General features: G+C 47.2%; 1 protein-coding gene across 1 annotated transcript; it reads left to right on the forward strand.

Moving 5' to 3' along the window:
• Positions 1–4,821: 4,821 nt before the first annotated feature.
• Positions 4,822–112,365, forward strand: PCBP3 (poly(rC) binding protein 3). The gene is made up of 14 exons (XM_084642714.1): positions 4,822–4,890; positions 47,865–48,011; positions 51,479–51,502; positions 52,694–52,726; positions 53,363–53,479; positions 61,360–61,491; positions 62,007–62,135; positions 64,950–65,024; positions 75,256–75,297; positions 88,991–89,069; positions 89,988–90,047; positions 95,537–95,589; positions 108,828–108,997; positions 112,241–112,365. The coding sequence occupies exons 2-14, from the start codon at positions 47,943–47,945 to the stop codon at positions 112,275–112,277; spliced, it is 1,020 nt and encodes a 339-aa protein (XP_084498840.1). The 5' UTR covers positions 4,822–4,890; positions 47,865–47,942; the 3' UTR covers positions 112,278–112,365.
• Positions 112,366–144,179: the final 31,814 nt, after the last annotated feature.

Consider the following 144,179-nt stretch of genomic DNA (forward strand, 5'->3'; position numbering starts at 1 on the left):
AGTCCAGACCAGAAATATATGTATTTGGTGCTTTAATAAGGCCAATTTCACAAAGCTGAAAACAGTTATGAGCCAAATCAACTGGGAAGAAGAATTTAATCAGCAAAAAAAGTGAATGATAATTGGGAATCATTTAAGAACATTGTACTAGATGCCCAAAAAGTCACAGTCTCTCATCTGAGGAAGAAGGCTATGCTGGTTAAAAAAACAGATTGGTTTAGAGGGGAAGTGAAGGAAGCTGTAAAAATTTTTTAAAAAAATTATATAACAAATGGAAGAAAGGGGAAGTTGATAGTAGTGAATATAAATCAGAAGCTAGCAATTGTAGAAAATGGATAAGGGAAGCAAAGGGACACAAGAAGAAATCTATGGCAATCAGAGTTAAGGACAATAAGGAGTTTTTAAAATATATTAGGAACAAAAAGAATCCTGACAATGGTATTGGTCCATTACTAGATGGAATGGTAGAATTATCATTAACAATGCAAAAAAAGGCAGAAGTGTTCAATAAATATTTCTGTTCTGTATTTGGGGAAAAACAGATGATATAGTCTTATCATATGGTAGTGATAACACTCTTTCCATTCCACTAGCAGCTCTGGAGGATGTTAAACAGAATCTACTAAAGTAATACATTTTTAAATCAGCAAGTCCAGACAACTTGCATCCAAGAGTTTTAAAAGACTGGGCTAGGGAGCTCGCTAGACCATTAATGTTGATTTCCACTAAGTCTTGGAACACTGGGGAAGTTCCAGAAGACTGGAAGAAAGCTAATGTTGTGCCAATTTTTAAAAAGGGTCAGTGGGATGAGCTGGGTAATTATAGGCCTGTCAGCCTGACATCGATCCTGGGCAAGATAATAGAGTGGCTGATATGGGACTGGATTAATAAAGAACTAAAAGAAGTTAAAATAACATGCAAATTCACAGGGGTTTATGGAAAATAGATTCTGTCAAATTAACTCAATATCTATTTTTGATGAGTTTACAAGTTTGGTTGATAAAGGTAATAGTACTGACATAATATATTTCAACTTCTATATGGTGTATGACATTTTCATTAAAAAACTAGAACAATATAAAATTAAGTGACACACATTAAATGGATTAAAAACTGGCTTACTGATAGGTCTCAAAATGTAACTGTAAATGGGGAATCGTCATTGAGTGGGTCTGTTTCCAGTGGGATCCCACAGGGATCATTTCTTGGCCCTATGCAATTTAACTTCTTTATCAAGGATCTGAAAGAAAACGTAAAATCATCACTGATAAAATTTGCAGGTGACACAAAAATTGGGGAGGGGTAAATAATGAAGGGGACGGGTCACTGATTTAGAGCAATTTGGATCGCTTGGTAAGCTGGCTGCAAGGAAACACTATGTGTTTTAATATGGCTTGATGTAAATGCGTATCTTTGGGAACAAGGAATACAGGCCATACTTACAAGATGGTAGACTATCCTGGGAAGCGGTGACTCTGAAAAAGATGTGGGGTTCACGGTGGAGAATCAGCTGAACAGGAGCTCCTAATGTGATACTGTGGCCAAAAGGTCCTGGGATCCGTAAGCAGGGGAATCTCAAGGAGGAGGAGAGAGGCTATTTCACCCTGTGTTTGGCACTGGTGTGACCGGTGCAGGAACCCTGTGTTCAGTGCTGGTGCTCACAATTCGAGAAGAATGTTGATAAATTGGAGACTGATTGGAGGATAGGAAAGCATGTCTTATAGTGATAGACTCAAGGAGCTCAATCTATTTAGCGTAACAAAGTGAACATGGGGCTCTTCGGTGTAGCAGAGAAAGTTCTAATAAGGTCCAATGGCTGGAAATTGAAGCTAGATAAATTCAGATGGGAAATAAGGTGTACATTTTTAATGGTAAGATTAATTGGAACAATTGACCAATTTTTAATCAAGATTGGCTGTCTTTCTGAGAGCCCTGCTCTAGGAATGATTGTGGGGCAGGACACAGGAGGTCTGACTAGACGATCACGATGGTCCCTTCTGGCTTTAGAGTCTTTGACTCATGTAAAGGAGTGATTAGAGAACGTGTACTGGCCTGTAGACAAGCGGACAGGGCAGGCCACATGCTGTCTTAGGTACACCTCCGACCCAGGAATGAGGATGGAGCACAGATACACCCAACTAGCACTCTTCAGCACAAAAAGAATATATGGGCGAAGCTTGAAAAAGGTGCCCCAGTCAAGTCCTGAGAATGGCTGCCAAACTGTGCTGATCAGACCCTAGAGCAGCAGCGTGCTCATGACCGGAGACTGTGCTTATCTGGGCCACTCTGCAGAGAAATCCGGCAGGTCCTGGGTTCCCTGCCACGGCCAGAGCACAGAGCTGGGGATCTGGGGAGCGCCGGCACTGGTTCATGTTCCCATGCCTCTTTGAAGGTGGAGCTGGAGCACCTATGTATCTCGTCTCTTCTGTCCCCCGATGCACGGGGCTGTAATGTGTCCTTGTAGATACTCCATGCTGTGTGTGTGTGTTACTTGCTCTATCCTACATCCTCTTTCGGTGCTGGCTTTGTTAGGACCCCTGCCTGGACTCTCACAAGACAGAACTTGAAGCCAGCAGAGTGTTTCACCAACTGATCTGCACAGTTGTCTTGGGCCATTGGAGGGTTACTGAAAGGGAAATGCTCAGGTTTTAAAACCACAGGAACAAAACTGGTGACCAAATTTGAGGGGCTTTTGTGGCAAAAATGTTCACCAATTTCCAGCCTTCCTCCCTCCCAGTGGTGAATGTGACTGTAGCAGACAGTGTGTGTTAAAAATGTACAACATCCTATGCGAGACGGAGTTCATCTTTCTTGGGAAAATCTCTCCAGGAAGAGACTGTAGGAGAATGATACTGGCTTCTGCTTCGATTGTGTTATAGCAGAGGCCCCAAATGAAAGGATTTCTGCCTCTAGACCCCTCTGACCAATCCTGAGGAACAAGCATCTTAATGTTGTGGTGTGATTAATGGCGGGAACATGTGTTGAGCCTCCTTGCATGGGACTGCAAGAGTTCAACAGAGAAATGGGCCTATTCTGAGTATTTTGCTTCATGAGCTGTGGAGACTTAAGGATTACAGCAGCCCTGACTCAAATCAGCCCACAACTCCACGCAGAAGCCAGGCGCTGAGAAAACACCAGCCTACACCTTACACTGGAGCGGCTTTCCCGGCTGGAGATGCCAGATCCACAGTAGGTGTCGTCACACCTCAGCCCCCAGCCCAGTGAGCCAGCTGTGTCCCTGGGGCCATCTGGTGGGTGCGGAGGCAGGAGCCATTTAGGCTGCAGGAGGAGGAGAGCTGGTGCAGTGCTTGGGCTGTGGCTTAGAGCCCAGTGACCTGCCCTTCCCAGACAGCCAGAGCATGTCTGCTAGGTGAAAGCCAATCCCTGCTCCACTCGGTGCCCCCGGACCCATCCCTCTAATATCCCCCCACCGCTCACCCGATGTTCTCGCCCTCTTGCTCCCCACAGGCTGCTTTGCTCCCACATGCCTTACCCCCACTTTTCCTTTTTAAACATGTTAATCTCTAGCCCTCCTGATGGTGGAGAAAAGCTTGAACCAGTGACCCCTAGAGGCTCTAGAGTCAGAAGTCCTCCCGCCGCCCCACAAAGCCCTCCACCAAATTGCATTTTTTTAATCTCATGATTTTTAAGCCATCTCATTGACTCACAAACATTTGGGATTGGCAATACTAAAACCTAACGTGCCATACGGTGGGGGATGGACCTCCTACTCCATAATGCTCTTGTAATCACGCCTGGGTCCTTCCATGAAAACAGACTTGATCCAACTAGGATTGTTCCTCATTTCTTCTGCCATTCTCACAGCTGTTCTCATGGGACAGTGTTTCTCAACCTTTCCAGGGTAACAACCCCTTATTCAAAGTTAAAATTTTTCATGACCCCCTTACATTTATTGTTAACGTGAGAGTAAACCATGCCTCAGTGATAAGGACAAGCCAATTCAGTGGAGTCGTGTGTTTCGGGCAGTTGATGCGGAAAACTGGACCTAGAAGGGGAAGGATGTGCAGGGGGCTGGGGAGCCAGATTCTCCTTGCTTTTGATTGTAAGTATATGTTCAATGTTTTATGGCATCCCGATGAGAAACACTTTCTTGGGTTCTCTGTGTGATCTGTAGAGGGGAATCTACTGGCGAAGTTTGTTCAAATTTCACATTTGCCACATATAGCAGAAAATTCCCACTCTTTGGGGGTGTCTACACTGTAATTAGAAACCCTTGGCTGGCCTGTGGCAGCTGACTTGGGCTAAGGGGCTCAGGCTAAAGGTCTGTTTAATTGTGGTGTAGACGTTGGGGCTTGGACTGGGGCCTGGGCTCTGGGGCTCTGCAAAATGGGAGGGTCCCAGCGCTGGGCCTGGAGCCCGAGCCTGAGCCTAAACGTGTACATCACAATTAAACAGCCCCTTAGCCCGAGCCCTGCGAGACTGAGTCAGCTGGTCCAGGCCAGCCACGGGTGTCTAATTGCAGCGAGACACACGCTCAGAAAGGGTGCCGTCTGATTAATATTGGAGCTTTTTTCCTGTTCTTGTTGAAAGTCCTGGCTGGTTCATCCCCATGGCCTCAAGGCAACCTGATTTGCTCAGTGGCCTTTTTTTTTTAAAGTCATTGAAATGACAACATCAGTGTTGGGTGCTTCCCTGTTTCAAGGGAAACCAAGGGCTCTGGGAGAAAATAGGTCACATGCTCTTTGTCCCATGTCACGTGATTCCCATCCTGAGGCCAATGAGGTTTAGAGCCCTCTGTGCTTTAGAACAAAATATCTCTGTAATTTTTTCCCCTTAGCATTTCTCATCGTTTCCAAACGTGAAAAGGGCGACCATCTGTCTGAAACCCGCATCAAACCAAATCATTTCTAAAGCAGCTGTTTTTTGGAGGTAAGAAGATTTAAAAGATCATATTGGTGGAAAACCACTGCTGTTAAATAACTTCTCCGACAAATAAAAATGAGTGGGAAGCATGAAATATAAAGGTAGTTTTCGATACCAAATGCGACAAGAGAGCTTTGAAGTCTTTTAAGAGACTTCTTAAGTGAACCTCTTAAGAAGGTTTCTTTAGACATATTTAAAAATCTATGATAAGACAGCCATGGTAGAATAGATTTAGAAATGGTTACAATTTTAAAGAAAACAAAATAAACTGAAGGTCAGCTACTTGAATAATTTAGATAACTTAATAGCTATTAGTTTACTCTTTTTTATAACCAAGTTGGATAGTGAAAATAGTAATTGTTTTTATCTTGGTATGGTGTCTAATTTATTTCCATAACCTACTGTTTTATCAAATATTTCAATATAATAAAGATCATGTCATTGGGTATTAATATGCCCCATCCCAAGTGTTAAATCAGAAAAGGCTAAATATGCCTAGTAGGTGTAATTTACAGTACATCCTTCGTATATTGTCTATAATATGCATATATGGAGCACAGACAGTATGAAAACAGAATTGGCGATATTAATGTATTGCAGCTGGAAATGGTAAAAAGGAAATGATTAATTTCAGTATGACAAGATAATAAAAATCAAAACATGTATGTTGTCTATATAAGAGACTTTTATCGCTTGTGAATTAAAAACCTTTGGCTCGCCATTGTGAAATGCATGCAGAAAGTTGTCTGATATTTACCATCTTTATGCTTGTGAATTAGTGTCTCTAATTCTTTTCAAACAATGAAGGGATATATTTAACTAGATTTTGGAAAAAGAATACATTTTATTGACAGTATTCTCTTTTCCTTAAAGTTAAAGTATGTTATGAAAGGGTCTTTTGCTTTAAGATTAAGTTGTACATTAGATAAATTGCTTCTGATTCCAACATGTTCCTATTACATTTTCTTATAACAAGTAAGTTTAAGTTTTATGTTAACATTTCAGAAAGTCAAATATTTATTTTTTAAATAGTGTTGCATAGATCAGTTGTTCAGAAATCCTAAAAGATCACCCTGGAATTCCAGAGATTTTTAGACAGTTGCTTGCAGAAATATTTTTTATGTAGTTCAAATCTTCTACCATATGTCATTTAATTTTAACTATGGAATATAATACAATTTTCTGTCACTCAGAAGTCATGTGAAAATAACTCAGAAACAATGACTCTTCACCACTACAACTAAGATACAATGAAGGTCAATGATTTTATAGACAGATATATCAAAGACAGACATTTTCCTGCATTTCCAAATTGAAAAATCCTGAAAAGTTGTTGCTCTGGGGATATATTTTGTGTTATATGTATGACTACACAATTTCAATGTTGTGCAGTAATTATTTTTTTAAAAAGCCCTGAATCTCAGATTTTCCCTTTTTTGTGAATTTTCTTTTTCTGAATTTTTTTTATGTTCTTTGATTTAAAACTAAATATTTATTTCTTTGTCCTGAATGCTATGATAAACGTTTTCCGAATCTGGTTAGATATTTTAAAATATTCATTTCATTGTGATCTCCTTTCATAAAAAAAAAAAGAGAGAGAAAATCCTTTAAAATGGTTTGAAGACTGTTTAAAAGTTTGTATTTGTGGTGGGTATATAAATTCCCCCATATCTCTGTACCAACAGATTAGTTTTGAAACACAAACTGTCACAAATTATGAGCACAGTATAATTCATGATACGGAATGCATGTTGACAATGTGTATTTTGACATATTGGAAGCTGAGTTTATTGACAGAACATTAAAAAATACGTATGTCAGTACAAAAAGACACAATATTTCTTAAATTGCAAAATATTTCCTAAATTAAAACAAGAACTGCTGTGTTATCAGTGGTAATTTATGCGTCTCCTGGTGGAAAAATTAAACGGTAGCTCTTTCTAGAGCGATGTGATCTTTGGTTGTGAGTTTAAAAATATGCTGTCCCATTTTTCTAGAAATAAAAATAAACCAGAATGAGATGGTGTTTGTCTTGTGCTAGAAAAATATAGCACCCCACTGCCCTGGACAATTCACATCCCCCAAATCATATGAATTGTTTGCTGAAATAACATGATACGTTGACAGCCCATTAATTGCTAGAATGGAGTTTACATTGCTTTCTCACTGCTGTTTTAGCTATTAGAACTTTCAATTTTCCATGACACATATGACAAAGTGTATTACTTTATAAATATGATGAACCAAAGTGTATATTCTTTTCTGGATTATTAACTTAAAAACATAAGTTTTATATTCAAGTTTGTTGGGTCTAGAATGTCATTAGTGGATGAGGTTTTTTGTGTTGCTTTTGCTGTAGAGAATGCAAAAGGATGCTTTGCATGCGTAAGATGTTGATTCTGGAACACTGCTGAAGTGTTTTACTGTCCAGTTCCTTAACAGTTAACAGCACAACAGATTATTTCTCAACAAAATATTTAGGATTGCGCCTACTGGCTAAATGGATACGTTGTCGCACCAACATCAAGGGTGAAAAGGGAATAAGTTGCTGCTGAAGGAACATAGCATATCTCGGAGGTGTGCGTGCGTACATGCGATCAGATTACAGTGGCAGGTTGCAGCATGAGTGACTTGAATTTACAAATGACCACCTATACTCCTTTTAAAAGCTGAAAAGGAAAAATAGTTTGATTTAATTAATTTCAGCATCCCAATACGAAAGCTGTATCTCTTTGGGGCTCCTACCAGGAATGTCACATCGGTTATTTCCTTCTGTCCTGCCTTTACCATAATATATATGTATATATATATATATTATATTATAAAGTTTTGTTTTGATTTAGAGCTTTTTCCCTTTCTAAAAATTAAAAAAAAATAAAAGGAAAGGTAATTTCAAAATGAAAAGTTGTTCCGATCGAACAGTTCACGTGCTTCGTTTTGAAAATGTCAAAACAAAACATTTCAACTTTTAAAGATTTTTTTTAGTTTGTTTTTCAACCAAAACAATTTGCAAAAAACAGCACACATTCGTGAAATGTTTCTGTCTGACTCAAATCTGCCTTTTTCACCAGAAAAAACTTCGGTATAAAAATTTCACCCAGCTGTCTATATATCCCTTTTCACCACTTTTTCGTCTTTGTATGAACTGGTAACCCACATATTCCATTTGTAAATGCCTTACTATTCAGAAAATGGATCATTAAACCCAGTGCTAATTTAGCATTAGGGACATGCTATCAGGTGCACAGCTTCACCTCCTCCCCTCCCTGTTCGGGTCTTTGGGCTGCAGGGCCGTAGGGAGGGAGCAGTCGGTGCAGGGACTGCATTGTGCATGGCCCTTATGGGCTTCCTTCCCCCACACTTGCCTAAGGACCAAGCACTATCTGCGGCCCTGATCCTGCAAACACATCTGCAACTTTACTCACGTGAGTAATCCCCTTTCAGCCAGCGGGACTCCTCACATGAGCAAAGAAATACAAAGGCTGCAGTGTTGGCAGCATTCCAGCCTTTCTAATTAATAGCCAAGGGCTTGATCCTGAAACCCTTACTCATGCAAGTAATCCACTCACTTCAGCTGGCTGATCCTTAATGAATATACAGCATTACTAATTAGCCATCCCGGTAACCCCCCGCCCAACCGACCATTGGTCTGAGAGGTGAATAATAGATGAGAGTAGCTTTGGCTCCCGCTAGATTGGGGTGAAGCTGATTTTGCAACAGATCAATTAGTCATTGGTGTATTTTGCCCAATGCTTAGTCCCGGGGGTATACAGGACCCACTACAGGAAAAAGGAAAGAGAAAAACAAAATCTTCTCTTGATTTTAATCTAGGTTGAGATTTAGCTGAAGTGAAAACAGATCTGCAGTGACAGTTTTTGAGCCTGCTGTCAGGGTCTGACTCGAGCCTGCTCAGCATCTGAGGGGTGCATAACGATTTCCCAGATACATTGTCCTTGCCAGCTAAATACAGACATGATGGTGTCCCAGTGAGCTTAGATGGCTCTGCGTTGCCCTGCTTTATGACCTTTGTCTTAAAAATTCAGTGTATACCACCCATAGCTGAATTTAGTCTCTGGTATATGCTGAGGAGTTACTAACAAACCTACTTAAGTTCTGCCTACGCCATGGAAGGATCAGATTAAATTGTTGTAGTCGGTGTCCCTTGCATTCTGCTTTTGCAAAAATGCCTAGCTAGGACAAACCGATAGGAAGCGGTATCAATAGGTGGTGGAATGAGGGGTGTTGAGGGTGCGGCAGCAGCCCCTGGCTTGAAGTGGGTTCCTTCACATCCAGGGTTTACGGTTTGGTCCAATGGCTCTCAGCCCACCCACTGCACACAATGTTCCAACCCCCCGGTGGTATCTCTTTTTAAAATACGTTTTTCTGCAGTGCAGGCTGCTTGACCCTCTGTGAAGTTTGGGTCAGCTGATTTCTCTAAACCCTTATTTTTCCAGCATTCATAACCAGGCAGTAAACGAGTGTTTCATTGCAGAGACCTGATATATACTGTATCAGCCAGAGGTTCATTTATACAAAGCCAGTTGTGTTGAGTCTTTAATGGTAGGAATGTAGTAAACAGATCCAATACAACTGTACTCTTTTCTGCCGCTCTTCTGCACATATCAGGTCAGATTCTCAGCCCTAGATCTGTCCTCTCTGCAGTACCTGAGCAGTGTGAAGAGGATGTAATCTGGCTGCAGCTGGCCAGTGGAGAACTCCCCAGATGGAGGGGAATTATCAACTGGACATGCTTCCTACACTAACTTTGCCCTCACCGCAGACACAGGGCATGGGTCGGGGAAAAGAAGGGGGCATGCCAGGGTGGAAAGCAGAGCTCTGTACAGCCATTCCCAGCTGCCACGTGGTCCCCTGGGGACAGTAGCTAGCTGGCATAAATTAGAGCAACTTCCAGGCTGCTTTAACTCACCCTGGGGCCTGGGCTGGGGCAGCTGGAGATCAGGAAGCTGGAACCAATGTCCTGACACTCACCCTCGGCACTGAGCAAATCTTGATGCAGGTAAGACTCTGAACCTCAGGAGTCACCAAGGTTCTGTCCGGGGTGGCCGCTGAGCCGCGTGGGTGTTGTGCGTGTCCCCCTGTGTCTGGCAGTCACTCAGTGGTATTGGGTGGCCACTGCATCACACCTGTTCAGTCTAGGGCACTGGGATTGCGTTGGTCCATATTCGTGGTTCCACAGCTAACCCCACTGGCGTCCCGCCACGAGTTGCCCTGTACCCTGCCACTGATGGAGACTCCTGAAGCACTGTTCAGTGGGGTACATGGGGGGGCAGTACATTCAGGCTCTCTCTGGCCTGCCCTTTTTGGCAGTGGATCTGTGTTGCCCTACCGTTCCCAGGCAGACGGAGGGTCGGGTGTGTGTGTATTCCTACTCCTGCATTCATTCCAGCCCGGAGATGCTGCACTCAGTCTTGCTTCACATGATAGACACCGTAGGTGCCGCTGGGTCGGTTGTATGGAGATGGGTTATGTGAAGCTCCCAAGTTTTGCTAAATGTGGATCTGTGAGGATTTGCAGACGCGATCCAGGGCACCCTTTTGAAATGCAGATCATAGAATCATAGAATATCAGGGTTGGAAGGGACCTCAGGAGGTCATCTAGTCCAACCCCCTGCTCGAAGCAGGACCAATCCCCAACTAAATCATCCCAGCCAGGGCTTTGTCAAGCCTGACCTTAAAAACCTCGAAGGAAGGAGATTCCACCACCTCCCTAGGGAACCCATTCCAGTGCTTCACCACCCTCCAGGTGAAAACGTTTTTCCTAATATCCAACCTAAAGCTCCCCCACTGCAACTTGAGACCATTACTCCTTGTTCTGTCATCTGGTACCACTGAAAACAGTCGAGCTCCATCCTTTTTGAACCCCCTTTCAGGTAATTGAAAGCACCTATCAACCCCCCCCCACTCTTCTCTTCTGCAGACTAAATAATCCCAGTCCCCTCAGCCTCTCCTCATAAATCAGATAGATTTTGTGTATTAAACTTTGGCAGAAGCATGCCTCTCTTTTCACAAACATTTTAACTGTCTTGGAGAAATCACCATTTCCCACCCCACAAAATCTGCCTTTTGTTTTCTCAAATGTAGGTAAGAAACACAAGATCCAAACCTGAACGTCCACAGTACTGGGGCGTGAGTGGATCTGGGGTTTTGCAGATAAAAAGAGGATGGTTTCCTGGCTAAGGATCTAGTAGGAGCTGCTCTCCATGGTTAATAACAATGCGTAGCACTTGTGTATTTATTTCGGTCCTATGCAAAGTCTACACCGAAGCTTGACCATCCAGCGCTCTGGGCGCCCTATTTGAAAATGGAAGAACATCGTTTAAAATAATGGTTCTTTGTATTTCAGTAGTGCCCAGAAGCCTCAGGTGAGATCAGGGTCCCATTGTGCTAGGTGATGTACAACCACATAGTAAGAGACTGTCCTTGCCCCAAATTGTTTACAATCTAAATAAGACAGACAAAAGGTGAGAGGTACAGAGACCTGGCCAGCCTGGGATAGGACCCACGTCACTGGACTCCCTGTATATTTTTCCAGATGTCCCACCTTCAGTTTTCCATGCAGTTTTCTGTTATTTTCAATCAGGGCTCACTGATTCCATAGCTTTAACTTGTAATTGTCTCCCTCCCATCCGTCACGAGATCATCCTGATGACCCAGATCCTCAGCCCCGTTATGGCCACGGGGCACAAAGCTCACTCCCCAGGGCAGCTGGGGATTGCCCCTGTGTTGGGGAACTCCTGCCCTCCATGGAGCCAGTGACGCTGGTCCTACTCCAGCCACGTGCATTCCCGTGGAAGGGGAAAGGGGCTAGAGTGCAAGGCATTCTGGAACTCCCTGGCCAGTGGGGAGCCCTCAATGGGACCATTACAAAGCCGTAGAGGTTAGAGCAGGCCTGGGGGAAGCCATCTGCTCCCCCAGGTCCTTCGCGCTCAGCGCCCCTCACCTGCACTGAAGGCTGGGGGCCCTTGTTCTGACACAGCCATTTTCAGTAAAATAGCTGGTCATCTAGAATCCCATCGGCTTCAAAGGCAGCGAGAACAGGGCTGGGCCAAGCTGGGGGGATGCAGCGGTGTGTGAGGGCAGGACAGCCAGGAGAGCAAAGACTGCGCCGCACGCTCGCCTACACCCTGCCTGCCAGAACAAGGGTCCCAGCTCTCGCATGCGCTGTCTGCTTCCTCCCTCCGCCCCTGCTGGATTTGTCCTGTGGGAGGTGGCACCAGAGACCCCCAGGAGGGATTGGGATGATACTTCCGGCGGAGCGGGGTGGCCCCAGGAGAGAAGCACGGACTAGCCTCCATGGGTTGGGCTGGGCTGGGCCCAGCACTCCCGCAGCGTCAGGCAGGGAGCTAACTAACAGGGCTGCTGTATGGTCAGGCTCCCTCCCAAGGAGAAGAGGACTTTCCCCTCTGGAGCCTCCGCACGCAAGAGTCGCCAGCAAACAGGCCTCACTTTGTTTTTAATCTCTACATTTTAGTAAGATCCTGCTCCCATTCGGTGTGACCTGCCTCGTGGGGGGTGACTGGGGGGCGCCCATCCCTCCCGTTGTGCCGGGAATCGGGTTTAAATTTCATAGCACAGCGTGGTGTTGCTGGGATAAGACGGTAATGCCCGGTGGCCTGCAGAGCGGCTGGTGATGTGCTTGTAACACAGGGTCTTAGCGTGGTCTCCTGCCAGGCCAAGTGCGGAGGGTAAGGACGAGCACATGCTCTTGTGCCCTGAGCTTCCGTGCACAGAAACAGGGCTGCAACGTAAAGAACTAAAATGCCCCCACGCGTGCCCTTGTTGTAATAGAAAGGGTCACAGTCAGCCGGAAGGAAAGAGCCGGCCTGTGAACGATCTGAACCGCAGCCGGCCGTGTGAGCAGCTAACGTGACTGCACAGGGTAGTTGCTCACTGGGTCCAGACAGCGCTTGGCTCGTGTGCTGGAGTTGTAAGCGGGGAGCAACAGCGTCCCCTTCGGTTCCCTCCCTCATTGCACCTCCAATACGGGAAGCGGCTTCAGCATCTGCTTCCCAGAGACCCTTCACTTGCAGTCTGGGACAGAGGGTTAGCTTGATCCTGCCCTGGTGTTCTAGAGCAGGGGGGTTGGGGGCAGCCAGCTGCAAAGAGCCCCTCCCAAACACAGTCGAGGCGCCTGCATTCTTAGAGGCTCATGCATGGTCCACACAAAGAATGAATGAGGAGCTCCCAGGGCCTCAGCAGAATCCGGCTCCTCTGGTTGTATCTGCGGTGGCGAGAGCGAGCCAGGGCTCAGACGGCTCCCTGGAGAACCAGCCCCGCTGCTCCACAGCTCCCTGTGGCTTGGCTTGCCAGGGGAGAGCGCACAAGAAAAGCAGCCTGCAGCCTGAAAATCCCTCTGTTATGGAAGTGCGTGTGTGTGTGTGTGTGAGTGCACGCATGCACAAATGCAGAATGGGTGTGTGCAACACTGGAACCTAGCGTGTCAGACTAATTGCTCCTCAGGGCAGGTATAGTTTAAGGGTAGCAAACATGTCAAAGATCATCACCTTTGTCATCATCGTCGCCACTGCTGGGTTCACGCTCTGCTGGCCCTCTCCCCTGCATTCTGCCCACAGTTCTGTCTCTGCCAGGGACACATCTAACCTTCCAAATCTCAGAGCAACTTGAAACAATTACAGCAAGGAGCCTGGTGGCACCGTAAAGACGAACAGATTTATTTGGGCATAAGCTTTCATGGGTAAAACACCATCTGAAGAAACATGCATCTGAAGAAGTGGTGTTTTACCCACGAAAGCTTATGCCCAAATAAATCTGTTCGTCTTTAAGGTGCCACCAGACTCCTTGTTGTTTTTGGGGATACAGACTAACATGGCTACCCCCTGACACTTGAAACAATTAAACACACAGGATACAGAGAATTGCCCCCGCACAATATAGAATTATTCCTCCCTTCCCTTCCCGTCCCTAAAAATATTACAGCAGTTCGATCTCAGGAGAGCTGGCATTGAGTCCTGGATGAGTGACAGGTCCGAGGTTCAGCATCTCAGGTATCTGCTGTGATGGAAAGAGAGGCATTCCCTCCTCAGCCGAGAGTCAAACACCTGCCCATGCGAGGGCTGGAGAAGGCAGACTTCAAAGCTGGTGCTGTCACGTTCAGAAACGCTGCTTTACGTCCGGAGGACTGGGATGCAGGGCTGAGACCTTGCCCATCGTCTCCAGATTCCTGTAGCTAAAGTGGCACATGCGTTCAGACCTGGTCCATGTTTCCAGGGATTAAAAACAAAGCGAGATGAAATGAGTTAGCAAAGATTGCTTTGCTCTCCGGATGAGAGGATTTGAGGAACATCGCTAGCTCAGTGGATTGAGAGCCAAGGAAGATTATTGGGATGATGTTGCCTATGGATTAAAATGAGAACGGTGAATAGGCTCCAGCAGAGTGAAATAATGGGGGAGTCCCAGATGGGGAGGTGGCCGGGTGTCTGTTTTGTGTACAAGATCACATGACTTGGCTCCTCACCCTCTCCGGCAGCAGACGGGAGTGCGTGGGAGAGGGGAGGTGCACTGCAAAGCACCGGGGAGAGCTCATCCGTGGAAGCGACACTGAATTTATTTTTAAAACATATTTTAAAATTGGGCTTGGCAAGAGGGATGGTGTAAAGTGCAGCTCCAGAGCCCTGCAGAGCGGGCCCCGCAGAGGGGACGGGACGGACTGCCATGCCGCCAGCGCAGGGCCAGATTCTGAGGCCTTTGTGCGGGGCTTATTCGGTCCAGCTCTTACAGAGGTCGTGGCATAAGGACAAAGCAAGGACTCACATCCCATGGTGAGCCCCAGCCTCCTGGCCTAGATCTGCTCCTACCAGGCAGTCCGTGTAGAGCTTAAAACAAAGGACGTTCCCACAAAGAAACATCTCTGTTGCTGAAGGGGATGGATTGCCCCTGCATGCAAACCCTTAAAGCAAGGCAGTGTCCAGCGAAGGGATGGTTCTGGGACCTACCTGAAACCCTATACAGCAGAATCAGCATTTCCACAGGCACATCCTACTGAGTGGAAATAAGTCACATCCCTCCCCGCCACCCCACATCCCTCCCCCCTACCCCCCGCCCAGCGTATCCGGGACTCACCATCACAGTATAACACAAAGCTCTGACCGCAGAGAACAGCCCCTCAGGCCTGTTGGCGGTGCAAGCAGACGTGTACTGACGATGGCGAGATGGGGTGAAGGCGTCCTGTGTCAGGGTGATCAGGAGGAAGGTGGGGTGCTCTTTGTGGTATTTCTTGTTGGAGGCCAGTAGCAAATGATTTCCCCCCTCCGCACAGCCGTGAGGAGGAAGCAGGTAGGGGCTGTGACTCACAGGGAGGTCTGCGTGAGAGCAGATGCCACAGATACACCAGCCTGCGCCCACGGCTGTGCACAATCGACCAGCCACAGATTGGTATTGAACGGTGACTGCTGTGCACAGGGTGTGTATCACTACGGTCTCAGTTCAGCCCCACCTCTCTCCTGTCTCACACCTCGTCCTCCCCTGCCACTAGCCTCAGAGCTCCCTTCATCCCCTCTCCCCACGGGCTCCCGGGAACGTCCCATGTTAAGGCCCTGTTTTCAGTTGCTTCGAACTTTGCCCAACTTTAACCGTCCCGACTGAAACTTTCCATCTCGGGCGTCTGCTTCAGGCTGACCTGCCTGGGGAATGCTTCAGCAGCATCACAGAGCCAGACTATGGGAAAACCTCCATTTTTTTGTTTTGCCCATATTAACAAAATGGCCGTAAGTTTTTATTAGTAAGATTATGTTAGAGGTTTTAGCACCCTCCCTCCTTTTGAGCAGGGAACTGAATTTGGCCAGGCGGCAGGATTGCCAGATCATTTCTGAGATATTACAGAGCTCATGCCAGAGTTGTCAGGGCCTTGTGAGTCCCCCAGAGCGCCCGATACTTATCAAGCAGCAGCATTATCAGTAGAGTCGAAATGGGAAATGAAATGATTCCATCTGGACATCTCAGCATGTCGGGAGCAGAGATGAGTGAGGACTGAGGAAGTTCAAGGTGTAGGTGGGGTCTACATACATGCTAGAAAGGAGATCGCTCCTCTGTGCAGAGGGGAGAGACTAGTGATTGGCTGTATATTGAGATCACTGACGGGATCTTGCATTTGGAGATGTGGGCAATGTGAATCCAGGACTGAAACAACAGCCCGTATCATGTAACTTGTCAGTGCTTGGGGTTATTAGGATAAACTTTCTAACTATAAGGACAGTTAAACTCTGGAATAGCTTCCAAGGGAGGTTGTGGAATCCCCATCATTGGAAGGTTTTAAAAACAGGTTGGAGTAACACCTGTCAGGGATGGTCTAGGTTTACTTGGTCCTGCCACAGTGCAGGGGGCTGGACTTGATGACTTCTCGAAGTCCCTTCTAGTCCTACCTCTCTGTGATTCTGTGATTTTGGGTAGGGTAAATACACCAGAAAAAAGCTTTTCACACTGTTTGGAAAGGTTGCATGATGGAAGTTACAGAGTTTTGTTTTTCCTTTTGCCGCTCCGTCACTTTTCCAAAGTCAGCGATATTTCCAAAAGTTACCGTCGAGGAAAAAAGAAAACAGTTATTCATTCTATTGCACTCAGGGGCAAAATAGAAAAAAGGAGGAAAGGGAAAAAATGAAAATTATAAATAATTAAAAAAAATTCATTGAAAATGTTGAAAACCCCCCCCCGACGGTTCCAATAGAAACAAATTTGAAATTTTGAAATATTTCACATCATTGAGTTTCCATTTTCTGACCAACTGTGCTCACAGTGAAGAGTTTTCAAATCTATCGATGGAGTCAATGGAACATGCAGCTGGTTCCCTGCACTGGCTGCTCTCCCCCTTGTTACTTTACTCTGGGGGCTGGTGTCATGGCCCAATCGGCAGCTCAGTCGGAATGAGAGATAGTAGGTGTGTATGGGGGGGGCTGACAGTGAAGGGCCTTCAGAGTGAAGACAAGCAGCTTACATTTGATGCGCTAGGGAAGTGGGCGCCAGTGGAGGGATTCAAAGAGAGGAGCGACATGGGTAAGGCAATGGATGTTGCAGTAATTGAGACACGAGATGATGACACCTTGGATGGGAAGTTTAGTTGTGTGGATGGATAGGAAAGGCTGTGTCTTAGAATCAGCAAGATTTAGACATATCCTGGATAGGAGGCCCTAGAGAGAGGTCCGAGTCCAAGATGATGTCCGGGTCATGGCCCGAGTGACAGGTTTGATGGTGGTGTTGTGATTGTCCGTAGGGCTTGAGAAAGCAGGGAGCTCCGGGGGAGGGACGGAGTGGATGTGCAGCTGTTTTAGCCATGTTGAGCTTGATATCCATGAGGAGATGTCAGAGAGACAGGACATGTGGGACAAGGCAGGCTCCACCCCACACCTGCAAAGAATCTCCTGCCATGCACACTGTCTTTGTTAGGCAGTTTTGTGGTCCAAACTTAAACAAAACAGTTTTTCAGCTCACCCTGTGCTGTGACCCGCTGGACCTTTCCGGTTCTCACGGCCTTCCCCTCCCATGCCTGTTCCCGAGGGCTGCCACCCAGGGCTCGTCCCCCTGGAGGCCCCTTTTCAGGACGCTTCCTCTCAGGTTCTCGCTGCCTCCCCTCCCGCGGGAGCTCTGCAGCTCCTGCTGCCTGCAGCTTCCCAGCTCTGAGGCATGGGATCCGCCTCCTTCCCCTTGGAGCACTGAGATTTTAGTTTGGACAGGAGGAGGCTGGTCTTGAGGAGACGAGTCGGTCTGTGAGTGGGTAGCTGTAAGCAGAGACACCTGGAATTCCTGGCAGACTCCACTGTACCAGGGCTTAGTACAAATGGGCCCGCACAGCCCTGGTTGAGCCCCCCTTGTGGATGGTCACCACTCTGCTCTATTGGACCCAGCCTTTGTATCACACGTGATTCCAAGCCAGCCTGGGCAATGCCCAGTCACTAGATCTTGCCGCAGATCCCCCATCTGCCACCTTTCCTTGGGATGTGGAACTCTGCCATCCAACTGCCCTAGGCCCCGACACCAGTGCTGACCCCCTCCCCCCAAACTTCCCCAGCTTCCCTCCCCCGAGTGTCACCCCAATGGTTAATAGTCTAACCATGTGGCAGGTGAAGTAAGGAGCATGCAGGTTTTGCACAGTTGTTTCTAAACCTTTACACTCAGAGCGTACATGAGTTACGCTCTCCTCCCTAGTCTGTGCTCACCCCTCTGCTGAGCCCTGAGGTCCAGGCCACATGTCAGCAGGCAGGCCGCTCTGCCTCCTGCAGTCCTCCTGTTACCTGGTGATGCTCGGCTGGTGAGATAGAGAGACTGGAGTTTGTTCCCTCTCTCATATGATTCACCGACAGGCTTCAGAGTCCCAGCCAGGTGGCTAAAGACCCTCGCCTCTTGGAGACGGATTGGGAGAACCAGTTTCTGGTCACTCTGTCTAGCTAAACCGTTGTTCCCATAGGGAAGAGTCGTTCAAATGTGGTGGCCCCTTGACAGCACTCTCCTTTGGGGCAGATACCCAGGCACCAGGTCCCCTAACACCAGAGGGATGTTACAATCCTGCATGGCACTTACGGGATATAGTGAAGGTCACCATCTAAGCAGCACTCAAAATGGAGGCTGAAATACAACATGGCTTTCAAAGACCCAGACTGGGGACACAGATATAAACCTTGACTTGTCAAGTGAACAAACAGTACTTTGGCAACTGTTGCAAGATGTTCAGCGGCATGAGGAATGGGATGGTGAATAATACAGAGACTATTACCATAGCATTGTACAGAGCAGTGGTGCAGCCTCGCCTGGCATACTGGTCACGCCATCTCGCAATGGGTAGCGCAGAACTAGCGGGGTTCAGAGAAGGGCAACAGGAAGCATCAAGGGCCTGGAGAAACTCTCCTATGGAGAGAAATGGAAAAGCTGGATTGCTACATTAAATAACAGAAGTATCCAGAGTTATCACAGTTAGTACGAAGAAAGAGAGGTTGGGAAGGGATAAAACCCTTGTGCTTCAGGGTTTAAGCCAATGCCTAACTAGTAGAAACCAGGGTCGAGAGCGAATGTGCGGGCTAAAGTGCTGCAGCAGGTTCTTACATGTTCCTCCGAGGCCCCGGGTGCTGACCACTGTCAGAGACAGGCCGTGGGATTATATGGACCTTGGATCTGATCCTGTCCGGTAATTCCTAGGATCCGGTGGAAAATGAATTTCTCTGATGGACCTTTTCATGTGGAGAGACTGGCCCCTTTCAAAACCCATAATCCAGTGAGTCTCGGCACAGGGTTGGAATAGTTTTTGATTGTGTCTCAGACATCTCTAGCTAAGGGCAGGTGAGCACCTTCCACGGAATCAGTTTCCTGCTAAGTAACCTGCTGGGGGGAGCTGTGGGATGTCGTCTTTTTTTATTTTCCTAAATTCCCCAAAGCCCCAGAAACCCCTCCCCACAATCCCCATTTTCTGAGTCCCCATATGCATTTTCTTTTTTCTTTCTGTCCCTGCTTATTCCATAAACATTTGCTCTCCTGGGAGAGATAAAATGAGAAGATCCAACTCGACGTGCACTGTCTTCTGGGTGTGATTGCTCCACCATTGTTCGCCTGCGGCAGGCCCTGGCTCTATGGTTAATCCCACAGGTTCCAGGGGGGCTCCTTGTACAATCCAGCATGAGAAAGGGCGGCAGACGTGGGCCCAGCACCAGCTCAGCGCTCTTGGCAGGTAGAGTTTGGTCAGCTCAGGCTTTGCTTGGTTCTTGTGCTAGTTTCCTGGTCAATGTAGGAGCAGTAACAGCCTTCCAGAAATTCAGGCTTGTTGGTTAGAGGAAGATTTGGTGTATGCTCACGATGGGCATTAGTGAGAGGAAGACAGCAAGTGAGCTGCATATGGAGGGATTCTGCTAAGCGTAGCAAAGATTTTTAAAAGTGAAAAACCAGCAATGCACTTTTAAAGTGTGGTTATGGTCTGTATCCAGCTCGGTGGGCGCCTGTCATCTTCCATGGTATTAATAACAGTAAGCCAATGTGCGCATTGTGTCCCCTCCATGACACAAGCACAGGGCACCTTCTTGGGATGGAGCCCTCCATAGCTCCTGCTATCCCTGCTAGTGTGGGGGAGCTGGAGGGCCACAGCATCAGTGCTGGGTGAGATCTGAGGCTGGGGTATCTGGTGCATCAGTGAATTAGCCACGGTCCATGGAATCATCTCTTCCAGAGCCAAGAGATTTCCCAACAGAAATCCATGTGGAGATCTGTTAGTTCCCTCTGGGTTCCCTCCGTGAGTCTGGTGCACAGTTAGCATGCAACCCAGCCCACAGCTGCACAGCTCCTGCAAGTGTCGAGGGAAGGGAAGTGGAGCTATGCAGAAGACACCAGCCACACAGGGCTGCTCCTGCTTCAGTGGTTCTAGGGAATTCCCAGCTTCCAGGGAGGGTTTCCCTGCCTGTCTAGCCCTGCCTTCTCCAATGGTTTTCTTGGCACAAGGTGACAATAGCCCAATATTATTCTAGGAATATCCCTCATACAGTAGTGTTTTGTGGCTTGACTTCAGTTGGACAATAGCAAATGTTTGTTTTCATTAAAATTTTTAGTGGAAAATTTTTATTTTTCATAAAAAAAACCCTGAACATGTGACAAAAACGTGTGATCTTTGACTATTAGCAGTAAATAGGCCCAATGGCCTGTGATGGGATGTTAGATGGGGTGGGATCTGAGTTACTACAGAGAATTCTTTCCTGGGTGTCTGGCTGGTGAGTCTTGCCCACATGCTCAGGGTTTAGCTAATCACCATATTTGGGGTCGGGAAGGAATTTTCCTCCTGGGCAGATTGGCAGAGGCCCTGGGGGTTTTTCGCTTTCCCCTGTAGCGTGGGACACGGGTCACTTGCTGGAGGATTCTCTGCACCTTGAAGTCTTTAACCCACAATTTGAGGACTTCAGTAGCTCACACATAGGTTAGGGTTTGTTACAGGAGGAGGTGGCTGAGATTCTGTGGCCTGCATTGTGCAGGAGGTCAGACTAAACGATCATAATGGTTCCTTCTGACCTTAAAGTCTCTGATTCTAGGATTCTAAAAACTAAAAAAAATACAGAGGAAAATCAGACACTTTCCATGAAAAATTTCATTTAGTCAAAACCCCAATTTTCCATCAGAAAAAGAAATCTTGATGGAAAATTTTCTCCCAGTCCCACTCTCAGTGCAACTGTAAGTCCCTGGGAAGCACTGAGATCCTATGGAGATAGGTGCTGTGGGAAGGGATTCGCAGAAGTGGGAATGATAGCTGGAAACCATCTTTGAAGCATGAAGATGGCTAGTGTTTCATTTTTTCAAACCTTCCAAATGAATTGAGTATGAGGATTTGGAAATAGGCCCCCAATGGACCTCAGGTTAGTCATCCTGATGGGGAGGAGGCAGGGCCAGGATAGATACCCACTGCTCATGTAAATGAATCCCACATCTCCAAAACCACCTTTGCTCTGAGCACCTGGGTATCTCCTGTCTCCAAGCTGCACGCAGATTCATGCAATCCTGGGTCTGCAGTGAGAGCTGGGCAGCTTCCCTGGGAGCAGAGAAGATTCTTGGGTGCCTGGCATATATGTTTATAAAAACAAACAGTTGTTTGGGGGGGTAGGGGTTGATGGGAGCCTGAGACCCACTGCCTCCCTTCCCTACTGCCTTGGGGTGGTTTCTTTGGCATGATGGGACCTGTCATTTCCTGGCTGACAATCCTGTGTCAGAGCTGCAACCAAGGGCACCATCTTGCATGGCCCTTGCTCTTCAGTGGATGGTGCTCAGTTGTGGAGAGCGCTGGCCCCGGAGGAACCACACTGTCCTTCGGTGGACACAGCAGTCAGGAGAGGTGAGGAGCCAAAATGACTGCTCTAGGGAGGGGGCAAGATTACAGTGGCCATCTTCAAGAGGAGCTCACCCCATGCTGTCAGCACAGGTAAGGCCAGGATTTGGCTCTTTGATATTTAGTTGCTATATTGATGATGATGATGATGATGATGATGATGATGATGATGATGGTATATACCCTGGTAGCAGGTTGCTACAGTGTGCACAGCTATGCTGCTTATTTTCCTAGCACCCTGAATACTGATTATAAAACGATTGTTTTCCTCTTGATAGATTCCCTGCAGAATTCACTCTCCCTTTTTAACCTGGGAGTTATTTTGTCCCTTGCAGTATTGTTTCCAGGGCTGCTTGTGGGATTGAAAAGGCAAATACGATCCCAAGGAATTATCTCTACATTAGGCACAATATACAAGCCTTGTAGAGGCAGGATACATACACGCTGAACAGTCAAAAGCCCTGCCCAAGCAGGTGACCATGGGTGGCTGTGTTCTGTCCCCACCTCTGGTTCCTTGCTAACCCAAAGAGAAACCACTGCACCAGGTCCCCTATAACTGCAGGCTGGGGTTTATGGGTCAGGCTGTAGTCCGGGCACCCTGCATTGTAACCTACATACATCCTGCCCTCCTTCTCCCCAGCCCTTATGCAGATAATGTGTGTCCTTGCAGGAACAGTCTGGACAAGAGAGGATGGGGATGAAGTGTAGCACTGGGGCTAGGGTGGCCAGACAGTGGGCATCCAGTGGGCCAGATCTCGGTCCCATTGACGTCAATGTCAGCTTTGTTACTGACTTCCTTGGGCCAGGTTTTGGCCCATGAAAACTGCTTTTATAATGTGAATGGGCATCTCTCCAAACTCAGCCTGGGCCCGGATCTAGCCCATTTATATTCACTGTAAATTGGAGCTGATGGCTGGGCACCACTCCCCACTACCTTGCAAGACACAAACAGGCTGAGCACTGGGACCCCTTTCTAAATGCAGCCACTGGAAGCCTACTCTGATTTCACACAAAAGGGCATTCCCGGCTGTGACCAGAGAAATACTGCCTTTATCAGACGGATGCTCTGTCTCTGACTGTGCTGCACTGAGGATGGCAGTAGATTTACGCTGCTTTACACAGCTGGGCTTCGCATTCAAGAGTCTCTGCAAGGGAACACTGCCTGCCAGGAGGAGATGGAGAAGAGCCAAGAGGGCTGCTCAGTCAAGGCAGCATGGGATGGGCATCAGTGTTCTGCGGAGATGGTTGGATCCAGTGCGAGGAGACGGCAAAGTACATCGGGCTTTAGTGTCTGTTGCAAGCTAAACCCCAAAGAAGGCCTTAAGGCAAGGTGTGACTCTAGGCTGTGCACATGTATAATGAAGATGGGCTAGAGTTTTGAACCAGTGAAACCCACTCGGTCCTGTTAACGAAGGACTGTGCCTTCCTCCCAGCGCTGCGCTTGGAGTTATCGCCCCGAGGATACAATTTATCACGAGGTCCTGTAGGAAAGTACAACCTCTAATAAACTCTGTCAGTTTCTGCTAGCCTGGCCCACACACACGCCGATGTGGGTACCGAGCTGTTAAACGCAATACGTCAAAGTGGCCGTGTCCCTTCCCAAGCCTTTCCTCGGATGGTCGCATTCGGGGAGGCAGCGGCAGCTGCAGCTGGCTCGCTCTGCTGCCATCGTGCTGTCTCTGAAAGGAGACTCCTGAGGAGCGCCTGCCACTCACGCTGGAATCCACTGCAGGGGTGTTGTGCCACTGAGGCAAAAGCATAAATAATTACAGCACTGCAGGGCTCCTGCACCAGCCTCGCCGGGCCCAAACAGCCCTATTGGACTGATCTCATCCTCTCTCAAAGGACACCAGGGGCTTGTTTGCTTAAATAGCTTTTAATATATTTTCATTTTTAAAGTTCTAGACCTTTGCATCTCCAATGGACCCTGTCCATTTCACATTGCAAGGACATGAAGCTTTTCCTTCCCTGCATTTCTTATAGCACTGCCCGCCACCCAGTTATTTTTGTTTACTTCTTTTTGGGGGCCCCAGTGTCACTTTGGATCAGGGAGCATGTGCAGTGCTCTGGCAATAGTGTTTTCATAAGTGTTAGGGCCAGTGGGGGCCATTCTGATCCTCCAGTCTGACCCTCTGTGATCCTGCATCCATCCCGCTGCCCAGACTCTGTGTGTGTGTGTATTTGTTGCTAAAGGGAGGTATCTCCTGAAAAGTGACTTGTAACAATGGCATGGTAGGGCCCCATGTTTGCCCCTCCGTGACGTCCTCTCCAGGGAAACGAAAAGCTGTTTTTTCACTTCTGGCCCCGCAAAGCCAGCCTGGGATCCACTGCTTACCCGTGTCCCCGGTGCCTGGCACGCTGTCACCAGCGACCAGGGTTCTGCCACGTGAATGGCGTTGGCTATTCTCTGCTGCTGGACGTGCCCCACACCTCTCCGCAGCGGTGGTGGCTTGGCTGTGCCAGAGAGCATGCCGAGTTCTTTCAGCCGGGAGAGGCTGCAGACGTGACCAGGTTCCGCTCCGGTCACGGAGGGATGTACCAGCGGCACAGTGCTGGGGTGTGCCGTTGTGGCCCAGCATGTGGGAAGAGGTGGTGTGGCACTGCACTATCCCGCAGGAGCTCGGAGGGGCAGGACGCCCTGGCACACATGGACAGCCTGATGCCCCTGCGGATAGCTCCTCCCTCATGACCTGGTGCAGGGGGGAGGCAGGGCCATGCATCACTCCCTGCCTGGGCATCTGCCCCACCCTCTTAAGGGGGCTTGCACCCCAGGGAGCAGCAAGGGGTAGTCCCTTGAGCACAGGGGCCGTAATCCATTATTCTCACTTTGCAGTGCCATAAAGGCCAGGGGAACCCAGCACACAATGAATGTTTTTATTATAACTGGACTCTAGGAGTCTCTTGTTTGTGTAAAAAATCCCTTTGTTCCCCACCAGAGTCGCACGCTGGTGGCTGCCACACTAGGCAGCTCAGGATTATGTGTGCCCATTGAACCGAGACAACAAGGACGTCTGAACAGAGTACGGCATAGACACGTGGCATTGGCATTAGGCAGAACAAGATCACTTGGGATAGCTCAGCAGGGCCACATTCTGGCTTACAAGCAGGAGTGGCATAATGACTTTCCCTCAATGGAAAACACCATAAGAAATGTGTGCTGTGCTCTATAAGACAGCGTGGAAAGGAGAGCCCACCCCTAGGCCCTGCGGGATGGGTGCAGAGAGGGGACCCCGGCCCTAGGTTCTGAGGGACGGATGTGGAGAGGAGACGGTGGCCCTAGGCCCTGCAAGATGCATATGGAGAGGGGACCCCGGCCCTAAGTTCTGAGGGACGGGCATGGAAAGTAGACTGCAGCCATAGGGCCTGCGGGAAGCATGTGCTGGGGGCTACCCCAGCCCTAGGCCCTACAGCTGTTTGGATTTTATCTCACCAGTGACACAGAAAGATTCTATGTGGAGGCTGATAGCTGGCCCATACTGAGAGATACTGGGTTTATGTGGTCAGTGTCTTCCAGCATCAGTGGTTTGCCCATCTCCTGTGGGGCTGTAGGCAGTGGTTCATGCAGGCACCTTTTCTTAACTCTGACCCCACAACTCAACCGTCTTTCGTGCTGGCAAGACACCTTTGCTGGGCTGCTGCTGAGAGGGGTCTTGCTGTCCTTGAGAATAGACCTGAGCTAGAGCAGCTGTCCCTCGGAGCAGCGCACTGCTGTGCCCTGGCTCTGCTCCCTCTGCCCTTGAGCTGACCTGGGCCCCTTCTCCTTGACCGACACCAGCCCCCGACTGTGGTGCAGCAAGGTCTCTCCATGCTCTCCTGCTTTGTGCCCCCATCGGGACGGGGTGAGGAGAGCCCTCAGACCCCAGCAGGAAGGGAGCAGAGCCTTTCCTCATTCCCCATGAGGGGAGGGATAGAGCTGTTCCCATCTCCTGCCTTCCCCAGCAGGCATCCTCAGTGGACCCCAGGCTGCCTCTCCCTGACTTTGGGGCTCTTTGGGGAACAATGTCTGGCCCCCTCTTGATCCCTCTGCAAGAGGGAAGGACAGTCTCCTCTGCCCCAGAAGGCAACCCAGGGAAGAGGCATTGGCCACTGGGCTCCCCAGAAAGACTTCACTTGTAAGAGGGGGTGCCAGGAGCTGCCAGGGCCGGGGGCTGGGGAGCTGGCATAGCCGCTCTCCCCTCTCCTCATTGCCCTGGCTACAGAGCGAGCTCTTCCCCTAGCCCTGACAGGCCAAGCCTTACACCACAGCTCTCAGCACAAACATCGCACTTCACCCAGAACCCATTCATTTTACAACCCCCAGGATACTCGAAAGCTAATGGGAAAGGCTCGTAAAACCTTCGGTTCCAGGAGGCTCCTCCCTCTGCACAGCATCCCCTAGTCGGGGCCAACAGGCCAGTCCCAGGGCTGGTCACTTTCTTGATTAAATGAATGTTACATCAAAACAAAACAAGGATGGGGGATCTGCCCACCTTCCTCCCTTCTCCTCCTCTGTCCTATGCGCTGTCCTCTAGTTAAGGTTGCATCAAGCCATCTGTTTGAACACTGACTTTTCTAAGTCCTCTACAATTGACATGTTTTTGGGATTGCTTTGAAATGAGGTATGCCTCAGGAGGGCGCCAGGTTGGGGCAGTGAGCCAAATGGGGAGTCACCTAAGCCAGGACTTCTGGAGATACAAGACAGTTCAAAAAGAGTTTCTAGGTGGGGTGCTTTTTTTTTTTTTGGTGAAGAGCCGGAGATCAAACTGTTGATATGATGCCTTTCCAGATGGTCTCAATCGGTCGCGTTTTAACCAAGGTAGTGTATGGCACCCATTAAACCTTTGGGAGACCCAAACTGAGAACGGTGTCAGAAAATGTACATGTTTACATTGTAAATACGTCAATGTAGAAAAATAGCTAGAAGATTTCCAGTCCCACCATTTTATATGCTCTTTGTGCTCTGTGTGACAGAGATGGCAATTTCCTGCAATATCCTTGGGAGAATTTACTGAATTAAGTTTAAATATCATTGGGTCTACTGTATTAAATGAATTGTTTGTGTTATTGTGGGCTAGGATTGTGTGTAACCTCTGGAAGGGGGAGATGTTATGTGACAGATGTGAGACCTGGGAGTTCAAATGACTGTACTGAACATTGTGCCAGACAAGAATGGACTCTTCGAACAAGATGTGGGAAGTGGTTTTCCTGGGGAATATCTAGGGACAGGTGAAATGCAAATTCTCCACCTGTGGCTATGCCAAAACCCAGGCTTTTGAAGCTATGCCCTGAGGAGAGGGGCATTGTCTGCTGATCGCCTGTTACATGAGGCCAAAATCAAAGGCCCAAGTTGAATAGGAAAGACTGAACTATTTGTAGTTGTTGGTGTCAGTTATGAACTTGTAGCCATGGGAGTTGCTGCAGAGCCCAAGGTTGGAGTTGGGGGTGACCTCTGGTAAGCTTTGTCGCATGCACGTTGGTTCTCTTCTTGTGTTTTGTTTTCTCTGTAATGCTTTCACTTTAAGAATAAATGTGCTTGCTCATAAAGAGCTGTGTGGTAACTTATAACTGCTGGCAGTCATGCTGTTCATAGCCACCGGAGAGAAACCAAAGTGTAGATGCTGGCATTTTAGGCAATCTAGCTTGCTGGGAATATCACAATGTAGGTAGGGAACTGTGCAGCCCAGAAAACCATGTGTCAGAAAGGAGAGAGATGCAAGTCTCTGCCCAAGGAGAGGTGATGGCTGAGGAGGCGGAAACCTTTAGGCGCGTGCCCTGGGTGGACCATGAGGGGAAATGCAGGTGCTGTTGCCCTGAACTGTGACACTCTGAACTCTGACGATTATTCAGAGTACTTGGTGTGCTGCCTGAGGGCGTGATGATGCTACTAGCCAGGATTGGCCGGGACGGTGTCCCTAGCCGCTGTTTGCCAGAAGCTGGGAATCTGCGACAGGAAATGGATCACTTGAGGATGACCTGTTCTGTTCATTCTCTTTGGGGCACCTGCCATTGGCCACTGTCGGTAGACAGGATACTGGGCCAGATGGACCTTTGGTCTGACCCTGTCTGGCCGTTCTTATGTTCTTATTTCCGATCTTTCGTAAGCCTGCTGCACGATCCTTAGAGTTGTTTCCTACTGTCTTGTTTTCTGATTGGCATTGTTAGGGAGATGGCACACCTTTTCCCCAAGTTACAGGGAAGCAACCATTGCTGCTCTTCGTCTCTTGCCTGTTCCCTGAGCGTATGAGTTCTGACGTGCCTCTGTCCTGTGCTGAATGCTGTCCCTGAGAAGGAACTGAGATCACTCACATAACTCTGCAGGAGTCCCAATGTGTCAGTATTGACACTTGCTTTCATTTGCTGAGGAATTGCACAGTTAATTACTTCTACTAAGCCTGACTGCTAAGGCCCTGAAAGTGAAAGAGAGATCAGAAGCTGGCATTTTGTTTCTAGTGGTGTCTACGTGTGAGATACTTGCAATCAATCCTCCAAAACCTTAATGCGTAGATAAACATTTCTTCATAGTTTTAATAAATTATCTACTAAGGAGGGCTTAAATGCATTCATTGTTGTGTGACTGGTTAAAACTTGGCAGTGGATTTAATGAATGATTGGAGCTCTGTGATCTACCGAGTGTGTCCCGTCAGACCTTCCTAACCAGTTAGCACTACGTAGGGCGGTGGCTTGTAAACCAAGTTATTAAGATGCGCGGAGCAGTTGTAGCCATGCGGGTGCCAGGATATTAGAGAGGCAAGGAGGGTGAGATAATTGCTTTTATTGGACCAGCTTCCCCTGGTGAGAGGAACAAGCATTCAAGCCACACAGACCTGAAGAAGAACTCTCTAAATTAATAAAATGATATTCCTGAAAATGCTAGAATTATCAGTATTCCCCAGCTTCTTACACACATGAGAAAACTGGAAAAATGAATGGATACAAATAATGCTTGCTTGCAGTTTACTCTTTTAGTCAGATTAAGTTATTGTTCTGCTCTAATTACATTCTCCATCCAATAATTAGCATGAATAGTTGCAGCTCCATTCAGATTCGTTAGCATGAAAGATCAATACTATGGGACAATTATTTTAACTCAGTTGGATGTTCCAGTCACACTGTGGGCTGTTTTTTGATAAAAGGGGCTATTAATACCAGGTGACATAGAGCGCCTGATGATGGTTTCATTGGCGCCGGTTTAACATTTCTCATCAGAATCAGGCCCAGTATTTGGCAAACCTCCGTGCTGGTAGAAAGCCATCGATGCCCGGCAGGGAGCATTTACTTGCAAAATGATGACTGGAATGTTGACATTTTTCAGGATCACTTCCAATACTGTTGTCCCCTAGACTAGACAAAGTAATCACAGCAAATAGACCCAAAGGATCTGGGGTAATGGAGACCAGTAAAGCAGTAAAGTACATGGCATAAAGCACTGTCTATCCACCTGCTAAGAAATGCTTCCGTTCCTTTAGCTACACATAGTAGGTTATATTCTGCTGTCCCAATTGCTATGGTAATCAGTGTATTTCAGATGTCTTGCAGTATTCTGAGGCATGGTACCACAGTACTCAGACTGTTGGGGGTGGCTAACTAGGATTTTCTACGGCTGTCCAGTTCTCTGTAGCTGAGCTGAGATTGTTGCTTGATCCACCCAGTGTATCTTCACTCTTCACAACAGCAAGCAGAAGGTTGTGTTGCCTCCTATCATTTCTGCTCTCGAGAGGTGAAATCTGTCATTATTTACATGAGTAAATAATGGTGAAGCGGCACAAAATGGTATTTCTGCCCTTCGCTTCAGTCTTTATAGGTCAGGCTACATTCAAGTTACAAAAGTAGGGAGGGGCTCTTTGAAACTTGTGAAATTTAGAATAAAGGTTACTGCAAAAAAAAAAAAAAAAAAAAGAGAAAGAAAAAGGCTGAAGATCCCAAAAGGAGGGTTGTGAATTGCTTAAACCAAACTGATGCTTGCATGTTATAGTCTTCTGGAAAAAAAATCCGTGGGCCAAATTCAGTCCCCAGGTGTACACACAAAACACCCAGTGAAACAGCTGAAGATGCCCTACATCGAAGGGCAAAGCTTTATCCCAGATGTGACTGTCTGAGGTAGCTTTGGCGGCATGATTTACATTATAAGCGCTCCCCCTGTCTATCCTCTTCCTCTCTCCCTGCTCCCACGTACACCTCAGGCAAGGGAACTTTCAGCTGCCTTAAAGCTGGCAGTGCCAGCTTCTGCCCCAACTTCCCACCCCCCACATCATTGTAAGGGGTGTGTCAGGGCTAGGAGAGAGCAGGGCAGAGCACCACTCTGCCAGCCTCAGCGGACATGAGCTGGAGCAGCCTTTTAGATCATGTCAGGGCCAGGGCCTGTGAAGACCGGCCCATAGAATGAGGGCGTTATAACTGGCCCCCTGGTGGCCTGCTCGAGTTCCTATACTACGCAGGTCTTGATCACGGGACAGACTCTTGTTCTCAGAATGTAGTCAGACTAAAGCCAGGTGAACCACAAAAGGTTCAGAGATCTGGTTTATAAAGAAACCCGAAAGCGTAGATGCCAGGTGGAGCAAAGATCTTATGGGAATTGGTTTTTAATGTGATTTCCAGAACTTACTGCTTTGGGTCAGGCTAACAAAATAATAATGGGGCTATAAAAGATAGATAGAAACACTATTTCTGGGACTAGATAATAAAGTCAGGCTGACTTTGAGTAACTGTAGGAAAATATTATTTGGTCCTAGAAAACAAAGAAAAAGAGAGCATTCCCAATAGTTGGGACGAGCAAGGAAAAGGCATAATGTTAAAGGAGAGGAAGAGAAGAAGGATAAGAAGATTTTAAGACAAGGAACCAAGGGAGCAAACACGAGAGTGGCAGAGTAGTGGTAAGAGGGGAAAGGTAGAGAGGACTGGTTCAGATGATGGCATTAAACATCAAGTACAATTGAAGAAGTAGATGGTAAAGTGAAGAAAAGAAGGTGGGGGGGGGGAAGGGAGACAGAGAAATGCAAACTGTGAAGGAGAGCCAGTATTAGACACACTGCATGAATTTGAACTGACTGAAGTGTCTGAAGAGAGGATTTCAGATCGCCATTGTAGAAATTGAAGTAATTGGCTTTCATCCAAAAGGACATGGAGATGAGATAGGCTGAAACAGCGTTACGGCTATACAAGAGTGAGGGAGGAAAGGTGGGATGTAATTGCTTGTCAGCAGAGATACAGTGCCAAGAGGGAAGTACAAAGAGACAAGAGTTGGTGACTGAGACGAGAGCCTTCGGAGACACCCACCAAAGGAGCAAGGAAGATTCTCATTGCAGGATACTTTAAATGATCAATCAGATGAGAAGCAGGAAAATCACTGGCATGCAGAACCCAGAGAAACGTTATGTATGCTGAGGCAATGAAGAGGTGGGGTGTAATGAATGCCACAGTGGCTGATGGGCCAAGCAACAAAATGGAGAGAAGTGAGGCCTTTGGATTTTGCTCCGTGATGTCTTGAATAACTGTAGTGAGGGCTGTGTGGATGACGTGAGTGAAGTATGGGTTTGAAAGGCCCAGGCCACCAAGCCATGGAGGATGGAATCGGACCAGTGAACAGCCTATTCCGAGATCTGAGAATGGAAGAGAGGAAGGCAATTGGGTAAGCATTGGAATAAGGATTTGTAAGGAGAGAATAATGGAGCTAGAAGGACTGGAGTTGAGGGAACAAGTATGTTCCTGTGTTCTTGCTCCAAACTGTAGTGATGAAGAGCTCTTAAAAAAATCAGCAAGATTAACATTGGTAAAATAAACTGTTTTTCTTAAAAACCACTGCACCTTTTCGCTCACACTTCCCAACCTGAATCAGAGACCAACTATAGGAAATGTCAGCCTGAATAGTTAAAGTTTGCCAAGATCAGAAATAATTGAAAACACAGAGTTATAATGGGAAGTGTTTGGCAACTTTTAGATAGGTCTTGCTACCTCTCTGCCTAGAGCATAGCACATTCTAACAACATAATTTTGTTAATTGTGGATATATTTCTATGCACAGAGTCCCTATTACAGGGATTAATAGATGTTTATCTTTTGTCACAGCAATCTTTTCTTCCTGCTCCTTCCATCTCCAGCCTGATCATGATATTCTGTATTGACGTCATAATCCTGAAATTTCTGCATCTAGTCCTTCCCAGCTGCTAACAGGCATTGCTGAAAATTACAGGATTAGGTCTTAATGGCAGGCTCAAGCTTCAGGGAGAAATGAGGAGAGAGCAAGAGAGAAAGCTCTTACTTAAGCCCCCAAAATCCCCAGTCAAGAGGAGAACTGGAGTATGTAAAATGCAGAAAAAACAAAAGCTATCCTCTCTCCACCTTATTTTTCTGAACACTTGGTTAGATGCCCAAAAAGCCGCAATGCCATGACTGAGGAAGAAGGCCGAACTGGTTTAGAGGGGAAATGAACGCAGCTATAAAAATGATACATATTATTATAATATAATTATATATACTACATATAATTATTAATAATGCAATAAAGGCAGACATGATAAATACAGGTTTCAGAGTAACAGCCATGTTAGTCTGTATTCCCAAAAAGAAAAGGAGTACTTGTGGCACCTTAGAGACTAACAAATTTATTTGAGCATAAGCTTTCGTGAGCTACAGCTCGCTTCATCTGATGCATTCAGTGGAAAATACAGTGGGGAGATTTATATACATAGAGAACACCCATTGTTTTATATATATAGAGAACACCCATTGTTTCATGTTCTCTATGTATATAAGTCTCCCCACTGTATTTTCCACTGAATGCATCCGATGAAGTGGGCTGTAGCTCACGAAAGCTTATGCTCAAATAAATTTGTTAGTCTCTAAGGTGGCAGAAGTACTCTTTTTCTTTTCATGATAAATACATATTTCTCTTATGTATTTGGTAATAAACAGATGGTGTAATCCTATCACATGATAACAGTCTTTCCTTTCCACTGTATCTCAGGAGGATGTTAAACCACACCTGCTAAAGTTAGACATTTTAAAATCAGCAGGTGCATATAACTTGCGTCAAAGAGTTTTTAAGAAGCTGGCTCAAGAGCTCGCTGGACCATTAATGTTGATTTTCAATGGGTCTTGGAGCACCGGGGAAGTTCCAGAAGATTGGAAGAAAGCTAATGTGCCAATATTTATAAAGGGTCAATGGGATGACCAGGTAATTATAGGCCAGTCAGCTTGACATCAATCCTAGGCAAAATAATGGAGTGGCTGATATGGGACTGGATTCATGACGAATTAAAGGAGAGTAATATAACGAATGCAAATCAACATGGGTGTATAGAAAATAGAGCCTCTCAAACTAACTTGATATCTTTTTTGATGAGATTATGAGTTTGGTTGGTAAAGGTAATAGTGCTGATGTAATACACTTAGACTTTTGTAAGGCTTTTGATTTGGTACCTCGTGACACTTTGATTAAAAAAACTAGACAGATATAAATGAACATGGCACACATTAAGTGGATTAAATGCTTGCTAACTGATAGGTCTCAAAATGTAACTGTAAATGGTGAGTTGTCATTGAGAAGGCATGTTGTCAGTGGGGTTTCCAGGGGGGTTCCACAGGGTTTAGTTTTTGGCCCTTTGCTAATTAATGTTCTTATTAATGACCTGGAAGAAAACATAAAATCATCACTGATAAAGTTTTCAGAGGACGCAAAATTAGGAGGAGTGGTAAATAACAAAGAGGTCAGGTCATTGATAAGAGCAAGCTGGATCTCTTGGTATGCTGGATGCAAGCAATGTGTTTTAATATGGCTAAATTGAAATGTAAAGTGTCATAGAGTTTAAGGCCAGAAGGGATCACCCGATCATCTAGTCTGACCTCCGTCCCCAACAACTGAAATGAAACCAAAGTGTCACAGCCCACAGGAGACTAGACTGTGCTGGGCCACAGGCAGAGAATAGGAAGGACCAACATGCGCTGGTAGTTATTTTTTCAAACAAGGAACATGTAAGAACAAAGAATGTAGGCCACACTTACATAATCAGGGACTCTACCCTGGAAAGCAGTGACTCTGAAAAGATTTGGGGGTTATGGTGGATAATCAGCTGAACATGAGTTTCCAGTACGATGCTGTAGCCAAAGGGGCTAGTGCAATCCTTGGCTGCATAAACAGGGGAATCTCAAGTAGGAATTGAGATTATTTTACGTCTCTGTCAGCTCTGTTGTGACCACTGCTGGCATATTGTGTCCAGTTGTAGTGTCCAAAATTCAAGAGGATGTTGATAAATTGGAGAGGAGTCAGAGCAGAGCCATAAGAATGATTAAAGGACTAGAAAATGTCTTATAGTGGTAGACTCGAGGAGCTCTGTCTATTTAGTTTAACAAAGAGAAGGTTAAGGGATGACTTTATCACAGTCTGTAAGTACCTACATGGGGAAGAAATATTTGATAATGGGCTCTTAAACCTAGCAGGCAAAAATATAAAGTAATCCAATGGCTGGAAGTTGAAGCTAGACAAATTCAGACTGGAAATAAGGTGGAATCTTTTAACAGTGAAGGTAATTAACCATTGGAACAATTTACCAAGGATCATGATGGATTCTCTACCACTGGCAATGTTTAAATAAAGACAGGATTTTTTTCTAAAAGATCTGCTCTTGGAATTGTTTTGGGGAAGTTCTCTGGCCTGGGCTATACAGCAGGTCAGACTAGATGATCACAGTGGTCCCTTCTGGCCTTGGAATCTATGACGCTGAGTCTCTGGGAGATATCAGGTTTCAGAGTAGCAGCCGTGTTAGTCTGTATTCGCAGAAAGACTGAATGCGTCCGATGAAGTGAGCTGTAGCTCACGAAAGCTTATGCTCAAATAAATTTGTCAGTCTCTAAGGTGCCACAAGTCCTCCTTTTCCTTTTGGGAGATATCAAGATTTTGGTCTTAATAACACTGAGGATGTGCTAAATAGTTGGAAGTATTTAAACATTCTTTCCTGCCTTTCCCCCTCACCACCAAAAATGCAATCTTGAGCAGTGAATTTGCCTGGTGTGAGACTATTTCCGCCAAATGAAATTGAGAGACAGTTTGCAGCCAGCCCTGCCCCACACATTGTGGTGCACAGAATGGCTGAGGCAGTGGGAGTCTAGCACACTCATCCAGAGGAAGCTATTGGCCAGCATTTTCCAACTTGCCTGACCCATAGTGGGGATTTAAACCCAGGCCTCCCATATGAGTACACTAACTGTGGGGCTTTTGGGGTATTGCAGGCGAGAACCCTGCCCTCCTCAGTTTTGTGAATGGTGCGTAAGTCCCCTTGTGAATCTAGCCTGAAAAATTGAAATGATTCATTTTGACATTTCCAAATGATTTATTCTTTTTTATTCAACTGCAACAATTTGCCTAAATCGACATAATTTTGGCAAATGTTTTGGGTTGACCTGAATCTGCATTTTTTGGAGAAAAAAGGTTTTGGATGAAAATTTTGCCCAGCTCTAGGTTAAAGGCCTAATTTTAAGCAACCAAGTTTGATATTTTTGACCTGTAATACCGAATCCTGGTCTGTTGAAGTATATAGGAATTTTGCCATTGGTTTTGGCCAAGGATTGGGCCCACTGTGTCCACCTTTCGTAGCTTAACTCCACAGTCCTGAAATACTGAGGAGCCTATGAAGTTTACGAGATGTTTTCATAGGGTTTTGGTTTTGGGGACCTTTTTAAGCTGCACTCAGGAAATTGCAGTTTGAGTTTTCTTTAGGATTGATAAAAGCTACCAACGTTTATCATGTTATGGCAGATGTGACGAGACCACTCCTTCTTGGTAAAATTTGACTAAGGGCTGGTTGAAAATTTTCCATCACAACTTTTTGTCAATGGAAAATTGAGTTTTTAACGAAACAAAATGTTTGCATTAAATGTGTCTGCTTTCTGCAGAAAATTCCATCTGAAAAAGTAAAAAAAATTCAGCAGAAAAGGAAAAATTTTTATTAAAACCTGAAAACATTTGACTGAAAATCATCTTTTTTAAAATTTGAAAATGCCATCACAATAGCTTATAGGAGTTGTACTTCAGATTCCTCATGACCCCTTTCCCTCTATAGGCTGGGTGCCCTGGCTGGACTACAGCTCCCATGATACATTGCAGCTGGGGACTCCCATGATGCACCACGACAGCTCTGCAAGGAGGGACCATAGTGCTTTATGAGAGATGTCATCCAGCCAGAGACCTCAGCCCAAAGAGGAGAATGGAGACCTGAGGCACCCAAAGTGCAACTCCCATCAGGCACTTTGGTAGAATTTCTGAATGGAATTTTTTAATTTTAGCCAAAATTGTTTGGTTTTCTTCTAAAAATTTTCATTTTTTGATTTTTTTGCCAAGAACCTGAAATTTTTCACATAAAAACCTTCCATTTTCTGACCTATTCTAGTTCTAATCATGAGAAAGTATTTCTGCTTTGGATCTGAGGAAATGAGCAAGATTTTGAGCACTGTACAGGTCTGAAAAATGTTGTCAGCTCACTGCAATGGTAATGAACTGGGATTTTTATTGATATTTTCACAAATCTCTGCACCGCAGTGGATGACTTTATTCCCACAAAGAAGGACCTGAGGAAAGAAATGTCTCTCAGCTCTGCTTGCTGACAAGAAGGGAGCGGTAATGCTGAGGGATTCTTTTCACCTCACTGGTTTCACCACGACAATGCACCCTGACAAGGACCGTCAGACCTAGTTAATCCAGCTCAGTGTGTGCTTTCAATATAAACTCCTCCAAACTCTGTAGCTGAATGAATCAATGGACCATGCGTGTTCCGGGAGGTAGTGTCGTCCAGTGGTAAGTGTGGGCAAGTAGGGTTCAGAACTCCTGGCTTCTGCTTCTCACAGCTCTGGGGCAGACTGTAGCCTCCTGTGGCAGGGGCCCCGGCTGAGGAAAACTCCATGAGATTACCATCGTCATGTTTTCTCCAAATTATTCCATGGGGGCAGGGGGGTTGTCTCACCAAAGAAGGAGCAGAGGTTCAGACCCTGAGACCCGCAGCTCCCCTGACATATAGGAGATAAAGGACCAAACATGCAGCGCCCCCATGCCGCGGCCTTGGCTCTGGGGTCCATGCTCTTCTTCCAGCTGCCTGGTTCCAAAGGAGGAAGGTGCTTTCAGAGCGCCATGCAGTGCCTTCTCCATGGTGTGATAAGTCAGCTCGCTCCCTTCCTGGGATTCGGTTTGATGGGCCAACATAAACTGACTGCATCTCTCTATCGGGCCTCTTGCCATTGTCTCCCGCGCTCTGCTCCTCACCCCGCAGCGCGTGGGAGCAGGGTGGTGAATCTATTCCTCTGCAGAATGTGACGCCGCTGTGACTTAATGGGGGCTGCACGTAGGTGGAAAGGAAACTACAGGCCAAGTCTTGCACAATCGTACCTGCACAAACTGATGGGGTCTACTTCTGATCTCAGGGCTGTGGTCCATGCATGGATGTCCCGTTCCCCACTAGAAATAGTGGTGGCGAGGCTAGTCCCCTCCTGGGTCAGCACTCCCCCCTTTCCTGGGACCCTGTGGAGGGCTTTCGAAAGAGAGCTGGCCAAGCTGAGCTGCTGGTGGAGAGGCAGCGATGGGGACATGTGACTTACCGGGGTACAATCCAGACTAATGAGTGCTATGATATACCTGTACCCTGGTATATCATGGGGGACCTACCCATCTTTGTCCAAGGGGCTCTGTCAGAGCTCCCCAGGCTAACAACAGTGCACACCAAGGCCTGGGATAGGCCTGGTGCCTGGGTGAAGTTTTAAACATAACTTTAGGCCTGGGGATGGCCAGGGGATGGGGCTAGGTCTGTGGCTGACAGGGACAGGGACGTGGCAGCTGGAGTCACAGCAGGTGTGGGGTAAGGCTAGGACTGAGGGTGATAAGTAGAAGTCATGGCTTTGGGACGTGAGTGGGGCCTGGCGCCCCGGGGCCGGGAAAGGACAACGAGAGCCTGTGCTGTGCGGGGAGGGTGGGGTGCCCCACCTGGGGCTGGGCGTGGGAGGATCATGCCCGGAAACAGCAGGACCAGATGTGCACGGAGAGGGAGTGCTGCCTGCAAACTGTGGCTAGGGGTATGGCCGAAGCATGACAGCGTGTGGCTGGAGGAGGGAGTATGTGTGTGTGTGGGGGGGGGGGGATAACACAAAGCCACCATCCGCTGTAACAACAGGTTAAAATAGCTCTAATTCTGAAAAACTAAATGGCAGCCTTTCTCCCGAAGCTGTATGGGAACCGATGGCAGCCAGCACTCCTCTCTTCAGTAGTGTAGTGATGTAAGCTGAGGTCCAGGCCTGCCCTGCACTGTGCATTTACCTTCTGTATGGTGTTAGCACACGATGTGCTTCTGGGGCAGGGGCTGGCTACAGCCGCCTGCACCGAACTCCACTATCATGGGTGTGCAGAGGACCACGTTCTGCAGGGTATCTCAAGAGTACAACAGGGCTCCAAATTGGTTCAGCTGGGTTTGAAGCCTGAGGACTCATTGTGTCCTGACTTACACTGTGTGGTTCATTTCATTTTTAAGGCCTGAGATGTCCAAGGATTTGCTAGCGTGCAACTAATGCACCCAGTGACTCAAAATGAGCGTGCCAAAGGAGATGGGCTGGTGCAGTTGTACATATAGGGAGCATGGGAGAGTGCTGGTAGGTACCGAATCTGTTCAGCACTTCCATGCAGAGCCTTTATAAGTGTTTGACAAAAGATCAAACACAAGAGCAAGACACGCTCGCCTAGAGGGCTCTCCGCAGTCTCCTAGTGGCTGCACTCTGAATGCTGGAAGTGTGGCCCTAATGCTGGTTTTGCTAGCCAAGGTGCTGGAGCAATCGAGGCGAGCCTCAAACACAGTGTCCAGCCCTGCAAAACCTTGCTCACATTAACAGCCCTCCTGGACTCATGTAATTTCCTGTGGTAGAAGGTCACAGACTGCAGGGATGGTCCCAGCTTAAGGGCCTGATCCAAAGCCCACTGGAGTCACTAATAATCTCCTCGACTTCAATAGAGATGTACTTAAAATTAGAGCTGGTAACACAGAATGGCCATTTGCTTTCACAATTTTGAAGGAAACAAAATAATTTTCATTTCATTTGATTTTTTGTGTGTGTAGATTTTCCAAATGTTCGTTTAAATGAGTTGAAGCCAATGCACAGAAAATGGCCTGGAATCATTTAATCAAACATTAGAAAATTTTGAACCACACAAACATTTTTCATAAAAAAAAACCCACGTGGTTCTAACAAGCATTTTTTAAAAGTAACAATCCAAAAATCATAAAACCCTTTTCAAGGAGAAATCTGCAACTAGCTGCAGTTAAAATAGGCAATGCCCTTTCCGAGTCAGGTTGCTGTCAAGCCTTTGTGCTCCAAAATAAAGATGGTGTTCAGTGCAGGCTAAGGCTAAACCCAGGCAGTGACCAATGCAGATTCAGGCACCCGTAGCGTGACTCAGAACCCTGCCTTCACTTTGCCATTCAGCTGACTATGCAAATAGACACATCCGTGCCCAACAGGAAACTACTTCTGCAAATTAGGGGGGGAAATTGTACCAATCAGACGCTCTCTGCTCCCTTCCAATGTATATCTTGTTCCTGTACTAGACACCGTAGCTTTGTTGCACTCTGACATGTGAACCAAACGGAATGATGTTTTGTGGAGCGCAGATCAAAATGCTTCATTTCGCGCCTCCTTCTGTCCCCTGTGTCTTCCCAATGGAGAGGGTGGGGGGGAATCCTGAACATTGGTTTGGTTTTATATCAGAATAGGTTTTCACTTTCATTTCAATTGATTTTTAATGTAATTTACTTATATTTATAATTTTTTTAATAGAATGTTTCATTACAAAAACTAATTTCCCCAATACTAATTTCCCCCTACTGTTACTCACACCTTCTTGTCAGCAGCCTGGAATGGGCTACCCTCATTACTACTACAAAAGTGATTTTCCCTCCCTGTTAATTGAATTGTCTCGTTAGCACTGACTCCTCACTTAGTAAGGCAACTCCCATCTTTTCATGTACTATGTATATATATATATACCTGTATTTTCCACTCCATGCATCTGATGAAGTGGGTTCTAGCTTATGCCCAAATAAATGTGTTAGTCTCTAAGGTGTCACAAGGACTTCTTATTGTTTTTGCTGATACAGACCAACACGGCTCCCCCTCGGAAACCTTTGTTTGTCATGTTTTATTTCCAAACATGATTTTTGAAATTTTGAAATAATCAAAAATTAAAAAAAAACACCCAAAGAAATCCCATCTCTAATGAAGCCAGTCAATCCAAAGTTGCAATGAAAGTGCAGAGAGAAGGGGGAGGGGAAATGCTTTCACTGTTTGGTTTTCTCTGTTCTCCCCTCTTTTCCTTCTGCTATGTCACTTTGCTGATCAGCTTTTCACAGGGTGGTCTTCTGTATATGTTTTTAAAAGAACACCTCCTTTTGGCAGTTTTTCTATCTGAAAAACAAGAAATGGATTTAAAACATGGATATTCTTCAACAAGAAGAAGAAAAGTGTGCCCAGCTCTCTGCCAGGGGCCATATTTGCTGCTCACTAGAGAAATGCATGCCGGGAACATGCCAAGTAAAAGCGAAAAAAAAAAAAAAAAGATGTGGCTTTATTTTAACATGCATGAAAAGGTTCCTTATGTTTTGTCTGTGTCATTGGCAGAGGGAGGAACCACACCCTGGACTGCAAGGTTGTAATCATTTTTAGTAAGGAGGCTCCCGCATGCGGTGCTCTGGTGGAACTAAGGGCTCCTTGTGCATGTGAAAGCACTGCCCCAGATTGCTTCCAGCATCCCTGCCCCACAGCGATGGATTGTGGCTCACACCGGACCCAACCAGCAGGACATGGGGGTACTGCCAGGGCCTTTCCCTCCTCCCCGCAGGAGTGCTCCATATTCTCATTGGTGGATGCTGGATACTTGCCCCAGGAGAGCCCTCTCTGGTGCCCAGTGTTCAGTCAGCTGGGGAAAATCCCAATCTACGGTTGGCCATTGTAGGAAGGAGCTCATTCCCAGCACACTCAGAAATTCCTTTATTGGGGAATTAGGTGGTTCAGGGTGCCAAGGAGCCAAGGAACAGTGCCTCCAACAGGAATGAGCCTTTGTGACTGATGGGCCCGCAGAACTTTCATAGCCAATCTACAGCAGAGGAAAACTTCAGCTAGATATGGCTCTTCAGTCTTTGGGCCGGATTTTGCCCCTCTGTAAGCCGATGCAATGCCATTGACGTCAGTGGAGGTGTACCTGCTTACCCGGGTCTGAATCTGGCCCCTTATCTTTTTGATCCACTGGACTGGACGTAATGCTATCTTTGGGGCCTTCAAGCAGAAAGACAAAGAAGCAATTTCAAGGCTTCTTTGAAATAAGCAGAAGATGATGGCCACTGAAGAGGAGGAGCTTTAAATGCCTCTCGCTCTTTTTGGGCAGGACATAGAACGCATTGTTCGGAATCACACAAAATAGCGTGTTGGGAAAATTGTTTTTAAGCCCTTTGTCTCTGGGGATAATTCCCAAATGGCGAAAGGCAGATAGATGAAGTCATTGCCTCGGCTGTACTATCCCCCACGTTTTTCAGGGAGTTTATGAACTCAGATATAAAGACTTACCTTTCACCAGAATGATTAAGAAAAGGCCAGTGTAGCTTTGCTGCTCATTGAAGCATGAAGCGTGTTTAATTTAATAACGCTGATAAGTCTTAAAGCCAGGAGCATTTGGCTAACACATGACCCACTTTTTCAATCAATTGGAAACATTTACATAACCGACTGATTCAGGGTTCTGCATTTGTTGGCTATGGAGGAAAGAATAAAAAAACACCGTTAAAAAAAACAAATTGGTTACAGCTCAGATAAGTATCTCTGATAAGGATTTGCTAAACCATCCCTTGCATATGCAGTTCATACATTATGGTGTATATCTTGCAACTGAAAGATGGCAGATTCAATCAAACCTTTAAATCATAGAATCATAGACTATCAGGGTTAGAAGGGACCTCAGAAGGTCATCTAGTCCAACCGCCTTGCTCAAAGCAGGACCAACCCCCCTGTTTTTTGCCCCAGATCCCTAAATGGCCCCCTCAAGGATTGAACTCACAACCCTGGGTTTAGCAGGCCAATGCTCAAACCACTGAGCAATCCCTCCCCCCATGCGAATTGTGAACCAGACGTTCAGGGCTACATTGTGTTTTTCCTCTTGCCCTGTGCAAGGGTCGGCACATTGATGTTTTCCTGTTGTTGTAGGGGTATTTATCTGCTGAGCCTTCCATGCCAGCCCCTTTCTGCTGGCTGTTACACTGTGGGGTGGAGCCAAAGGTATACCCACTCCCCGCCCCTCCTGCCCACCTGCTTTGCGAGGGAGTGAGCTTGTCCCTGCATGCCTCCAGCCAAGGGCTGGGGAGGCCACGCAGGAGTGCAGTGGGAGGCCTCGCAATCTCTTTTGGGTAGCCCACCTCCCAAGATAGCCTTAAGAGTGTGGCCCAGCATGCTGGAACATCTTGACAAGTGGCTATTTGTAATATTGGAAAGCTGTCCTATGCTGCGGGAGGTGTTTTCTCGGGCTGAGTGTGCAATGCGTTTGCCCCACAGCCCCACTCTGCTGCACTGCCTGAGGGGCGCCAGGCTCTGCCACCAGTACTACTGGGGCTAGGCAGGCCTTCCCGTGGATTTCGGCAAGAAGGCCGGAATCGGTGCTGCATGGCCACGGCTGCAGGGAGAAGCAATATTTTCCCTGGTCAGGCTTTGAAGTGGCTGCAAAGTCATTCCATTCTTTGTGTTTCATTGTTTATATTCTTTTCTAGTCTCTTTCCTGGTGTTCTTAATGCAGGACGCTGGTGCTAACCTGCCCTTTCAGAGGTACATTGTTAGAGTGGGAGGAGGGGAGGGCTGGCACCAGAGGTGAAAGTAAGCCGGTACACCCCGGTACGGCGTACCGGTAAGAGCCGGTGCTCCGTACTGGGGCAGCCCAGCTTCCCCAGGGGGCAATTTAAAGGGCCTGGGGCTCCCAGCAGTGCCTGGAGCCCCAGGCTCTTTAAATTGCCTCCAGAGCCCCGCTGCTGGAGCCCTGGGGTAGCGGCTGCAGGGCTCCGGCAGCTATTTAAAGGGCCTGGGGCTCCCCTGCTTCTACTGCCCGGGCCCTTTAAAGAGCCACTGGGGCCCCGCCACCGCTACTCCAGGGCTCCGGCGGCTATTTAAAGGGCAGGGCGGTAGAAGAGGGGAGCCCCGGGCCCTTTAAATAGCCCCCGGAGCCCCAGGCTGCTGCTGCTACCCCGGTGGGGGGGGCACTTACCTTACAGGGTGGGCTGGGGCTGGCTCTGACCCCCTCAACCCCGTCCCTTCCGCCCTAGGCCCCGCCCCATTCCGGGGGCCAAAGCTGGCCCCAGAGTACCGGTAAGTCACTCGACTTACTTTCACCCCTGGCTGGCACACTATTTATAGACTGAAGCTTCCAGGCCATGGCACGGCCAGCCTGCCGCTTTGGACCCACTTACACTCATGAAATGAGGGCAGCTGAACCCTTGGACTGCACCAAGAACATACCTGTCAGGGGCTGCCTGCCTTCTCCCCCCAGCTCCCCAAACAATGCTTTTCTCCTTGACATCCTTGACTCCCCCTCCTGGATCTTTGAGCACCCGTGTCCCTTTGTCTCCTTTTCCTACTGCTCTGGAAGGCTCAGTGTAATGCTGACCCCACAGTCTGGGTGCGGGGTGCAGCTCCCTCCAGAGAGGCCAGAGCTCCCTGCCCTGGGTGGCTGAGCTGTCCTAATTAGGACCGTCCCTCCTGGAAATGTATTTTCTCTGTGTGCAGCAGTTGTGGCTAAGATGCTCTATAGCCTGGGGACAGCGATACCCTGTGGCCCGATTACTGCAGGGCCTGCAGAGCTGGCAGCTAATTGAGGGCACTCCTGACAGCATGCCAAGAGCCCTGGGACTCTGCACCGTCAGGTTTGGGAAGGCGACTGCTGCTATGAATTTGGAAAGAATCAGGATTCACCAATGAGAGGCTTTCCCCTGTTAATTTGGAGAGAGGACTAGAGTCATTTATAAAGTGCAGTAAACAGGCAGGGATTAGGCTGCCACTGAAATCAGCTCTGATGGATTTTGCCCTTCTGAGGATAAACAGAGCTTTAATTTTCACTCCGTGGGTGAGAGACCCGACTGACTGGGGACCTGTTTCAAGCTGTGACATGCAGCGAGCAAGCAAAACACACTTTGAGTTACTAATTACTGATTCACCCTCCCTCCCCCGGCTCTCTCCATCGCATCTATACTACTGCCCACAGCCATCAGACTGGTCTTTAATGGTTGGCTATCATTAGACATTGTAAAAATAAATTATGACTAACAGATGCTCATAAGCTGCCTGAAATGCCCTGTTGAGGTTACAGGGACAAACCACCCCGATGTGTCGAAAGAATAGTCAGTATGGCAGGCGACCAGCTTGGCTTAACGGTGAAATCCTAGCAGATCTTAAGCATAAAAAAGAAACTTACAAGAAGTGGAAGGTTGGACATATGACCAGGGAACAGTATAAAAATATTGCTCGGGCATGTAGGAATAAAATTAGGAGGGCCAAATCGCACCTGGAGCTGCAGCTAGCGAGAGATGTTAAGAGTAACAAGAAGGGTTTCTTCAGGTATGTTGGCAACAAGAAGAAAGCCAAGGAAAGTGTGGGCCCCTTAATGAATGAGGGAGGCAACCTAGTGACGGAGGATGTGGAAAAAGCTAATGTACTCAATGCTTTTTTTGCCTCTGTCTTCATGAACAAGGTCAGCTCCCAGACTGCTGTGCTGGGCATCACAACATGGGGAATAGATGGCCAGCCCTCTGTGGAGATAGAGGTGGTTAGGGACTAGTTAGAAAAACTGGACGTGCACAAGTCCATGGGGCCGGATGAGTTGCATCCGAGAGTGCTAAAGGAACTGGCGGCTGTGATTGCAGAGCCATTGGCCATTATCTTTGAAAACTCGTGGCGAACGGGGGAAGTGCCGGATGACTGGAAAAAGGCTAATGTAGTGCCAATCTTTAAAAAAGGGAAGAAGGAGGATCCTGGGAACTACAGGCCAGTCAGCCTCACTTCAGTCCCCGGAAAAATCATGGAGCAGGTCCTCAAAGAATCAACCCTGAAGCACTTACATGAGAGGAAAGTGATCAGGAACAGTCAGCATGGATTCACCAAGGGAAGGTCATGCCTGACTAATCTAATCGCCTTCTATGATGAGATTACTGGTTCTGTGGATGAAGGGAAAGCAGTGGATGTATTGTATCTTGACTTTAGCAAAGCTTTTGACACGGACTAAATATGAGTCAACAGTGCGCTGTCACAAAACAATCAAACATCACTCTCGGATGTATTAGCAGGAGTGTTGTAAGCAAGACATGAGAAGTCATTCTTCCGCTCTGCTCCGTGCTGATAAGGCCTCAGCTGGAATAATGTGTTCAGTTCTGGGCACCATGCTTAGGGAAAGACGTGGACTAAATAGAGAAAGTCGAAAGTCCAGAAGAGAGCAACAAAATGATGAAAGGTCTAGAAAACATGACCTGTGAGGAAAGATTTGAAAAAATTGGGTTTGCTTAGTCTGAAGAGAAGACTGAGGGGGGACATGAGAACAGTCTTCAAGTACATAAAAGGTACATAAATAGGAGGAGGATAAATTGTTCTCCTTAACCTCTGAGGATAGGGCTTAAATTGCAGCAAGGGAGGTTTAGGTTGGACATTAGGAAGTCAGGGTGGTGAAGCACCGGAACAAATTGCCTAGGGAGGTTGTGGAATCTCCATCATTGGAGTATTTAGGAGCAGGTTAGATAAATACCTGTCAAGGATGGTCTAGATAATACATAGTCCTGCCTTAGCGCAGGGAACTGGACTAGACGACCTCTCGAGGTCTCTTCCAGTCCTACGTTGCTCTGATTCTGCAGGGTTTTATGGTTGGGAGACAATGCTTATATTGTGAGGGGAAGAAAGTAGGTAAGAGTGATAGGCAGTGAAAAGTGAAAGAGAGCAGTAAAGACAGGAAGGAAAGTGGGGATAAGGGAGGTCATGAAACTGTATGGGATGGGGTTGCTGGGGTGAACGGAGAGGTTACAGGAGGAGAGTGGGGAGACATCTCCATCAGTGACAAGACTGAAGGAGAAGAAAGTGATGGGGAAGGAGAAGGGAAGGGGGCGGCCCACAGAAGGGCCTTGATCCATGAGGCATGGTGCTGCCAGGGCTACTACAATACAAATAACAATAGAATGGTGTCCTCCTGAATGTGAAATGTTACAGATGGAGTTTGGTCATTCCAGTCTCTCCCAACCCTAGCTTAATCAGCCATGTACCCTAGTGATGCGCGGCTTTCTCCCATCTCCTCTCTCCCCAGGAAAGCTCCTTCTACTATAGGAGTATGTGCCAGGGGACATTTCTTCCATCATGTAACGTTGCCGTGTGGAAACCAAGAGCAATTGCAGATGGCTGTAATGAAGGTAGTACGGTGGTCTTCTGCTGGCTGTCATGGTCCCACAAGGCAACTCACGGGTCCAGCGGAGAGAGGGAGGGTTTTCCATTGCCTTAAGGGCACGTGTTTTGTGGGTTAGATGGATGAAATGATTGGTCCATTAAGTCCTGTATTCTGCTTCTGGTTGTGGTCAGCGCCTGATGTTTCAGAGTCAAATGGAAGGAACTGAGATGTGTAAGGACCTTCACAAGAAGAAAAATACCAGGTACCACAGGGCTCTTGAATCTAGTGGAGAAAAATGTAACAAGCACCAATGGCTGGAAGCTGAAGCCACCCGAATTCAAATTCCAAGTCAGGCACGGATTGTTAACAGTGATGGGGAATTATCCATTTGGCCAGCCTCCAAGGGAAGTGGTGCATTCTCCATCTCTGGATATCTTCAGACTGGATGCCTTTCTGGACGATATGCCGATGCAAATACAAATGCCTGGGCTCAGGACAGGGTAACTGGGTGAATTGTAATGGGCTGTGCTACACAGGAGGTCAGACTAGTTGATCTGGTGATCCCTTCTGGGCCATGGATTCATGAATGTCTTTAGCTCACCTATAACCAAGCGGGAAAAGCCTCACCGGTTGTGGCTGCTAGTGAGTGTAGTAGCCCACTGGATGCGTTTGGTTCCAGCTGCAGTTGTAGAGGATACACATCTGGCCCAGGTTCTCTGGTGCACCCAGGTGTGCTTGGCACAGGACCGGAGGGAATTTAGCACATCCCACCTTTGTGTTTCTCTAATCTTTGGGCCATCCAGAGAATGCTTTGGCCCTTGGTGCATGTCAGGCTCCCTATGACCCAAGGCACACTTCCCTCTTCCCCATTCCCGCCACTTTGCCTGAAGTGTGGGTAGCACTGAGCCGGCTCTCGACAAGCAGGGATTCCCCTTGCAGAATTCCTTGGCAGCTGGTAAAGCTGGAGATCCGCAAGCCGAGGAGCTGACCCGATGAGAAAACCACAAATAGAAGTTCAGCAGGACATGAGCAGAGCTAGACTCTGGGAAGAAAAGCTCCCTGGGTAGGTTCTAGTCTTGCTTATAAGCAAGATGAAAAATGTGTATTACAAAGAATTGTCCCACTCTTTGGGTGTGTTTACGCTGTGATTAAAAACCCATGGCTGGCCTGTACCAGCTGACTCAGGCTCGGGTTCCAGGGTTGTCTAATGGCAGTATGGAGGTTCAGGTTTGGGCTGGAGCCTGGGATCTAGGAGCCTGCAAGGTGGGAGGGGAACCTGTAAACAGCCCCTTTGCCTGAGCCCTGCAAGCCTGAGTCAGCTGGCAGGGGCCAGCCACAGGTGTCTGATTGCAGTATAGACATACCCTTTGTCTGTCCCAGATGAGGGTGAGCCCCTACCTCACTCTTCTGGTTTTGATGTGCCCCATGAAACAAGCTCTTGCCATGTCACACAAGCAATGTACTGTGTGTCACATACATGCACCCACATCCTTTTACTATAACAAAAACAAAGAAGCAAACCCATGAGTATTCAGGAGCCCTGACCATGGGAGTTGTGCAGGACAAGGGCAGAGCAAACAGTCAGTGAACAGAACCTTACAAATGTCCCTTGTCTTCAAGCCGTGTGGGAGCACTCAGCTTGTTCGTATTCTGCTGAAGGCCAAGTCCAAGTCCCCGGCCATTGGCAGCAAGTGTTGTGGAAAGAGTGAAATCAGCTGGTAGACTTCATTGATTCATAAAGCAGGGAGCACTAAGCAGCTCTTCCTCTGTCTCCTTACAGGTGATTGTTTTAGGGCTGTCTTGTCCTTCCTTGGGGGCTCCCTGTTCCTTACCACACATCTCCCGTACTCAGTAGGAAATGGAATCAAAAGTCTCGGAAGGTGGCCTGAATGTTACTCTCACCATCCGGCTGCTCATGCATGGAAAGGTAAGGAGTGGATACACGTTTTGTTGTCTTCATTTCAGCTCCATTGCCCGTAACAATGAAATGATCAGTGTTTACCAAATGGAGAAAGATGAAAGGCTAGATGGAGCCGTTCAGCCCTGCCCCGAGCAAGGGTCAGCATGTCACTGCGCTGCTCCAGGAGAAGCCTAGGAGGGAACTGGGACTCCGAGAGGTGCAATTCCTGCTCCCTGCTCGGGCCAGCCCTGACAGGGGTGCAGCTGCCTTCCCCCATTGCACAGGTTCCGCGCTGTCACGGCTCTTCCTCTTCCTCTCCCGCTTTCAAAGGCAAGGAGCTCTTTGCAGAGCTCAGTGAAGGACGAGACCTGAGGGAGCCTTACTAGACACTTGAAGTCGCATGAATTTAGCACCATTCCACGGCTTTAGAGCAGCGTTTCTCAACCGGCTCAGGTTGGCATTGACTTGGTATTTAAAGGCAAAAATGTTTGCGGTCCCCTTACATTTCTCAAAAGAGTAAGAGCAAAATACATTTCAGTGACAAGCCTGTGTTACGGATTTGTGGGTGTCTTTGGAGAGGCTGACAGAGGATCCTTGGTCTTGAAGCAGAAGGGTTTTGGGGAGAGGGGGAATGAGATTTCCTTTGCTTTAGACTGTAAGAGGAGTTTCAACACCTCTCAACCCTTCCCCCCTCTTGGCCTCTCATGACCCCCCAGGGGAGGGGTCCCAAATCCTTCAGCTGAGAAATGAGGCTCCAGAGCAGGGGTGGGCACCCTACGGCACGCAAGCCAATTTTCAATGGCTCCCTGCTGCCTGCCGGGTCCCAGCCGCCGGCCCCGCTCAGCCCGCTGCCAAACCCGGGCCGGGATCCCAGCAGGCTGCAGTGAGCCATGCAAAATCCTGCCCAACCCGCCCGCTCTTCTCCGCCCTCCCACCCCCCAGGCAGGGTGAAGAAGCTTGGTCCTGCCGGGTGCTGCTGCAGGGCAGGCAAGGTCCCCCCTCCCCGGCCTCTTCCCCCACCGTGCGGGGGTCCTGTCCCTCCCCCCTCCCTCTTCCCCCCCCACGCTGTGTTGGGCCCTGCCCCTCTCCCTCCCTGCCGCCACTCAGCTGGTGCTCTGGGGCAGGGGGGGAAGCGGAGCCGCTGCTCCGGGGAGGAGGCGGAGACGAGGTGGGGCCGGGGGTGTGGAGATGGGGGGTGGAATCAGGGCATGTCCCCCTCCCAGCTCCCTGCCCTGTCCCCTGCAGACCCCCACACCCCCAGCCCCCTGCCCTGACCTGTGCACCCCCCCACACACCTCCAGTCCCCTGCCCTGACCCCTGCCCCCCCCACAACCCGCCAGCCCTCTGCTCTCACCCCTGCCCCCCTCACGCACCCCCAGCCCCCTGCCCCCCACGACCCCCAGCCCCCTGCCCTGACCCCTGCACCCCCTCACACACCCCCAGCCCCCTGCCCCCCACAACCCCCCAGCCCCCTGCCCTGACCCCTGCACTCCCTCACAAACCCCAGCCCCCTGCCCTGAGCCCTGATCCCCCCCACGACCCCCCAGCCCTCTGCCCTGACCCCTGCACCCCCTCACACACTCCCAGCCCTCTGCCCTGACCCCTGTACCCCCCCCATACTCCCCCAGCCCCCTGCCTTGACCCCTGCACCCCCCCACAACCCCCCAGCCCCCTGCCTTGACCCCTGCACCCCACACACACACCCAGTCCCGACCCCTGCACCCCCCCTACATTCCCACCAGCCCCCTGCCCTGACCTCTGCACCCCCCACAACCCCCCAGCCCTGACCCCTGCACCCCCCACGACTCCCCAGCCCTCTGCTCTCACCCCTGCACCCCCCCACACCCCCAGTCCTTTGCCCTGACCCCTGCACCCCCCCATGACCGCAGCCCCCTGCCCTGATCCCTGCACCCCCCCACGACCCCAGCCCCCTGCCCTGATCCCTACACCCCCCACACACCCCAGCCCTCTGCCCTGAGCCCTGCACCCTCCACACACCCCAGCCCTCTGCCCTGACCCCTACACCCCCCCCACACACCGCTGCCCTCTGCCCTGAGCCCTGCACCCCCCCACGACCCCAGCCCTGTGCCCTGAGCCCTGAGCCCTGCACCCCCCCACGACCCCAGCCCCCTGCCCTGATCCCTACACCCCCCACACACACACCCGAGCCCTCTGCCCTGATCCCGCACCACACTGCAGCCCTCTGCCCTGAGCCCTGCGCCCCCACACACCCCAGCCCTCTGCCTTGAGCCCTGCACCCTCCACACCCTGCCGGCCCCACTCAACCTGCTGCCGGTGTGGGGTCCCAGCCACTGGCCCCGCTCAGCCCACTGCCAGTCTGGGGTCCCGGCCGCTGGCCCCACTCAGCCTGCTGCTGACCGAGGTGAACAGAACCCCAGGCTGGCAGCAGGCCGAGCGGGCCGGCGACGTAAGATCAGCATTTTAATTTAATTTTAAATGAAACTTCTTAAACATTTTGAAAACCTTGTTTACTTTACAAATGACAATAGTTTAGTTCTATAATATATAGAGTTATAGAGAGAGACCTTCTAAAAACGTTAAAATCTATGACTGGCACGCGAAACCTTAAACTAAAGTGAATCAGTGAAGACTCGGCACGCCGCTTCGGAAAGGCTGCCGACCCCTGCTCTAGAGGAAGGTCCAGTTCTCCGACCGATGGCATTTGGGAAGGTGTGAGCCTCCTCCCCCATGTGTCAGTAGTGGTCTGAGTGACAGACATTCCTCTCTCTTGCTCACTGTGGGGATGGCTGTGCTAATCAGCCACCACACAAACCGCTTCTGAACTCGCCGGGAAGTCGCGTGGCGTAATACAGCCTAGCTGGGAATGTGCAGCCAGCTGCTCTGCTTGGCTGGCTGACCGTGCCAGAAGACAGGCATGCCCATGTGCTGGAGGAGGGCCGTGTACCATGGAACTGAAACACAACCGATGGCTCCATTCTGAGAGTCCTGTGTAGGAGACATCTTTTCTTATAAAAAAATTAACCCCCCTTTAATTCATAGGTATTGGTTTTTGCAGATGATGCCACAAGAGTGCGAGAGCTGTGTTCTAGGCTGCCTCGCAGCCAGCTTGTCCAGGAGATCATGCAACCACTCGGCTTCACTTTGCAGACATCCAGGCCCCATTCAGGAAAGCATGTTCTTACGTGCAGCCCTGAACAGGGGTGATCTCTTGAACGGGGGCCATAGTTCAGAACCAACATGGTCTATGAGGCACCTCAGAAAGAAAACAGAGTTTATACCCTCCTCAGGGCAGAGCAGCACGTACCTTTGGCAAACACATGTGACCACCCCCCTCTGAAATAAAGAAGTAATTCCCTTTCTGCTCTGTGTTTTTGGGGCTATTTGAAAATTGATCTGGTGGCTCATAATTCATTGAGCTCAGTGCGTGCACCAGCTCCTGTACGTCACTAGGAGATTTTATTGGAGTTTCGTAAATTCTGTAATTTCTGTCTTTGTGTTTGGGTCTTTTTTAGGAAGTTGGAAGCATCATTGGGAAGGTAAATATTTCTTCAGATTCCATCATTGTACATGTTAGTTGCATAATAGTTATAACCTGTATTTTTACAGCTGTTAATTATTACATTATACACCTCTGACAATTGGCATCATGTGGATCTATTGCTCTGATTGCAAGAGAGATTATTCAGGTATCCGAAGAAGAAATCAAATGATGTTCTCCTTTCCAAATGCATCTAAAATACTGTCAGTTTTCAAGTCTTAATGTTGCTGCATCACTCTGGCTACTAATATGTATCTTCATTCTGGGATGGTGATAATTTTGTTCCCACTGATACATTAAGGAAAAAGATGAATCTCATCACAAGAGTAGCAAGATGTCAGTAAATAAGTTGGTCTTCACAACCTTGGTAGACTAGCATAACAACAAAGAAATTCCTCCAATTCCTCTACAGCAGAGTACTGAGTTATAGGTGACCTGTTTACACAACTGCGCCAATTACAATTACAACCTTCCTGAAAAGTGGACAGGTGCTTATGTGTTAAAGTTCAAAATTGGATGGCACTTACAGTAAAGAACATAGACTATCATTGGCCCCGGTGGACCTTCATGAAAAGTGACATGATACTCCATGGCACTGCCCCCAAAGAACAGTGACATTACTACAGCGTTATGGAGGACCATTGCTGGAGTGTTTTTACAGGTTGGTAGGTCGGTAGAAGACGGGGTCATTACAATGACTGGTAAGAGGGAGGATGCCTGTCTCTCCACACATGGCCCTTATTTTTTCCATTATTTTCTTATCAAACTCAGATTGTTTAGTCAACTTTTTGATGGATATGAATGTCTTTGAGCTTCTTCCATGGAGAAGGACATTTGGAAAGGAAGAAACTCATTGTGAATCTCTATCAGAATGATCTGAATGCTGTTTTGTCAGTGAAGTGAGCAGACTTGATTCCAATACACGCAGGGATAAAATCTGTAGAGTATGAAAAGGAAATTGTTAATAGCCCATTCTCAGAGTACAAATACACTTCAAAGCTCTAGCAGGGCGGGACTGAGGAGCGGGAGCAGGGGGTGAACTCTTCTCCCAGCTTTCTAAACTGTATTGTATGTATTTGTATTTTATGAAAATGTATTAGAAACTTTCTGAAGTTTCAGTATCGGGACAGGTGTTTGGATGAAGCTATTGATGATATTCTAATGGTTGTGTTTCTGCATCTTATTTCAGAAAGGAGAGACGGTGAAAAAGATGCGGGAGGAGGTGAGCTACCCAGACATTTGAAATGATTTCTAATGAAAGCGACATGGAGACTAATGGAAAGGCCTTGCTCCTATGGCCCAGTTCGTGGAAGCTTCAGTGAATAGTTGCCTAGAGCTTTGCAGACATTTGATTTTAGCTGTGAGAAAATGTGCAATTAGTCACTTACTCAGTTTTAAAGACCATTGACCCATTATTCAAGAAATTTAAGCAAGCTGCAGAATAATAAAAGTAGGCTATGGCCAGAGACTTTGTCAGTTTTTATTCATGCCGTACTCAGGAAAACTCCCATTAACTTCAGTGGAGATTTACCTGAACCAGTAATTTGCCTTACAAGTTCATGGTCTGAGCACTTTGAGCTTTTGTGCACTGCTTGGCTGTCATAGCCGAATAAAAGGTTTGTTTGTTTTATAAATGAACCTGACCCCTGCCAGCGCACCTTTACATTAGAGGGGAGCCACCAGGAGTCCACAGGGGTGCAGGGCTCTGCCTACACACTGGTCAGATTGCAGGAGCTGAGGTCACTGGTGAACCTCTAGCCTGTTTCTCTAGGTCAGTAGCCAGCTCTGGTTCAGTGTGCGGCTGTCAGGTTGATGGGCTTTTTAATGGGATGAGAAGATTTTTTTCTTTCCTTTCTAGAGTGGAGCAAGAATCAACATCTCAGAGGGAAACTGTCCGGAAAGAATTGTGACCATCACAGGCCCCACTGATGCCATCTTCAAGGCTTTTGCCATGATTGCTTACAAATTTGAGGAGGTAAGGAAATACACACACTCCTTTGCAGATGGAGAACTGGTGACCTGCTTTTTGGTCAGGTCATTAGGAATGGTCCCCCAGTTCCATTAAACCATTAAAGACCATTAAAGTCTGGTGGAAATAATTGTGGGTCAGCGCACATGTTTATCATGCTGCCGTGCCTACAGCTCACTATTATGATGCAGCATTACCTGGCATTGTCATAGCGCAGTGTTAGAAGGTTGCGACGTAATGTCAGGACACAGCTGTCACCTCAGACTGGGGAGGGGGGTAACAGGACAAAGTTTCTAGGCCTGAGCATCAGGTAGTGAGGCGGGGTGGGAATGCTTTCTGAGGCGGCTGCAGCCCTCTCTTGCTGTGCACCCTCTGGCTGCTGCGGTGAGGAGCCAATGGGTGTGATGTCGGTGGCAGAGCTGTATCAGGGAATACTACCAGACGGACCTGGTAAGAGGGCCCGGGAGCTTGGGAAGCAGGGGAGACGGAAAGCTGAGGCAGAAGGGGAAGGGGAGAGCTGGGGGGAGCGTGCATGGGTGAGTGTGCATGTGTGCACACGTGTGTGGGGAACAGGGGTGGTGGAGAGGGTGGGAGGGAGGAAAATCACTGAGGGATGAAGAGGTGACGCACTGGTCAGAAGCTGGAGTGAACAAGTCCACACAGAGCCACCTCGTGCTGGGAGATACAGAGTGGCCCTGTTTCCATTCTTGTTTTGGAGCCTGTCATCCTGGCAACAGATTCATTCCAGCCCTGAGAGTGAGATCCGTCCGTTTCTTAGTGGAGAAGGGGGTAGCCCTCTCGCAACAGGAAGGTCACTACCTGGCATCGTTTCCGGTAGTCTCAGCAGAGAGGCCAAGAACCAAAATAGGCAGGATTAGAACCAGAAGTACTTATTTTTAGAGCTCGTGCCTGCTGGCTAAGGTTGAGCTGCCTGGATGGGGTAGTATGGGATAGGCCAGCATGGGCGCTGCACCTGTTCCTGAGTGGGGAAAGTCCGTTTCTGCACCTCAAAAGTACAGTACTTTTCAGAATACCCAGCCCTTTTCATCGGTAGATCTCACAGCACATTACAAAGGAGGTCAGTATCATTAGCCCCACTCTACAGATGGGGAAACTGAGGCATGGGGCAGTACAATAACTTGCCCAAAGTCAACCAGTGGCAGAGCCAGGGCTAGGAATCCCAGGACAGGGCACTCTCCACTAGACCACACCCCTTCACTACATTTGTGCTCAACAGATGAAAAATACAGCCACCGAAACCCCTCTGCAGTAGAGGGCTTTGTGCATTACACGGAAAGTGGATTAGCCATTATACGGTGTTGTGAGCGTTGAGGGCACAAGGAGCAGTCTCTTCCAGGGAGGGCGAGAAAAGCAAAAGCTTTACTCCTAGGTAAAACTGTGAGGAGATATAGTTCACAGGTGGTGTGTGCTGGGGCAGATACCATCCCTGTACATTACATGGTCGCTGTCTCTAATTTTGCCAGCAGGTGATCTCCTTCAGGTTTTGCCTCACGTTTAATTCAGTCTTTGCCCATTGTCTTTCTGCCAAGTGTAAGGGTTCCATGTAGTCTTGTGGGAATAGAGGCAAATTCAGTCCCTTAATCGGTGCCCTCGTGCTTCCTGGTTGCATCCTCTCAAGACAGCCCTTCTTATGCTGATGGGAATAGGAAGGAGGTATCTGTAGACTTGATACAGGTAGTTCCATTGAGGTTCACTTACTCAACAGATAGATCTAACAAATATTTATTAAGGGAAAACACTCAGCAAACAGTGATCAATAACTTACAAGTAGGAAGCTCATTAGGACGATCTCATCACAATCACCGCCAGCACTGACAATACAGCTTCAACTTCCCTTTGTTACGCAAATTATTTATACCTTTTTGTTATCTTGTCTTATACATATGTACTAGTCTCTCATTTCCATGTCAGCTCTCCTCCCCCATCAGTACAGGTGTCATGTTAGTTCAAACCGATCCTTTCTATCTTTTTAGTGATTTTACCTGTTCTTGTTCTCACAAACATGAGGGCTCTGTAATTTCTCACACATGCATGGTTCTACTTACGCTTATACCGTTAAATGTTATAAGCACAGACTCTTAAAATCTCCAGCAGGCTTCTGTCAGGCCTACATACGCCTTCGCTCCCAACACTCTCCACTGTGAAGCCGTAGAATCCTTTCTAAGGCTTCATCTAAGCCTGTATTTTCTATACATCTCTTCTCTTTCCCAGCTGCCTCCTACCCTTCCAGATCAAAGCAATTAACACCCCTACGAGTAAGGCTTGCGCAATTGCGAAGTCCATTGATATCATACGTGTCCATGGATGTTCCCCAATATTATATGCTAACTCCCACCATGGGGCATTTCCCAGAGTATCTATGTCACTTTGAATATTTCAACTCTCTTGTCTTAAGGTCAACAAATGTTCTGGGCATCTGGTCATTGAGGCCTGCACATTTCAATGCAGTGGTGGTATGACTCAGCTTAGCTTTATCACACAGTCTAGGGCAGCACCAATCAGATGAGCATCAGCTGATACACATGCACATCCACCAATGTGATATATGCCATCATGTGCCAGCAATGCCCCTCTGCCATGTACATTGGTCAAACTGGACAGTCTCTACATAAAAGAGTAAATGGACACAAATCAGATGTCAAGAATTATAACATTCATAAACCAGTCGGAGAACACTTCAATCTCTCTGGTCACGCGATTTCAGACATGAAAGTTGCGATATTACAACAAAAAAACTTCAAATCCAGACTCCAGCGAGAAACTGTTGAATTGGAATTCATTTGCAAATTGGATACAATTAACTTAGACTTGAATAGAGACTGGGAGTGGCTAAGTCATTATGCAAGGTAACCTATTTCCCCTTGTTTTTTCCTACCCCCCCCCCCACCAGACGTTTGTGTTAAACCCTGGATTTGTGCTGGAAATGGCCCACCTTGATTATCATACACATTGTAAGGAGAGTGGTCACTTTAGATAAGCTATTACCAGCAGGAGAGTAGGGTGGGAGGAGGTATTTTTTTCATGCTTTGTGCGTATATAAAAAGATCTTCTACACTTTCCACAGTATGCATCCGATGAAGTGAGCTTTAGCTAATGAAAGCTTATGCTCAAATAAATTGGTTACTCTCTAAGGTGCCACAAGTCCTCCTTTTCTTTTTGCGAATACAGACTAACACGGCTGTTACTCTGGAAGCTGATACACTGTGGATCTCATGCTGGGGAACTGAAAAAATTACCTTGTCCCCTAGTCAGGTAACATTTCTTGGCAGAAGACTGGCCAGTCATAACAGCATGTTTGTGTCCCATACTGGAAGTATCTGGCCCAAGAGCTCATATAATATTTGCCTTCTCCAGCCCTTGCAACCTTGGCTGACCTTGCCTCAGCCATACTGTGCAATTCCAGGTTTCTTCATCCAAAATGAAACCCCATGCCAGCAATGCACTCTGCAGTACATCACAAAAACACAACCAGGTACGAGGCCTCTTGGAACAATATGAGGTATCTGGGGCTTTCCAGACTCCCACACCCATCCTCTCCAGCGTCTGAGGATGAGTGCCATGTTCCTTTGAGATGTGATCTGTCACGGAAGTTTCCAATGTACCTATGGACTGGACACTATACACTCTTAATGCCTCACTGAGTCCTGTGGCCACTGCCACTGCCAGTACCATAGAAAGGATCCATGTTTCATCAAGTTTGCACCTTTCCTCAGCATAACAGACCCTTGAGTAGCACCTAACCTTGCACCAATCTACTCCCCTTATTTCTGTCTAGCATCTTATTTGTTCTGAACCCAGGCACTTCTCCACCTCGGGTTTCCTTTAGTCCTATCTGTAGTTCCAGTATTCGGAAGCTGCCTTACCGTATGCCGTACTATACCATGCCTTGGAGACATGTGGATGGCTCATAATTTTTCCCATTTCATTGATTGCTGCTTCCACTTCCCTAAACAGCTGTCCTGTTATCCTAGCATCCCGGACAGCCTTTAAATGCTCCCCATACCCCCATGCTGTTGTTGACAGGTTTTGTAATTGAAGTCTCATTTACTGGTTTTCCTCCCACAATACTGTGATATCTATATCATTCCATAGGGAAGTTCCCAACACCCCAACTCCTAATACTGGTCCTAAATCTCTTTCTTTTATCTTTCTTCCTCTTTCTCTTTCCCTTCTCAAGCCACCAAATTTCCTCCTCTTCCACCCCATCCATTGACTGTCTGAAATTCGGTACCACTTTCGTTGGCATTCGCGTATAGAAATGCACGTATTTTTCATGACAGAGCTTCTGTGCTAATGTAAAAATGGTTCAGTTCAACACTACGGGTATCATTTGGTACTGTATATTATTATACATAATCTGGTGTTCACGATTTATCACTAGTCCATTGTCAGGTCTCACTTCTGTTTCGGGCATGTTTCATCACCTTGCTTCAATTCTGGAGTAGGAGGCATTGTTACTCCAGCGTGTTCAGGAGTGGTGTGGTACTCTGCCAGTCCCTCATCGCATGCTGAGAGAGGGTCAACGTCTCGGTCACTTTGCTGGCATGATAGGTGGTAGTCCAGCAATCTGCCGAAGTCACTGTATTAGATCCGACGTGTCTTACCTGTGCCCTATGAATGGTTAGGTTATCCATTACCATCCCATGTAACGCACTGCCCCGTTTAAGTCCCCCAGTCCAAGTACCTGCTCCCGAGAGTCACTTGTGCTGCAGGATCCGCCACCTTGGCTGTGGTCCAGTCTGCACCAGGATAGGGCAGGCTCTCCTGCATGATTACCTGGGAGCCATAAGGCTAAAGTGGCATTCTCCCCCTCGTGCGTTGTCATGGCCTTGTTCCTCTGCTGGATCACGAATTCCACAGACCCCAAGGCAGTGCATGTTATGCCTCCCACGATGGACAACACCTGAAAAAGAAAACAATTCTCACTTCCCTCTACTTACATCAGTGGATTCCCTTCTGTCCTGCTGTCTGTACAGTTTCAGCTGCATAGCATGCAACCACCGATACACCATCGATACCTGAACCAGGTGTACTGATGGACTAGTCTGGTCCATTACATAGCAGTGACCCTCCCAAATGGCTTTTGGAAGTGGCCTTTTATCTAAGACATGCTGCACAAGTACCTGATCTCGCACTTCATTCTCCTCACCAGAAGCTTGGTCATCAGAATATCTTTTCATTTTTCGTTGGGCTTCCCCTAGGTTTCCTGCCACCATCTTGTGTCTATCTTGTATATGCCATACCAGTGCCTTGGCCCACTGATCTGTTACAATGCCCTACTGCATTACATCTGCCACTGAGGTAATGAATAAGCATTCCCAGAGTCTCATCTCCCTTCCAGTGATAGCCTCTGTCCGGGTTCCTTCCCCACTCTGAACTCTGGGCTACAGATGTGGGGACCTGCATGAAAGACCCCCTAAGCTTATTCTTATCAGCTTAGGTTAAAACTTCCCCAAGGCACAGATTCCTTTCTTGCCTTGGGATCGCTGCCACCACCAAGTGATTTAACAAAGAATCAGGTAAAAAGAAAAGAAGGACGTGTGGCACCCTAGAGACTAACCAATTTATTTGAGCATAAGCTTTCGTGAGCTACAGCTCACTGCATCGGATGCATGCAGTGGAAAATACAGTGGGGAGATTTTATATACACAGAGAACATGAAACAATGCGTGTTACCATACACACTATAACGAGAGTGATCAGGTAAGGTGAGCTGTTACCAGCAGGAGAGTGGGGGTGGGGTGAGGGGGAAGAAAACTTTTGTAGTGATAATCAAGATGGGCCATTTCCAGCAGTTGACAAGAATGTGTGAGGAACAGTAGGGTGGTGGTGGTGGGGGGGAATAAACATAGGGAAATAGTTTTACTTTGTGTAATGACCCATCCACTCCCAGTCTTTATTCAAGCCTAAGTTAATTGTGTCCAATTTGCAAATTAATTCCAATTCAGCAGTCTCTTGTTGGAGTCTGTTTTTGAAGTTTTTTTTGTTGAAGAATTGCCACTTTTAGGTCTGTAATTGAGTGTCCAAAGAGATTGAAGTGTTCTCCGACTGGTTTTTGAATGTTATAATTTTGATGTCTGATTTCAACAAAAAAACTTCAAAAACAGACTCCAACGAGAGACTGCTGAATTGGAATTAATTTGCAAACTGGACACAATTAACTTAGGCTAGAATAAAGACTGGGAGTGGATGGGTCATTACACAAAGTAAAACTATTTCCCCATGTTTATTCCCCACACCCACCCTACTGTTCCTCACACGTTCTTGTCAACTGCTGGAAATGGCCCACCTTGATTATCACTACAAAAAGTCCCCCTCTCCCCGCTCTCCTGCTGGTAATAGCTCACCTTATCTGATCACTCTGGTTACAGTGTGTATGGTAACACCCACTGTTTCATGTTCTCTGTGTATATAAATCTCCCCACTGTATTTTCCACTACACGCATCCGATGAAGTGAGCTGTAGCTCACGAAAGCTTATGCTCAAATAAATTTGTTAGTCTCTCAGGTGCCGCAAGTCCTCCTTTTTCTTTTTGCGGATACAGACTAACCCAGCTGCTACTCTGAAACCAATCAGGGAAAGGACCACTTGGAGTCCTGTTCCCCCAAAATATCCCCCCAAGCCTATACCCCCTTTCCAGGGGAAGGCTTGAGCACATATCCTCACCAATTGGTTACAAAGGGATGACAGACCCAACCCCTCGGGTCTTAGAACAATGGAAAAAATCATTCAGGTTCTTAAAAAGAAGGATTTTATTTAAAGAGAAAAAGGTAAAAGAGTTCCCTCTGTGCTTAGGCTGGTAGTTAACCTTACAGAGTAACAGAAAATTCAAAGAGCCCAGAGGAACCCCTCTAGCCCTAGTTTCAAAGTTACAACAAAACAGGAATAAACCTCCCTCTAGCAAAGGGAAAATTCACAAGTTGAGAAAACAAAGATGAACTAATACGCCTTGCTTGGATGTTACTTACAAGTTTGAAACAAGAGAGACTTGTTCAGAAAGGTCTGGAGAACATGTATTGATGTCCGGTCCCTCTTAGTCCCAAGAGCGAACAGCCGCACAAACAAAGAACCCAAAACAAAACCTCTCCCCACCCGATTTGAAAGTATCTTTTGTCCCCATTGGTTCCTTTGGTCAGGTGCCAACCAGGTTACTTGAGCTTCTTAACCCCCGACAGGTAAGGAGGAATTTAGGCTATCCCTATGGTTATGACAGCCTCAAAAGGAGCAATCCTTGTACCTTTCACCACACTTCCTTTGTGGGCATTAAAACACCTTCTTCAACATGGTTTTGTCAGTCCAGTTGGCTCATACCACCAATCCCCAGCGTTGCAGGTGGTATTGTATATGGAATTTTGGATCAAGTTCTAGTAACTCACAAACCTCCCTCATCACCTTTCCCACAAATCCATTATCACGATCCACAGCCTTCGGAAAACCTCACCTAGAGAACATCTCTTCTGTTAGCACCTTAGCTGTCGGGGTGGCTGTACAGCCTTGAGTCGGGGTAGCTTCTGTCCACCTAATAAAATTCTACAATTACCAAAATATACTTGTTCCCTCTAGTGGCTGTAGGTAATTCTCCAGTATAGTCCATTTGGATTCCTTCCCAAGTACTGGGAGGTACGGTCTGTGGACAGCTACGGGTGTAGAGCAGTGACTGGAACCAGACAGACACCTAAGAGAGATAATTATGAGCTATGGAAATAGTTGACCGACAGTGCTTTTGGTTTCTGACCGCACGCTATGGTCCTATGTGCAGTTTAAGGCAAGATTAAGCTGTCCCCTTCTGTGTATATTTTCACCGGTTGGGATAGGGTGTGTATGGCAGAATAATAGAGCCTGTTTTCATTTTTCCCCTTCCCAAGGACATAATCAACTCAATGAGTAACAGCACTGCTACCAGTAAACCACCAGTAACACTGAGGTTGGTCGTGCCTGCTAGCCAGTGTGGGTCACTGATTGGCAAAGGAGGCTCCAAGATTAAGGAAATCAGGGAGGTAAGGCAGACCTTTTTCTTAAACCTCCCTTGTAAGTGCACTGTTTAAAAGCTACATTTAACTCAAGTGAGAATGGAAACTGACTCTGCAGCCTCTGCAGTGGGTATCCACATGCAGCCAGCTTCACAAATAGCATCGCCTCCAGCAAAACGCCTGCCACCAGAAGCTGACTCGGAAATGCTAAACCTGGACTTTTGATTTCCTAAGGATCCCAGCATGTAACTGACGTGGGCTCCTGCCAGCACCGGCATGACACTGCATTTGACTTCTACAGGCCTTGGAGACTGACATATGCACTGTGTGCATGGCGTGGCAAGAGGAGGGAGGGTGATTGTCATGTCATGTTTGCAAAGCAATTCTTAACCAGGGTCTAACGCACCGAAAACTGAGCACATTGAAGTTACAGCTGACTACAAAAAGGAAGGGAAGGTGTTTTCGTTCTTGCAGCTGCTGTGCATTCAACTTTGCTATTCTTCCTCTCTCTCTCTCTCTCTCTCCCTTCCTGCTTTCTCCAGTCAACAGGTGCTCAGGTTCAAGTGGCGGGGGACATGCTGCCCAACTCCACAGAACGGGCAGTGACAATTTCGGGGACCCCGGATGCAATTATCCAGTGTGTCAAACAGATCTGTGTGGTGATGCTGGAGGTACAGTCTGTAACAATGGGGGTAAAGTATATAGGAAAAGCTATCAACAACCAAACTACAGTGAAAACCCTGGAATAGCTATTGATGTTATTGTTCACCCTCACTTACTGGTACCATTAGTTTAAAATCCTCACCATGTGTTTTTGCCCAGCCATGCACTCTGTTCATTTACTAGGTATGGAGTCTGGGGCTGAACTCTAACTTAACTGAGAAGTGAAATATGATGTTTTCTCTTTAGATTTGAAATGAGATGGAGGGGCAGTCAGCAGTAGAGTCTCAAGAAGGTTGCTTTTGAAATTAGGAGGCCATAGGCTCTCTCCCTTAGACTGGAGAGCTTGTGCGGTGGGACAGAGACGGCTTAGTGCGAGAAAAGCAAGGGGAGTAGGAAGGGCATAGAGAGAAATAAGAGCTGTGACGTGAGCTGGATCTAGTCCATGGAGCATTTGAAAAACTAGGAAGATCATTTTGAACTGGATCCTGAACTGAAGGGGGCAGTGGTATTGTCTGAGGACCGGAGCGATATGGTCACTGCATTGAGTGTGTGAGAGAAGGCAGGAATCAGCCTTCTGCACACTGGAGTCTGGGGAGTTCTTAGCAAAGGAAGTTGGGAGAGGGAGGAGGATTTCGGCAGAGGTGGGTTTGGAGCAGTAGTAATCACAGGCCGGGCTGCACAGGTGGTGGACAGGTTTGCAGCACCAGGTACCTGTTTGGAGATGCAGAATTCAGTGCCCATTATGGCAGTAGAGGCAAATGGGAAGCCTGCGTCAGACTGGGAGATAGGTCTACGAGCTGAAGTATCGATAATTATTGTAATGCTTTACAATGACTTCGCTACAATCCTGTCACCTTTCTAGTACTTAACCAGTGAAATTCTCATTTTCCCTGTGTTGTTAATGCAGTATGAGAGAAAGCAGACTTGTGACTATCGAGCCCTGAAATTCTGTAGCTCATTTGGGGGGTTTGATTGCACAGGTTTCTGTGTGTTAATATTTATTGTGAGGTTCTTAAAACTCATATTGATTTTATATGCCATGCATTCTGCAGATAGTAGTTGTGTGTGTAATTACAATTATAGATATAAACTATAATGACCTATAAATACGTACTGTATATAATATAAACAATAATGGATACGAATCCAAACATTTTGGTCTGAAATCTCATAGGAAGAGGCTTTCGCAAGATTTCTTTCGTGCATTAACAATGATTTGGTTATCAGACAGAACTCGGCATACACCTCTCACAAACACCAGTAAGAGCAATAGTCACAGAATACAGCTCGTGCATTGCCTTCACAACAGACAGGTCAGGCTGAAGCAGGAGACTGAATTGGCAAATGGTATTGACTTGTGGCAGGATGAAAAGACAGAGGGTGTGTGTCGAGGAGAACCCTCCCAATGGCATATGGCTACGTGGTGGCTCTTCGGTCACTGCTCACTCGCTCCACCAGCACACTGTTGGGGTGTGTGTGTGTGTGCAGCTTGCACAATTGCTGCTTGTGCTGTCCCTGTTCTGTGGATAAGCAGAGGACTTGAATCTCCCATGCCCCCAGGGTGATCCCTTTCATAAGTACGGTAACATCACGGAAAGGGGTCTCAAGAGCTGTATGCTATTTCCTCTTTAAACCAGGAAGCGAGGAAATCACTTTCCATGGAGTGTAATAAACAGAATTTCTTATTTGCAGGTTTATAATAAAATGCTTTTCTTCTAAAATATAGAGACCACGGGAGAGGCGGGGTAATTTCCCAGCCTTTGTTTGTGAGCTGCCCTGTGTGTGTATATTACAGTCACCAGTTCATTATTACCGTTATTGATACTACTGCACCACATAGCAGGCCCCATTCCACTAAAGCCCTGCAGTGTCCTGTATGGATACGTAGTAACCAGATAGTCTCTGCCCCAAAGACCTTCCAATAGTAGCTGTACAACCAGGCACAAAACCGTTCATAAGATTAGAAGTGGGCCCAGCAGCACGGGTGGCCTATCTGCGTTGGAGAAAACTAAAAAGGATTTTTTTAAGTGGAGAAGACAAAGATGGTCAATGTGTTGTACAACCTTCTCACTCTTTCTAATTTCCCCCAACACACTGATGGTTGCTGTGCTCTACAACAGTGCCCCAGCATCGTATCCAACACCTGACACCACCGATGTGATGCTGTAATCAGGTGTTGAGATGTACAGCGTAGCTTGATGATGGTAACAAAGGCCATGCTATGAAGACAACTTCCCTGTATGTACGCCTAACGAGTTATCTGCCTCGCAACCCTGCTGCGTGTCCCATAGGCAGCACATCGTGCTATTGCCACGTGTCTCTGGGTACATGTGTTCTTCAATGAGAGTTTGAGGGGTGCTGTTCAGATGTTCTCTCATGCACAAAAGCCTGGTAAATTATGAATGTAGATTAACTGAGAAATCAGTCTATACAGTGTGTGTGGGGATGAGTGCTGGAGAGGGAAATAGATTATGCTGAGAAGGTGCACTGGTGTAACGCCCGTAGGAAAGGGAATTGCTGAGAAGCCTCACCTCATTTAATTTAAGGACTTCTCTCCCCACCCCCGCCCCCCGCTCACATGACTATTTCCCTTGTCTCCTCTCATTTGGAAACCATATTCGCCCAGTCCCAACAGCAATGTTTCTGTTAAAGGTATTGAAGGAATCTCTGTGGGGCAAGGACAGTGTGATAGAATTCATGGGCCTTGTGATGTCGATGTCCATGACATGGGTTGGGTTGGTTGCTTTCTAACTTTCTTTTTACTGATGTTTCAGGAAAGCTGTTCTAATGTTCTCTCTCCCTCTCCTTGTCCCTTTTCCTAGTCCCCACCGAAAGGTGCCACCATTCCCTATCGCCCAAAGCCCGCCTCCACCCCTGTCATTTTTGCAGGTGGTCAGGTAAGAGCCGACCCGCTTGCGGCCTCCACTGCCAACCTCAGCCTCTTACTGCAGCACCAGCCGCTGCCTGTTAGTGCACTCAGGTTTTCTCGCCTTCTCACTTGCATGGTTTCATCCCATTCATATTGTGCCAAAGCAGATGGACTGAAAGCTCTTTGCTAAACTGCTCTTGGTTAATTTGCCTGAATACCTGGCTTAGTTGCCCCATCCATGGGGGGCGAGTATGAAAAATTCTTCCTCTGGCCAAATTGCTGGGAATAGAAGTGAATTTTACAGTCCGCTTCCATGCTGTCTTGCATTCCAGGAAACAACTGAACATTTGTAGCAGGCAGCACTCAGGGTGGAATGTGCTCTTCCCCACATTTACGGCTTGAGTCTGCAAAGGAAGATGCTGGGCGCACTAGTCCTGATCCGGGAAAGAACCTTAGCCCGTGCATATTCAGCACACGATGAAGGGCTGTGTTGCGTTTGTCTCAGAGAACCGAGAACCTTGCAGGAGTGCTCCCTTTGTGCTGTGAGACAAGGGCCGTGAGGAACGGGAACGCTTTCCACTGGTTGGTTTGGGGTGCTTACACGCAGTGAAAATACCACTTGTGATGTAAAACATCACGCTTTGGCATGGGTTTGCTACAGCTTCATCTTTGCTGGAACCTTAGCTTTATTTTTCATATATTCTGCTCAGTTTTGAGCAACATTTCACCTTTAGATGCACAGAAATGAAGGCGTTTTCACTGACATTTTCCCATTTTCTAGTGAAAATTAGCTTTTCATATGAAGATAGGCCAGCTAATATTTTCTCAGAGGAATCCAAAAGCTTTCTAACTTCTAGTATTTTCAGTTTCACTTGGAAAGTTACACACAGCTCTGATTAAACATCACTTTGGTAGCAGTAGGACTGGATTTGGAGCTCAGCGCTTCCCAGGGAAAACTCAGCCCCTTGGGTCCTAATGGGGTCCTAAGTCCTTATTTACACAAACTTCGCATTAAAGTTTTGCCTGAATTGGGCCTTTTATTAAAGCCCACAATACAGGGCAGTGTTGCACGTTTTTTGCACAGTTAGCGGAAGGTAATGCGGTACCAGTAACGCATGCTACGGCATAATCACCGTTGTTTTTAATGGAGGGACTGAAAAATAACAGGGAATATTGCACTGGCTTCAGTGCCTGTAAATCAGGGCAGAGTTTGGCCCACAATTAGGGAACTTTGAATGTGTTTATAATAACCCTTTGAAAGTGAATCTGCACCTTCTTTTCCATAGATACTCGTGCCTTTCATGGCACTCGCCCACATTGGCTTGCCGGAGATTTGCAGAGAGTCTGAACTCTTGGCTGCTGGCATTGCTTTTTGCTTCAGATAATCAATGCACATTTTAAAAAATCAGACACGGATCAAGAATTACATGGATTTTAAAAGCTGATCTACACTATGAAGTAAACGTTAGCATCCCCACCTCTTCTGTAGCTTTGTGATTTCTCATTACTTCTCAAGCGAGGAAGTGACGGTCAGCGAGTCCCCCATGAGACCTGCATTGCCATATTTATTACCCATCATTCCTTAGGGCTGGAGCTGGCTGCTCTAAACACCTCGTTGCACCAGTTTAACTGAAGTCACTTTAAAAAATCAGTTTAGTTAAAGCAATGCAAACCTCTGGGTGGAAACCCTGAAACTGCCTTCTAAAACCAATCTGAATTAAACCCAGGCAACATTGTAGAGAGAGGGTTTAAGTGCTCAGGGCATTTTCAGATGTGTAGGTAGCCATATTCTGAAGTTCGGGGTCCAGCGTGCAATGACATTAATGACACTTACGTCATCTGTCTAATCTAATTGTCTCTGATCAATCTCGGTTTTCTATAGAACTCATCATTGTTGCATCTAAGAAACAAATTAGGATCGGAATTCTCCCAGGCTCCAGTAATTTCCCTTCAAGCCAGAATGATAGCAAACAGAAACATATGTGGCCAAAAATCCCCAAATCATCCTTTTGGGTGCCTCAGTGAGTGGGAGCCCAATTGGAAACACTCAAGGCTGATTTTCAGAAGGGACGAGCACCTGCGGGTGCCATTGACTTTCAGGGGAGTCCTGGGAGTCAGGCCCCAGTTCTCTCCATGTAGATGCTCAAAAATGGAGCCACTCCAATGTGTGCCCTTGGGAAAATGGGCATTAGTAGCCAATTTATATCTTTGTGGTAGCTCAACCTCTGTGTGCCTTCCAAGACAGCCCTGTTTAAAGCATGTTGTTCCCCCAGCCCATAATTGCTAGCGGAAGTGCAAACCAAGTATGGGAGCACATGACAAGGGGACACAGCAGAACGCATCTTAACCAGTTGCCAAAAGCATCACCACCCTCTGAGCAGCAGTCCTGCAGACGAGCTTTGGGTCCAGCTGTGGAGTGAACTGTATCTTCTCAAAAGGGAGAGTAAGATGGAAGGAACTTCCCCCTGCTGTTAAATTGTTGGTGTCTTGAGCAGAGGTTTATTTCAAGGGAAGAAGTGGGGCTCTAGGGGTCGGAAATCCTCATTGGCTGTATAAAAGAAAACTCCTTAGCTACTCTGCATAGGAAGCTATTAGTTGTAAGGGCTCTGCCTCAGAAGGGGTAAGTGCCCTGTCCTGTGATTGGAGGAACAAATGTATGGGGGAAAATGCCTCCAGCTGCCTCAAATCTCCCCATGTATACAGCAGGGCTGAGGAGTGTCAGGTGTTCAGTGCCACACTACCACATAACCTCACCCGCACAGGCAGGCTCCAGCTCACCATCCTCAGCTACAGTTCCTGGCACAGGTACTGCCCCCCATCGCTTCCCCCAACAATCCCCCCAACAGCCTCAGGCTCTGCCGCACCCCACCCACCTCAGGCTGTTCCATCCCCACAACAACCCCCCAACAGCCTCAGGCTCTGCCAGACCCCACCCACCTCAGGCTGTTCCATCCCCACAACAACCCCCCAACAGCCTCAGGCTCTGCCAGACCCCACCCACCTCAGGCTGTTCCATCCCCACAACAACCCCCCAAAAGCCTCAGGCTCTGCCGCACCCCACCCACCTCAGGCTGTTCCATCCCCACAACAACCCCCCAACAGCCTCAGGCTCTGCCACACCCCACCCACCTCAGGCTGTTCCATCCCCACAACAACCCCCCAACAGCCTCAGGCTCTGCCGCACCCCACCCACCTCAGGCTGTTCCATCCCCACAACAACCCTCCAACAGCCTCAGGCTCTGCCACACCCCACCCACCTCAGGCTGTTCCATCCCCACAACAACCCTCCAACGGCCTCAGGCTCTGCCACACCCCACCCACCTCAGGCTGTTCCATCCCCACAACAACCCCCCAACGGCCTCAGGCTCTGCCGCACCCCACCCACCTCAGGCTGTTCCATCCCCACAACAACCCCCCAACAGCCTCAGGCTCTGCCACACCCCACCCACCTCAGGCTGTTCCATCCCCACAACAACCCCCCAACGGCCTCAGGCTCTGCCGCACCCCACCCACCTCAGGCTGTTCCATCCCCACAACAACCCCCCAACAGCCTCAGGCTCTGCCACACCCCACCCACCTCAGGCTGTTCCATCCCCACAACAACCCTCCAACAGCCTCAGGCTCTGCCGCACCCCACCCACCTCAGGCTGTTCCATCCCCACAACAACCCCCCAACAGCCTCAGGCTCTGCCGCACCCCACCCACCTCAGGCTGTTCCATCCCCACAACAGCCCCCCAACGGCCTCAGGCTCTGCCGCACCCCACCCACCTCAGGCTGTTCCATCCCCACAACAGCCCCCCAACGGCCTCAGGCTCTGCCGCTCCCCACCCACCTCAGGCTGTTCCATCCCCACAACAACCCCCCAACAGCCTCAGGCTCTGCCAGACCCCACCCACCTCAGGCTGTTCCATCCCCACAACAACCCCCCAACAGCCTCAGGCTCTGCCGCACCCCACCCACCTCAGGCTGTTCCATCCCCACAACAACCCCCCAACAGCCTCAGGCTCTGCCACACCCCACCCACCTCAGGCTGTTCCATCCCCACAACAACCCCCCAACGGCCTCAGGCTCTGCCGCACCCCACCCACCTCAGGCTGTTCCATCCCCACAACAACCCTCCAACAGCCTCAGGCTCTGCCGCACCCCACCCACCTCAGGCTGTTCCATCCCCACAACAACCCCCCAACAGCCTCAGGCTCTGCCGCTCCCCACCCACCTCAGGCTGTTCCATCCCCACAACAACCCCCCAACAGCCTCAGGCTCTGCCGCACCCCACCCACCTCAGGCTGTTCCATCCCCACAACAACCCTCCAACGGCCTCAGGCTCTGCCGCACCCCACCCACCTCAGGCTGTTCCATCCCTACAACAACCCCCCAACAGCCTCAGGCTCTGCCAGACCCCACCCACCTCAGGCTGTTCCATCCCCACAACAACCCCCCAACAGCCTCAGGCTCTGCCAGACCCCACCCACCTCAGGCTGTTCCATCCCCACAACAACCCCCCAACAGCCTCAGGCTCTGCCGCTCCCCACCCACCTCAGGCTGTTCCATCCCCACAACAACCCCCCAACAGCCTCAGGCTCTGCCGCTCCCCACCCACCTCAGGCTGTTCCATCCCCACAACAACCCCCCAACGGCCTCAGGCTCTGCCACACCCCACCCACCTCAGGCTGTTCCATCCCCACAACAACCCCCCAACGGCCTCAGGCTCTGCCGCTCCCCACCCACCTCAGGCTGTTCCATCCCCACAACAACCCCCCAACGGCCTCAGGCTCTCCCCCACCAGCAATCCTGCCAACTGCTAAGGCTCTTCCCCCGTCCCCACTTCAGGCTGTTCCATCCCCAACATCCCCCCACAGTCTCAGGGTCTCCCATCCCCTCAGCAACCCCCACCAGCCTCAGGCTCCACCAGCGCTTTCTCTCCACCCCACCCCACCCCACCCGCAATGACTCAGTGAACCCAGTCCGCTACACTCTGAGCCCGACTCCCTGAGATGCTCTGGCCCCCACTGACTTTTGCAGGCTCCCCAGTCACTGCTGACTTCCCATTCCCCAGCTGCTCATGCATCTGCCAGACCCAACCTCCTGTGCAGAGAGGGAGTGCTCCTGCCTCCTTGCCAGTGCAGTCCCGGGGCCTGGGGCACCCTGAGGGGAGTCGGGGACGGTTCCTGGTGACACATGGCACCCCTGGAGCTGGGCAGGACTCGGCAGCTCTGATCTTGGAAGAGGGGAGTGCCACTTCCACGGTGTGCTCCAGATCCGTTGGGAGCCCCTCTGTAGGGACTGTGCAAGGGAAGGCTCTGCGGGTTAGCAGGGCGCAGGGCTAGGGGCTGGCTGGGCACTGCAGATTCCACTGCTGCCCAGCACCGAGGTCGTACAGGTTAGAGCACACTGCGCCTTCAGCAACTCGTTACAGCTTTCCCCTCCATGCTTCCAAGAGCCCCCCCCACCTCTGAGCCCTGGCAACGTGGCTCTTTCAGGAGCCACCCACAGATCCCGGCCCTCGGTGCGGATGGCACAGTTTAGGCCCCACAACCCCTGTCTCTCCAGGGAGGGAAGGCCCCACACCTGACGGATTCCATGGGACCTCCTGCGTCAAAGCAACTTGTCCCTTTGGGTCACTGGTATGCCACATAGCAGCAGCAGGGAGGTGTTTGAGAAAACTCCAGGGTGGACCAGGTCCATGGGGGAATGGGAAGTTGCATGTAGATCAGCTCAAGGTGCATTTTGACCTGTAGTAAAACTCCAGTATTTTCAAATATATTTACAGTGGTTCCCATTAAAATGTCAGTGTTTTCTGACAATTAGCACTCTATGGTTTTTCCATGTGCTTTGGACTGGCAATATCTCTGGGGTTTCTGTTGGGAAATGTTGACCTTTTAAAAACAACTACTGTACCCAGTTTATTTTTGAAGAAAGTTGATTTGCATCTGTCCGAGACACCGTCCTATCTGTGGCTAACTCTGTATGTAATCATCAAAAGATATCACAGAATAGCCTCAAGAGGTTGGACTGTTTATTTTGGACATTATTTAATGTTGTGCTTATTGGACCATTTTTCATTTCTACATCTCTAGTTACTGAGTCCCCAGTAGAAATAAGTATGTATATTACTGATACTTTTGGAGCTGATTGGTAATTCGGAGCTGACCAATGAACTATCTTCAGAGCCTGGTCATTTAAACAAAATTAAAGCAAAATATCAAATGGAAATTTAAAGGAAAAATTGAACAATTTAGAGAACATCCTCAGTCTGTTTTCCTTCCTATTACTATACCCTGTGTGAATACAGCCTAGGGAGTGAAAGATTTAGCGATGGGAATTTAACCCTTTGGAGACCGTGGACATGTATAATGCCAATAAAATATGTTACCTCACCCACCTTATCTTTGTCAATGTTCTAAGAATCAGATAATAGCATTTTTGATGGCAAGAAACCACTGAATTGGCTTTTGTGTCCAATTTCTCTACACTTGTTATTGATCTTCACCCCACCAAGCTGAGGATGTTACTGAGCCAAACAGCTTGTTGTTTGCAACGAGTGATGTAACTTTTCAAAGGTTACCAGACTTTCCTCTTCTTTGCTGTCTTTACTCTCCCTTTACAAAGTGTTATCCATCCTTTATGCCATTTAATTTGGAATCATCTGAAAAATGTTTTATTTAATCAGATATGTTTTATTACCCAGTAAACTCCTTAGCAATAAGGCGTCTACAGCTGTTGGCAGACAATAATGCTTATTTTCAAAGTGATAAAAAGAGTATGTTAAAGGATTGTTGCAAAACTTTGCTGAAGATACCTAGGAAACACCCTGAACTACAGAGGGTGAAATTCACCACAATGCAGAGAGCCACCACAAGGCCTACATGCCACTTAAATGCCACTTGCGCTCTATTTTGAGGGCATAAGTGAGACGTAAATGGCACACTGGACTTCTGCTGCATCTCTGCTCAGGGTTTCATTTCACCCTAATGTAGTAACATAATGTATGTACAGATTAAAAGTGTATAAATACTGGACATTTTATAATTTTAAACAAAATATTTCTCACTTTCTAAGACCCGAGAGCAGGATTTTGTGTTACCCCTACAAAAGCTAACGATGACATCACAAACACCTAAATAACTGAAGGGTTTAGGGTCTGATTCTGAGCTCACTTACACCATCAATGACGTAAAACAGAATTGGACCTTTCATTGCTAATTCTACACATTACAGGCCATTCTGTCACCGATTTGAGTGTTTCTTTCTAAACAAACTCTTCCAGGATGCTGAGCTGCAGGGCTGAGCAAACCTTTTGTCAGACCTGAGAAGCAAATCACACTCACTCTGCACAACGTTGCTGTTTCGGTGATCTTTGCTATGTCCCTTTTGGACAGTGGATAGAGACAATTCATCTGCAGTGGCCAGGAGGGGGAAATTGCAGTCTGTTGAAGTCAGTACCAAGGACAGAGACATTTCCTTAGCCCCCTTTTCCCTACACCAGCCACAGACCCTGGACTGACGTCTATGGGCTGAAATTTTCAAAGCCACATGTGGGATTTGGATGTCCAATTCCTGCTAACTGTAAGGGAAACTGGGTGTCCTAATCTCTTACCTGGCTTTGCAAATCCCAGCCATAATGTTTTGCAGGGTAGATGACTAAAGGATTCAGTTCTGCCAGTGGAAACCTTCCTCTGGCTACACTCCCACTGACAGGTGGAAGTTCTGTCTGGAGGAAGGACACTATAGCTGCACTGTTAGGCTGTCGTTTCAGAATGATCTATCCTGGGTAGGACTATAGGCCATGTACAGGGGGGAAAGGGAAGTAGTTGGTGCCCTTTGCAGTTGGTACGTTCTGTGCACATCATTTGCTTTTTCATTCTCCGGCCATAAGTGTAGCAGCAAGCTGGCAAATTCAGAGCCCTGGTTAATACCGACTTTCCAAATATCTGCTGTATATTAAGTTTGTGGGATGTCACTTTTCATCCCCCCCTCCCCCAGTACAAAGCTATTTAGCTCTATCAATTATGGTGCAAGCTATTAGAAAGCTAGGGCCCAGCCCTGACTTGAGGTTGCTGAGCTCCTGTCAGATGGCCAGTCCCTGAGGGATCAGGCTGGTCATTAGAGGTGACTCAGGCTTGCAGGTGTGTTGTCTGTTCAGCTGTGCAACTTCTAAATTCAAGCTGGACTATCATGAAAGGATGGTCTCTAGATAAAAGAAAAAGGTCCTCAGAAATAAATTCAAACCCGCAGCCCACCCTCTCTCTAAGGATTGGTCTCTGCAGCATGGTGTGATTTACGGCTCTGGCAGAAGTACCCGCACTCGCTTTCATCTGGCTCGCACGCTAAAAAGGATGCAGTGATGGGGGCTTCAGGGGAGGCTAGCAATGACAACATGGACCCAGGGAGGCCAAGCGGGCTTGTACAGCCCATGCTGCCATGTCTTTACTACTATTTTTAGTGAGCTAGCTACATTAAAGCTAGCGCGGGTATGTCTACCTTCCCCCTCCACCATTGCAGCATAGATGTGGCCTAAATGCCTCCTGCCTGGCTTGTAATGGTCTCAGTTCCACAGCATGTAGAATGCCCATCAGCTCCTAGAAGGAACTTCCATGATACACAGAGGGAACAGATGGCCAGTGTAACCCCTAAGAACCACATGTGATACGTGTTTCATGGCACAGCATGGAATCCAGGGATGAATACATTCATTTGCTTTCCACTCAAATGTTTCCATAGTTGGGACCTCCCAGCCCTGGTCTACACTGCAGGCTTATGTCGGAATAACGACATTGCTCAGGGGGTTGGAAAACCAGTCACATAGCTCCTGCCTCTGGGGGAGGAGGAGAACTGGCACCGACCGGAGAAGCTCTCCCATCAGCATAGGTAGCGTCATGACTAAGCGCTGCTGTGTAGACAAGCCCCCAGTCTCAGCCCCTGTGATACAATAGTGCCGACTACATATCTCCTCTTCGGTACAAACACAGCAGCATTCTGATCACCCAACATGGCGCCCTTTCCTGCAACCTCGTAACTAGGGTCCTACCAATTTCATGGCCCTGAAAAATGTGTCACAGACTATGAAATAAGCCCTTCTCCGTGAAATCTGATCTCCCCCTTACTGCTGGGACCGCCTCAGTCAGGGGGCTCCTAGCTGCAAGTCCTGCATGGGCTGGGGAGGGAGAGGACTTGTCCTTCCCCTGCACGGCCACTCTCGTTCTCAGGGGGAGATCAGACCCACCTCGGAGTGCCTCTCCTTCTGCAGGAAGCTCCAGTCCCAGAGGTTCCTGCAGCTGGAGGAGACTTGTGGAGGTGGGTCCAATATCCCCCTGCTCCTGGGAGCGCCTCAGCTCGGGGGGCTCCTAGCTGTGAGTCCCTGCTAGTCTGGGAAGGGTCAGGACTTGTCCTTCCCTTGCGTGGCAGCTCTGGAATGGCAGGACCTCCTGGTACCTTGTGGGTTGGGACCCCATGATTACAACACTGTGAAATTTCAGATGTAAACAACAAAAAACATTAAATTGACCAATTTAAAAACCCTCTGGCCATGAAATTGATCAAAATGGACCCTGAATTTGATAGGGCCCTACTCATATCCTTAGAGTTACTTAACCAGATTCACACTGGAGAGATTGGAAGTCGTCACATGACAAGGGATTTTCCAAGCTAGCCCGCTGCCACTATGTATTTATACAGCTTCCCAAGCGTGCCGCTGTTCAAAAACCTTCAGGGCAATTTGTGCATTGGGTGTAAGGACTGTGTAGCAATTCTGCGGTGACATCCCAGTGCTGACCTCTAAATGAGGACCCTGTAATCCAAAGAGCGGCACTTGGGGACTCATACGTACCTTTGCTATAATTGTGTATTGTTAAGGGACGGCTCTGGAGTGGGCATTTGTAGTGGGCAGCGCTGCTCTCTGTGACAGAAATCATTTCAAGCCGAGAGGCAGGCTCATTGCGTAATGCGAAGGTTAACAGTGTGCCGTCAGCCTGGGGGGCTGAGTGCTTTATAGTGGCCAGTCCAAAAAACCAGTGCTGACACCTGTTGTGAGAGGAACGGTTTTAAGAGTGATGATAGGGTTCTTTATGGGGAGGAGGTGGATGCCTGGTCTGGCTTCATTTATACATAAAAATACTTTCCCAAAAATCATAGGGGGCTTCTCCCCCTTCCCAGATTGGCTATTAAAGGGGGAAGGGATTTAGATGAAAGCTGCAGCTGAGGCATAGGGCTTAAATAGACCCGACAACCAAGTCTAATGACATATCTTTTCCTTTCACAGGCCTATACAATTCAGGGACAATATGCAATTCCACACCCGGATGTGAGTTTTACCCTAATTTTTCTTATACCCATTTTGCTCTTTTATGTCACCTGCATGATACTGTTAATTACTACGAATATTAATATTAGACAATAATATTAATAGCATATTCTCAAAGTAACAGTCTCTGTGTAGTATCTGTAATACCTTGAATAGCCTTTTAACCTATTAGCACTAAACTTTATTAATATTGAGGACTTGGCCTGATGTTAAATTCTTTGTATTGTTCAGTGCTATCCCTTTACTAAGACAAACCCTATATGCATTTTGTGCCCCAGAGAATGGTCAAAAATAGTCTTTTCCCTCTGTGTCCCTCCCTCCATAAAATGTTGCTAATGAAATGCGTACACTGGCTTATCCGGGTGCTCTTGTGAGGGGGTAGGTATATTTGAAAGCTTAGAGACTTATGGCTGTCTCATAGACTTTGCTTTCTAAAAGCGGTGCCTTCCCACAGGTTGGTCTGTCTTTGGGTATGTTGTCAATTGTATTGCAAAGGAAGTCTGGGCATCTGGTGCTGCTGAATTCTCTCCCCACTATTATTTTAGACTGAGGATTGATTTTGCAGTCAAACTGATCAGTCACCTAAGCATAGATGCACCCATTCCTTGTGTTTTGGCGGAAGGGACGAAATGTCCCAAGCTCTCTCTTTGACATGGCTTACAAGCAACATGCAAAAGTTCCCTAGAAATGAAGGGCAGTACAGGTTGCTGTGTTGAGTTCAATTCCCAGTCAGGGCTGTATAGGAAGGCCCTTGGTGCTCTCTGTCTTTTCTGGTAAGGGTGAGGATTTTTTTCTGTTGATCTTAATGTTAGTCAATGGGGGAGGCGACAGATGGAGGAGAGAAAGAAAAGGAGGTTCTGTGCCAAATTCATTCCTGGTTAATGCTTATTTCTAGTGAGAAAAGCTGGGCACAGGTGAGCAAGGAGTAAACACATCCCCTCTGCAGCTTTCACCCATGTGGCTCATATGCAGCCTCCAGCAGAAATTTAAAATTATCCTTCTTGACAGGTCCCCCAAGGGAAGGCGGGATGGATACAGACGCCACCATCTCCAGGAGACAACTCTCTCCTGGGGTGTAGGCCTGTTCCGTATCTTCCCTTCTTGGCCCGGTCTTTGTCATTTTGCAGCATTCCCTCCTTAGTGGGAGGAGACACAGGGAAGAAGGCAAAACCATATGTTTTATAATAGTGGGTGTGAACGAAGGCACGTGCACTGAGGCGGGGTGAAAAGAGGCAGTCTCTTAGCCTTCTATAGGTGAAAGGAAGAACTCCCAGCTACACTGCTCTTGGTGAGTGCTCGAGTAAGAGTGAGTCTAGTAAGACCTCAAGGTTGGGGACCACTTTTACAACAGGTGTGCTTATTCAGGTGGGTGGTTTAAGCCAATTGGCTTCTATCCAGGACCCCATCCATCTCTAGGAAAGCAAGGACATGGTCCCGCCCAGAGTCAAAGAGGAGGCGAGACAGAGCTGGGTGTCCTCTGCCTATTGGTGACACTTTGGCCCTGAGGTCTTTATGACCTTCCCCAGTGGCTTCACACAGGTGCTGAAGAGGAGTGACAGAGACACCATAGCAGGCAGCCAAAACAGCCCTTTGCACTCCCCTAAAATAAGTGGAGCTACTTTTAAGGACTACAGCCCTGACCTGCCAGGGGCCACAGCTGGATCAGCAGCACCTTGTAGTCACTAGTACCTAAAGCCACTGACCAACCTAGCAGTGTGAGCCCAGATGTCCCACCTCTGTTCGTTGTCGCGAGAAGACCAGTGACTGCCAAGATCATGCGATTGCCATGCCCTGGCCCAGCTGGAAGCCTGATTGAATGACACTGTGACGACTTGCTCAACTCACCCAGATCTGTGAGCCACTGCGTTACCGCTGTGCCTTAGCGGGAGGGCGCTTTGCTGCGGCTAAGCTGGGAATCTGTCCCTGACACGCCAGCCTGCCTGCCTTGCCAGCAAACCCTGCAGCATCTGCCAGTCCAGCCCTGCCCCGCAGCGATCCCCACTCCCGGAGCTCCCAGGGACGCCTCCCTGCAGCGTCCAGCCCCTCTCCCTGGGACCCGCTGCCTCCAGAGAGAGTGAGCACACAGCACCCTGCTAGGCTGGCTGAGGACTTCCCCTCCCCTGCTAACACACAGCACTGGGATGGGTGTGTAACAAAACAAGCCTGAGTTTATTAACAAAGGATATAGGCTTAAGTGATTTCAAGTACGGGTGAAAGCGATCTGAGAGGTGTGACAAAGTCAAGTGGTGCAGCTTCAAGAGGGTGGTCCTCTTGGGTTGCAGGAGGTGGGCGGGTGTGTTAGCCCTAGAAAGATAAAGGCCCTTTTCCCTATAATGGGGGTCAGCAATCTTCGGCACGTGGCCCATCAGGGTAATCCACTGGTGGGCCACGAGACATTTCGTTTATGTTGACTGGCCGCAGGCACGCCCCCCCCCCCCCCCGCAGCTCCCAGTGGCCATGGTTCCCCGTTCCTGGCCAATGGGAGCTGCAGAAAGTGGCACGAGCCGCAGGGACATGCTGGCCTCCGCTTCCCGCAGCTCCCATTGCCTGGGAACAGCGAACCGCAGCCACTGGGAGCTGCGGGGGTCCATGCCTGAAGACGGTCAACGTAAACAAAATGTCTCGCAGCCCGCCAGCCCATTAACCTGATGGGCCGCGTGCCAAAGGTTGCCAACCCCTGCCCTATAAGCTGAGAAGGGGCTACCTCAGGTCAACTAGGGACACCTGAATCCAATTAAGGGCTGCCTGAGGCCTTTAAAAACCCCTCCTCAGGGAGCTGGGAGGGAAAGAGACAGGCTTCTCCAGGGTGAGAGGCTGCTCTCATCTCTACAGGGGAAACAACCAAGCTGACTGCCTGTTTAGGGGAAGGACCTGCACCCTGGGGCCAGCAACAGGACAACCCCCCTCCAGAGAGGGGGTCAGGAAAAGGAATCCCCCTTTATTTTGTGTTTGTGAATTTGTTTCTTTTGTTTGGTGGAGGAGCCCTCGTTGGGCCTGCCCCGAGGCCTACCTTGAAAACATTGATAAATAAACCCCGAGTGGGAAGACAAACACTGTCCAGAGTGGACTGATTTACCCCAGGCACCGCCAGAGAGGGAAGTGGTACGCCCAGTGAGACAGAGAAGGTGTCTTACCACAAAGGTTATAAACAAAATGAACAAAAGACACTTTCCAGTGACTAAACTGTAACTTCAGCAAGTTACTATCTTTGTCTGAGCAGGTTTCTTATCTATAGTCCGTTCCTAGAGACTACAGGCTCCTTGGTTGAAGGAATGACCCCTGAAATCCACCCCCCTCTTTTTTTGCTTTTTGAAACCCAAAATGGAACTTTTTCATTATTTCATGTTTACCTTTTTCTACCACCGCCTATTTCAGAGGCAAAAAGGAAGGGAAGAAAAGGGGAAAACATAAAAACTAAAATAGTGCAAAGTGCAAGGTCATGCACTTAGTAACTAAAACAAGAATTTTTGGTCTAAGCTGGGAACGTAACAGAGGAGGAGAAAGAAAGAGAGAAACATGGGTGTATTACTCTCTCTAAATACGTCAAAGGGATAAACACCAGGGAGGGAGAGAAGTTATTTAAGTTAAGTGCCAATGTTGACACATGAACAAATGGATATAAACTGACCATTAACAAGTTTTCTAACCATCAGAGGAGTGAAGTCCTGGAACAGTCTCCCAAAGGGAGCAGTAGGGGGCAAAAAACTAGCTTGTTTCAAGACTGAGCTTGAAATTTATGGAGGGGATGGTATGATAAGATTACCTACAGTGGCATGTGGCTCATCTGACTGCTAGTAGCAAAAATCCCCAACAGCTGGAGATGGGACACTGGGTGGGGAGGGCTCTGAGTTACTACAGACAATTCTTTCCCAGGTGTCTGACTGGTGGGTCTTGCCCACATGCTCAGGGTCGAACTGATGGCCATATTTGGGGTCGGGAAGAAATTTCCCCCTGGGTCAGACTGGCAGAGACCCTGGGGGATTTTTGCCTTCCTCTGCAGCATGGGGCATGGGTCACTTGCTGGTTTGAACTAGTGTCAGTGGTGGATTCTCTGTAACTTGAAGACTTTAAATCATGATTTGAGGGTTCAGTAACTCAGCCAGAGGTTCGGGTCTTTTAGAGGAGGGGTTCTCAACCTTTTCTTTCTGAGGCCCCCCCAGACATACTATAAAAACTCCATGGCCCACCTGTGCCCCAAGAACTGGTTTTCTGCATCTAAAAGTGAGTGCCGGCGTTAGGGGGTAGCAAGCAGGTCAGTTGCCCAGGACCCCATGCCACAAGCGGCACCGTGAAGCTAAGTTGCTCAGGCTTCTGCTTCAGCCCCAGGTGGTGAGGCTCAGGGCCCCACACTTCAGCCCCATGCAGTAGGACTCTGGCTTTCTGCCCTGGGCCCCAGCAAATCTAACACTGGTCCTGCTTGGCGGACCCTGAAACCTGCTCACGCCCCAGACCCCTGGTTGAGAACTACTGTTTTAGAAGATGGGGTGGGTGAGATTCTGTGGCCTACAATGTGCGGGAGGTCAGACTAGACGATCACGATGGTCCCTTCTGGCCTTAAAGTCCATGAGTCATGGAGACCAGACTCTTAGAGCTGGTCCATTGCCGCATTAGCATAGTGGAAGGACCCTCCTGCAGGAAGTGGTGATTAGACCGTGATGAAGGCATATTCCTCTGCGTACTGTGGTCAGGCTGTTGCCTAAGATGAGCTCCATTGTGTCTGTTTGCATGCACAGCCTCAGAGACAGTTCAGGATATGATAAACCCATGAGGGTCATGAATACTGATCCTAGTGATTTAATGGAATATCAAGCTCATATTCTGTTAGTCTGTTTGCAAATGCATTCTGTGGGCCTCATGATGTGATTTTGTCGGATCTTCTAAGCTATGAAGGTTGGCCATAATCAGTACTTGGATGTGAGCCTTGCAGCTACGACACATACCGGCAGGTGCTTTAGAAAGTAATATTGGAGAGTCGGGAGGTGGGGCTCTTCCCTCGGAGGCAGCGCTGAGGTCGGACATCAGATGGGTTAGTAGCTTTGTGCTGCTAGAACCCCAACTTTTACACAAAGTGTAAAGTGGAGGTCCTGATCAGTTGTGTTCAGTAGAAATGCCTTTGCACTTTCCACAAAAATGAGTGCCATGGTGAAATTCTACTCCCTGAAATCTGTGGCATTTCCATTGGTTATGATATTCTTCCCTTCCTGGACTCCTTTGTTGTATATTTTTTCTGTGCACAGTTTGAAAGCTGCCAGCTTCTACTTAGGTTGCATTTCAGCAGTGGGTGAGAAGGTCACTTTCTCTATAGTTGGCAATCATTTTATGAAATTTGTGGAGTGTGTTGATTGAAGAGCCAGTCGCTGGATGAGTGATAGACAGGAGCTGTGTTGCTATTAATATGCTTGAGTGTCCTGATGCTTGTATTTAAATGCTAAGCAGATATGGGCCTGGTTAGTACTTAGATGGGAGACCAGGGCAAGGTGAGGTCTGTGGAATACATGTATCCTTTGTGTACCAGGCAGACGCTTACTGACCTCAGCTCTTGCTAGCTACTAACAGGATACCAGAGTCTCCTTTTGTTTGATAGGTAACCTTATTGGTTTTGATTTACTATGTCCCTAGAATATGTTAATCACAAATAAAGACAATACCTTATTGGACAGAGAGCTGCATGGATATTTCGCATAAGCCTGCACAGTCCACATCAAGTTTTGCAATTTTTATTCATTCTTGCCAGTATTCACATTTGTTGCTGCTTTTATTATTCTGTAGTGGTGATGGGGATGAAGGGAATACAGAAGATTTTTGAGGAGAAAGTATACAGATGACTATTGGGACATATTTTTTTGACAAAATACTGATAAAAATAGAAAACATGATTTATTTTAAATGTTTGTCCTTTTTTATAAACAATAAAGAAATAAGATGCAAAAGGCTGCTTTACTGCAACGTGAAGACAGAGATTTAATTGCGTGCTGCCAGGAAGCCAGATGCTCCCCTGGTGTAAACTGGCATAGCTTCAGTGGACAGTCTGGCCCAGAGCATTTAGAATTAAGGTTCCATGGGCAACTTCCGTTGTGTCCCCTTCGCTTATGCTTCACAACAGCATCCCTTATAACATGATCATACAACTCTAGGCTATGTGACATGTTGGACTGGATCACCCCATCCCTGTGACACACGTGCGTAGCACTTCATATCACTTATGCAACAGATGTCATTACAAAAACAAAATATGCCACGGTGGCCTCTCAGTTCAGCATGAGGGCAAACAATGGCAACCTCTTGACAGCACTCTTTGTGAACCATTGGCAGATGCTGTTGGCAAAGGAGCCAAAGGGAATTAGGTGCTCAACTCCCAATGAGCATCAATGAGGTGTGGGCACCTAATTCTCCTAGACCCCTCTGAAAATCTTAGCTGTCACCCCCATCACTCTGTGTTGTGCAATCTGCTGTTGAACAACCCATTGCAAATCTCATGTTGTTCAATAATCAGTATGGTTTAACATTTGTATTTCTGGCAGGCGGGTTTAAAACACACTACTTCTTGCATAACAACGTACAAATATCAGAGTAACAGCCGTGTTAGTCTGTATTCGCAAAAAGAACAGGAGCACTTGTGGCACCTTAGAGACTAACCAATTTATTAGAGCATAAGCTTTCGGGAGCTACAGCTCACTTCCTCAGATGCATATGCATCTGAGGAAGTGAGCTGTAGCTCCCGAAAGCTTATGCTCTAATAAATTGGTTAGTCTCTAAGGTGCCACAAGTCCTCCTTTTCTTTTAACGTACAAATAAAAGCTTTTATGGTGACACAAATGACACTTCTGAAAATGGGAACTACTGAAATGATGTTTACTATGCAGCCAAATGTAGTGGTAATAACACACAGACTGGGCCAAATTCTGTTAGAGGCACTGTTTTAGTCAAGTCTAACAAAGATCAGTGTTACCCATCCCTTTTAACACAGCATTGTCTATTTTTTCTAAGAAGTTTTTGTTTTATATATTTCAAGTTCTCTCCTTAAATAGACTGTGAATATGATGAGTCTACTTTGCTAGTCAGATCAACATGCCCTTCCTCCTAATTGTCCTTCTCAATACACCCAGCATTGACTCAGGCTATACTTCTTCTTGTTATGATGCAGCTCTCTGGCAGAGGAACAAAGCACATTATGGTATATACTGCATTGTGGAAGCATTTGCGCTCTGGTCAGTAACAGGCAAATAATATTTGTGATTTGTTCAATACTCTGTGGCCAAATCCTGCAGAATTTACAGAGACCTCATTCAATGCCTGAGTAATGTAGTTGTATCTCTTTCAAGGCTTTAGTATTTAAAACAATGCTCAATTAGTTAGTTAATGGAAATATGAAAACAATTTTACTAAGTAATTCGCTCTTTCACTTGCTGCAACACACATTTGTCTTTGAGCTTTCCCTTTTTATTGATACCTCAGCAATGTTGTTATCCTGGGGATTTGGAACTATCTGTAAGGAATGAATGAATATGGACATCCTGGGACAAACCCCAAATTCCTTGCTCAGTTTTCCCGTGGATAAATTGGTCACTTGAGTGAATGGGAGTTTTGTCTCAGTAAGGACGGCCCTTGGGCATTCATGTACAGACCGAGACAGGTAGTCTCCATTTGGAATTTGCAATGGAAGGGAAGCCAGTGGTGACTGGGAGGCTAGGGGTTCTTTGGATATGAGGAGCATAGGAACTGTTTTAGCATAGTGGGATCTCAGCCCTGAGCCATGCGCCAGAGCCATGCACGAGATTGCCCAGTTACCCGTAATAGGGTATAAGCAGACATTTTGCCAGTACGTAGTGATATTCTGCATCACTGCACATTGGTAGAAGCTAGTGCTCTCCCATCGTGGCAGCTTGGTTACCTGGATATGTCGTCATAGTTCTATACTGTGAACCTGAGTAAAGCGGAGGAGGGGACGGGTGGTGGTGGTTGGGGACTCCCTCCTAAGGGGGATGGAGTCATCCATCTGCCGTCCAGACCGGGAGACTCGAAGTGTGCTGCTTGCCTGGAGCTAGAATTCACGATGTGACGGAGAGACTGCCAAGACTGATCAAGTCCTTGGACCGCTACCCCTTCCTGTTTCTCCATGTGGGCACCAATGATAGTGCCAAGAATGACCTTGAGTGGGTTATTGCAGACTACGTGGCTCTGGGAAGAAGGATAAAGGAGTTTGAGGCACAAGTCGTGTTCTCGTCCATCCTCCCTGTTGAAGGAAAAGGCCCAGGTAGGGACCATTGAATTGTGGAGGTAAATGCATGGTTGCGCAGGTGGTGTCGGAGAGAGGGCTTTGGATTCTTCAACCATGGGATGTTGTTCCAGGAAGAAGGATTGCTAGGAAGAGATGGAATCCACCTAACAAAGAGAGGGAAGAGCATCTTTGCAGGCAGGCTTGCTAACCTAGTGAGGAGGGCTTTAAACTAGGTTTGTCAGGGGACGGTGACCTAAGCCTGGAGGTAAGTGGGGAAGTGGGATACAGGGAGGAAACATAACAGGGGAGGCCTCCTGATTCATACTCAGAAAGTAGGGCAACCGGCTAGTTATCTTAAGTGCCTGTACACAAATGCAAGTACCCTGGGAAACAAGCAGGAAGAATTGGAAGTCCTGACACAGTCAAGGAACTATGATGCGATTGGAATAACAGAGATTTGGTGGGGTAACTCACATGACAGGAGCACTGTCATGGATGGGTATACACTGTTCAGGAAGGACAGGCCAGGGAGAAAAGGTGGGGGAGTTGCATTGTATGTAAGAGAGCGGTATGATTGCTCAGAGCTCCAGTATGAAACTGGAGAAAAGCCTGTTGAGAGTCTTTGGGTTAAATTTAGAGGCGAGAGCAACAAGGGTGATGTCCTGGTAGGTGTCTGCTATAGGCCACCAGACCAGGGGGATGAGGTAGATGAGGCTTTCTTCGGACAACTAACAGAAGTCTCCAGATCACAGGCCCTGGTTCTCATCGGGGACTTCAATCACCCTGACATCTGCTAGGAGAGCAATACAGCAGTGCAGAGACAATCCAGGAAGTTTTTGGAGAGTGCTGGGGACAACTTCCTGGTGCAAGAGCTGGAGGAACCAGCTAGGGGCCATGCTTCTCTTCACCTGCTGCTTACAGAGAAGAATTGATAGGGGAAGTAGAAGTGGGTGGCAACCTGCGTAGCAGTGACCATGAGATGGTCGAGTTCAGGATCCTGACAAAAGGAAGAAAGGAGAGCAGCGGAATAAGAACCCTGGACTTCAGAAAAGCAGACTTTGACTCCCTCAGGGCAGGATCCCCTGGGAGAATAACATGAGGGGAAAAGGAGTCCAGGAGAGCTGGCTGTATTTTAAAGAGGCCTTATTGAGGGCGCAGGAACAAACCATCCCAATGTGCAGAAAGAATCGCAAATATGGCAGATGACCAGCTTGACTTAACAGAGAAGTCTTCGGTGCGCCTAAACACAAAAAGGAAGCTTACAAGAAGTGGAAACTTGGACAGATAACTAGGGAGGGGTATCAAAATATTGCTTGAGCATGCAGGGGTGCAATCAGGAAGGCCAAAACACAACTGGAGTTGCAGCTAACAAGGGATGTGAAGGGTAACAAGAAGGGTTTCTACAGATATGTTAGCAACAAGAATAGGGTCAGGGAAAGTGTGGGCCCCTTACTGAATGGGGGAGGCAACCTAGTGACAGATGATGTGGAAAAAGCAGAAGTCCTCAATGCTTTTTTTTGCCTCGGTCTTCACAGACAAGGTCAGCTCCCAGACTGCTGCACTGGGCAGCACAGCATAGGGAGGAGATGAGCAGCCCTCAGTGGTGAATGAACAGGTTAAGGACTATTTAGAAAAGCTGGACATGTACAAGTCCATGGATCTGGATCTAATGCACCCGAGGGTGCTGAGGGAGTTGGCTGATGTGATTGTAGAGCCATTAGCCATTATCTTTGAAAACTTGTGGTGATCGGGGGAGATCCCGGACGATTGGAAAAAGGCAAATATAGTGCCCACCTTTAAAAATGGGAAGAAGAAGAATCCAGGGACTATGTACTGTTCATCCTCACCTCAGTCCCTGGCAAAATCATGGAGCAGGTCCTCAAGGAATCCATTTTGAAGCACTTGGAGAAGAGGAAGGTGATCAGGAACAGTTAACATGGATTCACCAAGGGCAAGTCATGCCTGACCAACCTGATTGCCTTCTATGAAGAGATAACTGGCTCTGTGGATATGGGGAAAGTAGTGGATGTGATATATCTTGACTTTAGCAAAACTTTTGATACAGTCTCCCGCAGTATTCTTGCCAGCACGTTAAAAAAGTATGGATTGGATGAATGGACTATAAGGTGGATAGAAAGCTGGCTAGATCATCAAGCTCAGTGGGTAGTGATCAACAGCTCGATGTCTAGTTGGCAGCCGGTATCAAGCGGAGTGCCCCAAGGGTCTCTCCTGGGGCCGGTTTTGCTCAGCATCTTCATTAATGATCTGGATAATGGGATGGATTGCACCCTCAGCAAGTTCGTGGATGACACTAAGCTGAGGGGAGAGGTAGATACGCTAGAGGGTAGGGATAGGGTCCAGAGTGATCTCGACAAATTGGAGGACTGGGCTAAAAGAGATCTGATGAGGTTCAACAAGGACAAGTGCAGAGTCCTGCACTTATGTCAGAAGAATCCCATGCACCGCTACAGGCTGGGGACTGACTGGCTAAGCAGCAGTTCTGCAGAAAAGGACCTAGGGGTGACAGTGGACAAGAAGCTGGATATGAGTCAGCAGTGTGCCCTTGTTGCCAAGAAGGCTAATGGCATACTGGGCTGCATTAGTAGGAGCATTGCCAGCAGATTGAGGGAAGTGATTATTCCCCTCTATTCGGCATTGGTAAGGCCACATCTGGAGTATTGCGTCCAGTTTTAGAATCCCCACTACAAGAAGGATGTGGAAAAATTAGAAAGAGTCCAGCAGAGGGCAACAAAAATGATTAGGGGGCTGGGGCACATGACTTATAAGGAGTGGCTGAGGGAACTCGGGTTATTTAGTTTGCAGAACAGAAGAGTGAGGGGGGATTTGATAGCAGCCTTCAACTACCTGAAGGGGGGATTCAAAAAGGATGGAGCTCGGCTCTTCTCAGAGGTGACAGATGACAGAACAAGGAGCAATGGTCTCAAGTTGCAGTGTGGGAGTTTTACGTTGGATATTAGGAAACACTATTTCACTCGAAGGGTGGCAAAGCACTGCAATGTGTTACCTCGGGAAGTGGTGGAATCTCCGTCCTTAGACGTTTTCAAGGCCCAGCTTGACAAAGCCCTGACTGGGATGATTTAGCTGGGTTTGGTCCTGCTGAGCAGAGGGTTGGACTAGATGACCTCCTGAGGTCTCTTCCAGTCCTAATCTTCTATGGTTCTGTGAAATGCTGGCTCACAACACTTTCCTCACAACTCTTGCCAGCTCGTCAGAGTACAGAAATTAGAAATATAGGAGATGTTGTAAGCCGTTTAGGCATTGGTTCAAACAACTGCTTTACCTTACTGCCTGGCTGTGGAGTCCCCTAAGTCTTTTGAGTTTTTTCATTACACTCATATGCTTTTGTTACATATCCACATGAAAAATATTTTCATTCAATAATAGAAACAGAAAGGGTTTCACTGTTTCCCCTGGCCCTGAGCAGCTCCAATGAATGGTCTGTGGCTCCCAAAGTTGTTCCATTCGGCAAAACATCATCTCTTCACACTGACGTAGTTAGGAATGCTCAGGTTAATGAGCAATCTGGTTGGCTTTACTCCGGTTTCCATTTTACAGCCCAAACAGCAGTGGGCAGGGGTTGTGTCGTTCAGGGCAGGAAGGATGGGAAAGCTAGGCTGGTAATGGTGGCAGTGAGGAAAGAGCTCTTGTAAGATACTGCACAGCAGCTGTCCTTGGATGGCAGCGATGAGAGGCTTCAGCAGGGAGATGCAAATTTTAAAAGAGAAACGTGAAGGGCTAAAGAACCATTGAAAATTTTATCATTATCTTTGGAATGAACCCAAGGAGACTGTTTTGGTCTCCATTTTAGTGTAAAGCAGGATAAGGTCTGTTTTTTAAAAAATAATCCTGTTCTTTTTTTGTTTCAGTTAGAGAGTTGTCATGCCCAGTGGACTAACATGTCTTATCCCCGGGTTTCCATGTTGGTTTGCTGGACTCATACTGCATGTGACATTAGGGGTTATTCTCATTTTGATTCATTGGGACTTAGACACAAAACTCTCTGTGCACCGGCATGACACTGTGCCCCCTTGGTCAGTAACGCCTTGGGAGAGTTTAAAAGCAGATACTCCATGTCTGTTGTTGCACTAGAACACCTGATGCAAGCTCGCCCACTCGGGTTGGTTGGAATCTGGCCTACTCTTTTCCACTAGTTTGTTTAAAAGTTGACCACTTGCATGCCAAATGCTTCTGATGTTCTTACTTGCCAGCTCTCTGGTAACTGACTGTTAGATACCATTTCCAAAACTCCTCTCCGACTTCCCACCTGTTTTCTTCTGCCTCCAGGGCTTCACCCTCACCACTGCTGATGTCAGGCTCCCCTCCACTCCCTCCCTCAGACGTGCTGCAGGAGCCAGGACTTTTAGGATGTTGTTTCACATGCAAATTTAAATGACAACTCCCCCACTTGCCTGCAGGGGACTGGACTAATTGACCTAACAGGTCTTTTCCATTTCTGATGTCTATGGTTTTGTTAAACCTCCTAGGCCGCCCAAGCTCTCGAAGATTATTGAAGGGGGTGTGATACAGGGCACTCCTTCCTGCATACACAGCAAAATCTCAAAGGGGGCCTTATCAGGATGAAATTTCTACCTCTTCAGTTTTCTTAAATTTGAAGCAATAAAACGGAGCACAAAATGTATTCCAAACATATTCTTCTTCCGAGGTCTCTTTTTAAGGGGCCAGGAAAAGACTCCGAGCACAACAAGGGATTTGCAGGCTCTGAAATACTTACCTGTTTTAGCTGAAGCCCATGTTTTGCCAACTGCTGGGTAGTTTGTGTCAATAAAGTGACGACTTTAAGAGCTACGACTGGTTTGGCAACTAGATAAATTTCCCTTTCAATGTGCAGTATTCAAGTCAAGCAAGGGGAACATCCAGTGGGTAATGAAACAAAATGGCCAATTACTGTACACTTCTGATAGCTATCCCAGGGACTATCTGTGCTTTTTAAATATTGGAATTTGATTGTTATGGACCTGGCAGCATATTTGACACTGTTCAGATATTTTTACTCCTATTCTTCACTAGCAGCAGTCAGTGACAGTGGGTTACAAAGTCTGATCAGCCAAGTTGCATCTGGAATTGCTGTGCTTTGATACCCTTCTACCGGCTTTGACAGCTCCCTGTTCCATCAGGGCACGTGATGCTATCTGTGGGCTGGCAGGATCAGGAGAGATCTGCACTGACAAAGTTAAATGATTTCAGTTAGAGACCAAAACTGGGCTTGCTGCTGGTATTGTACTTCAGACCCTGATCAAGCACTTCTGCTAAAGATTTGGGCTTTACTGTATCTACCCAGGCCAAGTCCTTCTGTTAATGTCATGTTTGCCATGTCTTAACATGGCGTCCTGCTTTGGTTTTTTTATTATAATTTTGTTCTTAATTTTTTTGGTGTGACTTGTTGTATTCTATAACAATAACCTTCTTAGTTCTAATGTCCCTCCTACCCCTCAGCAGTTGACCAAGCTCCACCAGTTGGCTATGCAGCAAACCCCCTTTACTCCCCTTGGACAGACCACCCCCGCTTTCCCTGGTACGTACCCAGATGCCCTTTACAGATTTCCTTCTCTTCTTACCTGTAGAGTTTCTCTCTCTTTCTAAGCTTGTTTTATTTAATGGAAATAAATAGGACAAGTAAAGTGAAGTTGCAAATGTCAATGGTGAAAAGTTAACAAAGATTAGTATTTCAAAGTGCTTCTCCTTATGGCTCAGTTTGCTGTAATTGTGCATGTACAGTCTGCTCTTGGGAAGCCATGTTTATCTGCTTCCTGCTTTGCTAGCTTGAATAGAGGTGAATCAACTTTGGGATAAAACAAATGCTTGTGGGCCCTTTCTAGCACAGAGGACTGGGTATTCATTGCCACGGGTTGGTATGTCCTTTGGGAGACATTCATACACTCTGACAATGCTTCATTTGTTGAGCATTGTCTGCAGATTCAGAAATCTGTAAAGGCTGTGTAAATTCCTTTCAGCTCTTCCTATTGATCTCAGTCACTGTCCATCCAGGATGTTCTCTTCATATGCACAAAGTAGCTGTAGAATGTCAACAGAAACATACTGTACGTGAAGCCTCTTTGTTTTGTGCTTCATGAGAAGTGGTGGGAATTAGCCATACTTTTAGGGGGGAATCCTGTCCTCTGGTGAAGGAGGCCTTTGAAGCAATATGCTATAATGGAGGACCCGCAGAACTCTAGTTAGGGCTATATGTCTCAAAATTTGCTAGCAGAATTGATAATACAGTTTACATTTTTCATTGTGAACTAGGGTGGCAACTATAGAGTCGGGAATGAAAATACTTAAAATACCTTCATTCCTCTCGATGGTCAAAATGCCAACTGGAAATTCCTTTTCTGCCATTTTGTCCATCATATTTTGAGCTTCCTAGATGAAGTGACATTGCTTATCTCCTTGAAGGCAAAAGCATTAAATCTGTTTCTTCTTTGCTCTTCAGGAGAAAAGCTGCCCTTACATTCCTCCGAAGAAGCTCAAAATCTGATGGGCCAGTCATCAGGTAAAATAAAAGCTATAGGGAAATTAGTAGGCTTCTGTTGCAGTATTTCTTGAATAGGACCCCATCAGTGTTGATAATCATACATAAATTGTCTTATTGTGTTGACAAGACAGTACGACTTCCAATGGGCAAGAACCAATGGCGTAAGACAGTACCTGCCATTTTCTTTCTACAGTATGTCCAAGGAAGGGAATAAATTTACCCGTACTGTACTGTACTTCAATAGTCCATTAATATAGTCTCTTGATATAGGTGTATAATCGCCATTCATGCTAATGAGAATTATGCATGGTCAAGAAAATTATAGAATTATGACCTGTATTATTGTATTTGAGTTTTATACAGTTCTCCATGAGATAACAGAAGAATACCCATGGGAGGCAAGAGACAGCAATCCTACGTTAGTGTAGCTTTATTAATCCATCCAAAGGAAGGTAGCTTTCTAAGCTGTGCAAGGCATTCATGTATCTGAGTAAAGCTGTCATTTTTGATAAATTCCTATTTCAAATTTTCTGCGCTGACAATTGGCTAAGAAGCTAACACGTGTCAGTGCAGACTTTCTTTAATAATAATTGTTTATATCTTAAATGCAGTCAAAACAGGGTGTTTTAGCACTTGAGAGTAAATGATAGAAGAAATTAACCACTTGAAAAATATTGTTGACATTCACAACACTCAAAATACCTTTAATTTAAACATACATTTGGAAAATAATCATTTCATAATATGGCCTAGTGCTAATAAGTTAATGTATTTTCCGGTGAAAAATATTTTATTCTTCATGCCATTGAAAGGAATTTTGGGGATCTTATTGTACTATAATATCTCTTGCTGGGGAATGGAAGTACATTTCGCTAAAGCAGTATGGGTATATTTTATGGGCTATAGCCTCAGCTCATGGAAATCAGCTTAGTTCCAACGAAGCCAATGGAGTCACGTCTATTTATATCAGCTGAAGATCTGGCCTTATGTTTAAATCATAACCTTACGTATAGTCCTGGGTATTTTTAGTAAAAATCATGGACAGGTCACAGGCAATAAACAAAAATTCATGGCTCGTGACCTGTCCATGACTTATATTAAAAATACCTGTGATTAAATCTTGGAAGGGGGGTGTATCTCGGAGGGTATTGGGGGGGATTCCACTCGGGGGGCATCCGGGGCCAGCGGCACCAGCTGTCCGGGCCAGCAAACTGCAGCTGCTGCAGCCGGCCAGCCAGCCGGCCGGGGACCGCTGCCCGCAGCTGCCGGAGAAGGGGCTGGTGTGGCTATGCCCCAGGCCACTCCAGCAGTGGCTGGCGTGGCTGTCCTGAGGGCCACCTGAGCAGCTGGCCCCATCGCCAGCCGCTTGGGCAGCCCTGGGGTCAGCCACACTGGCCCCTGCAGAGTCACAGAGGTCACGGAAAATCGCAGAATCCGTGACTTCCACAACCTCCATGACGGACACAGAGCCCTATTTATAAATACATAAAAATGCCAACATAAATGTGCTGGTGACATCATACACATAGATCAGGCACACTGCAAAATGTTCTGACGACATTACTTAACCAAAAAGGCAAACTTTGACCACTGAAATGGATTCTGCAAGACTTAATCCCCGCCCCCCAAAGTATAACATGACACGCAAAAACTTACATTTTTCTGCATGTGTTGGTTTAGTATTTTTGTAATAGTTGGACAAATTGTGACCGTTGTTTTGTGCACATGACTACAACTCACTTTCTTGCTCTGGCATTCTTCAGTGCTCATGTCACACTAGTGTCATCCTAGCTCTGACACATGGAGCTAGGTTCTCGGCTGGATTAATTCAGCCCAGCCCTTCGGAAGTCAATAGGGATATGCTGATTCACACCAGCTGACGATCTGGTTCATGACCTTTCATTAGATAGCGTCCCCTCGCCTCACTCCCAGGAGATGTTATAAATTGTAACTGTGTAACATATTGATTCAGAAAATGTCTCCTGTGGAATTCCAAGCGGTTACAAAATTGAACCTCATAATGCACGTGAGAACCCCCTGAGAGAGTTCAAGGTCACGCACTCTGGGATTTTCCATCACTGCAGGTTGGTGCACTCTGAGGTGCAAGTAACAGGGACAACCCCAACTCCAGTGCATGGGACGTGATAGTTAGGGTGGCACCCAGCAAGGAAGCCAGAAGACCTGCTTGACCGTACAATGTTCAGTGGGGGAGAGGATGTTGAGATGGGCTCATCTAGGGGAATGAGGAGTAGGTTCTAGACAGACATAGTGAAGAAGGATCCATGGGGTCAGGACTGGATCAGAACTGGGAGCAAGGGGGAGATGGAATGGTGAAGAGTAGGGAATTTGTCCAGACCGGAGAAGAGTTTCCAGTCCCAGCTGAGTATGGGCAAATATTAGGACCGGCTATTATTTTGCCTCAATGATTTGCCCTTCCCATTAACACTGCGGGGGCGGATTTGTTAACCCAGAAAGGGAGTATTAGTGACAATGTGGAGTAATATAAAAGAAGGCTGCATCTATTTCAGTGAGTGTGTTACTCTGCAAGCCTGACTGGTGAGAAGTGCTTTTCACTAAGTCTTGGCACTTAGGAGCCTACTGCTGACCAGTAAAGTCCTTCCTCTGCTGTAAAACCAATATTAAATGCAGGGGAGAGCTAGTGGTGACAGTCTCTTGAGCTGGTGTCCCAGCCAAGGGCTAATGCTGCTTTGTGCCCACAACAGAGGGCTGCACGGCAGGATGGGTGTTCTTATGGTTAAGGCACTTGATTGGCAGTTGAAAGTCCTGGCTTGTATTCCCAGCTCTGCCACTCCCGTCTTGTGTCCTTAGACTATTCATTTAGGCCAAAATACTTAAACTTCGGCGCCTAAGATTACGCAACTAAGTCTATATTTAGATATTTAAATAAGTGCCCAGATTTTCAGAGCTTCTTAACAAATCCCTTGGAAATTTCTGGGACTAGTGAGAGCTCATCAGTTCTGAAAATCTGGACCCTTCGGTGTCTAACCTTGAGCAGCCAAGTTTGAAAATTGTGGCCTTACCTTTCCTTCAGTTTCTTCTTCTGGGAGATGGGTACAACACTTACCTGGCCTCCTGGGATGGTCGTGAGGCTAAATTCAGTAATGTATGGGAAGTGCTATATCTTCCAGCAAAGCAAAGCAATTTGATATAGTTATTTCCAGGAGTAGTCTCCGAAATGCCTATTTAAACTTTTTTTCAATGTGTTCATAGATTTCAGTCTTAGTGAGAAGTACTTTGTATCATGTCAACTCTGGCATGCTAAGGACAAAGGCAACACATCACATTTCTTTTAAGGATTTTTCCATATATTCACTCTTCACTGTATTATTAATGCAACATCAATCTTCCTTATGGACTTAATACTGTAAAATATGGTTGTTCTGATTTGAATTCTTAAAACACAATGATACCAACAGAAATGGAGCTCATTGGTTCCAGGGGTGCTGGAACAATTTGTACAGCGGGGGTGCTGAGAGCCATTGAACCAAACTGGAGTCAAAAATGGAAACCACTTCAAGCCAGGTGGTGCGGCAGTCCCCCCAGCCCACCCCCAGCACTCCTAGTTCCAGTATCTATGATTGGTTCGTTCATTTTCTAAATGTACTCTGTTGTTATCAGCAAAATTAGTTGGGAAATCATCTTTAGCAGTACAGAAAACGTTGGCGGAACTGAAGGATAGCAACACTAGATCATTGCTTGTATTGTTTGTATATTCCTTTTGGAGCAACTACAAAATACCACATGGCATGCAGCAGCAATTCTGGGGTAATTTCATTTCATGACTTGCATGATAGAGTTCAATAATGCCGCTGTGTTATTCCATAGAGACACTGTAAGTAACTGGCTTCATCGCTGTTAATTGGGGGAAATGATAAAACATGAGGCATTTTAGGAGCCGTGAAGGCCATCTGGCCTTAACGTACCTGCCTTTTCTTTTCTTTTTCTTTTGTTTCATTTTAATCCTACATTCTGTGTGCTTTTTCTCCATGCTCTTACTCCCCTATTTCTCCAGACACAAACCTTGGTGTCTCTTGAACTCATTTATATTCTTTGCCTCAAATTCCTTCCCTTGTCATTTATTCTATATACTGATTAAAGTTTTTGCGAGTAACTGTAAATTTATGTTGGCTACTAGACAGCTTCACTCTCCCAGTGCTGCAAATAGGGATATGAATGTCACTATTTCGGCAATGAATGAAGATCTAATAATCTTATTTAGAGAAACTACTGCTGACATATGCTTGGTCCTGTACTGAGAACAGTATGAAATGCTGATTGATTACATTTCAAGCTGCATAGATTTGTCCCCTGACACCTCCACTTTCATATTAATGGAAAGTGTTCTTTATCTCTTCAGGGAAACTGAAAGGAAATATATGTCTCTATACAAATCAATCACTAGGTACAGCATGTTTCTATCTGGTTAAACAATAATTCAGGCTCTAAAACTGGATGTCTTGATTTTCCTGTGGTGGAAGAGCAGGATGGGTATTGAATTCAGTTAGTCAGTTCCTGTTTTGTATTTTGTGTCTTTGATTCATTGCTGAGTGTAAATCTGTAATGCCTGGACTCCCAGCGTTGCATCGCAGAACACAAACGAGTCAACGTGAAGAAGTTCCTCTCTCAGCCTGTGTTATCTGATGCATTGTGACACAGTATTCCACTTTCACTAGCATTTGTAAACCACTTGTGAAGACTGCTGCCAGAGGGACATGCAGAAATATATCATCTAATGTAGCAATGCCACATGTCCTAACAAAGACCATTCTTGATCTATCTTGTACCTCCTCTCCATGACTGTTTCTTAAGCATATTTTGCTGTATCATGTGATCAGAGAGGTTTGTAGTGTGTATACTACTTACCCCTTGATGCCATCATCATGATGATAAAGCATTCATCCTATAAGGCATTTACTACTTCTAATTTGTTGTGGGCCATGTGATTTCTCACTCTCCAGTGCTTACTTACAGACTTCCCCACACAAAATGCACCTCTTATTTCTCATTGGTAGACTTCAAGCAATACAGGATGTTGCTTGCTTAACCTATTTCAGCTTTTCCCAGGTGGGTCTGTAATTTTGCACAATGGTTTTCAGTAATCTAGGGATTGTTTGAGTGTTAAAATAAAAGAAAGGAAGCATGGACTAGCTGGCAGTAGCAAGGAGCTCTTCCTCCTTGTTTCTTGGAAGGAAGACAAAGTGATGGAAAGGCACCTACAGTCACTGGCTTTTAGTCTGGAAGCTGTGAACCTCCTAATGAGAACCAACTGGGAGGGTTCAGGGTCCCAGAAGAACAGTGGTAACCAGTTGTAGGAGTGTTGGTAGTAATTTTGTTCCTTGTTATTATACCAGAATGTGTTGTCTGCTTACCCTCCTGGCCCTAAGGGAGTATGGAACATTTGTGATGTCTGCTATTTTGGTTAAATACCAGGCAATACACAGTGCTTTCTCTGCAAGCTATAATCATTTTCCCTTGCATATGCTCAGGTTTGGATGCCAGTCCCCCGGCCAGTACTCATGAACTCACCATTCCCAATGATGTGAGTATAGCACCTTTGAATGCTCTCTGTACCAGGATATATATGAAAGCTACAGATAAATCAGTTAAATAGCTATGTAGCAGCCAGTTCATTGAGCCCAGCCATGTTGTTTGGCAATGTTGTGTCAAAACATTTAGTATGATTGCTAGACTTAATGCACAGAATAAAACAAAGAAAGTTAAGAATGGGTCAGTCTGGCTCTCCCCTTTTTTTTCTTTGCTAGTTTAAAATCTATGACTATGTCTTTTCTTTAAAGTGAATTTAATGCTCATGAAATATGTCTGGTTGACAGCTCTAGAGAATGAGGTCATCTAATATTCCATGACCGGTACAGCACGAGGAGACTCTTTTCATGGTCCCATCAATGTGCTTTAGCTATGTGGACCCCTGTGATGTAACTGCCCACTCAACCCTTGTTCTCTCTGCTGACTGCCAGTTTACTATGTTTAATTTATTGTAAATGGATCTGGAAAGGGATTAACTATAATTTAATCTTGTTGAACAGAGAAAGGGAAATCCCAATTTAGGAAAAAAAATTGGCGGTTATGTGAAGGAAGAGTCTGAGACGATCGAGGTTCCTCAGCAGGGGAAGGGAAATAGAATGTATATTTTTGTAAATATTCATGCAGATTGCCTACGGGTGCACGTGCCCATGGTTGGTCTGACAGCGTCTGAGCTGTTGAGTGTCACTGGTGTGTTAGTATACAGTAAATGTCAAACTCACATGCTCAAATTTTCATAGAAATGAAGCATTTAAGGGCTAAACTCAGCCCCAGCTGAGGCACGGAGCTGTCCCAATGGAAAATCCAAGGATTCCAAGAGTCATTTCTCAGGTGGAGCTGCATGGGCATAGCCAGCTCTATGCTACTGGCTCCTCCCACCCGAAAAGTTGAAGAGTGTTAGGGACAGGGATGAAAGAGGCAGAGTACAGGGCACTTCACTGACCCTGGATTGCCACACTGGTTTCCCCAGGACCACTGCAGGCATCATATTTTAAAGCAGCCCTGAGGCTGCTCTACATGCCATCCAGGGGCATTTTGGTCTCCAGGCAGCCTAGGGTCAGGGAAACCGAAAATTCTCAAAACCTTCTGCACCTTGGCAAGCTTCAGCTGCACGTAGGAGGGAAGGTAGCATAGATAACCTAGCTAGTCACAGGACATTTTCCAAACCTATTCTTATTCCTCTGGTTCATAGGCGCTGACTCCCCTGTTTTCCCATGGGTGCTTGACCCCTGCACTGCTCCCGGCCCCGCCCTGACGCTATCCCTTCCATGCAGCCCTGCCCCTGCCCCGCCTCTTCCCAACCCCACCCCTATTCCAACCCCTTCCCCACCCCACCCCTATTCCAACCCCTTCCCCAAAGTCCTCTCGTCAACTCCGCCCCCTCCCTGCCCCTATTCCAACTCCTTCCCCAATCCCTGCCCCAGCCCCGCCTCTTCCTCGCCTCCTCCCCTGAGCATGCCACGTTCCCGCTCCTCCCGCTCCCTCCCAGCATGCTGCCAAACAGCTGTTTGGCGGCAGCTGGGGAGAAGTGCTGGGAGGTATGTGGAGGAGCGGGGACATGGCGCGCTCAGGGGGAGGGGAGGAGGAGGTGCGGTGGGGGATGAGGGAAGCTTGGCTGCCATTGGGTGCAGAGCACCCACTAATTTTTCCCCATGGGTGTTCCAGCCCTGGAGCATCCACGGAGTCGGCACCTATGTTCTGGTTCATCTCTGGAAAAAGGGGCAAAGAGTGATGTGGCAAATTTTCAGATGGTACAAAATTATTCTAGATAGCGAAGTCCAAAGCAGACTGTGAAGAGTTACAAAAGGATCTGACAAAACCAGTGACTGGGCGATAAAATGGCAGATGAAATTCAATGTTGATAAATGCAAAGTCATGCACATTGGAAAACATCCCAACTCTACATATAAAATGATGGGGTCTAAATTAGCTGTTACCACTCAAGAAAGAGATCTTGGAGTCATTGTGGATAGATCTCTGAAAACATCCACTCAGTGTGCAGTGGCAGCCAAAAAAGCGAACAGAACGTTAGGTGCCATTAGGAAAGGGATGGATAAGACAGATAATATCATAATGCCACTATGAAAATCCCTGGTGCGCTCACACCTTAAATACTGCAGGCAGTTCTGGTCACCCCATCTCAAAAAGCATGCATCAGAAATGGAAAAGGTACAGAGAAGAGTAACACGATGATTGAGGGGCAGGGAACGGCTTCCCTATACGGGGAGATAAACAGTCTGAGTCTTTTTAATCTTAGAAAAGAGACAACTAAGGGGGGATATGGTCAAAGTCTACAAAATCATGAATGGTGGGGAGGAAGTGAATAGGGAAATGTTATTTATCCCTTCATATAACACATACATTAATAGGCAGAGGGATTAACACTACCATAGGGCAGTACTATTTCACACAACGCACAGTCAGCCTGTGGAACTAGTTGTCAGGGGATGCTGTGAAGGCCAAATAACTGGGTTAAAAAAAGAACTGGATAAGTTCATGGAGGATGAGTCCATTGATGGCTATTAGCCAAGATGGTCAGGGATTCAACCCCGTGCTCTGGATGTCCCTACACCTCTAACTGCCAGAAGCTGAGACTGGATGACAGGGGATGGATCACCCAATAATTTCCCTATTTTGTTCGTTCCCTCTGAAGTACCTGGCCCTGATCACTGTTGGAAGACGGGATACTGGGCTAGATGGACCTTCGGTCTGACCCAGTCTGGCTGGTCTTATGTTCTTAGGAAAATCCTCTTGGGGAAATACCTGGTGCTTTCCTGTGCCTTGATTCCCAAGGGTTCAGGTAGTTGTCATCTCAGGATTGGAAACATGAATGCAGAGATGGTTAAAGCATTTTTGTGAAGATTGGAGCAACTATTTGCAGAAGGATCTAGTCTCTGATAAATTATAGCTCTCTGTGAAGGTGATGTACAAATGTAAGTGGGGGAATAGTCCCGCTATTGTGGGGAACTTTCCTGGCTTCTGCACTACCCCGGTGAAGTGGGCTAGTGAAAGGATCTGAGTCCTCGCTCCCACTTCCTTTACCCAGTGGCCTCCCTGCCCTTAAGGACTCCCCTTCCACTCTCCTGTCTGGCAGAGTCCTCGTAACCCCGACAAGGCTGGGCCCAGGAGTCCTGGGGGGCTCGACCCCCAACCTTGCTGTGGTCACCTAGGACAGGGGCTAGGGTGTCCTCACTCTGGCGTACTCTCTCTGCACTGAGCGCTTCCCAGACCCACTGATCATTACATACAATTTAAAGCAAATGCAAGTTATTTAATCAACAATTTTAAACAATTTTAAAAAGAGTAAGGAAAAATGGGAAAGGTGAAAGGAAACACATCACCCCGCTCTGTGGCAGGGAACATCACAAACAGTGTCCCTGGAACGTCCGGGCAGTTCACAGTCTGTTCCTTGTAAGTCCCAGGCCCCTTCTCAGGCCCTGGCTGTGCTGCAGGGATGCTGCGGGTTGGACACTTGCTCTGGTGGAGGCCACACGCTCTCAGGCTCTAAGCGGTAGGACCCTTCTTCCCAGTGTCACCCCCGCCCTGTCGGGGTTACGATCCAAGCCTGGCCTGCAGAGCCTCTTGGCTGAGGCGTCTCCCTGGGCTGGGCCTGCTGCCCAGGGTCCCTCTCGGTCTCCCCAGCTGCTCACCGCACCCAGCTCTGGACTGCTCCAGCCCCAGCCCCACCACTCGGTCTCTGCACGGCTGCTGCTCTGCCCCCGCTCCCTGGGCTGCTTCTCTGGCCCCTCTGGCTCCGGTTGCTACAGCTCTGCTCCCGGGACAGGTCTGTTCTCTCTGGCCTGTGCCTCTGGCTTTGGGGCTGCAGCTCTGCTCCCAGAACAGGGTCTGCTCTCTATGGATCTTGCCCAGCTCTGCTCCCCAGCTCAGCTTGGGCCCCTGCTTTCTCCTTAGCTCGGACCCGCTCTGTCTGACCCAGGCAAATCCAGCTCACACGGAGGAGGGGACCTCCCTGGCCTCCTGACTCCCTGGGTAGCCTGCCCGCCCTGTCATTCAGGCTGACGTGGAGCATTGGCCTCTCCCCATTGATCCTGGGGACTGTCAGTCTCAGGGTCCTGATTCCCCATCAACCCTTCCCCCTTTTTAGTACTGGGAGCTAGCAACTAAAACACCCCCACTGAATGTTAGTAAGGGGGCACCAGTCCCCTTACACAAACTACTATATATTACTTCAATGACTTGGGACTTGCAGTCACTAGAAACTAAACTTGTTCTCACACACCTTTTGTCAAACATTGACAGCATGCTGAATATCTACAGCTGCTTTCTCATCCAGTGTGCTAGAATATCCTTTTTTCTTTACCTCTTGGTGACCAGAATAATTTTGAGCAAGAAAATAGAGAAGTCTGTTTTGAAAGCTTTCAAATCCACTAATTTATCTTCGCTTGGAGAAAAAGGGCTCACATGCCCTTCCATATCGTAAGGCAAATAGCCTAACAACTCTTTTTAGCAGAGGTAGAATAGCTTTCCTTGTATTACAGAAGAAATCAGTGCCAGAAGTCAAAGGATGAATGCCCTAGGGTTTGGAAATTCTGTTTGACTAATGATGATTTAATACATGCATTGACGCTCCTTGTCAATTGTGTTAGGCAGGGTGGAGAGAGTCGAGGGAGTGCAAGGGAGTGTAACGGAGTGAAGTATTTTCTTTGATCCTAGAAGGTTAATTTCAGAACTGCTCTGCTTATCAAAATATTATTTTAAAATCAAAACATTTTGGAATCCCCAAATCAGAAGGCTTCCATCTCAATTCGATTCTTTGCAGGCAAAAAACACAGGAAATCTTGAGTTGTGGCAGAACAGAGAGTCCAGAAGCAGTCAACAAACACTCCCCATCACCTCCTGGGTTTTTGCAAAAGCGTTTAATATACCAGACCTGAACGAAAGAAACACCATTGTCCTTGGTGCTTCCTGGTTAGCTGATAACTGTTCTAACATGAAAGCAAGCTACACTTTGCAGCCACATATACAAAAGACCTCTTTCATGCATACTTCAACTTCACTAGCCTACAAAATCAGCCCTGAAACTTGGTCTCCGAATTAGGGTTCTTTGTTCCTGTAGCACATGTAGGTGAGGTCAATCCTGAATTTCTTCTGGATATGTAGCATCAGTCAGTCGTGAGACAGAAGCTTCAAGGTTCATGACAAATATGTTGGAGGAGCAGAATACCTTTAAAGTATTCCTGAGGGACACCAAAAGCATCACTTGGTCCCCAGCAGATAAATCTCCGTTTCCAGTTTGGGAAGTTTCATCACCGATAGTTCAGAATTACCACAGGAATTGTAGTCATGCATATGGTGAACATCTGGTGAACAAAACCATGCTTATAAAACAGATAATACAATGGCAGTCTAAGCAAACTGGGCAGTGCAAGACACAAGACCTACCTCACAGAGATGTTGTGAGGCTTGATTCATTAATAAATAACTGTTGTTAATAGTTGCATAATTCATAGATTCCAAGGCCAGAAGGGACTGTTATTATCACCTAGTCTGACCTCGTGTATAGCACAGATCAGAGACCCTCCCCAATATAATTCCTAGGACAGACCTTTGAGAAAAACAGTCAATCTTGATTTTAAAATGGTCTGTGACAGAAAATCCATCACGACCCTTAGTAAGTTGTTCCAATGGTCAAAACCCTTGCAGTCAAAAGTTTATGCTTTATTTGCAGTCTGAATTTGTCTGGCTTCAGCTTCCAGCCATTGGATCGTGTTAGACCTTTTCTCTGCTAGATTGAAGAGCCCATTACTAAATATTTTCCCCCATGTAGATACTTGTAGACTGTGATCAAGTCACCCCTTAACCTTCTCTTTGTTAAGCTAAATAGATTAAGCTCCTCGAGTTTGTCACTAAAAGGAACATTTCTTAATCATTTCATCATTCTCGCGGCTCTTCTCTGAACCCTCTCCAATTTATCATCATCCTTCTTGAATTGTGGGCACCAGAACCAGACACAGGATTCCAGCACTGTTCGCACCAGTGCCAAATACAGAGGCAAAATATCCTCTGTACTCCCACTCAAGAGTCCCCTGTTTATGCATCCCAGGATTGCATTAGTCCTTTGGGCCACAGCATCACATTAGAAGCTCATGTTCAGCTGATTATCTGCCACGACCCCCATATCCTTTTCAGAGTCTCTGCTTCCCAGGATAGTCTCCAATCCTGTAAGTCTGGCCTACATTCTTTGTTCCTAGATGTACACATTTACATTTAGCCATATTAAAACACACAGTGTTTGCTTGCGCCCAGTTTACCAAGCGATCCAGTTCACTCTGTATCAGTGACCTGTCCTCTTCATTATTTACCCCTCCCCCAGTTTTGGTGTCATCTGCAAACTTTATCAGTGGTGATTCTATGTTTTCTTCCAGTTGCTTGATAAAGAGGTTAAATAGCACAGGGCCAAGAACTGATCTCTGTGGGATCCCGCTGGAAACAGCCCTGCTCAATGACTACAGTAACCAGCTTTTAGTCCATTTAATGCATGCCATATTAATTTTATACTAATCAAAATGTCATATCATACCAAGCCAAATGCCTGACAGAAGTCAAAATGTCTCACATTAACACTATTACCTTTATCTACCAAACTTGTAATCTCATAAAAAAAGATATGAAGTTAGTCTGACAGGATCTATTTTCCATAAACCCATGTTGATTTGCATTAATTACAGTCTCCTCCTTTAATTCTTTATTAACCAAGTCCCGTATCAGCCACTCTCACAGGATTGATGTCAGGCTGACAGGCCTATCATTACCTGGATCACCCCATTCACCCTTCTTAAATATTGTCACAACATTAGCTTTCTTCCTGTCTCCTGGAACTTGCCTGGTGATCCAAGACTTATTGAAAATCAATATCAATGGTCCAGCAAGCTCCTGAGCCCACTCTTTTAAAACTCATGGGTGCAAGTTATATGAACCTGCTGATTTAAAAATGTCTAACTTTAGTAGTTCTGTTTAACATCCTCCAGGGATACTAATGGAATGGAAAGAGTGTTATTGCCACCATATAATCAGACTTTATAATCTGTTTTTTCTCCAAATAAGAAACAGATAGATTTATTGAACCTCTGCCTTATCTGCATTACTACTGACAATTCTACCATTTCCATCTGGTAATGACCAATACCATGGTTAGGGTTCTTTTTGTTTCTATTTGAAAAACTCTTTCTTATTGTCCTGAACTATGCTGGCCATAGACTTCTCCTTGTGTCCCTTCGCTTCCCTTAGGAGTTGTAGAAAATTGATAATTGCTGATTTATATTCATTACTATCAAGTTCCCCTTTCTTCTATTTGTTATATATTATTTTTTAGTTTTTGTATAGCTACCTTCACTTCCCCTCTAAACTAGGTTGTTTTTTTTAACCCAGCACAGTCTTCCTCCTCAGTTGTGGGATTGGGCCTTTTCGGGGCATTTAGTAAGATGTTCTCCAGCAATGTCTGGAGATTAGCAGAATCATAGATTTTTTTTTTAAGGCCAGAGAGGACTGTCAGGATCATCTAGTCCAAGCTCCTGTGTAACACAGGCCAGAGAAAGTCACCCTGTGATTCCTGCACCAGACCCAGTAACTTGTGGTTGAGTTAGAACAGATCCTTTTAGAGAGACATCCAATCTCAATTTAAATACTTCAGATGATGGGCAATGCATAACATCCATTGGTACATTGTTCCAATGGCAATTACCCTCATCGTTGAAAGGTATTGCCTTGTCCCTAGTCTGAATTGGTCTACTTTCTGTTTCCAGCCATTGTTATGCCTTTGTCTGTTAGTAGATTAAAGAGCCCTCTGTGGTCAGATCCTTCTCCTCATGTATGTATTTAGAGACCATGATCCAAGTCATCTCTTAACCTTCTCTTGGATGAACAAAATATATTGAGCTCCTTTAGTCACTCACTATAAGGCAGCTTTGCCAGAGCTCAGATCATTCTTGTAGTTCTTTCTGAACCATTTCTAATTGGTCAACATCCTTTCTGAACTTTGGATGCCAGAACTGGACACAGTATCCAGTAATGGTCTCAACTCTGTACTGCTTGGCGATGTTCTTCCACCAGGGCCCCATGTCCTTTTCAGAGTCTTTGCATTCCAGGACATGGTGCCCCCTCCTGTTAGATGAACAATGTTGTATGAAGTGATGTTATAATTATCTCTGTGGTTGGCTCCTAGTGTTCAGAGTTAAGAAGCAGTTAGTTGGTGGAGGAGCCTCCTGTGAGATTTTAAAGAGGAATTCTAGTGGCCTAAAGTTCTGTGTGCTGCCTTCTCTAACCAGGATAACTCTGTTCACCTTCTTCACTTATCCCCACTTGATATTGCTCCGTTGGTTAATCTAGTATTATGTACTATGGGGCCACAGAAGAGGAAGGAGACATAGCATAGGTTACCAGTGAGGATTCCCTTTCCTTATCATCCTCCCTCAGCAGCCATTCTCCTCCACTTACTGAGAAGTCAGCAATACAAGGAAATCTGCACTGTCATAGAAGCAGTATTCTTACACTAAATCTAATTGCAAAGTGGAGCAAATCATTGTAAGATCTGTTAATGTGTCTTCAATGTGACAAAAGAAGAATAAACATTCAGATAAGAAACCGTCACCAGTTATACAGACTATGACAGAGGGAGCACAGATGCCATTTGAATGGCATGCAGAATTTCAAGGCAAATTTCTTGAAAGTGAACTTAAATTTGCATGCCCCAGTAGAATGTGCACACACAAATGAGACTGACATACATCGAATCAAGTAGTTAGACCACTAATTGATTTGTACACACAAGTCCTGTTGGCTTTTGCAAATACTATAATTTGCACACATAAATGACAGGGAGTCAAGGGTGAAAGTAACATAAAAAGCTTACCGGTACAGGGGCCCAGCCTCAGGTGGAAGGGGCGGGGTCTAGGGCAGAAGGGGCGGGGCTGGGGAGTCAGCCTCCCGTAGCCATGTGCTTAAGTCCTGTTGAAATCAATGAAGCTAGGTCAGTTTACACTAGCTGAGGATCTAGCCCCATATTTCTTGAGAATTGTATCGGAGAGTCTATTGGGTTGCTCAGTGTCATAGTCTGGTTCTGATCCCCATACAGTTAGAGAGAGAGGAAATTGGGGAAGGAGTAGGAGTAACAAAGGGGTAGGAGTAATTATTGAGAACTACTGAAAATGTGTCAGCTCACCTCCTGATGGGACACTTGTCCTAAGGATCCACCTGAGGAGAGGAAGGGACTCCAGTGGTAAGTGACCTATCCGTTTTCTTCTAATTAGACGACTCTGCTGAGCGATTTCAGGTTGGCTGGGTCTGGAGGGAAGCTGTGAGCGGATACAATTCAGGAGCTCCGTTCAGTTCTAACTTCAGGTCCTAACTGGAATGAGGGGGGAGAACTTTGTTCCATCATTAGTTGATCAAGACTCATTTTACCAAGCCAGTGTACACACGATTGACATCTTCAGCACGATTGTCAGTGTTGGTCCTGAAGAGGCTCAGGGGTTGAATGTGCTTTGAGCAGATACTCCTGGACTGAGAAATGATGACATTTACAACAGCAGCATACGGAGGAACGATCACTCCCCGGAGAGGCATTGTATATCTCCACCCACCCAGTAACAGGGGACTTCTCTTACCTCTGAACTTACTGGACTCTACATCTGAGGCAATTGACTCTGAATTTGACTCCAAATTTCCAACAGGAAAAAATGTGGGTGGTGTTAGTGAGAAATGTATTAGTCCCGTTCAGCTGGAAATGAGCCAGACCCTGCCCTATCGGGTGACCATGAGGGGGATATTTGCATTTTTCTTCAAATGCTGCAAATTCCAAGCTGCATGATAACACATCACAGCTTTGTGTTCATAACTTTGTGGCTGACCTGGTAATTGCATGCAGCACTGGATTCTTTATACAGGCTCTAGTCTGCCAGAGTGGGGTTATGTTGTAAGGGAAATCCTTTCATTCTGTGGAAAGCCGTGCAACCTCTACCTCAACTGCTGATCTCCCTTCCTGCAGGCGCAGTGAACCACCTCCAGGCTAGAATTAACTTTGCTGTCAATGAATGATTCAGAGTTCAGGTGGAGCTGAGACTTGGGCTGTCTGTTAATCACAGTTAACTCACGTGATTAACTGCAAAAAATTAATCTCACCATTAAACCATAGAATACCAACTGAAATTTATTAAATATTTTTAGATTTTTTCTACATTTTCAAATTCCAACACAGAATACAAAGTGTATAGCGCTCACTTTATATTATTATTTGCACTGTAAAAATGATAAACAAAAGAAATAGCATTTTTCAATTCACCTCATACAAGTACTGTAGTGGGATCTCTTTAACATGAAAGTGCAACTTACAAATGTAGAATTGGTTTTGGTTATATAACTGCACTCAAAAATGAAACAATGTAAAACTTTAGAGCCTACAAGTCCACTCAGTCCTACTTCTTGTTCAGCCAATCGCTCAGACAAACACGGTTGGTTACATTTACAGGCGATAGTGCTGCCTGTTTCTTATTTACGTCACCTGAAAGTGAGAACAGGCATTTTCATGGCACTTTTTTAGCCAGCATTGCAAGGTATTTACGAGCCAGGTATGCTAAACATTCGTATGCCCCTTCATGCTTTGACCACCATACCAGAGGACATGCTTCCATGCTGATGATGCTCATTAAAAAAAAAAATTCATTAATTAAATTTGTGACTAAACTCCTTGGGGGAGAATTGTATGTCTCTTGCTCTGTTTTACCTGCAGTCTGCCAGATAGTTCATGTTATAGCGGTTTGGGATGTTTGTTTCAAGAACTTTTACTGCAGATTTGACAAAACGCCAGGAAGGTACCAATGTGAGATTTCTAAAAATAGCTACAGCACTCGACCCAAGGTTTAAGAATCTGAAGTGCTGTCCAAAATCTGAGAGGGACGAAGTGTGGAGCATGCTGTCAGAAGTCTTAAAAGAGCAACACTCCGATGCGGAAACTACAGATCCTGAACCACCAAAAAAGAAAATCAACCTTTCTGCTGGTGGCATCTGACTCAGATTATGAAAATGAACATGCGTCTATATGCACTGCTTTCTATCATTATCAAGCAGAACCCGTCAACAGCATGGACACATCTTCTGGAATGGTGGTTGATGCATGAATCTTTAGCACATCTGGCACGTAAATATCTTGCAACACCGGCTACAACAGTGCCATGCAAATGCCGGTTCTCACTTTCAGGTGACATTGTAAACAAGAAATGGGCAGCATTATCTTCTGCAAATTGTAATCAACCTTGTTTGTCTGAGCGATTGACTGAACAAGAAGTAGGACTGAGTGGACTTGTAGGCTCTAAAGTTTTACACTGTTTTATTTTTGAATGCAGAGGTTTTTTGTACATAATTCTACATTTCTAAGTTCAATTTTCATGATAAAGAGATTGCACTACAGTACTTGTATTAGGTGAATTGAAAAATACAATTTATTTTCTTTTTTACAGTGCAAATATTGGGAATAAAAATAAATATAAAGTGAGCACTGTACACTTTGTATTCTGTGTTGTAATTGAAATCAATATATTTGAAAATGTAGAAAACATCCAAAAATATTTAAATAAATGGTATTCTATTATTGTTTAAAAGTGTGATTAGTCGCAATTAATTTTTTTAATCGCTTGAGAGCTCTAATGAATTTACACCCTGTCGTCCTGTGAAATCTAAGGTAGGCTATGGCAGTCACTTTACCAGGTGTGAACAATGCCTAATTAGCTCAATGATGCATTAGCTGTGAAGCCCAATGAGGCCATTAACTGTTTCTGCTAAAATGTTCAACCCTTGAAACAATGAAATTCAGGTACTGTAGGACTGTGAGCAGAGCTTAAGTAAAGGGTCACCATTTGGAGTTTCCTAATCTTGCCCTCTGTCTGTTTCTCATGTCATTCACTGTGTCTGAGGGAATGCCATTGATGAAAGGCAGAAAAACTGAATATTTAATGTGGACAGGTCACTGCAAATCTCCTTAGCATACCTCACCACCACTTCTCAGGCCCGAAGTTAGCTAGCTCCCTTTGACTGCTTCGAACACAGTGGGGAAGCTCTGGAGACAGACACACTTTCCTTACTTCCATGTACCTTAACGTAGCCACTCTGGCAGTGTTTGATTTTCTTTAAAAATACCCAGGCAACATTCAGAAATCCTCCTCTCACTTTCCTGGTTCCCAGTTTCCCCTCTCACTTTCTTTATCTGTTCTTTCCTCTTACTGTTGATAAATTTATCCGTTGGGGGCCTATGCAAAGGAAGTTTGTGATCTCACTGCCATCATAAGTAGACTGGCATTCCTTCTGTAAACACCTAACCCTTGAGGGCGAGCAGACGTTATCAAGTGCATGGGAATGGAGACCTGACCGACTCTCTCAGCCCGATAGCTGACCTTTCCAGAAAAGGGCTGAGGAAATGTCTGTAATGCATCTTCTCTGGGAATAGAGACCGTTAGTCTCTAGTGCTGTCAACCTGCTACCTTCCACTAACACAAAAATAAATACCGCCACCTTCTCTCTGATGCTCACCTTTGTGAGCTCAGGCCACTTCAAACCTGGTTAGATGGAGACCTCTAGGATCTGCTTAGCAAGGGATTGATTCAATGTGGAGAGGCACACTGACCCAGGAGGGTGTCAGGGACAGAACAGACCCATTCATGCCGATTCAAAGTGTAGCTGCTGTTATTAAAAGAAAGTGAAGGAGAAGGCAGAAGCAGATGATGTCTTTGGTGATTTGGCAGAAGTTCAGTAACCCCCCATTTTAAACTCCGTAACTCTCCCACACATTAAAATCACAATGCAGATAGATAGCCTTTCACCTCTGGTACATTCCAACCAGCTGAGGACACAACTGAAAATGAGTTTGGTGACCTAGTGCTATGTCTGTATCTTAGCCCTCAGCACTAGCTGGCATAATCTCTGTACAATTAGCAGCCTCTGCTCAAGAGAACCAAAAGACTGAAAGAGAACCAAAAGACCAGGCTACTGCAGGTCAGGATGAACTTACAATGGCAGAGCTTTGGGCAGGAAATTGCTCATATTACCTATGGCTTAAACCAGTGCTTTCAGTCTCCTGCCTTCATGAGCATTAAAGTCACTCACATCCTTTCACAGAAATGATGAGTTGTCTGACAACCCCTGTGAGCTTCACCGTGTGATCATGCTTGCATCCTGCAAGTTACTGTCTGAGGATCTGCTTTAAGAAATTCCCTCCATACTTTTTTCTAGCTAATAGGCTGCATAATCGGACGCCAAGGGACCAAAATCAATGAAATTCGACAGATGTCTGGAGCGCAGATCAAAATCGCCAATGCCACAGAAGGCTCATCGGAACGTCAAATTACCATCACAGGAACCCCAGCTAACATCAGCCTTGCCCAGTACCTCATCAACGCCAGGTGAGATGTGCTAATCAAGGCCACGTTCATCCACCGCAGTCTCATGACCGCCCTGTAAAGAGAGAGGCCAACTGAATAAGTCATACAAAACTCAGACAGTAACATATACTCCAAGCATTACTTTCATGGGAGTGATTTCATTAGGTTCCAGGGCACTGCACGAAGTGAACACACCAGTGATTTTATTGGTTGTTGATGTTCAAAGTGAGTGGGAATATTATATCATCGATGTGGGCCTTTCTCCCAGGAAAGCCTTCCTAATGACAACTCAGCCATTTCCTCAGGGTTAGAAGTCAGGCCACAACTTACGTGTTGCTCGAGTTATGGGTCTCTTAACGTCTCTGTAGTTGTACCCTTGTTAGCAGGAGTTTATAATTAGGCTGTAATATTACGTTCCCTCAAAAGCAGGGTGAGTTCTCAGCCGGGGTGTGGGAATTTGCTTGTTTTGGGAGAGAGGGCAAAATTTGAAAACAGTTCATTTAGCCACTTTGTCCACGTGGCAAAAATATAAAGAACAGCAAATGCTGAATGTGAAGTCCCAGGTGCCTCTGTTATGTGTTTCCAAGACTCAGAAATGTCTTCCTCCTTCAAACTAATTAGACCAATAAATAACAAAATGGAACAGCCTGTTTATTTTCTTTTAATAATAGCACACCTGCGATACATTTGAAACAGAAGATTTCATGAAGGTAATTAGTAGCTGAACTTATGGTGAATGTTCACCATCAACACTGGCCCAAACTGGAGTCATAACAGTGTCTGTGGTTCACTGGGGCAAGGATGCACTGAGCAAAGCCCAGTTGTGCAAACATGAAAGTGCAAGTTTGGACTACTGAGTAAAACACACTTTTTAAGAGGGCTGTAATTGGGTGTGGTTGGCTGAGTTTGTCCCAGAGTGCAAGCTGTAACTGAGTCTCGAGGAGGAAACGGGGTGGAGGTTGGATTTAGTCAGACTTTTTGTGTCTGAGCACAAATGCACAGGTGGTGAGATGGGGAGGGAAGACCAGAGTTCAGAGGAAATGTGATAGTTTTCTATTTAGGAGCCCCTGGAACAATGCATCACATTAACATTAGAAAGAGACCAGTTGCAGAAGGGGTTCATACAGCTAGATTGACTATCAAATCTTTCCACACAGGGCAGAGTCTGTATCATGCCAGCCAATCATGAGAGGTCACTGGGATTTTAGCATTTAACCATCCCATTTATTACCTTCTGATAGTGTTTCTGCACCTGCCCCATCACGCTGTCAGGATGAAACTGCAGTAAGAATGCCCCCCGAGCAGTGCTCTTCTCCTAGTCACTTCATGACTTTGGTGCTCATTCAGGCGAGGGACTGATCACACTGGGTAGATCAAGTATCGTGCAAGCAGGGTCGGTGTGAGCTTTCTTGCCATAATGGAGGCTGTGCTAACTAACCGCAATTCTGACCTGTCCCAACCTCTGCCTTTCTGTCCTAAACATCTTCTTCCCACTCTGATGTGCTTCAGCACCTGCATTCTGACCTGTAGCCCCTCTGTGGGTCAAGCCCTGGGTCTCCCTTGAGCAGAGACTAGCACATGGCCTAAAGTGTGAAATGTCTGTCCTTCCCTAGCTGCAAAGCCACATTTGAAAACCATGTCTGAGCTGCTGGCATAGAACTTTCTTTTACCTTTAAGTGCCTCTTTAAACAAACTCTCCTTTCTTTGCAGGTGGGGCTGTTATTAATAATAACTATTAGGCAATCTGAATTCCAGCTGTGAATAGCACAGAGGAAGAGATGGAGTTGGGATGTAGCAAATAAATCATTGTTAAATGATTAATAAATGTTAATAAATCATTTTCTCCCAACTTTTTAAAATCTATGGCAACGTGAAAAGACCAAAAGGAACTTTAATATATAAACCCCTTTGTTATGATGCAGTTAGGGTTGCTACGAACACACTACACCTGACACAAACTCACAAAAGCAAGGAAATGAAAAGTTAAGCCACCTAACAGATCTGTACTTCACAGGCCACATCCACAACCTTAATTCTGCCCCCTCCTTTTGCCCTTCTACACACACCCTTTACCAGATTATTTTCCCCCCAACACTAGTAGTTGTGGCTGGAGGTTTTTGGGGCACAGTAGTTGTTTGCATTGTGAGAGGAAGTTTGGCAAAGGGTCATGTGCAAAAGCGGGTGCTGGAAGGCGAGCATCCTGTGGGCAGAGTTAAGGTTGTGGGGTCTGTGGTGTACAAGATGTGATAGTGGCAAGGTATGCACCGTGAAGGAAGTGTAGAGGGTATGTACTGTTAGGTGACTTAACTTTTCATCTCCATGTTGTTGTGGGCTTATGTCAAGTGTGCTGTGTGGGTGGCAACCTTCACTGCTTCACCATGGAGACTGTGTGTGTTCATTTCCAAGGATTGTAATGCATCATTGGGGTGGAGGTGTGGGGGGCGCAGGCCTGGGTGACACTACAAGTGCAGCTGCTGAAGGAAGATATTTTATCTGTCAGCATCCGTGCATGCGTTCTCGTGCACTGTGGGATACACGCTGATAATTCCAGACAGGAAGTGATTTTTGTGTGCCCAGCCAATCAATCAGGCCTGGGTGAGCTCAAGGTCCCGCCTCACAACTAATCAGGCTTGCATGTGCCCAGGTTCATGTATATCAGGCTTGTATGCACAGTGCCATTAACTCCAATTCATTATGTGAATTATGTCTAAAAATCACCCGAGGCCAACCTTGCTCTTTTTCTTTTTTTAGAATTTTTTTTTGGAAAAAACCCTCTCCCCATTGGACGAGATCTCTGGGGTCACCTTTCTACTGAGGGAGATTGACCATCTTTTTAAAGAGATGTCAGTCAACAGTGAAACCAGGGGTGCTGAGGAAAGCAGCCATCTGGAGTCCCAGTTCAGAGACTTCCCATTAAAAGTTTATGGAAAGAGACCAAAGAGGCTCCCTCGACATTTCAACGGGCATAAAACTAACCTTGTGGGAAATTTCACTGATTGGCCACCTGCTCTTAGAGACCGGCAGACATTATTCCCTCCAGTTCAGACCCATTTTAAAATGCAGTCTTGACTATGGTGTCACTTCCAGGCTGATAAATGAACACTTTAGCTGGCAGGTTGCACTGGCGGAAAGGGAAGAGTGAATAGGAGACAGCGGAAAAGAGGACTTGTGAGTATGCCACAAAATCTTCGTTTTCTTTTCTAATCCTGCTGTTTGTTTTTATCTCTTCCCTTTCCCCTTTCTCTTTACCTTTGTCTATTCTAGGCTGACGTCTGAGGTCACTGGAATGGGGGCACTCTAATTTCTACCCGTCACCCTTCATTCTGCATCACCTGACCCTCTCAAGCCAATGACACTCCACCCGGCTTGAACAATCTGTATTTTTACTCCCTTCCCTTTACCTCCATAGATACTTTTTTCTTTACTAACACACACACACACAGTTTCTTTATATAGTCCATACTGTGCTCCTGATATTGCTCCTGAACGCTTTTTTTATGGTCCCAGGCCTGTCCATGGTTTCAAAGTACAGTGTTAATTATTTTAACTACCTTTTGGGGGGTTTCCACTGGTGAGACTTCAGAAGAAGGCTTGGTCTCTGGTGTCAGCTTAGCTTAGCTATTTTAATGTTTTATTTTGACATTTTAACAGCACTTACTGTAGTGTATGATTTATGATGCCAGCTAGAGCTGTGCTTGCTTTGAAATACTCTGCTCATAATTATCCCATTGAAAGGTCCATTTTTCATTTTGCTTGTCCTGGCTCACCTTTTAAACCTGGAATCCATGTCCGGAGAATGTGGCATGGTTTACCCCGTGTCACTTTGGAAGCAGGATGTGCAGGAGCCAATGAATACACCTCTGAGTCCCTGTTGGTTCCCACACACAGTATATTCTTTCCAACATGGCAGTGTCCAAACAAGCCATTTTTATTACTAAAGAAAGAAGAAAAACAGTCAGTCTTATTTTTTAACTAGGAAGTACTTGGGAGTGGGGTGGGTGGGGGATTTAGGGATCTGGAATCCAAAGCCACAGGGACCTCTCCAAGTATTCTTAAGACAGTAGCCCATAGTGAATTTTGGACTTAGCTCAGGAAGCTCAAATCTCTGTGAGCCTGCTGTGTTTGCCATTGTTTGTATTCAATAAATATCTGTGCAGCTCTGCTACCAACGAGCTCTGACTTCTGACTCTGGTTTTCTCCTGGGGTTCTCTGAATGAGCTTCTAGGCTGAGCCTGGGCTTTTCCTCCCCTTCCACTCTTTCCATTTTGTCTCAGTAATCTGGGCTCATCCACAAAACCTTCCGATCTGTTTTTTTTTAAAGGTCCCCATTGATTGATGCATTGCTTGAGAGGTTTTGAATTCCCCAATGTTTTTTTATAAAAGGAAGGTATTCCTGTTGCAAAATGATTCCATTTTCCCCTCAGATTAATTGACCTCTTGTGATATGAAAAAAAAACCCTACATCTCCAGCCCACTTGTCTGGACAAATCTGCCATGGGTGGGTTCTGTGCTCTCACCTATTGTTCTTCAACCCCAGCCCTGCTTTCTGCTTCCACAAGTTTGTCTTTGTATCGCTATCCTATTTCCCATGTGGGGAAAATGATATATTTTCCATAAATAACAATACATTTATACTGTATAGAATGTATAGAACATATTTAATGTATTACACGTGTGTAAAATACCATGATAAGAACTAGCTACAGTATCTGTGCAATACGTTAGCATTGTAACACATGGGAAATGTTATTTTTCCATATGAGCTCCACGATCTCCTGCTCTTCCCCACTCTCTGTGTCTCTCACAAGCGCACACCTATAAACGCACGTGTGCCAGGTCTCCTTTATTCTGCCTCAGGAGCCGTGCTACTGGGCTAGCGCCCACTGGTCAACCAGTCTGCTTGGAATGCTCCTGGGTGTGGTCAGCGTTGCTCCGGATGGCACAAATGTGTCCGCTGGCTCTGTCCATGGTTTCCCTGTAGTGCTGCACATGGGCACCCACTGCAGGTTGATACGCTCAGCTGGGGAGGAATGAACATGGAGGCATTTCTCTTTCTCTAGCAGCTATAACGCCTCATGGTCTCGCTATTTGAGCCACCGCCGTAGCCAGGTGCGTGCGTGCATGTGGGGAGAAGGTTTGTTCCTGCAGATAACAGACAGCCTGTGGGCTGGTGGGGAAGCTCATGCCAAAGCGACACTCATTAGTTGAAAGGATGCAGCGTGGGCTTCTCCCAGCACAGGCCTCCGTCTGTGAGCGAGCCTGGAAGAGGGTGGGGCAGTGGCCCAGCTCCTCCCATCACATCTCCATTTGGTGCACAGCACGGCTGGTACAGTAAGATTACCCCACACCTGGTGCTGTGGGCAGGCAAGCAGCAGGATTCTGGCTGCCTCCTGCAAAGGTGTGAAAAACAGGCAGCGGTCCCTGCGCCTGCAGTGGAATCTGTCCCATAGAAGAGTCGGAACCTCAGGGGCTAGATTCCCAAAGAAAGGTGGGCATGGCAGCACTCAGCATCACACTGCCTAACTTTAGGGGCCCGCAAAGTGCCCTGGGATTCACAAAGGCTGAGCTGGGCATGTAGGCTCCCAAGTCAAAGATCAGGGATGGAGAGGCACCTTAGATGGGTCCACAAAAGCCAGCACACTAGGCATGGACCCACCCAACCTGACCTGGGAGATGCTGATCAGAAAGGGGTGCAATAGGCCCTGCCCCCTCAGGGAAAGGGGCCTCTAGGCCTGGTCTCAGAGAGCCATTGGACCAGATAGAGCACCATCACGTGCGTGATGCTGTAGCCTGGTGCTCAGAGCACTCCCCTGGGAGATCCTGCCTGTTCCCAATGACTTCTCCAGTTATTTATCCACACTTCCGCGGGCGAGCCAGAAGGAGTCCGCCATCAGAACACCCCCCAGCCCACTGATGAGAACTCACACCTGAGAGGTAGGAAACTCCTGTTCAAATCCCATCTTCCCCTCAGGCTGAGCGGGGACTTGAACCAGGGTCTCTCCCACTAGGCCAATGGTTATGGGGGTGCGCCTTCTCGCCCTGCCCTTCAGTGTAAGCTCACCTAGAGGGCATGGTCAGCCCACAGGCTGGACTGGGCTGTGCAGGTGAGCTAGACAGAGGAATGACAATTTGGGTAGTGCTCTGGGACTCGGGCACCTGGACACCTGGCCCGGGGCAGCCGCAAGTGAGATCAGAGGCTACTATGGAGGCTACACGTGAGCGTGGCCACCCACAGGTTTGGGGGCAGCTGCCCAGGGTTTGGGGCACCTAAAGTGGCAGTTAAGCACCTAAGTCCTTTTGTGACTCTAGCCTCAAGCATTTTGAGTTCACTGAGGAATTTCAAGGCCAAACGTTTAAACGAGCGTCAAACTCCTTAAAACGCATTGTCCCATTCCTCCCTTGCCGCCAGAGTGACTTGGAATCCACCCCCGTTTGTATTTCCCTGTGCACATGATCCAGCACCCAAGCGCACTACAAAGAGTCTCATTACGTACAGGTAGTGGGGTGGCTGCGTGCTCCAAACAGGGCCAGCAGCCATGTGGCCAGGAGACAGTGATCGCAGGCCCATCTGTGCTGACATCTGGGCAAAAGAATCCACGAGCACAGGCACCTGGCTGACAGCTGTCCCCTCATTTAAAAACAGACCAAACACCTGTAGGGTGGGCTTTTCATTTCACTCTGTCGCACACACCACATTTTGGTTTAATAGCTTAGCCAGAGACCGGCTCCTCCAGTATCAGAACTCCTTGGAGCCTTCACATTTCTAACTCAACTACAAGAAACGCCCGTACGTGAGCCCTAGGTACCCTGACAACAAACGAACATATGGTCCGTGGAAGAATGCCACCCAGCAGTCGTTCACACCAGCATAAGCTAACACACCAGCCAGTAAGAAGAGCAGCAAAATGTCCCCCATCACACTGCACCTCGGGTTTGAAAGCATGCTCCGGAGGTCAGGCCCGGTGTCTGGGGAGAATGTTCCAGAGCCAAGGGGTCTTTGTGGAGACAGCCCCACCAGCAAACCTTTCTCCCAGCGACAGAGGCCACAGTGGTGTCCCTCCCCTCGGCTGATCTCAGCAGCAGTGCAGCAAGGGGAGAGAGGGTTTTCTCCAGCTCCCAGGCTTCATAAGTCCAAACCAGCACCATCAACTCCACCGAGAGACAACCAGGTGACATGAATCAAATTTCTTAATGGCAAGGAATTGTTAGCTCATGTTGGTAGGAGCGTGACTAGCTTTTTCTGAGCCTAGAGGGGCTCCGAGAAAGGCCCAGGACCGCCCTGGAGGGAGAGAAGGTGGACAGCTTGGCTGATTCTTTGCCCCATCGGGCAATGATCTTCAGCCATGCCCTGTCCTCATAGCTAACACGCCCCCTGCACCACAGGGTAAAGGAGGGCACAAGAACCAGCTATCCCAGCCCTGCTCTAGCTGGAGATTTGAGGGAGGGTCCTGCTGCATGAGAGGCACAAAGGGAATGAAATAGGGTCGAGAACCTGCCATAATATGCGTCTGGAAAATTGTTTAGTCTGGAAAAGAGAAGACTGGGGAGGGACATGATAACAGTTTTCAAGGACATTAAAGGTTGTTACGAGGAGGAGGGAGAAGAATTGTTCTTCTTAACCTCTGAGGACAGAGCAGGAAGCAATGGGCTTAAATTGCAGCAAGGGCGGTTTAGGTTGGCCATTAGGAAAAACTTCCTGTCAGGGTGGTTAAGCACCGGAATAAATTGCCTAGGGAGGTTGTGGAATCTCCATCATTGGGGATTTTTAAGAGCAGGCTGGACAAACACCCGTGAGGGCTGGTCTAGATAACACTTAGTCCTGCTGGGAGTGCAGGGGACTGGACTAGACGACCTCTTGAGGCCCCTTCCAGTCCAGCGATTCTATAAAATACTGCTTTAGCGAGACAAGGCGAGGGAGGTCAGATCTTTCACTGGATCAGCTTCTTTGGTGAAGCAGACAAGCTTTCCAGCTTACACAGCGCGAGCTCCGGGGGAGGCCCCCCCTCTGTCCCCCGGCATCACACTTGCTCCTAGGGCCCCTCTCAGGTCCAGGAAGCCCCCTCGCCTCCCCCGTGGTGGGTGCGAGAGGGGGCTGCCACCACGTGTGCACCTCCTCCCCTGCTGCTGCCCCTCATGGTAGCTTCACGGGGGGTGGGGATGGGGCTGCCCCTTGCCCAGCGTGGGGCAGGAGCGGTGACTGTGGGAGGGGATGGGGCTGTGCTGGTGGAGGGTCCCGCCGGAAGAGGGAATGGTCCATCGGTCCGAGGCTGACGGCAGGGTCAGGGTCAGCCTGCCCAGGCACGAGTGGTTGGGGGGCGCTAGGATCCTGCAGCGGCAGCTGATGCCAGGAGCCAGCAGAGCAGAGCTCAGTGCAGAGCTGCAGGAGGCAGCCACCCACTGCCCCGGGCAGGAAGGGACACTTCAGGGAGGCGCGGGGTGGGCAGCAGGAGGGGCTGGGGGAGAGACCCAGCCCTGAGCATTGGTGGAGCCGGGCCCCCAGGCCCTGAATATTGCTGGAGCATGGCACCATGGGCCCATATAACTCGCCGCCCCTGCCCGTGTGCAGCCAAGCTTCCCAGAGATTTGTGCTGAGTAAACACATTCTGAATCTTTGCACCTGACGGTGAGCACCAGTTCCTCTCCGTGGCTCAGCCTCGGTGTAACGGCTGGTGGTCTCTGCCATTTTTAGTTTTCATCACAATTAGGGGGATAGATGAATGTCTTGGTGCCTCACACTGAGAAGGCCCCACTCCTGCCTTGAAAGGGTTAATGAGAGCAAGATCAAGTGGATTTACTCAAGCTAGGCCCTTACGAATGCAACCTCAGATGATAAAAACGGGTGAGTTTTGCAGATTAATGGAGGTGCACAGCAGAGTTTGGCAGCGTTTGCTTCTAGCCACAGCTGCTGGGGCAGCAAAAGCCGAGACTGCGGGACACTTGGAGAACTTCCTGCAGTTTGACTGGACGATCTCTGCCCTGTGCTGATTGGCTGGTTGCTCCCACGCGCCGACTGGCTCTTCATTCAGCTTTGCTCTGTACCGGCCCCACCCCCTCACCCCGTGTCTTTCCAGGGAGCAGATCCCCTCCTAACTAAGCCCACCCGAAGTCAATGCACCGGGGCCCTAACACGCCGTTCACTGTTCCCTCTGCTGGTGTGTGCTACCCTTTCCCCACCCTGCCTCTCTGCCTGGTCTAGTTCCATTGCCAGTTCCTCGGGGCAGGGGCCAGCTGCTGTTTGCACAGTGCCCGGGCCCCATCCTTGGCTGGGCCTCAAGCCCTACCGTAATAACCACGATTAACCGGGCTAACGATGCATGTTAGGGGCGGTGGTCACAGACTCTAGTAAAACAGCACTCCTGCCTTTTGGTTTTCCGCTACTACCCTGGCTGTTTCTTTCACAGGACCACAATGGTTGTTAATCGCGCAGCTGCAACCAGTGGAAGGAGGGTGCGCCAGTGTAGAGCGTCCGTACAAGGGCCCGTGAAAGATTAGAGCCCTCGGGGTGGCATTCACCCTTGGGCAGGGCCCTGTTGGGAGGGGCTACGAGGGACGGACGTGGTGAACAGACCTGGCGTGGATCTGCACCCAGGTGGATTTCACCATCTATAGGGGGTTGGAGGAGCCGGCAGACCCTCTGCACAGGGGTGAATGGCTGTAAGAAAGGCCAAATCACCCAGGTTTGAATGTTGTAGCAATGTGAAGGGGTGTGAAGCCCTCCCAAACAATGCAGTCATAATGGGACAAATTCATCACAGGATAACGGTGGGGTATGGTTCTCCTTTGGAATTGACCGAGACCAGGGTTCCTGTCTGGAAATGTTTGGCAGCCAGTAAATACCATTACCTAGCTCGTAGGCCTCAAAGTGCTTTACAAAGGAGGTCAGTAGGAATGCCTCATTTTACAGATGGGGAAACTAAGGCATGGTGGAGGGGAGTGACTGCACCTGGCACAGCTGGGAAAAGAACCCAGGTTTCTTGAGTTCCAGGCCACTGGGCTAGCCACTAGGCCACACTGCCAGTGCTAGCAACTGAATGTCTGGTGATGTTTAGACATTTGCTATTCATACGTTGCCAGGTTTACAGGAATAGTGTAAGTTTGTTTATTGTTTGTATTGTGGGGTCTATGAGCCCCCACCATGGACAGGTGCCCTTTGTGCAAGGTGCAGTACAAACAGAACAAAAAACGGTCCCTGCCTCCTAGTAGCTTACAGGCTACAGCAGCTGGAGACAGACAGATGAGGGAGCACAAGGAAATAATAAGGCTTATTTCAGGAGCCAAACAGATTGCGTGTTACTGTAGAGTCTTAGAGACACTAGTTTCCCCCTGTCCACAGGGCGTTCTCTGCCTTCAGGTTGAAGTCGCTGAGCAGCACTCGTTTTCTGTTATTTCTCTGCTGCAGGGCTGGTGGAGTTTTAAGGCTCCATAGTTGTATTACTAACACCCAGAGACATACCGATTTCTTCTATTTCTCACGTCCCACCCTGCTGTGATCTGTCAGTAGGTTCGGCAGGCCCAGGTCCGCTTGCAGATGAGGCCACAAAGGAGAACGCAGTTGCTGCAGAAAGTGATGCTAGAGATTCGCTTCCGTACGGCCTCCCGGCTCCCCATTGCAGTGCGCACGCTGTGCAGCAGGAAGTGTCGTGTTTCGGGAGAGGTAAAACCGCACAGACACATGGCTGGTTACCTGGAAGCACTCAGGAGAAAGACAGGAAAGACATGGTTGTCACTGTGGACAGCTCAATGAAAACATCTGTACGGTGACAGTTAAAACAAAGCAAAGAGTAAGTTAGGATGCATACAGGGGTGAAAGTAAGTCGACTGACTCACTGGTACTCTGGGGCCAGCTCTGGCCCCCGGAAGGGGCGGGGCTGAGGGGGTCAGAGCCAGCCCCAGCTCACCCTGTAAAGTAAGTGACCCCCTTTCTTCTCCCCCCCTCCCCCACCGGGGTAGCAGCAGCAGCCCAGGGCTCCCGGGGCTATTTAAAGGGCCCGGGCAGTAGAAGCAGGGGAGCCCCAGGCCCTTTAAATAGCCTCTGGAGCCCCGCAGCTGCTACCCCAGGGCTCCAGCAGCGGGGCTCTGGAGGCAATTTAAAGGGCCTGGGGCTCCAGCCACTGCTGGGAGCCCCAGGCCCTTTAAATTGCCCCCTGGGGAAGCCAGGCTGCCCCAGTACGGTGCACCGGCTCTTGCCGGTACATGTACCGGGGCGTACTGGCTTACTTTCACCTCTGGATGCATAAGGAATGAAAAAGAGAACATGAAAAGTATTATGCAGGTACACTCTCACCTGTCTACTGGTGTCAGTTCAGGGGTCCCTATTTATGAGTTTATGGTAAAGCCAGGATTAGAACATTCTAACTTCTAATTCCGCGCTTGTTCCCCCAGAATGCACCGCTTTACGGCTAGCAGCATTGAACAGGCAAGCTCCCATTGATAGCAGTTGTAGTTGTGTGCTCTCAGCACTTCTGCAAACCAAAACAGGCCAGAGCATTCTCAGAAAATGAAGAACACATAGTTAGTGGTCACTTGCTTAAACGAAAATGTTGGTGAAGAGCCTAGCATCACATAGAAACTCTGTGTCAGAGGCAGGTATGGAATCCAGTTCTTCTGGATTACAGTCAACAGCCTTCACCATGAGATCAGCCTTTCTCCTGCATCAGATCCCTGTCTCATTCTCAGCACAGCATCATAGCAATGTAGGGCTGGAAGGGACCTTGAGAAGTCATCAAGTCCTGTGAGGCAGGACCAAGTGAACCTAGACCATCCCTGGCCAGTGTATTCATATTCAATAACACATTTCTTTAACCAAACATAAGATAACTTTAATTCTCTAATTTTACATTTATTCTGCAAAGGGTGGGGGAGATATTCTACTTGCACTAGGGTTCACTGGCTGAACCAGCTGGGGAGGCCTTGGGGATTAACTGTGATGCTGATGCACCTCCTCGTCCTCTCCCTGAAACCAAACAATACAGACAGCAGCTAAGAGAAGAAGAGGCTAGCAGAGAAAGTAGGTCCCTGATCACAGCTGGATTTAGGGGAAGGCAACCCAGGAGACAGCCTGGGGTGCCAGGTTTGGGGAGGTGCCAGGCTTGGGGTGCTGTTTTTGTTGTTAGTGACAAAAGAGAAAATCAAATGTTTGAAGTGAAATGTTTTTGGTATTCCGTATGTGGATCACGGTTGCCAACTTTCACGCCGGAAATAAGCACCCCAACTTTCACAATAAGCCAAAAATCAAACTAATCCCATTTCAAAACAAGGCCAAAACAAGCCAATCCCCTAAGAACCCCAACACCCTATGTGTCTAGATCCCCCCGGCGTGCAGTCTGGGACTGTGGTGGGCCCGCTGTGCACCCCGGACTCTCTCCCTCCCTTGCCCCTGCTTGCCCCTTGCTCCTGCTTGCCCCCCTTGCCCCTGCTTGCCGGGAGCTGATCAAAAAAAGAAGCAACAAGCTACAACAAGGAACAAGCTACAAGCCAAACAAGCTACAAGCCGAAAACTAGCCAACAAGCAACTCACAAGCCAATTAAGCCAAAAACAAGCCCAATTTCTGCGTTTTTTTCACAGGTTTGGCATGTCTGATGTGGATTCATTTTGCACTTATGTCCTAGAATGTTCTGGACTTTTGTAGAATCTCATGGAACCTTCCAGACTTTCTGAGAGCACGTTTTCCTTGAACTTCCTAGAATGTTGTCAGCCAGGCCCTCACGGGTATATGAGGGGTGGGGCATCGCCAGTGAATCAGTGAGATATAAGAACAAAATGAGAGTCCAGCTGCAATATTGTGAACCTTGTTTTACTGTGTAATTGTGAAAGTGTACTTACGTTTTAAGAGTTGAAGAGTGTAAGTAGCGACTAATGAAGGACATATTTAATGAGATGCCAGAGATATCTATTGAATCCCTATATATGCAACAATATAAAACAAATAGTTACTTCTTTTGCCATGTTTAACATGTAATATCTGATGACTTTCTCAGACTGTGGAACATAGACTTTTGCTCTCCCTAATGCTGTCTGTTTTCTCCTGGAGAAAATAAAAGATACCCCCAAAGAAGCATTCAGGAGCTCAGTGTAGGAAGCAAAGAGCTCAATTGCAATATAGCTTTCAGCAAGGGGCAAAGTTGATGGGAAAATATCTGAAACAGAATAACACAGACCGGGCTTTAGGTAGCAGCAATCGTCCCAGGGCAGAAGACATTGTGGAGTGAAGCGTAAATGATGGAAGTCCTCTTACTAAGGAATTAGCAGATTTGCCTGAAGATAAGGAATGGAAATGTGTGGAAAGTGATGGAGAATCATCCAGTTTTCCTGGCGGAGTAAAGGAGAGTGGTGATAAAGAAGAAAGTGGCTCACAGGAAAAGGGGAGTAATGACAAAGGAAAATCTGGTTTACATGAAAAAGAGAGAAACGATAAAGAAGAATCAGCCTCGCATGATGACAGAAACAGCAGTGAGAAAAATTGTACATCACAAATCAATACATCAGAGCCTGCTTTATGGCCAGCGATCTTAAACTCTGCCATTATTGATCGTACAATTTTGAATGGGCTGGGCAAAATTGAGGATATGACCATTTCCAGTAAATGAGCAAAAGCGACACTTCTCAAAGTCACACTGCAAAAGAGTGCTTGAGAATGATGAGAAACTGAATTGGCATTGCCTAGTTTACTCGAAATCAACTGACAAAGTGTTCTGGTTTTGTTGCAAAATATTTGACAAGAATGCCAAATCCTTGCTTGCGCGTTCCGGGTACAATTACTGACATAACTTAGCCGGTGCTCTGAAGCAACATGAAAAGTCACCTGGCCATTTTACAGCCTACTCCAAATGGATGGAGATCGAGTCCAGGCTCAAGCTGAATAAATGCATAAATGCAGAAAACAAGTGCATTATTAATGTAGCAACCCAGCACTGGCGAAACGTGCTCATACATCTGAGCTCAATTACCCTGTTCCTGCCAAAGAATAATTTGGCTTTCCAGGGCTCATCGGATAAGTTGTTCACTGAACATAATGGTAATTTCCTTGGTTTGGTAGAGCTCCTTGGGAAATATGATGATGTCATGTGTGAGCACCTACATCGAGTAGTTTGTAAAGAACCTATGGACCATTTCTGCAGAAAAACAATTCAAAACAAATTGATTGACCTTATGGCAAGGAAGGTGCTTGAGAACCTATTGGTGTGGCATGGAAAAGCAAAGTATTATATCGTAATAATGGACTGCACTCCCAACATTAGTCACGGTGAAAAGATGCCATTTACAGTAAGAGTTTTTGATGACAAGGATGGCTGTATCCAAGCAAAGGAACGCTTTGTCTGTTTCCGGTCTGTGGATGACTACTGGAAAAGGCTAATAGAACTGAATGAGAATAAAATAAAATTCAGTACTGACACGGACAAGGCTATGACAACAGCACAGATATGAAGGGCAGAAACAGTAGTGTTGAGGCCAGCATCCTTGCACTGAATCCAAGAGCCTTCTTCGTGCCTTGTGGCTGCCATTCCCTCAACCTGGTTATGTCAGATGCAGCATCATCTTCTTTAGATTCAGTATCTCTCTTTGCAGTACTGCAAGGGAGATATGTCCTGTTTGCAGCATCAGCTATCAGGTGGAAGATCCTCACGGACAATGTTACAAATCTGACAATGAAGCCGCTAAGTGACACTCACTGAGAGAGCTACATTGACAGCAGAAGGCCAGTGAGGTACCAAGTGACTGAGGTTTATGGCACCCTGATGGAACTAGCGCAGTCAAGTAAAGCTGAGGCCAGAATCCAACACAAGGTGCAAAGCCTGGCAAAGCAGATCACTGACTTCAAATTTCTGGTCTCACTTGTGGTTTGGCATGATATCCTGTTCCAATGTTGTAAGCACGGCATTACAAACTCAGTCAATAGACATCACGACCACTGCTACTTGGATGAGAAGCTGCCTTGACTTCATTGTGGCCTACAGAGACAACAGATTTGCAGATGCCATCACTGCTGCCAAAGAAATGGTGGAAAATTTAGGAGTTGAGCCTGTCTTCAAGGAAACTCGTATTCATCAGAAGAAGAGACAGTGTGGTTACAAGGGAAGAAATGCAGTGATGGGGAGCTCAGAAGAAAAAATTCAAGAGGCATTTTTTTTGCTCTCTTGTTGACACTGCTTGCATGTCCATCAAAGAAAGGTTTGGACAAATGAAGTACCACAAAAAGACCTGGGGGTTTTTGTATGACCTTAGCTGCAGGCAGACAGGAAAACGCTCTTGAACAATTGTACAGACCCTCACCGGATGCTGACACATGGGGAATGTTCGGATGTCAAAGATAATCTATATCGAATTGGACAATGTCTGTCACATTTTGCGACATGGGAAGCACTCTCCCCACCAAGTTCTCCAATTCATTCATGATGCAGAGCTGAAGGACCCTTTTCCTAAGGTGTGGATAGCTTTGAGGTTTTTGCTCACGCTGCCGGTCATAGTCATGAGTGATGAGCACAGCCTTTTGGAGCTCTGGCTCATTAAAACACATCTTCAGTCGATGATGGCCAAGGAGAGATGGACATTACTTGCTATTTTATTGCTTGAAAGTGCCATTGGCTAGTCTTTGGATGTCTCCGACGCTGGGCTTCAGTTTGCGAGGGCAGAGGCAAGAAAAGCGACCTTTTGAACTAAAGGACGAGGGTTAACTCTCCAAGGCTGTCACCAGCTGTAACCCTATTTAATACTTGTCCACCCAATGCTGGTGACAGTTCAATTTCTCGACGTTAGTATATTTCAGTTATTGTTAAAATTAAAAAGCTTCTATAATCTTAGAAAAAAGAACAGGAGGACTAGTGGCACCTTAGAGACTAACCAATTTATTTGAGCATAAGCTTTCATGAGCTACAGCTCACTTCATCGGATGCGTGTAGTGGAAATTACAGTGGGGAGATTTATATACACAGAGAACATGAAACAATGGGTGTTACCATACACACTGTAAGAAGAGTGATCAGGTAAGGTGAGCTATTACCAGCAGGAGAGCGGGGGGGACGGGACCTTTTGTAGTGATAATCAAGCTGGGCCATTTCCAGCAGTTGATAAGAACATCTGAGGAACAGTGGTGGGGGGGGGGAAGGGAGGGGAATAAACAAGGGGAAATGGTTTTACTTTGTGTAATGACCCATCCACTCCCAGTCTCTATTCAAGCCTACGTTAATTGTATCCAGTTTGCAAATTAATTCCAATTCAGCAGTCTCTCGTTGGAGTCTGTTTTTGAAGTCTTTTTGTTGAAGAATTGCCACTTTTAGGTCTGTAATTGAGTGACCAGAGAGACTGAAGTGTTCTCCGACTGGTTTTTGAATGTTATAATTCTTGACGTCTGATTTGTGTCCATTTATTCTTTTACGTAGAGACTGTCCAGTTTGGCCAATGTACATGGCAGAGGGGCATTGCTGGCACATGATGGCATATATCACATTGGTAGATGTACAGGTGAACGAGCCTCTGATCGTGTGGCTGATGTGATTAGGCTCTATGATGGTGTCCCCTGCTGGAAATGGCCCACCTTGACCTTGATTATCACTACAAAAGGTTCCACCCCAACCCCCACTCTCCTGTTGGTAATAGCTCACCTTAAGTGATCACTCTCATTACAGTGTGTATGGTAACACCCAATTTTCATGTTCTCTGTGTGTATAAATCTCCCCACTGTATTTTCCACTGAATGCATCTGATGAAGTGAGCTGTAGCTTACGAAAGCTTATGCTCAAATAAATTGGTTAGTCTCTAAGGTGCCACAAGTCCTCCTTTTCTTTTTGCGGATACAGACTAACATGGTTGTTACTCTGAAACCTATAATCTTAGAGGAAACTTTTTCTTTTTTTTTTTTTGCTTATCTATGGCAGGAATAAATACAGATTTATGGATCCTAACACACAAATTTATCATCTTATATGACAGGGATAAATCATGCATGCAAATCATTCACCAAATTCATGAAATGGGCTACAAAGGCAATAAAAATAAGGTATTCAACAGTTTAACAAATGAGGGGGGGGGAGTGCTGAAGACACACCTTGCCTGGGGTGCCATTTGGTCTAGGGCCAGCCCTGTCCCTGATCCCCTTCCCTCCCCACCCCCAAACTGGGCACTACCAAGAGCAAGTGGCTCCAAAGCAGAGTCATGCAGGTTTCAAGAAGCAAATTGCCAGCCATTAAATCCTCTGTGCAAGTGTGTCTGCTCTGGTCCTACATGCAGGGAGATGAAAGCTGGGGTAGATCAGGCATAAGCATCACATGGGCCAGGCTGTGGGGGAAAACTGAAACCTGCAGAAGTCATTGAGGTTCTGGCACTTTAGGGGTCTTATAGACAATTCACTACACAGCTGGGCACCATGAGCTGAGCGCCAGCTATCCTGTGCACTGATGGAAGCAGAGAGTCTGTGGAAAAGGGAGTATCATCATGTCTATGTACAAGGGGGGCCCATTAACTGGTTTAGGTAGTCTTAATTGTGTCATTTCCTAACTTCCGACTTTGTAACATTAATCATGTGGTTTTCATTTATCTTTTCGTATGCAATTTCCTCGGTTATTTCACAAAGGAAAATGGAAAACCAAACCGAATTCCATTTGGAGTGACTGCAGCATGCCCCCACCTACATCCTCACCAGGTTTTGAAGTAGAGCTGGCCAAGACAATTCGGTGGAACAGGTTTCCACTGCAGAGTGCAGTTGTCTCAAAATTGGAACATCTCACCGGAGTGTGTCGCTTGTGATCATTTTGGAGCAGAGCTGGCTCAGGCTAGACAGAAAGTGGCCAGGGCAGCTGAATTCGAGTGACAGCCATTCCAGGAACTTGTCAGGGCCACAACCCAGGTGTGCTGCAGGAAGCAGAGTTGCTGGCCCTTGTCTCTGTTCCAGCCAGCTAATGGGAGGGACTGCATACCTCCCCTAGCTACCCCCGCTCCAGGGTGCTTGAGAAAAAGACCCACCTCAGAGGACCCTGCTGGCTATGTCCCCGACACTGCCCATGAGAGAGCACACCTTTTGTGTGCACGCAGAAACCTCCCTGGTCACACAGCAGATAGCAGCCTTGTTGCTGCTCCTTGCAGCTTCCCTCTCCTGTTCCTTTGGGATACCCCTTGAACTGCTGCCTCTCGGGGGAGCGTCCTGCAGAGGCAGGACTATCTGAGCTGTAATTCTGCATCTCTGCAGCCGTGGCATGGCAGGATGCTCCATCCCCGTGCATGGGTGCTTTCCCCCAGCTGTGGTGTCCCTGTGCTGTCTCTCAGGAGAGGCGTTGAGCTTCTGTTAGCTATCCGGAGCTGGCTTTGTTTTCTGGGAGCATCCCCTCTGCGCACTCAAACAAACATTTGCAGGGCAGCTTTTGGGCATGGCCTGGTCTGTGCTTTGCCCCGCTACTGCTGCCTGGCCAGGGGAGTTCCAGCAGCGTCATAGAATCACAGAATATCAGAGTCGGAAGGGACCTCAGGAGGTCATCTAGTCCGATCCCCTGCTCAATGCAGGACCAATCCCCAACTACAGCAGCATCCTGCTAGGTAGCTCAGCCCCAGGAGCGAGAGCCCTGCAAGGTGGTGCGGAATGACAAGTCAGTGCCCCAGTAATGGTCAGAGAGCTCCAAAGAGGCACAAGGCTGAGTGTCCCATCTCCAGCTGCCAAGAGCAGCCCTGCCAGCAGGGGGCAGATGACCCCATCTGCATGGTCGCGGGTCTGAGAAAACATTAATTTTATCCAGTGGCTGGACTTTCCATGTGTGAAAAGAATCAGAGGGTGTCTTTAGTTTTCAGAATAGCAGCCGTGTTAGTCTGTATCCGCACAAAGAAAAGGAGGACTTGTGGCTCCTTAGAGACTAACACATTTATTTGAGCATAAGCTTTCGTGGGCTACAGGTTAGTCTCTAAGGTTTCTTTAGTGTAAATCTTAACGGCTTGACACACCCCAAAGCCAAGCCCAGTGTTTAGGGGGTGACCCCAGTAAACGTGCCAGCTATGTATCTAGAGTTGGCGCACGGCTGGAACGCTTTCTTGCTTAGCCGTGAAGACCTGAACTCACACCTGTGGTGTTGGAGGGCTTCCTCCGTCAGTGAAGGAATCTGCCACTTGAGTCCACCCTAAAATATCGCTGACTGACTCTCTGATCATTTTGGTCTGAGGCTGGACTGGCAAGCTCTGCTTTCTTGGGAAAGGTTTCTCCTTTGGTTTGAGGAGTTTAAGAAGAGACAGGAAGAGGTAAAAACCTTGGCTATTTAAAGCACTTAACTAAAGAAAACTCCATATCTTGAAATTGACAGTAAGTGGAAAATGTGCTTCTGGCTTTTACGTTTGGGCACTAAACAAAAATTAGGCCAAGTATTTCATGTATTGTTACATATAGTTTCCTATACTATATGTGCAATATACTTTAGAAAACACAATATAGAACTGGTAATGGGTTTAGAAAAATAGATAATTTTCCCTACGGGAAAGTGACTTTCACCAGTGAGACATTTTACATTTAAATGCTTCTGCTTTAGCTGTAATTCAGCTTTTTGTGTATTCACACTAGTCACTTTTAATTATTCTAATTTTCAACATGCAGTCCATTAGAAAATGTAACCCCCCCCCGCCCCAGTGCCTCTGGAATTAGGGCTGCAGGATTCCTCTGCACATGGAGATGTGGGATAGATAGAGTCTTAATCATTTTTATCCAGGGTCACAGAGGTGGAAGGATGGTTTTGGTTCTGTATAAAATATTTTTGACAGCTTTTCTCATCGCATTTGCAAGAAATGGAACCTGAGAAGTCCACCTCCTACTAAATCTGATCAGTTACAGCTGTAGTTGAGTCTATTCCAGATACCTAGTCCATGGATCAGTTAAATTCCAAAAGAAATATAACCCTCCCTGTTCCAAAGGCAGGGCTCAGCCCTGGGGTTAACTGGCTCAGTGGTGTAGCATGCTGTCTTTATATATGATAAGATCTGAATTTTAATCCTGGTTTGGGTCAGAAATGGAAACTGGTTGGTGGGCTCTTCCTACTTATCCCCATCACAAAACTAGCATGCAGTTTGCCAGTGCTAATAGCCCTGGTTCAGATGAAGCCCAGAACAAATGAAGACAGATGTGGGCCTGTTTTAGAGACTTGTGCATTTGGCCTGATGGTGGATTTAGCAGATCAGGGCTCAGGTAAATTAGCAAATTAGGAGAGGGAAGCATTCACCTCTTTGCATCCTCTCCAGCTGGCACTAGTCACCCCTGACTTTCTTAGGACCAGAGCCAGGCCCCTTTGAATCATAGAATCATAGAAGATTAGGGTTGGAAGAGACCTCAGGAGGTCATCTAGTCCAACCCTTTGCTCAAAGCGGGGCCAACACCAACTAAGTCATCCCAGCCAGGGCGCTGTCAAGCTGGGCCCTAAAAACCTCTAAGGATGGAGATTCCACCACCTCCCCAGGGAACCCATTCCAGTGCTTCACCACCCTCCTAGTGAAATAGTGTTTCCTAATATCCAACCTAGACCTCCCCACTGCAACTTGAGACCAGTGCTCCTTGTTCTGTCATCTGCCACCACTGAGAACAACCGAGCTCCATCCTCTCTGGAACCCCCCTTCAAGTAGTTGAAGGCTGCTATCAAATCTCCTCTCACTCTTCTTTTCTGCAGACTTAATAAGCCCAGTTCCCTCAGCCTCTCCTCATAGATTCATAGATTCATAGAGATTAAGGTCAGAAGGGACCATTATGATCATCTAGTCTGACCTCCTGCACAATGCAGGCCACAGAATCTCACCCACCCACTCCTGCAATAAACCTCTCACCTATGTCTGAGCTATTGAAGTTCTCAAATCGTAGTTTAAAGACTTCAAGGAGCAGGTTTCAGAGTAGCAGCCGTGTTAGTCTGTATTCGCAAAAAGAAAAGGAGTACTTGTGGCACCTTAGAGACTAACCAATTTATTTGAGCATAAGCTTTCGTGAACTACAGCTCACTTCATCGGATGCATCGGATGCATCGGATGCTGTAGCTCATGAAAGCTTATGCTCAAATAAATTGGTTAGTCTTTAAGGTGCCACAAGTACTCCTTTTCTTCAAGAAGCAGAGAATTCTCCAGCAAGTGACCTGTGCCCCATGCTACTGAGGAAGGCGAAAAATCTCCAGGGTGTCTTCCAATCTGCCCTGGAGGAAAATTCCTTCCTGACCCCAAATATGGCGATCAGCTAAACCCTGAGCATATGGGCAAGATTCACCAGCCAGATCCTACAGAAAATTCTTTCCTGGGTAACTCAGATCCCACCCCATCTAACATCCCATCACAGGCCATTGGGCCTATTTACCATGAATAGTTAAAGATCAATTCATTGCCAAAATCATATTATGCCATTATACCATCTTCTCCATAAAATTATTGAGTTTAATCTTAAAGCCAGATAGATCTTTTGCCCCCACTGCTTCCCTTGGAAGGCTGTTCCAGAATTCCACTCCTCTGATGGTTAGGAGCCTTGGTCTAATTTCAAGTCTAAACTTCCTGATGGCCAGTTTATATCCATTTGTTCTTGTGTCCACATTGGTACTGATCTTAAATAATTCATCTCCATCTCTGGTATTTATCCCTCTGATATATTTATAGAGAGCAATCATATCTCCCCTCAACCTTCTTTTAGTTAGGTTAAACAAGCCAAGCTCCTTGAGTCTCCTTTCATAAGACAGGTTTTCCATTCCTCGGATCATCCTAGTAGCCCTTCTCTGTACCTGTTCCAGTTTGAATTCATCCTTCTTAAACATGGGAGACCAGAACTGCACACAGTATTCCAGATGAGGTCTCACCAGTGCCTTATATAACGGTACTAAAACCTCCTTATCTCTACTGGAAATACCTCGCCTGATGCATCCCAAGACCGCATTAGCTTTTTTCACGGCCATATCACATTGGCGGCTCATAGTCATCCTATGATCAACCAATACTCCAAGGTCCTTCTCCTCCACTGTTACTTCTAATTGATGCATCCCCAGCTTATAACTAAAATTCTTGTTATTAATCCCTAAATGCATGACCTTACGCTTCTCACTATTAAATTTCATCCTATTACTATTACTCCAGTTTACAAGGTCATCCAGATCCTCCTGTAGGGTATCCCTGTCCTTCTCTAAATTGGCAATACCTCCCAGCTTTGTGTCATCCACAAACTTTATTAGCACACTCCCACTTTTTGTGCCGAGGTCAGTAATAAAAAGATTAAATAAGATTGGTCCCAAAACTGATCCCTGAGGAACTCCACTGGTAACCTCCCTCCAGCCTGACAATTCACCTTTCAGTAGGACCCGCTGTAGTCTCCCTGTTAACCAATTCCTTATCCACCTTTCAATATTCATATTGATCCCCATCTTTTCCAATTTAACTAATAATTCCCCATGTGGCACGGTATCAAATGCCTTACTGAAATCTAGGTAAATTAGATCCACTGTGTTTCCTTTGTCTAAAAAATCTGTTACTTTCAAAGAAGAAGAACAGGTTGGTTTGGCACAATCTATCTTTTGTAAAACCATGTTGTATTTTGTCCCATTTACCATTGACCTCAATGTCCTTAACTACTTTCTCCTTCAAAATTTTTTCCAAGACCTTGCATACTACAGATGTCAAACTGACAGGCCTGTAGTTACCCGGATCACTTTTTTTCCCTTTCTTAAAAATAGGAACTATGTTAGCAATTCTCCAATCATACGGTACAACCCCTGAGTTTAAGATTCATTAAAAATTCTTGCTCATGGGCTTGCAATTTCAGGTGCCAATTCCTTTAATATTCTTGGATGAAGATTATCTGGGCCCCCCGATTTAGTCCCATTAAGCGGTTTGAGTTTCGCTTCTACCTCAGATATGGCAATATCTACCTCCATATCCTCATTCCCATTTGTCATGCTACCATTATCCCATAGATCCTCATTAGCCTTATTAAAGACTGAGGCAAAGTATTTGTTTAGATATTAGGCCATGCCTAGATTATCCTTAACCTCCACTCCATCCTCAGTGCTTAGCGGTCCCACTTCTTCTTTCTTTGTTTTCTTCTTATTTATATGGCTATAGAACCTTTTACTATGGGTTTTAATTCTCCTTGCAAGGTCCAACTCTACTTGACTTTTAGCCTATCTCACTTTATCCCTACATGTTCTGACCTCCATAAGGTAGCTTTCCTTGCTGATCCCTCCCATCTTCCACTCCCTGTATGCTTTCTGCTTTTTTTTTTAACAAGTCATGTGCCCCAGCCCATTAATCATTTTCGTTGCCTTCCGCTGGACTCTCTCCAATTTGTCCACATCCTTTCTGTAGTGGGGGGCCCAAAACTGGATGCAATACCCCAGATGTGGCCTCACCAGTGCCGAATAGAGGGTAATAATCACTTCCCTCGATCTGTTGACAATGCCCCTACTAATGCAGCCCAATATGCTGTTAACCTTCCTGGCAACAAGGGCACACTGTTGACTCATATCCAGCTTCTCGTCCACTGTAACCCCCAAGTCCTTTTCTGCAGAACTGCTGCTTAGCCAGTCGGTCCCTAGTCTGTAGCGGTGCATGGGATTCTTCCATCCTAAGTGCAGGACTCTGCACTTGTCCTTGTGGAACCTCATCAGATTTCTTTTGGCCCAGTCCTCCAATTGTCCAGGTGACTCTGGACCCCATCCCTACCCTCTAGCATATCTACCTCTCCCCGCACCTTGGTGTCATCCGCGAACTTGCTGAGGGTGCAATTCATCCCATTATCCAGATAATTAATGAAGATGTTGAACAAAACTAGCCCCAAGACCGATCCCTGGGGCACTGCTCTTGATACCGGCTGCCAGCTAGACATGGAGCCATTGATCACTGCCCACTGAGCCTGATGATCTAGCCAGCTTTCTATCCCCCTTATAGTCCATTCATCCAGCCCATACTTCTTTAACTTGCTGGCAAGAATACTGTGGGAGACCGTGTCAAAAGCTTTGCTAAAGTCAGGGTATATCACGTCCACTGATTTCTCCATAAACACAGAGCCAGTTATCTCACCACAGAAGGCAACCATGTTGGTCAGGCATGACTTGCCCTTGGTGAATTCATGCTGACTGTTCCGGATCAGCTTCCTCTCCTCCAAGTGCTTCAAAATGGATTTGAAGTCAATAGAAAGACCCTCAGTCTCTTCAGCAGAGTTGGATCAGGCCTGGCGCCAGATGCTGCCACTCTCACTCACGAGCTGTACTTGATGTAAGCAGAGTCAGGATGAGCTCCATCCTGACATCTGGTGGTGAGCTGTGGCAAGTTGTGGAAAAGAACTTCAGGGGCTGATCTCATTTGCATAGGCACACCCACCGCGCCTAGCATGAGCCCAAAGCTGACCAAATGGTCACTTTGGCTGCTGTGGGGATCCCCAGTTTCTCTGTTATTGGGGCAGGAAGAATAAATTGTTATTATCCTGATTATGTGAATCAAGGACAGTGGTACTGTACTTGGCCTTTTGTTATGATGGAGGGACTCACCATCAACTAAGTAGCACTCGCTAAGCAAGGGACATGGGTTCCAACTCTCAGTGAATGGAGAGAGGCTGAGGATAGGTATTAATGCTTGGTGGTATGGGTGCTATGTGCTAATTGTACTTCCTCCTTTCTCCACTGTGGAATATCAGAGCTAGTTTTGATTCCATTAGGAGACTAGTTACAGGCTGCTGAGCTGAATTCATTTTGGGCCAATGGTGCACCAGCACTGAGGCTCCCCTGCTACAAGCTGAAATCACTGAGTATTGTGTTAAGTAGTGGGGGAGCCTGAAGCAGCTTGCAGGATGGCTGGAGCAGCTCATGGGATGGCTGGCAGAGCAGAGCAATTTGTGGGATGGCTGGTGGACTGGAGTGGAGTGGAGCCCCATGGAGAGGTGAGGCAATCAGCTTTGGACCACGTAAGGTGCTGCTTAAGCCCCCCCCCCCCATCTCCATCCAGGTTGGGAGGTAAAACTGCAGATAAACTTTTGAACTCTGGCACTGCACTGACCAGGGACAGAGACTTCTGGGTTTTTGGACTTTGGGTTGCTGGACTCAAGAACCAAATGGAAAGGACATGCCCCAATTTGCTTGGGGTGGGTTTTTTGCTCATGGGTTGTGTTATGAATCCTGTTGGTGGTGTTTCCCCAACATAATGCCACATTGTTTCTCTCTGTTATTAAAAGGCTTTTGCTCCACTCAGACTCTGTGCTTGCGAGAGGGGAAGTATTGCCCCTTGGAGGCGCTCAGCGGGGGTGGTATATATTTGTCCCAGGTCACTGGGTGGGGGCTCGTGCTGGTTTTCCATTGTGTTATTGGAATGGAACCCCTACATACTGAACCCGGCCCTTGTTGCTGCCAACTCTGACGGGCAGAAGGGTGACATTTACTGCGCAAATACAGCCGCTGGCCCCAGGGGGGCACTCATCGCAGAAGGTGTTACTCAGTGAGGGTAGCAGAATCGGGCCCTGTCTTACTAAACTGACTCTCAGATTGGTATTGACATCGAAGAGGCTGCCAAGCGGCCTGAATAAATACAGAATCCTTCTCCTCTTGGGGATGGCTTTGTTATTGGCATAATTGTTCTGGTAAGTTTTCACATGTGCCTTAGGAGTCTGGTGGCAGGGCCGGAGGGTAACGATAGAATCATAGAATATCAGGGTTGGAAGGGACCTCAGGAGGTCATCTAGTCCAACCCCCTGCTCAAAGCAGGACCAATCCCCAACTAAATCAACCCAATTAATAACGCCCTGCAGCCTGAAGTTTCCTCACTCATCTGTCCCTCCTCCCTATTGCCAAGGTTGTAAGTATTAAGACCCAGGCTGGCCACCAGATGTCACCCTCCGCCTGTATTTTAAACAGCTCCTTGCGTTGGCAGCGGCCCCCGTGTCCCTCCCCTGGGCGGAACCCCGCAGCCGTGGGCTGGGTGCGGTGCCGCCTGTCTGCTGCTGTTGCAAGGAGCAGCCTCGCTTTCCCACCCTGTATCTTTCCACGCCGAGGGAAGACGAGAGACGAGCTCTGGTGCCTTCTGGTGGCTCACTGGAAAATGCAGTGAGCCCTTTGCTGGACCCGGTGGGGTGCTCATGCCCACAACCCAGGAGCTCCATTGACGGGACAATAGACCTAGCCTCAGCTGGAGACAGCCATTGTCATTGGCGTGTACGCTGACTGGGCCGGAGAGCTTGCATGCAATGGTGGCTGACAATCAGCCAGAAGGGGTTTGCTGATGTAAGGGCCAGATCCTGAGAGTTGCTGAGTGCTTCTTCCTAAAGTATCGAACATTTGCAGCTCCCCTGGACCCCCCACGGGCAGTGGGGACACTGGGGGCCTGACCCAAAGCCCACTGAAGTCCATGGAAAGACTCCCTTTGACTTCACTGGGCTCTGGAGGAGGGCGCAAGCCAGTAGGTGTTAAGGGCTGGTATTAATGTCCTCGCCTCTGAAGACTCACGACACCCAGCATAGTGTGTGGCATTCCTTGTTTGGCAGACACGGTACCCTTTAAACCCTTTCAGGACACTGAGCGGAGTATCTGCACCCACACTCACTCTCCCTATATAACCATGGGGCCGCAGTCATGGCTCTGTAACGAAGGTTGGGAGACAGCTTCCATTATACGCCTCATTTTAATCCTCTGTCTCCAACGTTCTGAGCGTTCCTGTTTGTCTAAAATGACTCATCCTGGCTTTTAAGCCAGAGGAGAATTCTTTCCAGAACGCTGAAAGGGAATTGGACGAAACCCAGTTCTTCCAAAGCTTCTGTAGAAGCCGACCAATCTCCTCAGCAGTGGCTACTGCACCAGCCATTGTTGCTAGGGCTGAGGGGAAACTTCTGGAGATGTTACTCTGAGACGTGTGACCCTTTGGGATCTGCACCGAGAGCTCCTGGACTGTTGTAAGCTCTGTGGCTGTTACCGTCCTCTAAAGGCATCCCCAGCATTTCTGTGGGGTGATGGAAGGGCAGGGGGTTCGGCCTGTGACGCCCACTGGTCCCATGGAACTGGGCCAAGGTCAGCATCATTCATGCAGCCCCTCCAAGCCCTCCCTCCCCTCCATGACAGCACTGTTCCCATGGAGCTGCATTCCTCTGGCCGCCATGGGCCAGGACTCATGGCCACCTCTCTCCCAGTCCCCTGGAGCTGCTAGGCCAAAGGGGAGAGTGGCAGCAAGGCTGGCGGTGTCCTGTATGGCTGCTGCCTTGGCTTGCACCACAAGCCAGGATCTTGCTGTGGATCGGCAGCAGGAGGGACGAGCCAGAAGAGGCGTCTTAGTGTGGGTTGAAGAGTGGCTCAGCGCAGTTGGCAAGCCAAGGTGTTGTTCCAGAAAAGAGCCCCGCGCATGTCCTGCCTTCTCCTTGGGGTGCTCCAGGAACGGCTGCCAGGTGCGAGTGCTGGCCCAGGGGTGTGTGCTTGGCAGCGGTGAAGAGTGACAAGATGTAGACTCTCAACACCTGCTGGGCTTGGGGGTCCAAAGCTCCCGATTTCCCCCCTTTCCATTCGCATGAAACTTGCTACAAATATCCTGCCTGGGCCATGAGGTGCCCTTCCCCCAGCCCCCAGATCTTTTCCTGCAGGTTTTCTTGGGGGGAGGGCTGAAAACGGGGCTTAAAAGGGTGACTGAGTTGCTGCCTGCACTGGGACGGCTGCAGAAGCCCCATAGCAACAGAAATGCAGCTACTCTCATAAATCCCATATAATAATCACAGGCCCCAGCACCCCACTTTGAAAATCAATACATCTGCCGGGCACTGGCCAGTGGTCTGGCGCGTTAACTCCTAAGCAGTGCTGCTCAGGGAAGCCAGGGGCATCATTTGCTATGGGCAAGGAGGCGTTTTCCCTCCCCCAGGCTCTATGCGCCATTCATTGTGTCTTCCTCTTTTTGCCCTCTCCCTATCTCGCCCGTCTTGGCAGGATGCAGTATGATCACGTACAGCATTCTACCTGCTGTCACGGGTCTGCCCCCCACTGCCTGAAATGACGCCCCGAAGGAAGCCGTGGTCTAGTTAGCATGTGGCCAACTCTGTGCGGGTGCACAAGGATGGGGACAGGGCATGTAGATCCTTGTTGGCTTGCACAGCAGGACCGCCAACCTTATGGCCCTTGATCCCACCAGATCAAGCTAGTGCTGGTGGTGGGCTGTCCATGGCCCAGGCCAGCAGAGCCTGTCGGTCTCAGAGGAGAGCAGACATGACAGCCTCTCGCCGGTGTGAAGCTCTGGGAAGTAGGGGGCCTTCTTCAGGCACAATGGTCCCTGGAGCTGCTGCTGGTGCCGAGGCACAGCCCAACCCAGAGCCTGTGCCCCCCGGCAGCCCTTCCCCTCAGGGGAGGGACTGTCTCTCCGCCCAGCGGCCTTTGGCCTCACATTGTGCTCTCAGACATTTCACTTTGGGAATATCTGTGGCTGGCACAAGTACAGCCGTAGAGCCAAGTACAGAGCTATTCACACAAAGGTCAGTGACTCAGCCCCATCTGTTCCTGTTCCTTGCCCTACAGATGACGGGGACAAATGCTTTACTCCATGCAATTGTTTTCTTTTCCAAAAATACTGTATTGTTTCCTAATCCACTGCGTTATGTATCGAGCATGATAGCACCGTCCAAGCGTGCTCATCACAGGATAACACCTTAGGCAGAGCCTTGTGCAATTCCTTTGGTGGTGATTAGTAGCATCTGCTCCCCCTCTGCTGTGGTCCTGCAAAGAGAGACAGCAGCACAGAGAGAGACATAGTCATTAAAAAAGAAAAAAAAAATCCAGCACATTAACTCTGTCTGCTTGACTGTTTAATACACAGCTCACATGTATACAAATTCCCACACCACAGCTTATGCAACTTCATCACAGATGCACGTTTGTAATTTTGTTGTTTCCCTACACGGAGAGCAAATGTAGTTGACTAAACAATTTAACAATATATATCCCTCAAAGAGGAATTAGTAAAGATGAAAGCTCACAGTGATTAATGTGAAAATTAACTGTATCTGGAGTATGATTTGAAGTTTTGTATCACACTGCTTTGGCTGGCTGATCTTCCCACGTATGGTGTTTCTAGAATGAACGACTTTGATCTCTTCATGGAAGGCCATCTCCAGAATAACCAGAGCTTGTTCAGGGACGGCAGATTGAGGCATATCTCAAAGAGGTCATTATAGAATTGTTAGACAGAAGGTTGATGGCGAACTGTCTATGCAGGTCTTGAGGAGGAGCACAGACACTTTTGTGGTGGGTCTGAGGGACATCTGTATTTGACAGGATCAGTTGGAAAGACGGAATTACCTTCTGTTCAGCTAAGGACCTTGGAGAAGCTGAATTGTTCCTGGAGGAAAAGAACATCCATGTGTAAATGGAAATCTAATAGTAGTGACCAAAGAAGGAGCTAATCTGAATGCAGACTTTTGGCAACTGGAGCCAGAACCGTCTGTGTGCCCCACTCCCTGGATTTTGAAAGTGTTACACCAAAGAAGAATTGGCCCTTGGATTTGAAATGCTCTAGTAGACCTCTAAGGGAAGGACCGTTGTAACATTGATATCAAAAGGCTTTCCTGGCAGGAACGGGTCACAGGGAGAAACAGTCGAGAACTCTCTCAAACTAGAGCCTAAAATTGGGTTTGTGGGTAGCCGTTTAGGGTGATTACTGTCTTGTGCATTCTAAGGAACAAGTTCTGACTAGCAGGTGAGCGGTCATTGGCACAGGGAAGGCTGAAATCTTGCCACCATTAGCAGAGCTGCTGCAGGGCTGAGCACAGGAAGAGAAGAATCCTCCGACAGGCCCCACTGCCTGCACACAGCTGTCTGCCAAGGTTGGGGTGCTGGAGGTCGGGCAGGATTTGTTGTGTCTAAACCATCCAAGACAGATGGCCCTCCAGCCTCCTCTTGAAAACCACCAGGGAAGTAGCTTCTACAACCTCCTGCCACCCTTATTCATCCACGTGGGCGCATTGATTTACTTGCGGGTGCGCAAGTGACACTGAACAGATCATCTGAGCAAAGGGGGAGGGTTGGGCCCTGATATTGTTAGTGCAGTCTACTGAGAAAATGAATGGCTCCCTGCCTTACAAGGGGCTGTAAGGCTCAAATCTCTCCAGGATTGCGAGGCATACACATACCACAGTAGCAGGGCCATACCATATAGCACCAGCAGCCCTTGCAGTTTTCCAGAGAAGTCAGTGGGAGTTCTGGGTGCACAAAGATGGCAGCATCAAGCCCAGTGGAAACTGTTGGAAATGTACTGTAAACGTACAGTTACATGACATATTCTGAACTCACCTCATAATTCATGATACCTTAATTGCCCAGGGAAAGTGTTTGTGGGTTAATAAATACAAGGTCTGGCTCTGAATGTATTTATGCCCAGTGCATCCCTGGTGACTCCCAAATAGTCATTCCTAAGCTTTCCGTTCCTTTCAATAAGTGCATTTCCCCTCAATGTGATTCAGTCTGAAATAAAAGATAAGACACTTGCATACCTGTTGTATTCTCAACTTGGGAATGTTCCTCTCCCCATCACCATTTGACACTACAGTAATTAAACCGGCAAGCGTACTGCTTATAGGTGATCTGTGGATGTCCCATGCTTGGCTGAGTGTTTATCAAGTCTTATAACCTATTTCCGAAAATTTTGAGTAGGCAAAGGGTCGGGGGAGGGAGTGGCACTCTGCCTAAAATGAAGTCACTGATAACGCAGAAGAAAATGACCTAGAATGCTAATGGATCAATGTCCTAACAGATAAACCACAAGATGGGGTACTACTTAGCGTCTGCGAGAGCCCTCCAAATCGCACTAGGAACAGGAAGACCACTTCCATATGCACCTATTTGCAATGTGTAGGAAAAACAGCTGTGTGATCATAGGGGCCTTCCATCTGAGTGACACATGCTGGAGGGCTCATGCTTCCAGTAAGAAAACATCCTCACAATTTCTAAACATTGTCAATGACAATTTCCTAACTCAAAAAGGGTTGCCTCCAACATGGGGGAATTCTATATTAGACTTCATCTTGACAGATAAGGAGGAACTGATCACACAGCTAAAAAAGAATGGCAACGTAGGTACATGTTCATGACTTGCTCACATTTATAATGTGCAAACAGAATAAAGTGCAGACCATTTATACACACATGGTGCTTTCAAGGGGCCAATTCTACAAAGCTGCAAACAATTATAAGCCAAATCCGATAATCTGGGAAGAAGAATTTAATATAAAAATGTGAAATCATAATTGGAAATTGTTTAAGAATACTTTACCAGTTGCCTGAAATGCCAGAATTGAGAAAGAAGGCTGTATTGTTTAAAAAAACAACCCAAAAATAAAACCAGCTTTAGGGGGGAAGTGAAGACAACTATACAAGATTGTATATATACACACACACAAAAGGAAGAAATGGGAATTTGATAATAATGAGTATAAATCAGAAGCTAGGAATTGTAGAAAACTGATAAGGGAAGCAAAGGGACAAAGGCAAAAGCTATTGACAGCAAGTTAAGGACACTAAGAAGATGGGTAAATGGAATGACCCAGATAATTATAAGCCTGTCAACCTGACATCAATCTCAGGCAAGATAATGGAACAGCTGATATAGGACTTTCTTAATAAAGAGTTAAATGAAGGTAGTACAATTAAGGCAATCAACCTGGGTTTGTGAAAAATAAATGCTGTCATACTAACTTGCTATCTATTTTTGATGAGATTACAAGTTTGGATGATGAAAGATAATTGTATTGATGTGATATTCTTAGCCTTCTGTGATGTTATTGTAGGAGTGTTGACCTTAGGATGCGAGAGACGCAAGGTAGGTGAGATAATATCTTTTACTGGATCAGATTCTGCTGGTGGAAGAGACCAAGACAGGCTTTTGAGCTACACAGAGTTCGTTGGGAATAGGAAAGGTACTCAGAGTGTTACAGCTAAATACCAGGTGGAACAGATGGTTAAGCAAAGAAGTAAACACATTGCAGGGGGCCACTGAAAATGAAGTGGCCTGTTTACACTTTTGCAGTGATAGGACAAAAGTGAGTTAGTGGGTTTCAGATTTATTAGGCTTCATCTACACTACAAGTTACTTCAGTGTAATGTATGTCACTCGGGGGTGTGAATAATCCACACCCATGAACTATGTAAATGATAACGACCTAAGCGCCGGTGTAGACCACGCTATGTCGATTGCTTCTCAGGCCGCCTGAGGTACCGCCTCTCACAGAGGCAGGAATTCTCTCTTGTCAGTTTAGAGCGTCTTCACCAGCAGTGCCAAAATGGCACAGCTGCATCAGGGTAACTGCACCGCTGTAAATGATCCGACATAGCCCTGTGGAAAGCGACGTAAAGTCCAGTACCCCTATTGAGTCCATGATTTTTAGTGTTGTTAGGATATAGATATTCAGGCCTGTCTGTAAAGGCCTAGACTCTAAGAATTTAGGTGTATTCTTATCACTTGGCTAGTTCTAGAGGTATAAAAGAAAGAATCAAAATCACTGTCTGCCGGTGTAAGGGCCTTCTCTTACTGTGACAGTCTGAGGCCCTGTTCTTAGGCTAAGGCCTTTGGCTAAGCAGCAGAGGCAGCCATAAGCTGGGAAGCGACCGGTCACATCCTCACATTCCAACCTAGTCACATTGAAATAAGGTGCTATTGGGCTGTTAGGCACTATCAGGACAGGATTGTATTCCTATCACCTCCAGAGAAAGGGAAGTGCCTAGAAAATGTAAAAGGAAACTTAGTTTGATAGCATCCTGTCTGGCAAGAACTCACTTATCAATAGCTGGGATGTGAAATCCTCACTTCGGTATTGTTTTGTCATTATAGTTCCCACTTTGCTGTTGTTTGTCTGTATAATCTCTGTCTGGTTCTGTGATTGTTCCTGTCTGCTGTATAATTAATTTTGCTGGGTGTAAACTAATTGAGGTGGTGGGATATAATTGGTTACATAATCATGTTACAATATGTTAGGATTGGTTAGTTAAATTTCAGGAAAATGATTGGTTAAGGTATAGCTAAGAAGAACTCAAGTTTTACTATATAATCTGTAGTCAATGAGGAAGTGACTGGGGTGTGGGTGGGGGTGGGGGTGGGCATGTGGGTGTGTGAGATGGGAACAGGGAATGGGGGTAAGAAAATTGGAATCATGTTTTGCTAAAGGGGGAGATGGGAACAGGGAATGGGGGTAAGAAAATTGGAATCATGTTTTGCTAAAGGGGGAAATGGGAACAGGGAATGGGGGTGGGGAAATTGGAATCATGTTTGGCTAAGGGTAGGAATGGGAACAGGGACACAGGTGTAAGGCTCTGTGGTGTCAGAGCTGGGAAGGAGGATACTGAGGAAGGAAACTGGAATCATGCTTGCTGGAAGTTCACCCCAATAAACATCGAATTGTTTGCACCTTTGGACTTCGGGTATTGTTGCTCTCTGTTCATGTGAGAAGGACCAGGGAAGTAAGTGGGTGAAGGAATAAGCCCCCTAACAAGTGTCTCGCAGAGTTATGAATTGACGTGTCCAGGATCATCTTTGGAAAGTGCCGTGCAGGTTTCCTTTGAGGATGAGGACCGGGAGGTCGGATATGAAGCGATCGGTTTGTGAAGAGTGCTCACCCACAGGTGACAGGGTGTTTTTGTCTTTTATCATTTTCCTGTGTGAATTCATTCGAGAGCATCACGATTATCTGGTTTCACCCACATAGCTGTTGTGGGGGCATTTGATGCACTGACTGAGGTACACCACGTGTTGAGATAGGCATGTGTAGGGTCTTGAAGGGTGAGTTGTGGCGGTATTGATCATCATAGCAGTGGAGATGTGTCTGCAGGTTTTTGCATCTGTTCTGGCAGAATCTGGTGCCACTTTGAGTCGGTGGGTCCTGGTCTGCGGGGAGCTTGCTACTGATGACAAGATTTGGGAGTTGTTTGAAGGCCAGAAAATGGGTTGACGCCCTGTATGGGTCCCAGTGCGGGGTGGTAGGTGAGAAGTAGGAGTGTGCGGTGAGAGTGGAGTGTTCTGTATTGAAGATGTAGCCCACAGCTGGGGACACCCAGAGCGGTGAGCCACTGTCACCTCTCTTCCTCAGCAAGAGTGAGCTTTGTGAGAGGGTAGACGTATGTTAGCTCCCTGTCAGCCCCACCTGTCTTCCTCACCAGCAGCCTCCTCAAGGCTCTCCCAGCCCAGAGCTCACCTAGCAGGTAACAGTGAGCTCCAGCCCTCAAGCCCCTCCGAGATGTTTCTCTGTCGTGCACAGCCCCTACCCTTGTGCATTCACAGAGGAGATTACAGTCACTGCTGTGGTGAAGAGTCAATACATCACAGCTGATTGATTTCTCTGGAGTAAATACATCCTTCCCTGCCAGCACAGCACTCACTTGGGTTAGAGTAAAACAAGTTTAGTAACAAACGAGCCGGGATTAAGTGATACCAAGTAAAAGGATAAAGACGGAGATGGCTACAAGCAAATCAAAGTGAAAACATGCATCTAAAAGACTGAAATGTCATCTAGCAAGATACAGCCTTTGTTCAAGATGGTTTCTCTCACCCACAGCTCCCTTTCTAGTTTTTCACTGGCTGGCCTGGCCAGGGCCATCACAGAAACCAAATCACCTGGTTCCTTTCCCTCCCATGGTGAAGGGTAAAGATGGAGTCTCTCCGTTTCTTATATTCCCAAAGGGACTGTGTTTGTCTTACAAGTCAGGAAGGCCTCGCAGGGATTCAGTCATCTGTGTCTCTCTGGGATGTTAATTCTCTGTCTCTTGAGTTCAGGCTCAGGATACCCCTCCCCCCTTGGTTTCGCTCAATGGCGTTGTTTGTGACTAATATGTAAATTGAGATAAACCCACATTCCTTTGTGTGGAACAGATTTGTTTATCACTTTTCCTTGGGCGAGGCTGTCTGCTCTTAAACAGGTTCTAGTCACATCATACAGAGGAAATTCATAACTTCACATGTGACGTTAACACCTGTTTTACAATGATTTTATTAACCCAGGTGTTATTAGTGGCCCTATAATAGTTTACAAGGCATGTTTTCTACAATTACAAGTGTATCGGTGTGTTGGGTGTGAATGCTAGCATGCCTACAGCCACTGGGTGGTCAATGGGGGAGGAGGGTGGTTCTGTATTGAAGTGGGTTGGCGTTTGACTTGGTACCACACAACATTTTGATTAAAAAAGCTAGCCCGATATAATAACATGGCACACTGTGACGGGGTCGGGGGACCCTGTCCAGTGCGGGGTGAGTTCACCCCATCCTTTGAGTTGCCCTCAGTCCCTAGGCAGTGAGACC

The sequence above is a fragment of the Lepidochelys olivacea genome (assembly GCF_965140295.1).
Source record: "Lepidochelys olivacea isolate rLepOli2 genome assembly, chromosome: 11".
NCBI lineage: Eukaryota > Metazoa > Chordata > Testudines > Cheloniidae > Lepidochelys > Lepidochelys olivacea.

Coding starts and splice junctions, on each gene's coding strand:
- PCBP3 (XM_084642714.1), top strand. CDS start 47,943: ATGGAATCAAAAGTCTCGGAAGGTGGCCTGAATGTTACTCTCACCATC. Junction 51,503..52,693: donor TTGGAAGCATCATTGGGAAG/GTAAATATTTCT, acceptor ATCTTATTTCAG/AAAGGAGAGACGGTGAAAAA. Junction 62,136..64,949: donor TCTGTGTGGTGATGCTGGAG/GTACAGTCTGTA, acceptor CCCTTTTCCTAG/TCCCCACCGAAAGGTGCCAC.